This window comes from Amia ocellicauda, chromosome 4 (genome assembly GCF_036373705.1).
Source record: "Amia ocellicauda isolate fAmiCal2 chromosome 4, fAmiCal2.hap1, whole genome shotgun sequence".
In the NCBI taxonomy this organism is placed as follows: domain Eukaryota; kingdom Metazoa; phylum Chordata; class Actinopteri; order Amiiformes; family Amiidae; genus Amia; species Amia ocellicauda.
Genome location: NC_089853.1, coordinates 53,565,817 through 53,709,995, shown reverse-complemented (window position 1 = coordinate 53,709,995; position 144,179 = coordinate 53,565,817). Strand labels below are relative to the sequence as shown.

General features: G+C 41.0%; 1 protein-coding gene across 1 annotated transcript; it reads right to left on the bottom strand.

The window, feature by feature from the left end:
* Nucleotides 1-47,405: 47,405 nt before the first annotated feature.
* LOC136748752 (docking protein 5) lies at nucleotides 47,406-116,647 on the bottom strand. The gene is made up of 8 exons (XM_066702764.1): nucleotides 116,297-116,647; nucleotides 65,033-65,140; nucleotides 62,272-62,386; nucleotides 61,921-62,040; nucleotides 61,425-61,614; nucleotides 60,504-60,630; nucleotides 50,216-50,336; nucleotides 47,406-47,964 (listed from the first exon to the last, which is right to left on the bottom strand). Exons 1-8 carry the CDS (start codon nucleotides 116,360-116,362, stop codon nucleotides 47,912-47,914), a joined length of 900 nt encoding a protein of 299 aa, XP_066558861.1. The 5' UTR covers nucleotides 116,363-116,647; the 3' UTR covers nucleotides 47,406-47,911.
* Between the last annotated feature and the right edge of the window lie 27,532 nt (nucleotides 116,648-144,179).

Below are 144,179 nucleotides of genomic sequence, written 5' to 3'. Positions count from 1 at the left end.
ACTCAAGTACTAAAATGACAGACATGTCTGAATCAGGAAAATCAATATTTGAAAGTGTTTGTTTGTAGCTGCTGTTTCAGTGTCTGCTTTAAGTCAGCCTACACATACCAAAAATTGTATGTTTCTTGTGTAGCTTAACTCATCTTTATCAACAAAAGACGTTGAATGACATTCCTGAAAGTGTCCAATACCGATTTTTCTGGGTGTTAAATTGATTGTAGAGAATGTCTGTTCAGTAATTTGTGTTCTATCTCCTGCTCAAAGTTTACTAACATTATAATAAACATTTGTTTACTTTACCCTATGTACAAGTCCATTTCCATATTTCCTGACATTTTAATAACATCCGAGAATTTATCTGACAACTTCTTGGCATGCGTTCTCTTTGTGTTCTCCAGCACCACTGACAATGAATGCTGAAATATCTGTTATAAGAATGAGGGCATTGAAAGTTAGATTTGGATTTCTCTGGCATTTTCTATCCTGAGAAATTGTATGAGGGTGTCCTCTTTCATTGAAGGCAGTCTTCTGGGTTGGTCAAGTTTTGTTGAAATTACTTAATTGGTCAACTGATATCCATCCAGTTGAGAAGGAAGTTGCTGTTAAACTCCAGGTCGTATTCCTGTACAAGGTTGCTAGTTTTCCATGATACAAAAATTATAATAATCTCAGGTAAAGAAAAATAAAATAAAATATATAATTAAAATTATCTATTCCTAACCAGAATATACACAAACACAATATATAGTTAAACAACAGGTTTTTTATTATTATTATTATTTTTCAAAGATTAACCTTTTTAATCAAAGTTGGAGCCCACAGCCTAAAAAAACTTCCCTTTAATATTTCAGCAACACAAAAAACAGTATTACCCTTATTTTAGTTGTCATCATTGTCGACATTCTGGTTGCTGTTGAAGTAGAGCTGCAGTATTCAAGCAATTAGGTTTGATGTTATCTTTGTGCTCAGAGAAGAACCCCAGGTTTATTAGTTTATGAAATAATATTTAGACTGATCACAAGAGGATGATGTTGCGTACAATGCACAAGTTACTCTCAGTGGTAAACTATACATTCAAAATAAATGTATCAGCGTACTTCATAGATGTAATAGGAAAATAAGAAGAATTCAGTGTTTTTCCATGGCAAACAAATTTCTAGGAACCTTGCCTACTGAAATGAATAGAAGGGGCAATCCTTAACATTGTATACATTAGGAATCTCCTATTGTAGCACTGGATAGTCCCCATTCATCAGTCTCCCTTAAATGTGTATATTTATATGGAATTGGAAACATGTACCTGTAGACTCTTCCACTTTCAACGACTAGTCTTCAATTTTTTTATTAAGTGATCAACTCAATTAATAACTAAGATGTGTTCTTGTCTTTAGAAAGTGGGGACAGAAGGAAGTGCAAAACTAACTACATTGGGATTGGCCCTCCAGGACTCCAGGTGTAATGACATATTTACCCCAGGTATTACAGCTATGTCAACTGCTTGAAGTACAGTGTGAAACTGCAGCTAACCCACAAAGCAATAACAGTGAAGATGTTCTCCAAAATGGAAAGTCTTGGGCCTTTAACCTCTGGTACAGTATTCTGATACCTAAGTCTCACAGACCACCTAAGTAATCATTTGAGAGCCCATATGAGTTTTTACCTTGTCATTTTAGTAGTTCTGAGTGAAATGTGTTTGAAAGTTTTGAAAGGAAAATCTTGGTACTGTCAAACACAAAACATTTATTGTTTTGTGCTTGGTTGAAGCAGAGTTCAGATTATTATTACCCAATTTCTTAGCAGACACCCTTATACAGAGTGACTTACAATTGTTACAACATATCACATTATTTTTACATTTGTACCTATTTATACAGCTGGGTATTTACTGGAGCAATCTAGGTAAAGTACCTTGCTCAAGGGTACCACAGCACTGCCCCCCACCTTCTACTCCAGAGTGCAGAGCCCTAACCACTACCCCACATTCTTTTAGTTTGCAGTTTTCCACACAATCCAAGGACACCAATATATGTGCAAATTAGATTTTGTTGTCATCAAATGAAAGAATGCCATCTACAAACAACCACCTGCTTAATCGTACCAAACAAACCAATGATTAGAAAAATCTTTTTCTTTTTTTTTCAAAACGGTACCTCTACTCCTCTAGGCGAGAAAGGGAAATAAAATGTGTGGCAGCATCTGCACGTGGTTAAGTTCTATCCATCACACTTAAAAGCCGCCCACAGTCCCACTTACATACTGAAAACCTATAGATATGAGAGACAAGACAGGAGCTTCAGGTTTGTGCTGTGGAATCCTTAGCTGCCCTGTCGCTAGAGGTGACCACTCAAAAAGAGAAGCATTAGCCATGAATTATGTCTCTCCTATAGGCCATTTCTTCATTGCTGGCTGCTATTATTTAAACTAAATTATTGACTTGGGAAGGCTAGATGCACAAGTAATCATTCAGCTGCCTTGGCACCTCTATGGTGTGCTTTGAGGGGCAATGGAGAGGGAGAGCAGGGGGGATGCTTGCTTTTATCTCCAATTATAGGATATACATTTCTAGTTTAGAAAAACAGGAACACCAGCTTCTGAAGGGGAAATGTCAGAATCAGTCTGAAGTTTGAGAAAAACGTAATTAAATGCTTACCCCATTATCTCCTTTTCTCCCCACACATTCACAGTTAAACAGCTTGGTTGTAAAGATGTTTGTGTTTCCCTGTGTACGAGTTTGCCATTATTTGATCAGACACCATTTGTGTAAGTGTTTGGAATTGTACTGCTCTGGGGAAAGCCTATGTTAAAAATAACGTGAACAACTGAACAATCACATTTTCTTTACCAGTGTGTGATGTCATTTGGGTTTATTCTGCTTTGAAATGCAATGTTGTTTTTCTTTCTCTTGGACTATTGAGTTTCAGAAGGAAATTAATAAAATAATCAATCAATCATTCAATCAATTTTTCAATTTCTGATTGATTGCAGATAAAATAAGATAACGTACATTAAATAACAATCTTCATAAATGTCTGGAAATGTTGTGTTGCCTGTTTTCTATTCCTGAAATGGACATGATCGGTATGCTTTCTTAGAATAAAAAATATGATTGAGTGTCTCAAGACCAGTGAATTTGTGCGGTATCACTTTTGTATTCTTGGATTTTGCTTTCTTAAAACAATGTCCATGATAATGTTTGCTGTTGAAGTACAATTTAACAGTAAGACAAAAAAATACAATCAATTTACAGGGCCTCATGAACTACTTTTAAGTAACACCTATGAATGCAGTATTTTGGGGTTTTGTTTTTACACATGTACAGTGCCTATAGAAAGTTTATACCCCCATTAAGTTTTTTCAAATTTTCTTGTTTCAGTGCCTCATTTCATTGCACCCATACTCCACACTTTGAAATGCACTACCCAGCAGAGGGAACCTACATGAACTGCTGAATTTATAGGCTCAAATTAGCACCATATGAAACAAATTCAGAATAAAATATATTGTAAACGAGAAAAATAAACTTGAGAAAAAACTTATGTTGAGATCAAAAATAAAACAATTGAAAGCAAAATGTATACAATTGTAAACAAAAATAATTATATCAAAAGCAAAACAAAAAAACCTGAAAGCAAATAATTTTAAATCAAGAACAAAACTCGCTCGCCTGGAGTCATTACCTGTGGTTACGATGCTGCAATCTATGCTTTCATTGCCGGTTTCTTTGGATTCGCTTTTTTCTTTTTCATTTACGAGTTTTGGCACTGTTTTAGAGGGAGGCACAGATCATGGGTCTCCATTGGTCCATTAAGTTTGAGTGACAGTTCTTCTTAACCCAATCAGTGAGCAGGGTGGGATACTCTGTATTGGATTTCTGTGTGAGATGGTAATCAATTGTCATGGTTTCAACAGCACCGCCGACTTCAGTCAAAAGCTGGAAAATCCCCACACTGGATCCCACTCTGCCTTCTTCAAAATATCCTCCCCCAATACAGCACTGAAACAGAACACAGGATTCACCTGATACTTATGCAGATTAAAATATTTCATATCATGTTCATATTAATGTAACCTGCATGAGCACTTTAATTCAGCTCATCAGATAACACAGCTCAAGACACATAATTTAATTGAATCATATTCATGAAGAGAATTGTGAAGTCCCAGTTTATGTTTACGTAACGCATGATATATGCCTCCCTCTAAACCCTGCCCTCACGGCAAAACACTGCCAAAACTTTGAACATTTTAACATCTGAACATTTTTTTTTTCTCAACTTTATTTTTCTCATTTATGATATATTTAATTTTGAATTAGTTACTAATGGTGCTAATTTGAGCCCATATGAATTTATCCTGAAATCATGTGAATCATTACAATTTAACTTGGTGTGTGATTTAGACAGTGATTGCTTACACAAAAGCTAATTTAGGATTTATATAAGGGGGGTGGGGTGGACAGTTATCCAAAAAAGCTATTTCAGTTTTTATTTCTACTGTCACAATCTCTGTCTAGATGCACCTCCACATATCCCCACTAGATGTCACCATCACCCTTCCTTACCAGTCACTTCTCCCAGCTCCCTTCAATCAATCAATCACTCAACATTCCTAAACACCATGTACACTTGTTCAGTCACCCTCTGCTCCCATTCACCCTGCACCTCCCAACTTGGTTTCATGCTTCCCTCTGCTCCTCATATAAACTTCTCACTCACACTGTCTTTGTAAAGTTTTGGCAGTTCACCTACAATTCCAAGCAGACTCCCTGTGCCTTCATAAAGCCTTGAATCCTCAACCTCTTCCAACCTTCCAACCACGACCTTGGACTTTCCTTGTTATTCTGTTTGCCTGATCCCCCGACCCTTGCCTGTAACCACGACCACGTCTTTGCCTTACCTTTAATTGCGCTGTCCTGCCAGTATCTGACCCATGCAGCTCCATGAAGTTGGCCCCCCCTCTTACAGGACAAAGGATAAATTCCATATAATTAGTTTGTGCTACGTTTTATGCCAGTTTGTGCCGTTGAAATAAACGTTTGTGCTGCTTTGGTTTTGACGATATTAACATTTATTTATTTTCGGCGATTGATGTCACTCAGCCCCCCCCACAACAACAGAATCAAACCAAACACCTCTCTTTTCTTTGTGCTACATTTGTGCCCATTTGTGCCATTTAAATTAATGTTTTAACTATTATGGTTTTAACATTATTCGTGATTTTTTATTAGACGAGTGACGACACTCAGCCCCCCCACAACATCAGAATCAAACCAAACATATCTCTTTCGTTTGTGCTACATTTGTGCCTTTTTGTGCCGTTTAAAATAATATTTCAGCTATTCTAATATTAAAGATATAACTAAATTAAATTATAATTACATTATTTTTGCTGAAACTCCTATTGCATATGAATAACAAACACAGTAGGCTACAGTCCTAGTACTAACAGGATCGGATCCGGGCTTACTTGATCCGGATCATGAAGATGCTTTGTATAAAGCAGATCAAGATCCGGCGGCACTGATGCGAGTTTTGATCCGGTATTGAGCAGCGCTGCGGGACTGTGAGTCTCCTGTTAAACCAGCTGCCCGACTGCTGTTGTATCTGAACGTGGCTCTACAGCTACAGGGAAAGAGTGAATATTACAACCTTCACAAAACTAACGGGATCCGGGCTCCGATTTTGATCTTGATCTCAATTGTGTTGTACTAAACGGATCAGAGCTCAATCAGAGTTCCCCACAGTCACGGATACCAGCACAGGCAAACGCTTAGAAGTGTTTGGCGAGGAAGGTGTACGAAAGCAGTATATATTAACACTACGTAACATATTAATCCTCACAGACATGACTGATCCTGTAGTGGGATCAACTACGAAGCGCAGTGATCGTAACCACATTTGTGAAGCTGTGTTTAGCGTTGAGAAGTAGTAGGTGGCATTATCAGTGTAGACAAGTCTGGTTAAGCACAGATAAACAACAGAAATGTGACCTTAAGTCATTTACAAAGATTTGCAATTTCAAATAAACAGTTTAAGGTTGAACAGTGCATTCTGCTTTTGTGTTTGTATGGTAAGGTGCAGTTTGTCTGCGAATATTTTTTTATTTGTAAACAATGATGTAAATGCTATTTCTTCAGCAGCTGCATGGCAAACTCAACATGGCGGATAACAGAGCTCTGTTTGTAGCGCAGCGACTTCCACAGGCTAAAAGCTTTTAAGGATCTCTGTTAGTTGCAAGTTTTAAATAATACTTTTGTTGCTACTGCTGTTGCATGTTTTATCTTTTTACTGTGTCTGTTTTGACTACTTGACTTGTCGCTCTGGATATGAGAAGAGAGGGTTATAAATAAAACGTATTATAGGATTATTATTATTATTATTATTATTATTATTATTATTATTATTATTATTATTATTATTGCAGTTGATGAGATACAGAAACAGTGACATAGCTTGTGATATGCACTTTGTGCTGGGGCAGAAGCAGACTGATTAACATGTATTGGGAAATGGAGTGAACAATTAAGTGGTTTAATTAATAAACTGTACAGCACTTTAGCACAATATAATTTTGTGAAGGTTGTAATATTCACTCTTTCCCTATAGCTGTAGAGCCACATTCAGATACAACAGCAGTCGGGCAGCTGGTTTAACAGGAGACTCACAGTCCCGCAGCGCTGCTCAATACCGGATCAAAACTCGCATCAGTGCCGCCGGATCTTGATCTGTTTGGTACAGCGCCTTTTCATGATCCGGATTCCTGTTTTTGGATCCTATTTTTTGATTCTGTTAGTACTAGGACTGTAGCCTACTGTGTTTGTTATTCATATGCAATAGGAGTTTCAGCAAAAATAATGTAATTATAATTTAATTTCGCAATATCTTTAATATTAGAATAGCTGAAACATAGCACAAACGAAAGAGATATGTTTGATTTGATTCTGATGTTGTGGGGGGGCTAAGTGAGGTAACTCGCCAAAAATAAATAAATGTTAATATCATCAAAACCAAAGCAGCACAAACGTTTATTTCAACGGCACAAACCGGCACAAACATAGCACAAATGCATGAAATTAAATTAATCTGACCACCTCTACCACGCACTGCCACTGGGTCCCCCTGTTCCCGTGTCTTGCAGTACGTGACATCTACACATTGCTATAATCGTTTTTTGGTAGGATATGTAGATTAAAAAATGTTTGATAATGCAATTTAATTCAAGGCTATAAGGCAACAAAAGGTGAAAATGTATGAAAGAGTTGTAACCTTTCTATAGGCACTGAAGGTTTACAAGAATCTAATAAAAAAAAGCAAGATCAAATTTACGATCAAGACATCAGCAGTGATCAGAAGGCTTGTTATATGACTACATGCAGTGGTAAGAAAAATGAGATTGAGAATGAGAGGACCGTAGAACCCTCTCTTACAGTATTCATGGTGTGTGCCTTACATTGGAGTTTTTTGCATCTGTTGTAGGCTGTGTAACTTTTAGTTTTTGTTTTAGTCAAGTTAGAAATGTGCCAGTTTTGTTTTAGTGTTTCTTTTATTTCCCCCTAATTATTATAATACAGTAACATATGAATTTACGTTTGGTCTGTGTTATATGTGCATGCCAAAATACGCCAGAACAGTGCTAATGAACTGAACTCTAATGTGTTATAATTATTCCACCGCTCTGGCAATTAAAAATGCATTAGAGCGCTTATGATTACTATCAATTGATAGGCCTGCACTTCATTATTCAGCATCTGTTTGAGGATTGTCTGAGTATACATAGAAATGCAATGTTAGTGTGCATGTGTGTGTGTGTGTGTGTGTATATATATATATATATATATATATATATATATATATATATATAATTGTGCTGTTTGTTTTAGCCTCCTTCTGAGCTGTGAATGTGAGCAGGTGTTCTGCACCAAAAAAGAGCAAACGCTATGAATTTAAAGAGAGCTCTGAAGAACAAAAGGACATCCAGCCGCTAAAATAATAGTTTCTTGGGCTTCTCTACTCAGAATGAAATAGAGGGTGTGGGGGATCTTGGGAAACATTTTTACATAATTTGCTTCTCCTGCTGAGATGTGAGCAGACAAAGCTTTAATATGATGAATGCACATTTCCCCACCCAGTCCCAGTTATGGTTCTGAAATATATGCTACCAAAGCACTCTTAATTGACTTCAGTGTATTTCAAAACTATAATAAAGTGAATCTATTTTGAGCTTGCAGACAGAGCCCCATGCAAGTGTTATGGAAAAAGGGTGCATTTTCAGTGGCAAATAAATGCACATCTAGCATACTTTACTAACAACTTTTGTTTTGAATTTTTTCCTAGTCTGTTTGCTGTGAATTAATTATCACCTACATACCCTGGGTTGCTGAAAACCATTCCAATCAATAATAATGTCAACACAGTGCTTGAAAAAAGACCAGCCACTGACATTGCTGGGCATTTTGTTGTTTATCATGACAATAAAAAAACTGTCCATTCAGAAGCCAGGCTGGATAAGAAACATATTATTGTTATTGTAAATGCTAACTTTGCAGAGGAACCCAATATATAAGGCACATGGGATAGCATACATTGCATATGTACATTTTAATACTATTTTTCTAATGTTCTGCCTGTGAAAGTACAGTAGTTTAGAAAAAAAGGAATCATCCTTGAAATGTCTGTACTACCCTTAGTGTAATGTATTGATTAAAAAAATATATAATAATCTATGAAACTATACTTAGATTTTCAAAAAACTTTTGATAAGGTTCCACACCAGTTCCACACTGATCCTCAAATTGGAAGCTGTAGGCATTCAGGGTAATGTAATTAGATGGATTATGAACTGGTTGATGTATAGTGGATGTCGGATGATCTGGACTCTGGTATAGTTAGCAAACTTGTCAAAGTTGCAGATGATACTAAAATAGGTGGCTCAGCAGATAGAGTCTCAGGAGCACAGGTTATTCAAAGAGACTTAGATAATATTCAGTTGTGGGCTGACACCTGGCAGATGAAATTCAATGTGGACAAGTGCAAGATATTACATGCAGGTAATAAAAATGTCCACTATAATTACACTATGGGAGGAATAGAACTAGATGAAGTAACACATGAGAAAGACCTAGGAGTCTACATGGACTACAAGCAATACAAAAGCCAAACAGAATGTTAGGGCATATTGTCAAATATTCCAGGTGTGAAGGGAATGCCTTACTGAGAGACTGAGGGAACTGAACCTTTTCACCCTGGAATAGAGGAGAATAAAGGGGGATTTGATTAAAGTCGTCAAAATCATGAAAGGCATCGACCATATCAAACCAGAGGAGCTTTTCCAGATCAGCAGGGACACACGCACCCAGGGCTTCAAGGTATTCGAGATGGAAAACAGGAGACACAGAGGGTTGTCACAATCTGGAACAAACTCCCCAGTGATGTGGTTGAAGCTGAAAATTTGGGAACGTTAAAAATAGACTGGATAGTATCCTTGGATCACTTAGTTATTAATGGACATCAAACGAGCATGGTGGGTCGAATAGCTCCTCGTTTGTAAACTTTCTTATGTTCTATAATGAAAACCACAAAATTACCAAAAACCAAATACACAACATGTATCGGTTTCTATTGATCACTGACTATTGGCTTAGTGCAGTGAAGTGTACTTAAGGGTTAGTGCAGATTAAATTGTTTTGTTATTGTTAGAAATACAAATAAATACATACATGTACATAAATACTTAAATTCTTGTTGTGATGTACAGTGTCTTTTGCTAGACATACCAACAAATCATGTTTCATCCTTTTATGTGGTTTTCTTCTTTCTTTTTCATGTCAAGGGATTCATTCGATAGCTTCCTATGTCCATCTTCAATCTGTTATTTTTGTAATGTGTCTGGCCCATTGCCATTTTTGCTCTTTCCATGATGTCACATATTTTGGTTTGTTCTTGGATCCATTCATTTATTTTTCCATCTCTTCTTGTTATTCCAAGCATACATCCATCTTTGTGTATTCTGCAGTTTGGTGACCAGGTTTCACAGCCATAATATATAAATATAAACATACAATATGTAAGGAATCCCCAATTTTTAATGTATTTTGTTCCTGCTATTACCCTTGACATAGGAAGAGATGTAGACATTCTACATTTGTCTTCAGGATCTTCAAGGCACTTGCTTTGTGCTTTGCGCACTGCAAAAACTCCACATCAACTTAAAAATGTGAACAGATGGGAGAAATATGTTAAGCCATTTAATTATCTTCCTTCAGGAAACTTGTAAAAGGACACAGATTGTGCACATTTTCATTTTTTCCCTTAAAAGAAGTGATGTCATGATCAAAATGAAATACCTTATAATGCACATGAGAAAAACATGCCTGTTAATTTAACACTAGAAGCGCTGACATTTCGAACTACCTACTGTCACATCTGTGCCCCACACTTCCTCAGTCAGCTACCACAGGTCCTCATCTCCTGAATTCTAATTGCCTTCACCCTACCTCAGCTTCTTGTCCAATTATTCTATTAACATTCCACAACACCATTTGCAGTTGTTTCTCCTGTCCTCCTTCCCATTCGTTCAGCACTTTCACCACTGGTATCCTGTCTTCCTCTCCATTGCATATAACCTTCCCCTGATTTCCATTCTATGCTCAGTCTTGTCTATTCTCCATAGCAATTCCTTGTGCTCCTTTTCCCCCCTTTTGCGTGTTTAATTGAGTTCCCGTATTACGACCCTTGCCTACTTCATCCACCATCCCCTCCTGGATTGCCTTCTCTGTGTTGTTTGCCCGATCATCAACCTTGCCTGCCTCATCGACTACGACACTCGGATTTCTTTGGACACTCCTGTTTGCCGGTCTCAACCCCTGCCTGTTTCCAGGTCTCGCTGTATCCGCATTTGGGTTCCTCTCCCCGGTTAGTCTCCCCGTTACACCTACAAGCGCCAAAGCCAGTCATTGTAACCGAAAGCTCTTTAACAGCTGCAATATGACAAAGGCAAACCATCGTATAAAACTCAGAAGTTTTATTCATGAACATCGAACCCAATATTTACATAGCACAAATGTAGTATTTAATTTGAAATATGATCATAAAACATTAATATTATTGCTATAAATAACAACGCACTTTTTTCAAAACGCACACACTGCAGTCAAAACATGAATAAGTATATAGCCTACAATAAGCAAAAAGCTCAAAAACAGCATACAATAAGAGAATGAATCAAGTGCAAATGTAAGTATTGGAATAATGCTCAAAAGCAATATTTTATTGTTCAAAAATAACTTGCATTTATCAAAACTTAATTGTACACTAAAGTAAACATTTTCAACATTGTGTAAACTTTGTTTTCAACATACACTGCTTTTATTCACTGTAGTTTTGTATTTCAATAAACTATTTACTATTTATATTTAGCCTGCACAGGACACGTTTCTCCACTTTCCCTGCATGAGCTCATACCTCATACTGCATTTTGACAGCCCTCTCCAGGTGAACACTTTTTTGAAAATATAGCATCGCTATAAATGGTCCTCCGCTGATAATGTCCATGAATCATTATTTTGCGTGTGATGTGCCTGCATTATTGCACTCTGTACTATGTGCAGTAGCAATCGCGTATTGATCAGTAGAGTAAAAGCACTCGGTGCCATTTGGACCTGGTGTTTCACTCGCAATGTTTTCACAACACGGGCACAAACCCATGAATGATCTGTCATTCCCAGTATCACTGATGCCCCTGAATCAGTCATGTTCATATACATGGCATTTCCAAAGCGAGCTCTCTTCAGTCTCCGTTTTGAATCCATGTTTATTTGCAGGGTAATCACTGTATCCACTCAATCTGACTACAGTTGTAAGATGCTGTACAATGCGTGTGTTTTTCAAGCATATGAAAGACTGTAGACAGGTAGAGATCGTCACTTGAGCGCCAAACTGACTGTATTGTAAAGGGAAGGCAGGATTATGTGTTATATTTGATTTATTATGTATTTAAATGACCGGTCAAAATAATCTGATTTTGGCTATTCTAGGTAATGTGTTTATAGCTTATTTATTTTTGCGTTTATGCAGCTAAAACCCTGTAGGTATGTTTAATACATATATTTAGGAAAAGTCATGAACGGGTATGCGCAGTGTATTTAGGAACACAGAGTAATTCAAATTTTAATAACCAAATCGGTCAAATTGACTGGCTCGGCGATCTAGTGTTAATCACAGCCTTTGTTGTAGGCTCAGATAGTTGCACTACTGTAAATGAGTACAAATTATAGTGCTGCCTGATCTGAAAACAAGTGAGAAAACTGAGACTTAAGTAACCAAATTAACTCCTGTTGGGAAGGGAGATAGCTATACAACCATTAATTGGAAAACACTTGTCACAGGTGATGTATGACACTCCTAATCCTAATCATGCACACCAACGGCCACATGGAGTGGATGTGGAAAACTACATTTGCACGGAATCCATCGACATCTTTCTAAATATTGGTAGGGAAAAAATCTTAAAATGGAATAATATACATAAAACTATTTAAAATGATTGGTATTTTAAAAGTTTTTGTGAAATACTAGCACATTGGAATTTCAGTGCTGGCTAGTCAAACTATACTAGCTAGTTATGTTTTAAATTTGAGTAACAAGTGGACTTCTCAAACAACTAATGTGCTATAGTTATATTTTATCTGATCATAGCTCTCAAGTTTTCAAAATGTCAATGCATGAGATTTGTCACATAAAATAAATGCTAGGCCAGGAGTCTGGGGTTGTGGGCGCCTATTGAGGGGGGTTCCAAACAGATTTGTTTTGGCCAAATGCTTGAGATTTTAGCAACAATTTACAGTCCTCCCCTGAAGTTACGTCCTAATTTGTTCCAAGACTGGCAACATAAATAAATACCACGTAAGTCGAAGTAGAAGCGTCCTCAAAACCATCATGACAATTCGAGTAAACCACAAACACTTATATTAACTGTAAAAAAGTTATTAGAGAGCTTAGAGGTGATTTTGTTGCAAGCACCTTGCACCAGTTTTTCTCAATCGCTTTGGCTCAATTCTTGAATGAGAATTTTATTTTTTTAAACAATACGTTCAAATCTCTGAACAATTAGTTTCTTGTTAACACCAGATTTCAATTTCTTATTAATTTAAGCAAATTGCACGTGTTTTGGCACATGTGTGCAAAAGAGTAAGTACAATTGTCTACAATTTGCACAATAACTACATGCACATGGCTTGCTGATCAAAACTGATTAGTTGATTCTCAGTGAAATTGTCATACTCTTCATAACTTCTAAACATTCTTTCATCGTGTGATCCATCACATGCAAAATTTCCATTCAGTTGTCAAAATCTGTCAGACATACATGTATATTCCATAAATACCTATGACATGGAATGTTTGTTTACAGCAACTATTATAAAGGTAAATGCAAGTCTGAAAATCACAATGTACTGTAAGATATGTATGAGGAATATACAGTAATACAGCACAATTTCAATACAATAGACTATCTGTAACATGATCTATTTGTGAATTCTACATGTCATATATAGGACTGCACAATGACCTCATGCTGGTGGCAGAGCAGCAGTATTCAGCCATCAGCAAAGAACAAGAAATTTGCAACATGGTCATAACCAACAATTTCATCAGGCTAAGAGAGATCCAAAGTGCAATCAAAAATGACAACAATATCTTTGCAAATATCAATTCTGTCAGCATTTCCACTATAGACACAGTTATGAAAAAAAATCAAATGACTATGAAACAACTCTACAAGGTGCCATTTGCGAGGAATAGTGACAGAGTGAAGGAGCTGCGGTACCAATATGTCCAGGTAAACCATTGGTGTGCACATGGTATATTGTACAGGGGGTTTTGCTGTACTTCAATGATGCCTGTATATACTTCTTGAAGTTGTAAATACCCATAAGATCAGAAAACATTTATACTTTACTAAACTGTCTGATGATAGAATAGGCTATGTAAAACTAACTTTATATTTTGTTTCTGTGTTACTATATAGAGAATAATGGAGCTGGAAGGACATTAAATGACCCACATTTCTGTTTTTATGGACGAGGCTGGGTTCAATCTGGCCAAAGGCAGGAGACATGACCGCAATCTCATTGGACACCAAGCCACAATTGGCACACCAGGCCAATGTGGGGGCAGCATTACAATGTGTGCTGCCATTATTGAGAATGGTGTGAGCACACATATTCCACACATTGGGCCCTATAACACACAACTTCTCCTGGCCTTCCTAATTACACTTTACAGAGACCTAATACCAGAACACGAAAGGTTTAGTTACACCAGATTTGCCAAATTATGTAATTGTATGGGATAATGTCAACTTCCACCGAACCAACATTGTTAGGGAATGGTTTGCTGTGCATGAAAGGATAACAATAGGTTGTGAATGCAATCCTGGTTATCTTTAAAAGGAAGCACTGCCCAAGGACGAGGGGTTTTTGTGTACTTCCATAGGAACCCGATCGAAATGTCACTCTATCAAAGCTGCCATTGGCCCCATAGCACATAACTCAGAACAGGTCCCTTCTCACTTCTTGTTGATAAAACGTGGAGTCAGCGCAGGTTCGTCCTCTTTTGCCGGGAGCTAAGACTCCCGTGCGACCTTGCAACCCTTGGGCAGTGCATCCTTTTTCAGATAACCAGGGTTGCATTTGCCACCTATCGTTATCTTTCAAGTTGGAAGCACTGTCCAAGGGGGAGGGGCTACTTTATAACAAAACGGGAGGAGGCAGCGAGCTGATAAGGGTGCCAGCCCCAAGGCGACCACTAGGGGGCCTCGGCAACACAACTCCAGACAGGAGCCACAGAGACCCCTTGGGGCCAAACTGGGCTGTCCAGGAGCGAGGACCGCAGCCACGGTCTACTGGGGACTGTCTGTATATACTCTGCATATACAAAGTGGGGTGAGGAACCCTAAATAATGTTTTATATTAATAATAATATGCAGACGGAGCAAATTAGATTTATCGAGCTAACGACAGGCAGTTGTTCAGGGCATAACCTCTGGACATTCTCCTCTCCACTTTGACTTCTGTTTATTATGATAAGAGGAACACCCAAACAGATAAATAGCCCACAGATACCAGTTTGCTTAGTGTCCACTTTTTCCTGTTCTTCTCTCAAAGCTGAAGATGTTACATTATAGTGATTGATTACCTCATTGTCCATTGTTAAAGAAAACTGTGAGATTGGGCAGTTTGTATGCCATAACAGGAAAACGCCTGCTTCCATGATGACTCCCCTCCTTAGGAAGACAACCACAAACATTACAAGGGTCAGGGACCTGACCTCAAGACAACACTTTGTGAAACCTGTGACTGGACCCTGCCCACTGAACCACATGTCATGGATTGTATAAAAAGCTGTTAACTTCTGCTGTTCAGACAGAGTCTCTGCTGAGGTGGAGAGCTTCCATGTCAGGGCCTTCCAGGCCTGGCATGTAAAATAAATACATGTTATCCTCTGTGCATCAAGACTGGGTTCTTCACGGGGCTACAGAGGTCAACTCTTAAGCCCTCCACTTAAAATAGCAAGGCTGGCTGCTCTACTAGTACTAGGTGCGAGGCCGTATATCTACTTGCACAATATCTGTTGCAGAGTGCAGGAAAACCGTTCATGCATTCTTTGCCTAACACTGGGAGCATTGGCCGCTTGCTCCACTAACCCATCTAGGAGCAAGGCCACACCAGCTCTACAATGTTGTACAAATCAACAATATATATCGTGTGGCAGCAGGAACATTTATGCCGCTTGTGCACAGCACAGGAGCATCCAACTCAACTGAATAGTACAGAGTGGTAGAGCTCCATTGTGCTGACAATTAGCTGTCGTACAAATTAACTATATACACCATGGGGCGCAGGAGCCAGCTCATGCACCACACGTGGGACATCAGAGCGGTGGCCGCATGCTCCACTAGCACAGCTAAGAGCGAGGCCGAACCAGCTCTATAATGTCATCACAAATTAACTACATGCACAACGGGGCGAAGCAACAAACTCATGCACCACCCATGGAACACAGGAGCAGTTGACGCCTGCTGGTTAGACCGGCTAATGCAGGGCAACATTAGCTCTACTGTGTTGACAAATGAACTATATACACAGTGGAAAACGAAAGCCTGCTCATGTGCTTACCGTTGAGGGCAACAGCAGTGGACTCTTGCTCTATGGCACACAGCCAGAGCGGGCCACAGACCTGGTGACCAAGGAACTGTGTACACAGCGCAGTGAAATTCGAGCACCATCAGCTGGGAACAGCAGCAGTGAGCTCCATTCTACACAGGTCAGAATGGAACCACAGTCCTGCTGTTTAGCACATATTATATACATATACAGAGTGGGGTTCAGGCCAGACGCATGCACCACAGCAACACAATGCATAATGCAACAAACTATATACAGGGTGGCCTCGCAAGGCAACGTACCTGTAGGCCGCATGACAGACCCTGGGAACACATTGACAGGACTGTCAGTACGTCCAGGAGCAGCTTGTGTGGGTGCTCAACTGGAAGGCATAGTCCGGTGGAAGGGAAGACGCGGTTCAAATAGCTCCATCAGGTTGCACTTAGCAGGGGCAGACTGGTAGAGGAAAGGCAGGAGCCAGATCCTGTAGGCTACTCGGGCTCGACTGCAGCCAGTGGAAGGGACCGGTCCCGTCACGTCCAACCTGTAGAACCGGGCAAATGGGCGAGGCCCAAGCTGCAGCCACACAAATGTATGCACAAAAGGGGGCACCTTGAAAAAGAGCCCAAGATGTGGCAATGCTTTGAGTCAAGTGGGCCACCAGGTGTTCAGCCACCGGGGTCCCGGTGGACTCGTAGGCCATGGTAATGGTGTCCACAATCCAATGAGAGAGACGCTGCTTTGAAAGTGCCTGGCCCTGCATAAGCTCTCCATAAGACACAAACAGTTGGTCTGAGCGCGTAATGTCCTTAGTGCATTCCAAATAGCACCTGAGGGCTCGCACAGGGCAGAGCAGGTGAAGCCAACTCTCTTGCTCTGAGGCGAAGGGAGGAGGATGAAAAGCCATCAACTCAATAGGCCTGTTGACATGGAATGGAGACATCACTTTCGGGAAGAACATAGGATTAGGCCCGGATTGGGGTGCCAAAGCGTGCCCTGCACCTGGGACAACAAGTCTGCTCTCACTGTTCGTGGAGGAGGCCGATCAGATCTGCAAACCAGAATCTGCGAGGCCACTGTGGGGCTATCAGCAGAGCTGTCGCTCGTTCTATCCTGACCTTCTCCAGGACTACCGGGAGAAGGGGGAACTGTGGGAACGCATAAAGGAGACAGCGCCGCCATATGCGGGCTAGTGCGTCGATCTCTACGGTTCCTGAACGGTCTTGGATGGAGAACCATAGTGGACAGTGTGTGGACTCTGCTGAGGCAAAGAGATCCACGTCCACCCTGCCAAACCGGCTCCACAGCTGCTGTATAACAAGCGGGTGGAGGTGCCATTCTGAGACCGGGGGGCTTCCCTGAGAGAGGAGGTCCGCCGCCATGTTGGACAGGCCTGGGAGGAACTGCTCTGATGGAGCGGAGCCGTGGCTGCGCCCACAGAAGCAGACGGCGTGCTAGACAGTACAGTCTGCATGACTGGAGACCTCCTTGCCTATTGATATAGGCGACCATCGCTCTGTTGTCCATCCGAGCACATGTCTGTCCCGCAGGACTGGCAGGAAATGAAACAGTCCAAGGAGTACTGCTTGTAACTCCAGGACGTTGATATGGAGGGCCTGTGAAGGCTCTGTCCACCTGCCGCGGACTCCATGTTCGTCGCAGACTGCGCCCCAACCTTGCTTGGAGGCGTCTGTCATCATGACTGCTCAGAGGTAGACACCAAGGCACACCAAGGGTCAAATTGTGAGGGCTGTGCCACCAACGGAGCGCCTTCCAGCATACCGGAGTGATTGGCGTGCATAATCACGTTGAGGATACATGTGTAAAGACTCGAACCACCGCTGCAGCGTCCTCAATCGGAGGAGGCAGAGGGGGAGGGTCTGTGATACTACTGCTAGGAGGCCCAGCAGCCTCTGGCAAGGGGACACCCTGACGCGAGCTCTCAGTCAGAAGAGGGAGAGACATGCATGTATAGAGACAACTCTTTCTGGCACCAGCACATAATTGAAGACGTGGAAAAAGTGCATGGGGCATGGGGCTAGCGACAGGCCGAAGGGGGAACAGCAAACTCGAATGCTTGGCCCTCTTAGGCGTAGCAGAGGAACTTCCTGTGTACCTGCGCAATAGGGATGTGAAAGAAAGCAGATCCACTGTAATGAACCAGTCGCCAGGCCTCATGGCCTGGGACATGGTGCGCAGGTTGAGCCACCCTGAGGTGGCGGTTTAGGCATCTCCAATCCTAGATGGGGTGGAAACCGCCATTTTCCTTGGGAACTTGGAAGTGTAGAGATTAGAATACCCCATGCTGCCCCAGTAGGGGCGCTACGCAAATTGCTCGCTTCTCCAGGAGAGCGGCGATCTTGACACAAAGTGCCACACACTGCAATGGGTCCCTCACTCATGGCTACACCACGCTTCAGAAGGGGGGTTGACAGACCTGAAACTACGGGGAGTAGCCAACTGTTATAGTTTGGAGTTGCTGGGAGGTGTATGGGTGGTACAGAGACCGCTGGAATGTCACAGGGTCAAGATGCTGGAGGGGAAGGGGGCAGAGGTCCACTAGCCGTCCTCCTTATGCATGTCATGCCAGACCGCCGGGGGTCAGGATGTAAGGCCTGGCGCCGGGCTGCCGTGGGTGGCGGCTGTCTGCTGGTTCAAAGATCGGCAGTGGGGCAGGACTGCTGCCTGGGCTGTTGCCTGGGAGCCAAGGTTGAGAGACATCGAGCTCCTGAAGTCTGCCTGTCAGCATCTCCTCCATGGAGGGGCCAAAAGTAAAGCCCGGCGATATGGGCATGTCTATGAGGTTTGTCCTGTCTGTGACAGCCAGAGTGGGCAGCGCGCCGCCACAATAGCTGGAGCGTCCAGTTGCCCTTGCGCCGTGACGCATCACATTGACCAGCAGCTTGACCGTCTCTCTCTGATAGGGGGCGGGGGCTGTGATGCAGTGGCTGGGTCCACTTTTGGTGTTACATAGGAGAGCCGCTTGGACTCCAGCCTCGTAGGCCCTCCAGGACAGGCCAAGTCACGTGACTCCGTGGACAGCAGGGTTAAGGAGACCAGTGCACTGATGGTTCCCCCTCCATGATCTCCGCCTCTGACTTAGTAATAGGCGGTCCTCCTCCCAGATTAACTGTCTGCTGTCCTTGTCCATAGACAGGGCAGAGAGGCTCCCCTCAGGGTCCAGTGGTACATGGGACAGCAGTGGAGACTCGAGATGTGGGGAGGTCAGGGTCTGGGCTGCTGTTTGCGCTACATGCGTGGCCAATTTACTGACACAATAACTAGGTTTTGAAGCATGAATTAAATGTTTTAGGTGAGTTACTACATTTTGCATACATGCAATAGAGTTGTGATGTCCCATAAAATAGATGTGACAATTGCACTCAAAAAATGAGTCAAAGTGATTCAAAAACTGTAAATCAACAAGAGATGACAATACTTTAAGACAATCTATTGGACAATCTCCACATATTACTCATTCTCAACACAGTAACTGCTCTGTCTCTCCCTCAAAACAACAACAACACTGCGCAAGTGCATATCCAAGGAAAACGAATATATCGTAATTGCACGTATACATGGAGTATTACAATACTGAACATAGAACTGTTACGAGCTCCCCACCTTTTGGTCTAGGATCTAGGGGTAGAAAGTGTGTGGGGGGGGAAACATAAAGCACCTGCACAAGCGACTGGGGAAAGTGTGGTGAGAGGAGTGAGCAGTGGGGAGACAGATGGGGCCAATGGTGTAAAATAATAAATATTTATTGATGAGACAACAATAACTGAAGACCGGGGCATGACAAATACCCCGGATAAAACAATAATTAACAAATACACATATCCAAAGGGAGGACGAACACATGGGTGCCAAATCAAAGAAATAAACAAAACCCCAACCTATTTAAGCCCTACGGCATCACCCACCTAGTCTAGCCCAAAAATACACATTGCGGCACCCTGCGATGGACTAGCCTGGTGTGTTTCAACAAAACCCAATTCTACATGATGAATTTGTAAGCCCTGGGGCAACTTACCTACCTACCTCACCTTCCCCAGGCTTTCTACAGGGATGGGTGACAGTGGGATTGACACAGATAAGATGCACACCAAAACAATACAAACGAAACCCGCAGGTATACAATAGCAAATGCACAAAGCTCTGAACAGCACAGACAACACATTCAGAATGACGAAACAGGAGGGTTCAAGTAGTCACCGAGCCTCCTCTGATTGGATGACCAAGGACAGCACGGGAAACAAACGGACCAATGATGAGTGACGAGGGGGAAAACACAGCACCAACAAGAAAACAACGACACCACACAGACTGCAAAATGTGCGGGGTCATAACAAGAACATACCATAATAACTTGTGTAAAAGGACTATTACAAATACTGAACATAAAAGCAACAACCGCAGAATGAAGGACTTAGGATGATTATTGATTAGGTGCTTTGATTTTATATAATTCTAGTGTCAGATATACTCATGAAATAGACTACAAATGTCTGTTTTTGCAGGTTTAGATTTTCAGTGCTCCATTTTGCATAGACTTTTAAAGTATTTTTTTGAGTGAATTCCTAATTAGACATTTTGGAAACTAATTACCTCTTCAAAGTTGTTAAACAGTGTTAAACAGTACATTCCTTAATTTCAAAGAACTGGTATGTAAACCAAGAAATAAAATATTCCCTTAAATTCAGCTGCAAGTTTTATCAGACTATTCAACCAGTGGCCTGTCCACATCCAGACCTTGATGCACATTATGTACTATACATATTATGGACATGATAGACTACCATTCATAACTGAAAAACTATTTCAGGATTGGATTAGTTTACTCTTAACATTTGTATGGGGCAAGGCTAAACTTGTTTCCTCTGCAAAACTTGCCTAGCGAGTTAGGAGATACTTTCATCCCCTTTTCTTGGTTTAACCATTTAACAGTGTACTTCTAAATTAAGTTACATGCACCACTCAGTATGAAAGGCATATGACCCTGCACTGAAAACTCGCATTTACTTCCATGATGAGGTCTGTCTAATCGCATCATCACACACCCGTCTGTATATATATATATATAATTTTTACTATTATTTATTTCTTAGTAGATGCCCTTGTCCAGGGCGACTTACAAAATATAAGAGCAATACAAAGTGCAATAATACAGTGCAAGGCATAATACATTTTACAAATTCCAATTTACACAAGTGTAAACGAGATATACAGTAAACAATATATGAGGTCTTACATCCTAGATTGTAAAAGCTGATAAGTGCAAACAAGATGTTAGGTCACAGTCAAGGGCCAGGGGAAAGGGAGCATAAGGGAAATCAAAATTAACAATATGAGTACTAGTAAAGCAAGGCAAGCAGTATGACAAAACATCTAAGTGCAATCTTACAGGACCAAGTACTGTCTAAAAAGATGTGTCTTGAGTAAGCACCAGAAGGAGGTTAGAGAGACTGCTGTTTTGACTTCAGTGGGAAGGTCGTTCCACCACTTAGGGGACAGGGATGGGAAGGAGAGGGTTCTGGAGGAAGGAGAGTGCAGAGGAGGCAGAGTTTGTCTTTTGGCACTGGAAGACCGCAGTGGTCTGGAGGGGATGTATTGAGAGACGAGGGTCTGAAGGTAGCTCGGTGCAGTGTGGTTGAGACAGCGGTAGGTGAGGGTCAATGTCTTGAACTGAATGTATGATGGTATCGGGAGCCAGTGGAGGGAGTGGAGCAGTGGAGTAGCGTGTGCGAATCGGGGCAGAGAGAATACCAGACGAGCCGATGAGTTCTGGATGAGCTGGAGCGGGCGGGTATAGCTGCAGGCAGGTTGGCCAGGAGGGAGTTGCAGTAGTCCAGGCGGGAGAGGACTAGTGACTGGACGAGCAGCTGAGTCGAGTAGTTGGTGAGGAAGGGTATGTTGCTCAGGAAGAATCTGCAGTTGCGTGTCAGCCTGGTGATGTGCTGAGTGTAGGAGAGTGCAGGATCAAGAGTGACTCCTAGGTTCTTAGCGGAAGAAGAGGGAGAGAGTGTCGTAGATTCCAAGGGGACTGAGATGGAGAGATCAGCAGAAGGTGAGGAAGAGGGGGGAAAAATAGGAGATACGATTTGGAGAGGCTTAGCTTGAGGTGCGAGTGCATCCAGGCGGAGATAGCAGACAAACAGGAAGAGATGCGAGAGAGAATGAGAGGGTCAGAGGAGGGAAAAGACAGGAAGATATGTGCATCATTAGCATAGAAATGGTAAGAGAAACCATGGGATGTGATGAGAGGGCCCAGGGAGTGAGTGTTGAGAGAGAACAGGAGGGAGCCTGAGGAGAGGTTGGGGGTGGATGAGGAGCCTCGCCATGTCACTTGGTACGTCTGGTCATTGAGGTAGTAGGAGAACCAGATGAGACCAGTCCCAGAGATTCCAAGGTCAGCGAGGCAGGAGAGGAGGATGTAGTGATCGACAGTGTCAAATGCTGCGGAGAGATCAAGGAGGATCAGGACTGAGGAGAAGGAGGCCGCTCGAGCACAGCTGAGGGAGTCAGTGACTGCCAGGTGGTTAGCTGGTGGAAACCGGATTGCAAAGGTTCAAGAAGTGAGTGATGCCGAAATGCAGATAGCTGAAGGTGGATTCCAAGGTCAGCGAGGCAGGAGAGGAGGATGTAGTGATCGACAGTGTCAAATGCTGCGGAGAGATCAAGGAGGATCAGGACGGAGGAGAAGGAGGCCGCTCGAGCACAGCTGAGGGAGTCAGTGACTGCCAGGTGGTTAGCTGGTGGAAACCGGATTGCAAAGGTTCAAGAAGTGAGTGATGCCGAAATGCAGATAGCTGAAGGTGGACCGCATGCTCGAGGGTCTTTGAGAGGAAGGGGAGTAGGGAGACAGGGCAGTAGTTCTGAAGAGAGGTAGGGTCATGGGTAGGTTTCTCGAGGAGTGGGATGACAGCAACTTATTTAAAAGCAGAGGGGATACAGCCAGAGAGGAGTGAGGAGTTGAGGAAGGAGGAGATGAAGGGGAGTAGATCAGGAGCAGTCGCTTGGAGGAGGCGAGCGGGGAGAGGGTCCAGGGCACACGTTGTAGGTTTGTGACCTAGGAGGAGAGAGGAAAGTTCAGAGTCCGAGAGAGATTGAAGAATGAAGAAAAGGAAGCTTGATCGGTGGGAGACCAAAATATATATAAAGTGAAGGATATCAAAGAGAAGACAAAAGTTGCTGACTCTATGTAAGGCATTATGACTCTATGTAAGTCCAAGCAAAAAGTCTAATTCATACATTATGCAATGTGTGCTGTGTGTGCACCACATGAAGAAGGGGGTTTCAGACGTAGAGTGAAACTGACTTTTTAAATAGCGCTGCTGTTTTGCAATCTACCTCTGGTAACTGGCTTAATAGACTCTTCTGATTTAATCCCACCTGTTTTCAGAGTATCTCCTCTGTGTCTGGGCTATGAAAATAAACAGACTTAGCATAACATGATTCTTTATACTTATGACTTAATCCCATTAGAATTTGTTGATGGAAATCTCTCTGTGGTTAAGGATATCTGTAAGTTGGGAAATAGAAAGCAATTACTTGACTTTCCACATAAAGATGCCATTTATAATTGGGCTAAAGTACTGGTTATTTGTTAAAACAGTTCAATAAAGGTTTTTTTTCATTCTCAGGGGAGAAGTGACTGTGGCAGGTACTATTTTAACTGGGTCTTCAAGGAGTTCTTTTGCTTTTTCACTTTTTCTTCTTTTTTTCTTTTTTTTTTTTAATTCCATTGCAGACTGTTTTTGATTGTACTCTGCTGCTGATTCCTTGCCACCATGGTTAACTATTCCAGCAAAAAAAAATAGACCTTAAAAAAGGGCATCTGCAAAGAATTCCCAAAATGAGTAAAAGATAGCTAATGAGGTAGCTGCTGGTGGTGAGGTGTACCCAGATACTGAGGCTTTGTGCCAGTCATTCTTACACAGCCACTCGAGGTTTGCATGGCATGAGGTGATCTATGGATTTTAGAATTTAAACTGCATAAATTGCAGTTTAAATAACTGGAGATAAAAAAAGATAGTTCTAAGAATGATATAGAGCAGCCTCTGAGTATAGCACTGGATGTGAATGCTTCCACTTTTCCAAAGGTCCATTGACATGATCAGTCAATAGATAACATTTGCCATTTGATCAGGATTAACTGTCAGCAGCCTCAGGGGTCTTTGCATGCACACTAGTACATAAGTCTCAACTTAATTGTAAGTATATATTTAACTAGTCCTTAAGAATACAGAGCTATATCAAAAACTGTCATTTTATTTAATTACAAATTAAAGTAGTTACGAAGTAAAACTAACACACTTGCATGTTTTTTTGCAACCAAAGCATTTAAAATAAAAATACAATTATATTGTACAGGGTGTTTGTCTGCCACCTGCCTTTAAAACAATCGTTACCGCAGTGCATGATGGAATTTTCGAGCGTCCACACTACTACTGATGCATTTGATCCGGATCAGAAATGGCAGTGTAAATACGCCTCATAAACCCCTGTACAAACTGGTGTTGCTAAAAGGGTGTCCCCATGACACTGGGTCAGTACCACAGGCTGAGTGTGTTCTCTCTGTGCAGAGGTTGTTGCCAGCTTTGGATACATAGTATAATTTTTCCCTAATCCCAGTGCATCTTACTTTATCCCCCTCTGAATATCTCCACTCCTTGCTGATAGAAGGTATATTGCTATATCTGCCTCAAGGAGGAATATATTCCTTTTATGTGCATAACAATCCATCTAATTTCTTTTAGCAGAGTTGTAGCATCTCATTCTAAAACACCATGATATATTCTTGTAGCTAAATAAAAAAATAAAACATATTTGGTATTTGTAAAACTGTGACTAGCAATGTTTCTTTGAGATTTCAGTGCAGTGCAGTGTCCTTCGAAATGAGATTCATTCAATGTGGCCTTCATGTTTTCAAGCTTGAACATGAGAAGTACAGCTCCAAACTTTTTTAGTTTATATAGTTTAATATAGTTTAGGAAATTATTTTACTATTGTTTGAAAGTATGTTTTAGAATTTGGAATCTGGTAAGGTAAAAACAAATGTACTTAAAAATCACATTTTATCTATTTGTCATTGTTCTTTGCAACTGATGCTGTTTATATATATATATATATATATATATATATATATATATATATATATATATATATATTTATACAGTGAGGGAAAAAAGTATTTGATCCCCTGCTGATTTTGTACGTTTGCCCACTGACAAAGAAATGATCAGTCTATAATTTTATTGGTAGGTGTATTTTAACAGTGAGAGACAGAACAACAACAAAAAAATCCAGAAAAACGCATTTCAAAAAAGTTATAAATTGATTTGCATGTTAATGAGGGAAAAAAGTATTTGACCCCTTCGACTTAGTACTTGGTGGCAAAACCCTTGTTGGCAATCACAGAGGTCAGACATTTCTTGTAGTTGGCCACCAGGTTTGCACACATCTCAGAAGGGATTTTGTCCCACACTCTTTGCAGATCCTCTCCAAGTCATTAAGGTTTCGAGGCTGACGTTTGGCAACTTGAACCTTCAGTTCCCTCCACAGATTTTCTATGGGATTTAGGTCTGGAGACTGGCTAGGCCACTCCAGGACCTTAATGTGCTTCTTCTTGAGCCACTCCTTTGTTGCCTTGGCTGTGTGTTTTGGGTCATTGTCATGCTGGAATACCCATCCACAACCCATTTTCAATGCCCTGGCTGAGGGATGGAGGTTCTCACCCAAGATTTGATGGTACATGGCCCCGTCCATCGTCCCTTTGATGCGGTGCAGTTGTCCTGTCCCCTTAGCAGAAAATCACCCCCAAAGCATAATGTTTCCACCTCCATGTTTGACGGTGGGGATGGTGTTCTTGAGGTCATTCCTCCTCCTCTAAACATGGCGAGTTCAGTTGATGCCAAAGAGCTCGATTTTGGTCTCATCTGACCACAACACTTTCACCCAGTTCTCCTCTGAATCATTTAGATGTTCATTGGCAAACTTCAGACGGGCCTGTACATGTACTTTCTTGAGCAGGGGGACCTTGCGGGCGCTGCAGGATTTCAGTCCTTCACGGCATAGTGTGTTGCCAATTGTTTTCTTGGTGACTATGGTCCCAGCTGCCTTGAGATCATTAACAAGATCCTCCCATGTAGTTCTGGGCTGATTCCTAACCGTTCTCATGATCATGGAAACTCCACGAGGTGAGATCTTGCATGGAGCCCCAGACTGAGGGAGACTGACAGTTATTTTGTGTTTCTTCCATTTGCGAATAATCGCACCAACTGTTGTCACCTTCTCACCAAGCTGCTTGGCGATGGTCTTGTAGCCCATTCCAGCCTTGTGTAGGTCTATAATCTTGTCCCTGTCATCCTTGGACAGCTCTTTGGTCTTGGCCATGGTCGAGAGTTTGGAATCTGATTGATTGATTGCTTCTGTGGACAGGTGTCTTTTATACAGTTAACGAGCTGAGATTAGGAGCACTCCCTTTAAGAGAGTGCTCCTAATCTCAGCTCGTTACCTGTATAAAAGACACCTGGGAGCCAGAAATCTTGCTGATTGATAGGGGATCAAATATTTATTTCACTCATTAACATGCAAATCAATTTATAACTTTTTTGAAATGCGTTTTTCTGGATTTTTCTGTTGTTATTCTGTCTCTCACTGTTAAAATACACCTACCATTAAAATTATAGACTGATCGTTTCTTTGTCAGTGGGCAAACATACAAAATCAGCAGGGGATCAAATACTTTTTTCCCTCACTGTATATATATATATATATATATACACTCACCTAAAGGATTATTAGGAACACCTGTTCAATTTCTCATTAATGCAATTATCTAACCAACCAATCACATGGCAGTTGCTTCAATGCATTTAGGGGTGTGGTCCTGGTCAAGACAATCTCCTGAACTCCAAACTGAATGTCTGAATGGGAAAGAAAGGTGATTTAAGCAATTTTGAGCGTGGCATGGTTGTTGGTGCCAGACGGGCCGGTCTGAGTATTTCACAATCTGCTCAGTTACTGGGATTTTCACGCACAACCATTTCTAGGGTTTACAAAGAATGGTGTGAAAAGGGAAAAACATCCAGTATGCGGCAGTCCTGTGGGCAAAAATGCCTTGTTGATGCTAGAGGTCAGAGGAGAATGGGCCGACTGATTCAAGCTGATAGAAGAGCAACTTTGACTGAAATAACCACTCGTTACAACCGAGGTATGCAGCAAAGCATTTGTGAAGCCACAACACGTACAACCTTGAGGCGGATGGGCTACAACAGCAGAAGACCCCACCGGGTACCACTCATCTCCACTACAAATAGGAAAAAGAGGCTACAATTTGCACAAGCTCACCAAAATTGGACAGTTGAAGACTGGAAAAATGTTGCCTGGTCTGATGAGTCTCAATTTCTGTTGAGACATTCAGATGGTAGAGTCAGAATTTGGCGTAAACAGAATGAGAACATGGATCCATCATGCCTTGTTACCACTGTGCAGGCTGGTGGTGGTGGTGTAATGGTGTGGGGGATGTTTTCTTGGCACATTTTAGGCCCCTTAGTGCCAATTGGGCATCGTTTAAATGCCACGGCCTACCTGAGCATTGTTTCTGACCATGTCCATCCCTTTATGACCACCATGTACCCATCCTCTGATGGCTACTTCCAGCAGGATAATGCACCATGTCACAAAGGTCGAATCATTTCAAATTGGTTTCTTGAACATGACAATGAGTTCACTGTACTAAACTGGCCCCCACAGTCACCAGATCTCAACCCAATAGAGCATCTTTGGGATGTGGTGGAACGGGAGCTTCGTGCCCTGGATGTGCATCCCACAAATCTCCATCAACTGCAAGATGCTATCCTATCAATATGGGCCAACATTTCTAAAGAATGCTTTCAGCACCTTGTTGAATCAATGCCACGTAGAATTAAGGCAGTTCTGAAGGCGAAAAGGGGGTCAAACACAGTATTAGTATGGTGTTCCTAATAATCCTTTAGGTGAGTTTATATATATATATATATATATATACAGTGCTTAATTTGTGCCGGATCCTGTGTTCCGGTACGTTTTTGCGCCGATTCGGTACTACCTCACGTGGTAACCCCCCCCACCTCCTCTCACAGTTTTTGACTGTCAACCCCCTCCCCCTCCCCTGCTCTCACAGTCTACTGACACCCCCGGTTGTCACGTTGCTTTCAGCATTGTTCAAGGTTCCGGGACCTGCAGCCTCGTCACCCCTCCGCTCTCATATATGCTTTGCATTCCGGCACCTTCTGATTTAGAAATTAAGCACTGTATATATATATATATGGTTTGGTGCTGTCATCAAATAGATACTGGAGCACAAAGGTAAAAAGGAAATTAATAATCACCAGTTGAAAGTGTTCTCCATTGGCCAAAAATAATCACTTGATTTAGAAGCAGTGATTTAAAAAAATGTCGAGAATCTAGTATCATAGGACTGTAATAAAATAGGGAACCATTTGGCCCATCTTGCTTTTAAATAGTAAATACATTAAAAAAATGTCCATTCAGCTGTTTCTTGAAAGAAAAGAGTCAGTAACAACTGCATGCCTGAGAAGCTTGTTCCAGAACTCCACAACTCTTTGTGTAAAGAGCAGCTAATATCTACTTGTGACCTCTGGGCATTGATGAGATGAGCAAGAGGCAGTCTTTGATGTTGGTGTTTTCCATTCCAGTCAGGATTTTTCTTTCTTGTATCAGATCCCATTGTAATTGTGTTCCCATGTCCCATGTTGCTAAAGTTCTGCCGTTTACTCTGTGGGACTCATTTTGTGTGGCACACATGCTCTCTCTTTCCACGATTCCTCTTCTTTCTCTATATCTGTATGAAGATGTATAGATAGATTGGTAGATAGATGGATGAATAGCATTTCTAATTGCTTGATTGGGCACAATTCAAGGGACATGTGTTACCTGCCTACATCACAGACACGTTACTTTAGAAGTTACAGCAGATAGCTCATTTGATTTATATTTGCCAATTCCAAGTGGAGTGGTTGTGAAAGAAAGAAAATGGTGATTCAATATATAGGTAACACTTATTTTCCAAACTGTAAGTTGTAATTCCCAACAATGTATTCGAAGTTCATTAACTGATTATAGAAAAGCATTTTTAAACTGTTTGAGGTATGTAGAGAGTGCTGACATTGCTAGATTTGGCTGTCAAGTGAAAAGAAAGTGGTTGTGAGTAATCTGGAAATGTTATCGCAAAAGGAGTCGGTTCATTCTCTGAATAAACAAATGAAAAACAAAATGGCAAGTTTCAGGTACTGTAAAAATACCATGTATCATTTATTTGCAGTGTTCTTGTTGTGTAATTTATGTTTCACTAAATAAGTTGGATTCATTCCTATTTTTCTTATTCGCTGGACCAGGATATTTACCAGTGTGTATGAAAGTCCCAAGGAGAATTCTGGGTGGGGGAGAAGCCGTTGTATTAAATGCATTTTGCACTCTGTAGCTTCAGTGCTCATTTATTTTGGATGCTGGCACACACTGAGAGCAGATTCATTGTTTTGTATTTATCTTCACAGTCTGGTCCTGTCCTCAAGGTCATAGCTGAGTAGAGTTTTAACTTTACAACTCTTTCAGCTACATTTCTGCAGCAACTTGAGTCCCGGATTGTGCAGAGAAAATAAAAATAAAATCCAGGGAAACCACTCCAAACAATACCCAGAAAGAGGCAGCAACTGACTTTCACTTCAAAGACAAAGGTGGATGTTTGAAATGAAAGCATATGAATAACATTGTCTTAGAGTCAGAAGTCTAATACTAACAGCGAACCTTCTGTTGCACTTGTGAAGGCAGAAGAGAAAGTGCCATCTGTGAATCTGGGGGGGGGGGTCAAGTCCATATTTGGCAGCTTTGTTATGAAGCTTCTGCATGCCCTGGTTGTGAGGTAATATCCCATATTCCCCTTTGGGAGCTATATTCTCTGTCAGATGTTGGTTCAATTTTGCAAGTTCAGTGCAATAATGAAGTGTAGAACCAACCACAGCAAAACTTGCCTCCCTCAAGGGTATGCTGTATGTTTCCCATTTTAAGTTGTATCTAGCAGTTTATGTGCAAGATTAAAATGCATAACAGTAGATGTATAATGTGTGCATAATATGTGTTTATGTGCATTATAATTTTGTTTGACACACATGCTCTCTCTTTCCACAATTCCTCTTCCTTCTCTTTATATGTGTGAAGATGGATAGATAGATTAGTAGATAGATGGATGAATAGCATTTCTAATTGTTTGTGCAATGCTGGTCTTAAATTTCCCATCTATCATACCCATTGCAGGGGAGTTATTACAGATCCCCTTTTATCTTGTTGTTTAAGAATTGCACTCCAATGCTCTGTTAAGGAGTTTTCACTCTTGTGTTGTCTAGCCATGCACAAGATGACTGTCTGGCTTTCAGTATACCTGATGTTTCAAGCCACCAGGTATACATTAATCACACTCATCTGTGGCGTTCATTGACTGTCACTTGTGTTCCGTTTCACCTTTAACATGAATTTACATGCAAATTCAGAGACTGCAATGTATCTATAGGAATCCCCAGGCAGCTTTTACCATACGCTGCCATTCCAGATCCTATCAATCACTTTTTTTTTTTTTTTTTACAGTAGCATTCATGTACTCCTGGCATTAACCTAATACACATCTCCTTTTAAATATAGAGGGAACATAATTTTGAACATATGCTTTCAGGAGTTCTCTACTTTGAGGCGTTATTCCTTCAATAGATAGGGACAGCTGCTAACAACCAAAACATATTGTCAGTCTGTTTAATCAGAGACAAACAAGTTAATTATTTAATCCAGGTAATTCATTAAAAAATCTATCCAAATGTTTAATTTGTCAGAAATCCCAATTTCAAAATCTAAGGCTCAAATATCCTATCTTAGCTCTTAGCCTGTACAATTAATGTACGGATCTATGTTTTAGTTATTTATTTAGGAGCATTTTGCACATTGGGGGTAAAACTAAATATAGTAATTTTATTATTCAAAAGCCTTTGACTTTGTGTTTCTGGTCATGGTACTTCATTTGTAACACAAAATAACCATTGCATCCCCCTCCTCTGTGTGCAAAGTTTAATTGTGTGGCTGCACAATCTAGTTCTTTATATATATATATATATATATATTAGTTTGGTGAAATAAATCATTCACACTGCGTATGGGTGACAGTGATCTTTCCACTGCCTGTCTGTGACACAGCGTGAACAGTTGGGGAGCGAGGCAATACTTCTTAACCATTTTTAAACACTGATATATGTTTATTCAGTTTCTATAAATAGTAGAGCTGCAGAACATGATAAAGCAAACATTACATGATCTTAAATCTAATATGGAAATTGACTGCTTTTTGTTTTTGGTATAACCAGTACGAATTACATTTGTCACTTAAAGAACGTGAAGAGTGTTTTATATGTCCTAACCGTGTGTCCTTTTAATCAGGGTGAGGTTCTAATCCAAGACTAATAACATATTTTGGATAATAGGTATTTGCAGACTGAAGGTGTTTTGTGCTGAACCAAGCGAACTTGCACAGTACTGTACTATTGTACAGTATTCACTTAGTTGTATAGTTGCAACGTATTTTTCTTTCCTTTCATAGTGATCTGACAGCAGTGGCGTGTCCAGAACTTTTCTAGTAGGGTGGCCAGGATTCCTTGTGGGATGGTCAATGGTTTTGACTAGATTGGATAGTTGAAAATGATGTCATACACAGTATAATCTAAGTTACAATTTACTGATTATGCATTCATTTTTGAGTAGTTTAAGGTAAGGGTAAATTGTAAGCAGAAGCATTAGCAGAATATTATGTTCTTTTCATTTTCATGGAACTATCTGATCTAGCCATGACTATGGTCAATTCTGGCTACTACTATTCTCCCCTAAGATGTCCTTGCACTAAATATAATGCAGGTAATTATAAAATAAATGATACAAGATCAATTTATCATTAATATACTATTAATACCATCACTACTTTGAGCTGTTTTAGCATGCAGGCAGGGCCACCATTAAATATAACCAAATGGAGGAAATGCATTTTCACATGCGAATAACACTGTTATAACATCTGTTGTGCTCATGACTGACATTCCAGAGCAGCAGTGTTTTTAAAAAAAAGATTTGAAGACAGATCTTTTGTCCAAAAGTTGCATATGAGAAAAAAAAAGTGCTTAGCTACCTACATGTCTTTATTTGAAATACCTCAAAAATCAATGAATGTTGCTTTTAGCAGTTTTCCTTTGAGTGGAATTCATTAATTCTCAGCAATTCCACCCCTGATTGTAAAATAATTTGCTACTATAAAATAGCCCCACATTTACCAATACTACCACAATAATGGCAAGAGGCAGGGAAATATTGTACCATACGATTATGTAAGGACTCTGGTCACAGGCACCACAGAGGAGAAGGGAGGACTCAGGTGCGGGAAAAGGCAGGTAGTAAACAGGCGACGGTCGAATACCGAGAACTGGGCAATGTGGGTTAAACTGGAAAGCGTGGTCGAGGAAGCAGGTGTTGAGTCGATCGATCGGGCAGACAGAATATCAAAGGTAATCCAAGAGTCCAGGTCACAAAAACAGGCAATGGTCAGAAAATACGAATGGTCAAACACTAAACGGGGATCAGGCTCTGAAATGTAGCTAACTGCTGACGAGACTTTGTGATAATGGCGTGGTTGGCCGAGGTTTAAATAGACAGAGCTAATGGGCAGGAGAACAGGAGACAGGTGAGAGCAATGATTCAATAATGGGGAGAGAAAGGCAAGAGAAACAGAAAGGAAAACTGGGACTGGGGCGACATCTAGTGATTAAGTAGGAATGACACTGAGGGCATGACAGTACCCCTCCCCCAAGAAGCAGCTCCGGATGCTGCAGATCGTCGACGATGGGGACGGCTGCGGGGCCTTGGTGCGGGTTCGTCAGTGTGGTTTCGGTGGAAGGCGGCGATCCAGAATGTCCGCAGCAGGAACCCAATCCACAAGGTAGTGGAGATGGCCTCCGCGATGATGAGAATGGAGCAGGGAGTGCACCACATAGGCTGGACCGTCATCCAGATCCAAAGGAGGAGGAGGGGCCGGCAGAGAGGTATCTGTAGAACCGATGGACTGTCCAGGGATGGATACAGCAGGTTTTAATAAGGAAACATGAAAGGTTGGGGAGATTATTATTATTATTATTATTATTATTATTATTATTATTATTATTTATTTATTTATTTGTATTATTTTTTTATTTTTTTTCTTGGCAGACGCCCTTATCCAGGCCAACTTACAACATAAGTGCAAAACAAAGTGCAAAAATACAGTTAAGTACAAGGCATCAATCATTACAAATTCAAGTTAACTAAAACATAGTAATACAAAATACAATTTACAAATTTTAATTAACAATTTGCACAAGTAACGTAAGTGAGGTCCTACATCCTGGACGGTAAAGCTAAGTGCTGTCAAGATGTAGGGTCACAGTCAAGGGCTACGGGAAAGGGAGCAAGGAGGAAAACAATCAAAAGCACAAGGAGCATAATAAAACTGTGAAGTGCTATCTAGCAGGGATAAAAGGACTAATATTACAAGTACTGTCGGAAAAGATGAGTCTTGAGTAAGCGCCGGAATGAGGTCAAGGACTCTGCCGGGCTGACTTCGGTGGGCAGGTCGTTCCACCATTTAGGGGCCAGGGATGAGAAGGAGCGGCTCTGGAGGAAGGAGAGTGGAGAGGAGGTAGAGTTAGTCTTCTGGCCCTGGAGAAACGCAGTGGTCTAGAGGGGATGTATGGAGAGACGAGTGTCTGAAGGTAGCTTGGTGCGGTGTGTTCGAGACAGCGGTAAGTGAGGGCCAGTGTCTTGAACTGAATGCATGCCGGTATCGGGAGCCAGTTGAGGGAGCGGAGCAGTGGGGTAGCGTGTGCGAATCGTGGCAGAGAGAATACCAAATGAAAAGCAGAGTTCTGGATGAGCTGGAGTGGGCAGGTAGTAGATGCAGGAGGCCAGGAGGGAGTTGCAGTAGTCCAGGCGGGAGGAGAGCGCAGGATCGAGGGTGACTCCTAGATTTTTAGCTGAAGAAGAAGGAGAGAGTGTGGTGGATTCCAAGGGGATCAAGATGGGGAGATCAGCAGAAGGTGAGGAAGAGTGGGGGAAAAACAGGAGATCCGATTTGGAGAGGTTGAGCTTGAGGTGGTGCGAGTGCATCCAGGCGGAAATAGCAGACAAGCAGAAAGAGATGCGAGAGGGGATGAGAGGGTCAGAAGAGGGAAAAGACAGGAAGATCTGGGCATCATCAGCGTAGAAGTGGTAGGAGAAACCATGGGAAGCGATGAGGGGGCCCAGGGAGCGAGTGTAGAGAGAGAACAGGAGCGGGCCCAGGACAGGGCCTTGGGGTACGCCTGTGAGGAGAGGTTGGGGGGTGGATGAGGAGCCTCGCCATGTCACTTGGTAGGACCAGTCACTGAGGTAGGAGGAGAACCAGGTGAGAGCAGTCCCAGAGATTCCAAGGTCAGCAAGGCAGGAGAGGAGGATGGAGTGATCAACGGTGTCATATGCTGCGGAGAGGTCAAGGAGGATGAGCACTGAGGAGAGGGGGGCTGCCCGAATACAGCTGAGGGAGTCAGTGACTGCCAGGAGAGCCTTAGAGAGTTAGAGAATGTTGAGATGGATGCTCGTTCGCTGTGAGGTATAGTGTGTTGGGAGCTGAGTGTGGAGTATTGTAGAGCCTGCATATGTCTGCAATCTTGGATGAGAAGAAGGAGGCAAAATCATCAGCAGTGAGAGATGAGGGAGGAGGAGGGGGATGGGGGGCAAAGAGGGAGGAGAAGGTGGATAAGAGTTTGCGGGGGTTGTTGACAGTGGATTCAAAGAGAGATTGGAAGTAAGACTTCTTGGCTGAGGTGAGAGAGGAGGAGAATGTGGATAGTGAGAGCGGTAGAGTTCGAGGGCAGCTGGGAGTTTGGTCCTTTTCCACTTCTGTTCGGCAGCACGCAGACTAGTTCGGGTTGAGCGGAGAACAGCAGAGAGCCAAGGCTGAAGAGGGTAGGGATGTGAGAGGACAGAGGGAGGAGTTGAGGGAGGAGAACAAAGAGGAGGTAGCACAGTTGACAGATATATGGGAAAAAAGTCAATGGAAGGTAAGAGAGTGAAGGCAGTGGAGGCCAGGGTGGAGGGGGAGACGGAGCGGAGATTACGGCGGAAGGTGACAGAGGGAGTGGGTGGAGTGGGGAGGGAGGGGAGAGAAAGGGAGAAGGAAATGAAGTGGTGGTCCAAGATGTCCATGGGTGTCACAGAGAGTGTTGAAGGGGAGCAGCCTCTAGAGAAGATGAGGTCTAGCTGGCGGCCAGCCCTGTGAGTGGGGGGGACGGGGAGAGAGAGAAGTTAAAGCAGTGAAGGAGAGGAAGAAATCTGGCACAGTGGGAAGGGTTGGAGAGGTGGTTGTTGAAGTATCCCAGGAGGATAGTAGGTGAGGACAGCAAGGGGAGGGAGGAGAGAAGAAAGTTGAGTTCATCCAGGAAGGAATTGAGTGGACCAGGTGGACGGTAGAGAACTAGAAGGAAGAGGTGAGAGGGAGAGGTGATTTCCACTGCATGGAATTCAAAGCTGTGGGTCGAGATAGAGGAGAGAGAGAGGGGGATAGAGAAGATGAGAGAAGGGGAGAGTAGGAGCCCTGTAAGATGAGGGGAGTGGAACAGGACAAACAGAGAGGATAATGCAGCAGGGGTGGTAGAGTTGTCTGGGGAGATCCATGTCTCGGTGAGAGCGAGGAAATCCAGAGAGTGGTGGGAGGCGAAGATGAAGTCGGCCTTGTTGGAAGCTGAGTGGCAGTTCCACAGGCCCCCAGAGAGTGGAGTAGAGGGGTGGGAGGAGGAGGGGGGGAGAGGCAGAGAGATGAGGTTGGAGGGATTAGGGAAACATTGGCGTGCAGGTGCATGCCGAAAGGACGGAGAGAGCAGGACAGGAATTGGAGAGATCGTCATGGTTGCCTGTTGTTGCTGTGCAGCGTCTCCTCGCAGTCTTCTCCTTGCTGGAGTCCCCGCAGCTAGAGTCCCTGCCCTTTGGAGATGGGGCCCTTCAGAAGGGGGGCACTGAAGGCTGCTGGCACTGACTGCTGGCGCAGAGGGGTGGGGGGCGGTTAAATACGACACCTGTAACTAATTAGGACAGAAACACCTGTGTTGCGTTGAATGACATAAGGCTGGTCAGGATGGCTCTCCCTCCCACGCAGGACTGCTAATAGCACAATTAATGGCTGCTTAATATCTGAATACAGACAAAGACAGTGCCAGATACACGCAGTTACACTGAACAATAGCTTGTAGTAATGTTAAACAAATGATAAATCCGATAATGAGAGGGGAATTTTAAGCGATATGTCACTGTTTTTTTTTGGCGCAGGATGGGAAAGGGACCGATATATTGGGGACTTAGTTTTTTAAAGGGAAGCTTGAGTTTTATGTCCCATGTGGACTGCCATACCTCTTGTCCAGGGAGATATTGAGGAGTTGGACGGTGGTGTCGGTCCGCATGCAGCGTATGGCTCATTGAAGGCGTGCGTGGGCTGTCTGCCAGACTGCTGCCCTGCGACGAAACCAGTCATCAACGGCGGGGATCTCTGTCGCTTCCTCAGTCCAGGGAAAGAGTGGAGGCTGGTAACCTAGGACGCACTGAAAAGGGGTGATGCCTGTAGAAGAGCTGGTTAGTGAATTTTGAGCATATTCTGCCCAAGGAAGAAACCTGCTCCAATCCTCCTGATTCCGGCTGCAATAAGTCCGCAGGAAACGTCCTATTTCTTGATTTAAATGCTCCGTTTGACCGTTTGACTGCGGGTGAGAGGAAAGACTGATATTAATGTTGAGTGACTTTCAGAATGTGGACAAGACTCGGTAGGTGAATTGGGGGCCTCTTTCAGACACGTTATCCTCTGGTAATCCATACACCCGGAACACATGATGAAACAGGAATTCCGCTGTATCGAGAGCTGTGGGGAGAGCTTTAAAGGGAATTAGTTTACATGATTTCGAGAAACGATCTATAGCGATTAGAATAGCAGTGAAACACCGAGAATTGGGGAGATCAATAGCATGTGGGACCAAGGTTGATGGGGGATAGGAAGTGGTTCCAAGAGACTGGCAGGGAGTTGATGAGGGGATTTAGATTGGGAATATGAAGAGACAAATCGAGTGACATCCTGATGCAGAGTAAGCCACCAGAATCTTTTCCGGACAAGAGAGATTGTACGGTGTATTCCAGGATGTCCCGTGGCAGGGGTAGCATGGAGCCATTGTAAAACCCGGGGTCGAATCGACACAGGAACGTAAATGCGATTAGCCAGACAAGGGTGAGGAGTAGGGTCAGTAGAGAGAGTTCTGCTGAATTTCATCCATAATATCCCACTTGATAGGAGCTACAATACAGGAGGGAGGCAGTATGGGATCTGAACTGGACTTGTGAGAATGACCAGTGAATTGTCAAGATAAGGCTTTGGAGTTCTTTGATCCGGGACGATAAGTGAGGGTGAAATTGAACCTGGTGAAGAACAGTGCCCAGTGTGCCTGGTGAAGGTTTAGTCGCTTTGCAGAGTGGATATATTCCAAATTCCAATGATCCGTGAGGACCAGAAATGGATGTGTAGCGCCTTCAAGCCAGTGGCACCACTCTTCAAAAGCCAGTTTAATAGCTAATAGCTCACAGTTTCTAATGTCGTAATTTTGTTCTGCAGGAGACAGTTTCCTAGAAAAAAAAGCGCAGGGATATAGTTTAGCTGGAGAACCGTGTCACTGAGATAAAACTGCCCCTACTCCAGACTCTGACACGTCTACCTCCACCACAAAAGGAAGGGAAGGATCGGGATGTTTTAATATCGGTGCAGTGGTGAACAGGGTTTTGAGACGGGCAAAGGCTTCAAAGGCTGCTGTGTTCCAGGATAGAGTGCGAGCTGATCCTTTGAGCAGGGAGGTCAAAGGTGAAGCAACGGAGCTGAATTTTCGAATGAATCGCCTATAGAAATTGGCGAAGCCCAGAAACCTCTGTAGTTCCTTCACAGTCACAGCTGACACCTTATCCTGATCCATATTTACCCCGTCTGCATCGATTATGTACCCAAGGAACTTAATGCGCTGGCAATGAAATTCACACTTTTCAGCCTTGACATACAGTTCATTCTGGAGCAGACATTGGAGAACTTGACTGACGTGGGAAACATGATCAGAGATAGTCGGGGAGTCAATTAGAATATCGTCAATATAGACAATGACGAATAGATTCAGGAAGGGTCGTAATACCTAATTTATGAAAGCCTGGAAGACAGACGGGGCGTTGACCAATCCAAAGGGCATGATGAGATACTCATAATGACCGCTATGTGTAACAAAAGCGATCTTCCATTCATCGCCATCTCGGATTCTGATTAAGTTGTATGCGCTGCGTAGATCCAGCTTGGTAAAATACCTGGCGCCTCCATCCTTCTTGGCGAAAAAAAAGAAACTCGCAGCAGCGGGCGATGTAGAGGGGCGTGTGTAGGAGTCCGACATGGAGAGTGACAGGTGCGGTCTTCTGAGTGAAGTGACCGGAGCTGATGGGGTGGTTGTCGATGGCTCGGACACGTAAGGGTGGAAAGCAAGGAGCAAGAGGAATGCCTAGTCGGGTGACGTTGGTTTGGTGGATGAAATTGCCCGCGGAGCCTGAATCTATAAGTGCAGAAACAAAAGCAGTTTTACTATTCACTTGAAGTTGTACTTTGATATGACACTGTGCAGAGGAAACAAGAGGACATTGTCCAGTACTCACAGACAGAGTGGTAGGTCCCGAAGTGACTGTGGGATGGATCAAGCAGGAGTTATGGTAGTGACCGCAGTAGAGGCAGAGACGATTTTGTAATCTTCGTTGTCGCTCCTCAGTTGACAACCATGTGTGACCCAGTTGCATGGGTTCAGAGTCGTTCACAGAAGGGGCAGATGGGCTGGATCTGGCTGTTAGACTAATCGAATTGAGTCAGGAATGGGGCGCCTTTGTTGTGCTCTGATTAAGTTATCCAATTTAACAACCAACTGAATGAACTTTTCCAATCCGAGAGATTCATCCCTGCATGCCAATTCTGTCTGTAGATCGGAGTTAAGTCCCTGGCGAAACACGGTGAGGAGAGCATTATCATTCCACTCGCTGCAGCCAGAGTCCGGAAATTGAGTGCATAGTCGGCGGCAGATGACACGCCCTGGCGAAGTGTAAGGAGATTCCCGGCATCTTTTCCCTTGGCAGGATGCTTGAATACATCCTGAAAGTGATCAAGGAAAGCATCAAGGGACCAAGTGATTTCCCCTTTCTGAGACAAGACTGCAGAAGCCCACTGTAATGCTCTCCCAGTGAGTAGGGTGATTACAAATGCAATCTTGGCCTCCTCAGATGTAAATTAAGTAGATTGATAAGAGAAATACAGTGAACACTGCAGCAGAAATCCTTCACAACAATCCGGCGATCCATCATATTTCTCTGGAGTGGCGAGTCGGACAGGACGGGCTGTTTCTGCTGCAAGGTGGATCTGGGGTCTGAGAAGGAGACGCAGGAGACACAGTTGAAAGAGGGAGAGGAGGAAGCCTCTGCATTATTTGGTTCAATGCAGTTTTGATGTCCTTCAACATTGTCTCGTGTTTACCCAGCATAGCACCTTGATTAACCAAGACCTCATGCAGATTAGATTGTCCCACTGAGTCCATCTCTTTTCTGGCAAAGTCTTCTGTAAGGACTCTGGTCACAGGCGCCGCAGAGGAGACGGGAGGACTCAGGTGTGGGAAAAGGCAGGTAGTAAACAGGCGAGGGTCGGATACCGAGAACTGGGCAATGTGGGTTAAACTGGAAAGTGTGGTCGAGGAAGCAGGTGTTGAGTCGATCGATCGGGCAGACAGAATATCAAAGGTAATCCAAGAGTCCAGGTCACAAAAACAGGCAATGGTCAGAAAATACGAATGGTCAAACACTAAACGGGAATCAGGCTCAGAAATGTAGCTAACTGCTGACAAGACTTTGCAATAATGGCGTGGTTGGCCGAGGTTTAAATAGACAGAGCTAATGGGCAGGAGAACGGGAGACAGGTGAGAGCAATGATTCAATAATGGGGAGAGAAAGGCAAGAGAAGCAGAAAGGAAAACTGGGACTGGGGATGACACTGAGGGCATGACAGATTATATATTTTTTGTAATAAAATGAATTCATGTTAATTTGAGACCTGAGATAGGACACCAATTAACAAGGAGTACAACTCATATATTTTTGACAGTTTTAGTGATAAAACTAATTTGGTGCTTGCTTACAGAAGTTATTTTATTCTCTCAAACCTATCTATTTTTAATTAAAAAATTTTTTTTTTACTGGATTTCCAGTAATAACAAAAACTTTGTAATTACCTATCCCACCCACAATGAAAAGTACTACTACAAAAAAGAGGATAACCATTTATAAGCTGAGGGCATATAAAACAACACATACACATAAGCAAGAAAGATAAAAAAATTAAAACAATTATAAAATAGAGAGAGAGAGGAAGAAAAGAAAAAGAGGAAGACCTTCTTGCCATCAGGGACTTAATGTGAGGTTGTCTGTTATAAGGGGTATAGATCGAATTTGTAATTGTTCATCAAAAGACAGGAAGGGCTGCCATCTATCATAAAACTTGTTAGTGGGTCCATACAGGGTGAAGTTCATTTTCTCCAGTTTAAAAAATGGCATAACATCTCTATCCCAATTCATGTGAGGGGAGGGGCAGCCGGCTTCCATTTAAGCAAAATCAATTGTCAAGCCAGAAGTGCAGCAAAAGTCATTGTGTCAGATTGAGTTCTGAGCAAAGGGACATTGCCAGGCATCACCCCAAACAGAGCAGAGGAGAGGGTTCAATATGGAGTTTAGAAACTTTGGAGACACTATCAAATATAAAACACCAAATGGAAAATAACATTGGGCAGACCAGAAGTCTGCTTACATCTATCACAGATGGGGTCAATTTTGGGACAGATCTTTCTCAACCTCACCTTTGACCAGTGTTCAATTTTAAACTGAATCACTAACCTAGCCTAGAAGAAATGGAAGAAGTGTGAACTTGCAGCAAAATTGATTTTTTCAACTGCGAACCAAGATCCTGTTCCAACAAGTTTAATAATGCTGATAGAGTGGGAATATTGAAAGAATAAATAATTAAGATCAGGGTTCAACTCTAGAATAGAATCCATGCCAGATTTAAGGAGGTTCAGAAGGAAAAGTAGCAAACTCAGTGTGAACAAAGTTGAAAACTTGCAGATATCTTAAAAACTGTGATTATTGTAAATTATATTTTGGAGATAGTGGTTGTAAATATCAAAAAGTATTATCAATGTTTAACTCATTAATTGATGCAATACCTTTATCAGGCCAAATAAGAAACTGACCCAGGGAGGATGTTTCTCAAACTATTCTTGTACATGAGTTCTATGGGATGGTAACCCAAAATTTATACACATCCTTTGTCATGCACATCAATCAATGTTCAACAAGCACTGAAACATCAGTAATTAACTTATGTAACAGATGCTTTTAACCAAGGTGATTTGTATGGTTTAATCAACACTAACATACAATGCTCTGCATATACATAAGATCACAATGGTATAATCATCGTTATAAAAATGTATCTACAAGTTAACATGAATAAAGGTTCAAGATCAATTCTAATACAATCATTGAAAAATAAGTGTAGTTTACTGAACAATATTTAATAATTAAATTAATCACATAAGGGTTATCAATACTTTCAACTACCATAGAATACTTAGATTCCTAAAAAATAAATAAAAATAAGTAGGAATATTTGTGAATATCTGGGTGTACTTGTTTTGCTTAATTTTAAAAACTCCTAATTTCACATTGTCTATGCAAGAGAGAATATATTTTGTCTGAATAGCCTCTTGGGATACACATAGATGTGCTTTTCTTGTGTTCTCCCAAATACCCAAATGCAAAACAGGTGATAATTGAGCAGTCGTCAATCCAAGGTTACAGGGAGTTTTACAGATTTAATTAGTTGGGACAAATCTCAGAACTGAGCTGATGAGTAAGTGTGATAAAGTGAACTAAATTATTCCTTAGATGTTTTTACTCTCCATATGGATCATTGTCACAATTCCCTTTTGTGGAAAAGCATCATCAGTTGGGAAACTTTATTAGAGAAAAGTAAACCTCTCCACTAAAAACAATTGTTAAGTATTGGTTTAAATTGTGTTTTGTGTGTAATCTCATAATAACCGCTCAATGAAAACCTAAGGGAGAAATTACAGAAACTTGTTTTGAGATGATAACTCACATTACTCATATTTTATACACAAATGTTGTAGCTTTTCAAACATCAATGTTTGGACTAAACAACATTGCAATGTTACAGTCTCAAATCAGTAGCATATACATTTTCTAAAAGTACTTAGCTATGGCTAATGGGATGGAATGATGTCCATAAATATTTTTCTACCCTTCAGAACATATGAAGCTGCAATGAAGCTGATGATCATGTTGGAAGGTTTTGAGATACATGCTATAAAGTGCATTCCATATTGATTTATGACATACTAGTCTTAAGTCCTGTCTGTAGAATCCCTGTAACATGATCTGTCAGCTATCAAAGGCAGTTTGACTTCGCATGGACAGAATTAATTTGCAAACAGGTAAACTAATCTGGAACTGGAATGCAATGACAATGCAAGGTGAAGAAGTGGGGAGTGTAAAGTGTAAAATCTTGAATTTTGTCATATAAAAACGGTTCTCCTTGACTTGAGTGATTTATGGAAAGGAGGAAAAAATATATATCTGTTAGGGATCTGGCTCCTTAGACCATTCAGCTTTTTCCAGTTTGCATCCAACTGCACTACAGACAATGTGGGTGTTTCATATGAAGACAGGAAACACAGCATACACAGAGCTAACACAGCTGCTAGCATTAAAATGATCACCTCAAGTAGACATTAGGCAAAGTGAAGAGAGGCAGTGCTTGAAGTACATATGATGTAATTCTGTGTAACAAACAACAGTGACTTGAAATCTTGGAAAGGGATTTAAAACTGTGGTTATTTCTACACCTTTAGGAAACACATTTTAAGTTCTGCATGAGTGTTCATGGAGCATTTTATAGTTTTGTGTACATATGCAAAAGTAAGGGAGAGAGAGCGTAAAAACATAAATCTATGTTACAAACAAGACAAGTCCATTTGTCCTAACTTGCATTTCTGGTTGCTAATAACTACAATTAGCCATTTCTGATATGTATTATTGTTTGTGTGAGTGATTGTGACTTTCCTTTCAGACTAGGAATTAAGCTTCTTTGTTATATTACTAGAACAAAGTTTCCTGTCTGAGAGTTTCTCTGCCTCTGCAATCAATAAATGAATAAACAAATTTAAAAAGAAAAGATCTGTAAGAAGATTTGCTAAGTGGGGTCCAGAGAACAAAGTTCATCCTAGGTCTCCTAGATGAAATTGATGCAGTTCATGTCTCTTAACTATACACACCACACTCTTCAGAGCCTGTTTTGAAACTGTGAATGTGTTGTATTACATCAGTTTCATAAATAATGTAAATCATAATAAAGTATTCCTTTTTTTTTAAGAGGCATAGTAAAAAAAAAATCTGTGAAAAAAAAATCAAATGGATGAAATCAAATAATTTTCTTTTTCCAAGACATCACTAAGGATGCTCAAAGCTTAGCCAAGTTTTAGTCATTACTGAATAGATGGGGACCCCTACTGGAGTGATAATGCTATTACTGTAGTTGTAGACAACAACAATCATATGCACATGTACAAAAATAAAAGGCCAGTAAGTCTGGGGGGAATGGAGAAGCAAGTACAGCTACATAAAATCTAATTTGCTGTATTTAAGTCCTGTTGGTAATTGTTACCTAATAGCTTACCTCTGATCCTTGGCATTTCAATGGCATCATTTCAAAAACTGTTAACCCCAGGGTAAATAGGTAAGCTTTTCAGCCCTATTCAAACCATATTAAGTATTCTAACTATCATGTGAAGTTGTTTAAAACCTTTCTTGTATTATCCCTATTGGGTAGACATAAAATATGCATTGGGAGTAAATTAGAGAGCATTGAAAGACAATTAGGTTAAACTGTTATTGACTAGTGTCTAACAATCCATGTAAATTATATATCCCACTCAAGTGGAAGCTCATTTATTGATGAATCTACAAATTGGCAGGCTGCAGTGGCAAGCTGTTCTGCTCTGTTTATTGCAAGTCAAAGTCAATGTCTCAAGTTTCCGTTTCACAGCTAATAATTAAAAGCAGAACAGGGAGAGATGTCACCCTCACAAGGGATCTAGCACCATTTTTTGGATTCACTTCTGAAGCCAGGATTTAACAAGCTGTGAATAAGCAGTTAGCACTTATTGGCAAATAGTCAATATTAAACCAAGGGGCCGCAGAAATTGTTAATTGGGATACCTGATGAAATCAAGTTGCCTTTCTGTTATTACAAATAAGCTACTGTCGGGCCACACTGGAGACAGAATTTAATTAGGCCTCTATATTATGTTAATCATGTTAAATATTGTGAGGAATACTTTCCTAGAAAAATATTGTTTTTGTTGTTATTTAGGTCTTAGAAGAACTGGAGGAATAGACATATATTTAATGTTAGCTTGTACCTTTTATTTAAAAAAAAATAGAGAGAGAGGCAATTAGATGGTCTGCATTAATCTCAAGTTATTTTATATTGATACTGAGGTAGTGCCACATGTGAATGCACTAATAAAACAACACAAATGAAGGGATATCCTTTGTTTCAATTTCATGAACCCATTTGCTTGGCTGGTCAGATGCCCAGAAATTTTGGTAATTTAATCATGTATCCAAAAACGGAAAACAAAAATGCAACACATGATGCTAATGAGGAGCAATACAGATGAGCATTGCTAAGAACAGACCTTTATGTTCGCCCACATGTCTGTGTATAGATATACAGTTCATATTATTATTGTTATTATTATTTAACAGGATTATATATTACTGAATCAGACCTCAGAAAGGGATGCTTGAGCTGACCCAAATGTTAAACCGTGTAATATCCTGAAATTCGGTGGTCTCCTAGCAACCACTGTATGCATGGCTAAAATCATTCCTGAAGTTGTACCATCTGCAACCATGGCACTTAAATGAAACTTATTTCATAATAAACTGATAAAGTAAAGCGAGGCACTAGGATAGCAATCCACCAGAGCAGGTGAACCACTCTCCCTGCCTTGCTTCTCAAGATATTATCCTTTTCTTCTGTCAGTAAATTTTCTATCTGTAATCTTGAGAAGATAGTGTCCGTTTTTTACAGTTTTTTTTTTGTTGTTGTGATATTTAATTTCTTTCTTGTTACTTGCTTTGAGAGTGTATTCTTTTGTATTCACGTATTCCAGTAATTCCACCATGTACCAGAAACCCGATACAGTTCAAAAAGAGTGAGACAACTTTTAGAGGTTTTTGATAACGTGCAATATTATAAATGGGCAGAATTTGGGCTCCGGGTGGCTGAACAGAGAAAATCCAGATCTTGGAGCATTGGTCAGTGGGCCTGGGGAATCCTGCATCTAGCAAAATAATAGCAGGAGAGTCTGGGGTCAGATGGCAAGATGACCCAGGTGGAGCAGGAAGTGTAGAATCTGCACGTAACACAGTCAACAGAGCTGAGCTGGGCTGCAGATAGACTGAATGTTATAAGATACCAAAAATATAAACATGTGAATATGTAGTGTGGAAGAAACAAAAGATAGCCTGGAAAGATCTAAATGTTAGCTTATTCAAGCGGGGAAGACATTAGTAACCTTTGCTCTCATAGTGACAAGACAAACTGAAATGTCAGGTCAAAGTTCAAGTTCAACATCATTCACAAATTTACATTTTATTAGGAGTGATGTCCCTGAATATCATTATTGATATCTGTTTGTTTTATATTTGTTATATGTACAGTTAAGTCCATAAATATTTGGACAGTGACACAATTGTCATCATTTTGTCTCTGTATGCCACCACAATGGATTTGAAAGGAAACAATCAAGATGTGCTTTAAGTGTAGACTTACATCTTTAATTTGAGGGTAGTTACATCCAAATTGGGTGAACGGTGTAGGAATTACACCCATTTTTATATGTGCTCCCCCCAGTTTTAGGGGCTCAAAAGTATTTGGGCAAACTAACATAATCATGAATTAAATTGTGAGTTTCAATACTTGGTTGCAAATCCTTTGCAGTCAATGACAGCCTGAAGTCTGGAACCCATAGACATCACTAGATGCTGGGTTTCTTCCCTGGTAATGCTCTGCCAGGCCTCCACTGCAGCTGACTTTAATTCCTGCTTGTTCTTGGGGTGTTTTGGGTATAATTCCTACACCGTTTACCCAATTTGGATGTAACTACCCTCAAATTAATCAATTTTGGTATATTGATTTGATTCTTAAACTGAATGTATCTGTTAATGTATTAGCAGACACCCTGGAAAGTCACTTCTCATTAGGTAAAGTTGTTGGTTGATAATTTATTTTTGCCAGCGTGCGGCACTTTCATTTTGCTCTCTAATTAATTTTCACTAGGGCTGTACATGTGTTGTTGATTTCTGAGTGCTTCACCTGCCTTTTCTCAGTCATAAATACTTGTGCTGTTAGCTTCATTAAAAAAGGGCAACATCTGAAGACTCTCTTGGTAAATTAATCAGAAAAAAAATCAAATACTTAACAATGTATTAAAGAACACTGAGGATTTGTGTGGGGATGGAGACAGTGTTGTGTTTAAACAACAATCGGTAATGGAGAGCAATTTAGAGCAGCTTATTAGATTTCTTTCTGTGCATCATTTGCTATCATACGGGATGGAGGCTCTTCCGAGTAAACGAGTAAAAACAATTGAACGTGTCTCCATCTTAATGGGCTTGTTCTGACTGAATATATATATATAATATTTGAAGGCAGCTAATTTCCAAAATACCACCCAATAAAATGCATGGCTCTAATTATCACACACTGAAAATCTGTGCCATAATTATTAGTTGGGAATAGTGTGTGGGGGGGGAGAAAACAGCACAGATTTGCATCAGCTTTCTGACCACAAAATAAACAGCCACATAACGTTAAATTTATTCACCCAATTATTTTTTCTTTTCTTGGTATAATAGCATTCTCCATTTTTGAAGGCATATGCGGTATGTATTGGTATGCAGAGACAAACTGAGGTTCCATTTCCACTGTGTTTATAGTTAAATAAATTATTTAATGCTCACAGCAGATGAATAAAAATAGAAGTATAGAACTAGGAACGGCCAATACGGTATATAACAATGACCGCCATGCATTCCCTAATAATAATAAAAAGAAGATCAAAAACACAGCAGCATGTTTTTTTCATATTTCCAGAAGTTTAATAAATTTGTATTATTTTCAGTGTAACTGTGAAACTTACAGTCTGCCATTGCACATGTAAAATGGCACAGTAAAGCATGTCACAATCAACCACGTGTAACTCAAAAAAGACCAGAAGAGATTACAGCTTCCAAATAGCTTCCAAGTTAGAAAAAGAAAACGGACAAAAATATATTATTTTGTTCACAAAATGTAATATTCTGCTAGATCAAACATCCTTCTTTGACTGATCCAAATGAAATGTTACCCCCTCCATCTCCAACTCTCTCTTAAAAGTCACTCTCTCCTATATGATGTTCTGGAAAGTGTCTTCATCTGCAACTGGAGTTCTTCTCACTGAAGATCTTCAATGGGCTGGAACTGTCTTTAGGTGTGATGAAACAGAACAGTGTCAATTCATTTTACTGTTGTGATTGAAGGTAGTACTTCCATAACCTCTGGCTGTGACAAGAAATGCTGAAGCCTTACTGTGTTATAGAGCAGTGTTTTGGAAAAGGTTTTTTGCTGCTGTTCAGTAATTTTCAAGGGTACTACAACTTTCAACTACTGCTAGAGTAGCACTGCATGGCAAACACTTTAATTCTAGTTTTGGGCTCCATTCATTCTGCAACAAAGTGCATGGGTAACACTTTACAATAAGGTACCGTAATTCATCATGAATTAATATAAAATAGCTTTGGAGAGTCCCTTCAAACCCATCTCATTTGTTTTGGTTGCAAGTAACTTGTTAATCCCAGGATTCTAATAGGGCTAGGTAGCTTGTTATATAGACCCCCAAAAAAACAGTGTGAAGTAGTAGTGCCTCCAGTTTTCTTTTCAGCCATCTTCCACTACTCTTGCACCTACTGAGGATTACGCTTTTCATTCAAAATGAACTGGAGGAATATCTGCCATATTTATGAAAGAGTTTGTGTGCTACAGGTATTTTGACTTGCTTTGACTATTCAAAACAGTAGCGCTACATGAACTGGACTAACTTACATATTTTAAAATGTTCTGTATATAAACACTTGCTTTTACTCTAACTGGATTGCTTCTTAATGTGTATATAAATGCATTGTATATCTGTTAGGGTTTGAAAAAAGCATGTAAGCCACCATGAATAAAGGTGTCTACCAAGTCATTTGCCCTGCGTATTTTCTTTACTAAGGTGAATTCATTCAATTGCACTTTAGTTTAGGACATAGATAGAGATTATAGAGTGTCTTCTGTATCTTGGTTAAGAAAAAGCTCTTAAAGAGTCTAACAAGCTGTATGGATATAAAACCAGATATATATATATATATATATGTGTGTGTGTGTGTGTGTGTGTGTGTGTGTGCATGTATAATTAGGAAGATAAGGCTAAGGAATATAAAAACTAGGAGAAAAAAACAACCTTATTTTTGTATGAGTTAATTTTTCATAATTCTTTCTTCTTAATGGAGTGTCTAGTGTGTGGCTGTGGTCAAAGCTCTATGCATCTCTCACAGGGTCACAAAGTAACCATAGTTGAAGCACAGTGGCCACAGTGGAATTTACTGAATTGGTGTGCTTCCATGTCTGACATGCCTTCAAGGCTTTTTCTTTAGGGTGGTGTAATTGGCTCACTGAAACACTTTGCAATGAAAATTTCATTAAATGTTGGTGTGCTGAAAGTCACACTTGACTGCTATTTTTAAATGGACTAGATAACAGAATTGAAGAGAAAACAAAAACATCCCTTTCCTGTTTTTTTCTTGGTTTTTTTTGTTTTGTTTGTTTTTACTGCCTGCAGTAAGTGGGGATATATTTCTGCATTCAGTGAATGATTTAGCTTGTGTTTATTCAAAACTTTGTTATTGAAGACCTCTGTCCATACCATGGATAGCTTACAAGACTCCCCAGGGGATATTTGGCACATTACAGGAGCCGCTCACAGACCGCAATGCATTTCTTCACATTATTAAAAAGATTATGCAGCAAACAACTTGTGAATTCAAGTACAAGATAAAACAAAACAAACAACAACAACAAAAAGCATTGGTTAATTAATACTCAATAAGCTAATTTTTATTTGATTGAAACAACTGAAACATACTTGATGTAAAATTTAAGATATAATGTGCCCGGTCCACAATGAATTCGGTCACACGAGAAAATCACATTTTCAATGAGTCTAAACTGTATGCTTATGTAATAACAGGTTTATATATTTATTCTTCAAACACTGGAATCTGTTCTATTCTGAGTTTGGAAACATAGTCGTCATCATCAGTTAAAAGCATTATAGCAAATATGAATCGATTGTAAAAACATACAAATTTAGTATGAACTACTTTATAGTTATTACTAATGCATGTTTCTGTACTCTCTTTAGATTGCTAAGTTAATTTATTACTTTGTAATAAAGTCCATGTGCTTGTCACTGCCTCTTTATCTCAGACTGCGGCCCTTGATTGTACCAGTGCTGCACATATTACTGGGTCCCTAGGCATTGATCCAGCTCTTCTTTGACTATGCCTGACAGGTAACAGGTAGATGCTATCCCACGTTTTTCTCTTAATAAAAGCTGATGAGAACATGCTGTCGTCCAGTTTGTAGATGTGCAAATCCATTCTGAGTGTAAATGGTAAACAGTAACTGAGACAGGTTACCTTTAAAATGTCCGGCCTGCTTTGTGCTGTTCTGTCGGTTTATATGTGACCAGTACTTGCTCCGAGGTAGAGGTGTCACTGAGCTGGCGGGGGTCGTCTTTTCCCCCAGCTTCCTTTCGCTCTGTGGGAGATAAAAGCAGCAGATATTTCACTCCGAGCCAAAGTATGAACTCTTTGGTTGGAGATCTGTAAAAGGAACTGACAGAAACCTGCTTTTACATTCAAAACCATACTAATCCTCAACCCCAAGTGCTGACTCGACAAATGAAATGCAGCTACAGATGATTTTAAAAGTAAAACTGTATGCTTTTCTTGTGGGAATTGGAGTTGGTTTCTTAAGTGCAACTATTAAGCTTGAAATGTTTCTGTTTGATTCCATTTAACCTTGGGTTTGGTCTGTGCAATTTGGTATCTCTAAATGGCTGTAAGTCAGCATTTGATTTATCCTTTGATATGGAAATAATATACTTTTCATATATGGGCCAGTATAGTTTGTGTCAGGTAAACAATCTAAATAGATCCCCTTTTAAGTGAATTTACAGTAATATGGAAACGCATAGAATACAGTGTTCAATGGCACTGGCACAAATAAACAAACAAGAAAAAACACAAAAGGATCTTAATTATAAAGTGCTTGTTTGTCTGTGTGGGTTTCTTTTAAGTGAATATTTTTTAATTACTTTTATAAAGACAAACTAAAAGTGTTCAGCAGATTGTCACACCAGAATACCCAAAGGAAATGCAAAATCTGTTCATGTAACCACAGGCTGCATGCTTCGACTTAATCAATGTCCCATTAAAAAGCATCTGTTCCAGATGTCTGCAGAGAATGTTTTTAACAAATTCAAGAGACAGAAAAAAATAAAAACAAACAAAACAAATATTTTCTGGAGGGGGAAAAAGGTCAATTTAATTTAAAAACCATTACCCCCAAATCACTGTGTCTGACATGTGAAAGGTCAGATCAAATAGTTTTCAGATATAAAAAAGCTTTACAGTACTGTGATCTTTAAAGGTCAGTGTCTCTTGTTTATGCAAAACGGTTATATAGATATCACAAAAAGCAGTACTCTAATCCTCCTAATTTGTTCCATTAGTAGAGGCATGGACTCTTATGCAATTCCATCATTGGTGTTACGTTATCCAAAATATCGTAAAATATACTGTTCGTCTTTGTGCTCGTCACTACAAGTCAGCCTTTACCAATCTCTGGTACAATCCATTACCCTCAGAAGGCGGTCTGACACATTATTTTTAGTAACATTTATGCACACTCTATATAAATATATATATAGTAGCCAGAAAACGATCTGTTTTGAAATTGAAATGGATGAAATGAACATTGTTTGTGGGTCATCATCCAATGACACTGATGGAACTTAGCATCTGGAATGTCACATTCAGTGTGTCCATCAGCTAATAGACACTCTCTCCAACATTTCAACAAATAGCTCCAAATAGGATATTTAGTTGCATTTCATATGTATGTTGCTTGGTACACACTGAAAAAGACCAGGAATTATCTACACCATGGGCCAGATATTCATAGGGTATTGCATGGCACAAACAGGTTTGCGAGGTACAGGAAAAAAAATGCTATATTCCAACATGTTTGAATATCTCTCTTTTTTTGGTCAAGTCAAATTTTTCTTGCACAACACACACATTTTGCGAGGTATTTGTTTGAATATCGTGCCCCCTATATCTTATCTTATCTATATCCCCTCTTTTTGCTCAGTCTGATAGTATCTCTGCAGTTACTCGTGACACATAGAAAAAAACATTTACAAAATATCTAATCAAAAAATGTATCGAGTTTCAATTTTATCTGAGCCTGCTTGCAAGAGGTGACCAAGCAGATATTTTGTCAGAAGTGGTTCTTTTATATTAGGTTCTGGTAAAAAAAAAAAAATTAGAAATTGGTAGTGTAGATTGAGACTTTTTTTGATTCGAATAATGAGCCAATGAGAGTATAACATTCTTAATATATGTAATATATAGTAATTGTATTGGTATGTTGGTTTATGTGTCTGATATGAACTGGTCAATTATAATTTAACAAGTGGGGGGAATGGGGGCTTGTGGGATATGAAGATCATCATAAAGCAGATGTTGCCAAGAGAAAAGCAAGAAAAAAAAAACCTAAGGTAAGACATCATGCTATATTCTGATAATTTTCTGTGCCCTTCCATATGCTTTTATGATTGTTAATTTGCATGACATCGGGTAAACAGCAGCTCAATTCGAGTGCAATAAACTAAAAACCATGTAAACCCCGAGAGGGAGAGAGTAATTTAATCTTTGATTCGAGCATATTGTCTCGAGTAATGTCAAAACACACATGTAAACTCTGCCATTGTAGCTGTCTATGATGCCTTGATGTTGAATCTTTGATTACATCCATGGTGCTGAAATACTAGAAGAATTTCTATTTTCTAGTTTGCTTTTCTCTTATGAGAGAACATTCTGTTGGAATAGGCCTACTTGATGGTTTTGTCGCCTTCCCCATGGCTAATTTCAATGCAAATGTTTTGTAATATGATGTAAATCCTGTATGATGAGCTATCTACAGCCGTCTTGACAGCATGTACAGTGCCTTGCAAAAGTATTCATCCCCCTTGGCGTACAGATCAGGGTTGGGTTTAAAAAAATATCAGAAACTTTGAACATCCCACGGAGCACCATTAAATCCATTATTAAAAAATTTAAAGAATTTGGCACCACAAAAAACCTGCCAAGAGAGGGCCATCCTCCAAAACTCACAGACCAGGCAAGGAGAGCATTAATCAGAGAGACAACAAAGAGACCAAAGATAACCCTGAAGGAGCTGCAAAGCTCCACAGCGGAGATTGGAGTATCTGTCTATAGGACCACTTTAAGCCGTACACTCCACAGAGCTGGGCTTTACGGAAGAGCTTTTACTCCCCAAACATATGGAAGAAGGTACTCTGGTCAGATGAGACTAAACTTGAGTTTTTTGTCCATCAAGGAAAACACTATGTCTGGCGCAAACCCAACACCTCTCATCACCCTGAGAACACCATCCCCACAGTGAAGCATGGTGGTGGCAGCATCATGCTGTGGGGATGTTTTTCATCAGCAGGGACTGGGAAACTGGTCAGAATTGAAGGAATGATGGATGGTGCTAAATACAGGGAAATTATTGAGGGAAACCTGTTTCAGTCTTCCAGAGATTTGAGACTGGGATGGAGGTTCACCTTCCAGCAGGACAATGACCCTAAGCATACTGCTAAAGCAACACTCGAGTGGTTTAAGGGGAAACATTTAAATGTCTTGGAATAGCCTAGTCAAAGCCCAGACCTCAATCAAATTGAGAATCTGTGGTATGACTTAAAAATTGCCGTACGCCAGCAGAACCCATCCAACTTGAAGGAGCTGGAACAGTTTTGCCTTGATGAATGGGCAAAAATCCCAGTGGCTAGATGTGTCAAGCTTATAGAGACGTACCCCAAGAGACCCCAAGGTGGCTCTACAAAGTATTGACTTTGTGGGGGAGAATAGTTATGCACGCTCAAGTTTTCTGTTTTTTCGTCAAATTTCTTGTTTGTCTCACAATAAAAAATATTTTGCATCTTCAAAGTGGTAGGCATGTTGTGTAAATCAAATGATACAAACCCCCCAGAAAATCTATTTTAATTCCAGGTTGTAAGGCAACAAAATATCAAAAATGCCAAGGGGTGTGAATACTTTCGCAAGGCACTGTATGCATCTAATAATCATAATCTTGCGTCTGTGTGCTCACGTGACCACGCAATGTAGCCGATGTTGTGTGTTCGGTCTGGAGGGGACAGGATGGGAGAGTGGGGGAAGGGGGGCCCTGAACAGTTTTGTGCCCAGGGGCCCAGGATCTCTTAATCTGTCCAAGATGCTGACCAGGGAGGGTGAACCTGAGATGGTGAATCCTACTCTTGTGGCCACCCCACATAAAGTGGAGAAATAAACTCTCCATCTGCAGACCCATTAAGGCTGTAGTAGCCTGGCCAGGTTAAAATGTTCATACCTTACAGGGAGGTTTTGTTTCTTTCAGAAATAGCATTTCATATTAAAATTTAAGGGAACATTTTACACTCACACTTTTCCTGCTCTTAGTTGTCTCACCTCATAACTGCAGCATTGGGATGTGGGTTAAACCAGGAAGTCCGGCTGGGTTGCCATGGTTAAAATGGTTTATTTGGGTGTATTTAACTTCCTTCTTCCGTGTGCTTAGGACGGCGTTAATTGTAATAGGGTTGTATGTTCACAGACCTAACGTCGTCGCACTGTCATGTCACTGTCATGTATATTGCAGACCTTAACTTCCCTGGTGAAAGTTAAATCATAATAAGTGATTTTGGTAACCCTATATCTGGCAGTTATAGTGTTTTTCTAGGATTAATAATCCTTATGATTATTTTATATATTCTGACCTAGCGCTGTATAACTGTATTATTGGGCTCTGGATCATATTTTTTTCTGTGGCATAGGAAATACACTGAACAGCCTGCCTAGGCCTAACAATAACCTTTAGACAACCCTGGCTCTGTTGGAGACAACCATTAGGCCATGGATCCAGACAGATGTATTTTCTCCTCCTATGTTTGTTTTTCTCTCCTCCATGCCTATTGTTTCACTACTATGTACTTTATGTATACATTGACTTGCACTTCATGTATACATCTTCTTTAAAGCCCTCTGGGGCAATTCATTTCCAATAGGTGTTAATTAAATTGATGAAAAATGCTCTTATCCAGGGCAACTTACATTTGTACCCATCTATAAAGCTGGGCATTTTACTAAAGCAATCTAATTTACTAGCAATCTACCTTGCTCAAGGGTAGAACAGCACTGCCCTACCTGGGATTTGAACCCACAACCATGCAGTTATGAATGCCGAGCCCTAACTACTACTCCACAGTGCTGCATATATATAAAGAAAAATCCCATTGATTTTAGCTTGCATACCAACACCTGCACTCCCTTGCTGCCTATCAGTTGTAGCAGGAGAAAATGAAAAAATGAAAATGAGTTTGAAGTTATTCTCTGATCTTTCCAGTCAATTAAATGCCCAGACGTCTTCATTTGGAACTTATTTACTTGCTGCCTATTAATTGCCAAGCCTCCAGCTTCAATATTTCTTCAAACGGAAAGAAAGTTTAACAGATTCGACCATTTAATGAGTGACAAGTTATACAAAAACATGAAGAGATTTCAAAATCCCCCAGCACCCCCATGGGCAAAACATTAGAGTTTAAAGCCAGTTTACAGAGCAAACCATAATATTAACCTTTCTAGTATTAACTATTATTCAATTCCAAAAGAAAACAGCCCTGGAAACACATGCATGGGAATTAAATTGAGCATAGGATTGTGGGGTGCTGAGGATAAAAGGGTCATACAAATTAACCATATCTGAGTGAAGATTAACTCCAGAAGAATATTTTCTATTCCTTCCAGGGTTATTTGATTACTCACTAGCTGAAGTATTATTCTACCATTCATTATATTTGTTTATTCATTCATCTTCTCGCTTAGCTATGTGTTGCCAATTTTTCAGTACACAGATTGACATGGTATACAGAAAGAGAATAAACATAACTATTGCTGCACCACAAAAATACATTGACAAATGAATGACATTCCTTATACCTCAGTTTCTTATCTCACCAATCTCTCAGTTGCTTTCACTCTCACTACAGACATAGTATACACATAAAAATATCTATGAATTAATTAATTCAAGGAAAGAAAGAGTGAGGAACACACACATCATTGACAACGCCAAACCAGAAAACAAGAAACATCATTTCCAACAGCAGTACAGATCTGAGATGTGTATTAATTTATTTTATGGGCGACAGGAGGGATAGATATACCACTTTTAAATAACCGCCTTTGTACGTATTTCAATGAAAAACAGCATCGCATAGCATTAGTCATACAACCCCAATTGCGAAAAAGTGATTTGTAAATGTACTTTGATTTTTATTTAAACAAAAAAGGCATAAAGACAAGGTATTCAATGTTTTACCTAATCAACTGCATAGTTTTTTTAAGGTAAACGTTTATTTTGAAATTGATGCATGCAACACGTTCCAAAAAAGTTGGGACAGGGGCAATTTAGGACTAATAATGATGTGACAAGTTGAAATAAGAAGGTGATGTGAAACAGGTGAAGCAATCATGTAATCATAGTATAAGGAGCCTCCAAAAAAGGCCTAGTCCTTCAAGAGCAATGACGGGTCGAGGCTCGCCAATCTGCCAACAGATGGGTCAGTGAATAATCCAACACTTTGAGAACAATATTCCCCAAAGACAAATCTGTAGGATTTTGGGCATTTCACCTTCTACAGTGCACAATATAATTAAAAGATTCAAGGAATCCGGTCAAATCTCGGTGCATAAAGGGCAAGGCCGAGAACCACTTCTGAATGTGCGTGATCTCTGATCCCTCAGACGTTACTGCAGGTGTGGATCTACAGATCTATGCTGCCCCCCCAACCCACGCTGCAGACCAAACATTTTCAGATCCCCCCCTGCTAGCACCACGGACAAAACACCATCATCCCCCCCATTAATTCGGCTAACTGCAGGGATGATGATGGCCCCCCCAAAATCACAACTTTCCCCAGCCATTCTCCCCCAGCTAAAATGGTCTAGACATCGTCTTTTCCAGGGACGTCACTGCATTTTCCAGCAGGACAATGCCAAACCACATTCTGCCCAAAATTACAAGCACATAGTTGCGTAAGCGGAGAGTGTGGCTGCTAGCATGGCCTGCCTGCAGTCCTGACCTGTCTCTGATTGAGAATGTGTGGCGCATTATGAAGCGCAAAATAAGGCAGCAAAGGCCCTGTACAGTTGTGCAGCTGAAGAAATGCATAATGAATGAATGGGGGAAAATTCCACTTGCTAAACTTAACCAACTGGTGTCTTCAGTGCCAAAATATTTAATAAGTGTTATTAAAAGAAAAGGTGATGTTACACAGTGGTAAACAGTCGACTGTTGTAGTCATAAGATTTGAAATGAGTGTATATTTAAAAAAATAAATTAAATTCAACATCAAATAAGTAAAACATCAAATAATGTGTTAATAATGTGTTTTCAATATATTACAGGGTAAACTGAATTTTCAAATGACTTTTTTTGTTCGTTTTTTTGCATTTTCCATACTGTCCCAACTTTTTCGGAATTGGGGTTGGTGCTTAAACAAGAAACTGACGAACTACTAATGTATTTTTGAAAGTGGTTACTTTATTCTACAATGCTACTTGATGAATGGTGTTCCAGGGGGTTTTGTCTTCTTTCTAGATGTGCTTGCATCTGAAGGTGCAATCAAAGCTTACATCCCCTGCTTTCCTTGTTAATTTATTGGCATCAGTCAGAATTAAAGAATGTTACACTATTTTTACTACCTGGCTATTTTAAAGCCTGTTCTATAGAGAAGACTATTTGGGGGTGGGGGGAGCTTTGTAAGTGTTATACTGCTAAAATGAATCTAACTATAAGTGACCAAATGAGGAACTGAGGGAATATCTAGAGTAATTGGCTTTATTGGATGCCAGTCGAATTCCCAGTCTAACACCATTGCTTTTATTCTGCACATCACATCTGTAAAGGTTTCATTGAAGCTTCTAAGCGAAAACAATTGAGCTTGACATGAATGTACTGCTTTCTCTTCAGCCTAATTACTCAGCTGCAGCAACTGAGAACGTGCCAAGAACTTAAAAGGTTAGAGGATCTCCTCCATTTAATTTCTAAGGAAGCCATGGCTGTGTGTGTGTTCTGTAGCAAACTCAAAAATTTTACAACAGACCTGTTTTAAATGGAATGCCAATTTATCTGGCTGTGTATTTATTTGACCACTCTTGGCAAGTCCAAATATCAGTGCTGGTATTGTAAACATGTCATAAATATGTGTGCATGTTTTCCCACACTAACTCTCAGGTAAATATATGATTCTGGGAAGCCTAGCAGATTTTAATTGTTATCAATATTTTGTGTTATTTTTATTTGTGTATATGATCATCTCTTAAAGATTTACTTCAACACAATGCATGTCTAGCAGGGCTGAAAAGAAAATAAACAGACATGATGTTTTCTCCAGAGGGATCACCTTAAATGCCGCAGGGCTCATTGGAAGCATTACATGAACTGTTATTTGTTCTCTGCAAATTTTACATATCCTATCTTCTCAGTTTCATTAATTTATCTTCCTCTTAAAAAGTCTATGGATTCCATGGGGTTTTGTTTTATGTTGCACTGTGGCATTAACAATGTTTTGTTTAAAGATAGTGTGATGTTTCTGTATATAGCCCATGTTAGTTTATTATAAATCACATATGAGAAACCAGCCAACAACAGAGCAGTATCCTCACACATCCCTATACCTCTTATCTTGTGTATCAATGTAATTATGTGCAGAAAATTGTCAGTATTTAAAAATAACATTTCAGGACACTTGAATACTACTGTGATGCAAGTTTCACAGGATGCACATTTGTTTTTAATAAATAGTTTTTAACCAGCATGAAAATACAACACAGATCATCTACTGTTGGTCAGTTACAGTGGATCCTGGACCAAAACATTTTTAGACTGAGAGAAAGGGTGTTGATTGTCAAATTTAACAATAACATCAAAAATCACTGTAAAGATATTTGTTTGTCTAATCCTTACGTGTGATTTAAATCCATTTCACACAATTTGTGCTGCTAGAGCCCTTCACACCACTTATTAATTGATATTTGTTATGTGTTTAATGTAATGCGTGCGATCTTATAGTGTCCAAAAAAAAAGAAAGCCCAGGAAAGCAGAGAGCAAGATGAGGCAGCACTGGTGCAAAATAGAACAATGTATTACATCCAAAACAAAATGCAACAGCAAATAACAAAAATGAACAAAAACAGAGTACCACTCTAATCTTACACAGACCACTAGCTGCAATGAGACAGACACTCACCAAGCTCATGTCTCCCATTTGTTTATATCATTCCCCGTTACATAGCCTCCTCCTAGTTTGCCCCAACTACGGGCTACTCCAAGCTCGATGTGGGGGTAAAATTAAATATGAAATTAAGTATAACAAACTATATAAACAAAACTTTTAACTATAACCAATCAGTTCCTAATAAAAGCAGTAGCGCTGGTACAAATAAACCCACTATATGGTTTAATCTGTTCAGTTCACACAAATCCATGCCCCATTCAAAATCAACAACAAATCCTTCCCACCCCTTTAAGATAAGAGGACCCATGGCACACATATAAAGTTCACCATATCGGCGCTGGCATTAGCCGACTTTGCCGCTTCACTCAGAAGTCGCACATAAAAGGTATCTCTACAAACCAACAGAAACCTAACAAACCAAAGACAGTTTAAATCAAACAATGTGCAAAAAGACTCCGTCAGGAATTTGTGCACCTATTTCCTGACATCTAACTTTTATCAGGACTGCAAAAGTAAACACACTTAAAAAAGGAAAACGAAAATACACCAAAACACCCGCAGCGTCCCGCGTCGTAGCCCCCCTCCCCCATACAGGTATGTGGTTTTCCTCTCACTAAACATAGGTGTGTGTTAAGGCGATCTGCATTTGTTACACATATAATAACTGGGGTCTCAAGATTATATATTCAAAGTTAATAGATCTGCTCGACCATAATGACCCGCCCGATCTCATTACAATGCACTTCATCACATGTTTACATGCACCTTAAATATAATGTAATACATGTTAAAATACATCATTCCACCACTGCAACTGAAATCCTCACGTGTCCTGTAAACCAGCCGTTCAGAACGAGTTAAATGTCTCTTGCTCCCTCAGTGCCAAGGCTTGCGCACCTGCTTTTTGATAAATGTACAAATGAGAAGTGTCCCAGTTCTGAATGACCTCTCACCACCTTCTGAACAAGATAAAGAGGGCTGATGTTTGAAAATGCTCTCTATTATCTCTGCCATTCTGACCCTACAGTACAGCTCCTACACTTTTTATGGCCACATTACTTGAAACACTTCATCAATCTATAAATGTATGTGGATTAAAGTAGCACAAATTCATTTGAATGAGAGCTGCTTCTTTAACTATAGTATTATTATGAATTATCATTATTTTTTCCCTGAGAAAGCCCAGCACATATTTTTGTGGTTTACAATAACTGCCAACCCGGAGTACTGTTCAATGTCTAGACACAAGGTCAATGTGTGGTTTCCAAACATTTAGCAGTTTGCAGTGAGGAAATGCATTTAGAGCAGTATAAAATACAATGATTTAGGTGTGTACATACTCTAGATTTCTTTGTCTGCCACTCGTGTTGTTCAGCTATAGCCAAGGCTGCTGTGTGCACTTTGTGATAAATCGCTTCTCCTTCCCTCGTCTGAAAAGTAAAGAGGCCTTCTCCGGTATCGCACATCCTGGAATTGTCACAGCATAGGAAGAGAGAGAAAAACACACTTTATTACAGTACAGTAGACTAGGTCTGTGAATGAACATAACAAGGCAAAATGCACAGTCGAGGAAAGTAAACACCTGTTTTCTTTCTGTTCTCTACTGCAGACTTCAGTCCTTTGGATTCATTTAATTGTATGTAATTTGTCTACTGTACATAAGTTCTACATTGGTAGACGTTAATGTGTGTAAAGTATGTCTTGGTTAAGTGGATGGTTAGGGAATTAAGTATGCCAGAAAAGCCCCTGTTCTGAAGATCACCTGATTATTAATATACGTTAAATCTAATAATAATAATAAGACCTGAGCTTCTCTGATTGAAGGTCATTCCACAGCTATAGTACAATATAATGTATGCAATATAAGTCTGCTAAGAAATGTCATAATAATATAACAAATAGCCTGTGTTCCTTAAGCTATTTTGGAATTACCAACATTCTGTCATTGTGGGTTCTACATTGGAATTCAAGGAACCAGTAATTCCTATAAACCCATTCAAGACTTTGTTTAAGTGCAAAATCTTATTCTATGCTCAACGGGTAGCCAGGGCAGAAGGCCAATGCAGCAGCTGAATGTACAGTTGTCCTTTGTCATGTAAGTATGCTGGCTTCTGCATTTTGTTCCAATTGTTTAGTGCTGGAAGGATCACTGTCTTCCTCACACCAAGTGTGAGGTGGGGTGGAGAAAGGAAACAGGTCCTAGAGTACAGTGTTCAGTGTAAGCCTATATGTAGTGTAGAAATACAGGGAATTTTTTTAACCTGCCAGCTTCAAACGTGAACCAGTTATGATCACGACCATAGCGCCTGAGAGCGGTGAGGGGCCAGGCCACGATTTTGAGCCGGGGGTTCAGGACGTCCCACAGACAGATGGTCTCAAAGGTGATCTGGAGTATACACTCCCCGTGGACGTCCAGGTTAGGAGAAGGCATCAGAAAAACATGGAATCTCTCTAGAGGAAGAAAGCAAAGCAGTATCAGACACAATGCAAAAACCACAGTCTTTGTCTAACTTGCCCATGGGGTGATGGATTTTGAACACATACAGGAGGCGTTGTGACTGCATCTCTATTCCACCTATAACACCAAAGCAAATTCACTCTATGTTTGAAATGCCAGTTCTGCCTCCACCTCTTTGAAAATTGTGTTTTTTTTTTTTGTTTGTTAAGTGTGAGTAAGGGCCTTTAATATTCTCAGCATGCTCCAGTCAGTACACACTGTCTACCCTGTATGTTTCTCTAAATGGCTGGTATACATACCACTCTGTTCTCTGTACACCCCTGTGGCCAGCAAGTCAGGTTCCCCCAAGTTAAAGTCATTGATTTTGGTTCCCAAGCATTCCATGTGCAACACTTTGCACCACTCATTCGCCTCCAGCTCTACAAAGCAAAAAATCAAGCCAAAGTTTCATCCCTGCGCTGTTCTTCAAAGCATGGAAACAGTTCAGATTCAGCTTACAGGATGAGTCAGGCATTTGGCAGGCCGCTGGTTTACAGAACAACAAAATCCAGTTGCCTCATTGAACAAATTCCAAACAGTATATTTTGAATTCTGAGAATTCATAGGATTTTCCACGGTCAAAATCTTCTCTTTTGTTTAGTCACACTCACCTGAGACACAAGCAAAACTCTTTGAGGAATCATCATTGAAAATTACGGCCACTGCGTGCTTCTTTGTGGCCTTTGGGATCCTAATGACGTTTTTTACATTATTAAGTTCTGTCACCTAAAGGAAGAATCATCATAATTAGAAGTCAAGCCCATTGAGAAAAAAGGAATATGGAAAATGACAAGTTATTTGAAATTCACTGCCTGACCTTTTTCTGTTAGGCCTTGTAACTAAAAATGTACAAGGTCCTGAACTCTTTTGAACGTGATCCACCTTAAGTTCGACCTAAAGCTTACCTTGTCACCATTCCTCACACTCTTGCATGCATTAAACACAAACCGATCATGCTGTGCTATGAACTGACTTAAAGTTAATATATAAAATTTGCCAACAATTCTAGTTAAAGTAACAAAAGTGTTTAAAAAAACAAGTTAAGTTTAACATAATGCAAATGAGGAATCATTGTGACACACTACAACCAAAATGTGCTGATCCATCCAGTGCAATGTCCACTCTGTAGTAATTTGGTATCATGATGTATCATGTCTTTATAATTTGTCATATTTCCATCTATAACACTGCAGTCATATTTAAGCATGACAGTCCTACAGAATTCTAGCATTTTAAAAATAGATATAATCTCCCTATATATCCATCTCAGTTTCCAGGACTATCTATCTATATTTACATGTTTTTAATCCCACAGATTGACTATTGCTATTGCTATTGCAGATGAAAATATATTGTACTTGGGTAGCCATTTACATTTTTCAAAAGTCATCTCCCAAGGTTTCACCTGCAGGGAGCAGATGGGCACGATGTTATAAAAGAGGCTTTTAAATATGCTCTTTTTCAATCTCCATCAAAGGCATTGCAGAGTTGATGGAGTCTGAAGCTGTGGTGAGCTCCTTATGCTGTAGATTACATTCTGTTTCCTATTGAGATGAAGTGATGTTGGGAATAACAGATGAGTCTTCAGTTGTAATTTCCCCCGATCAGCACAAATGTTGTTGCTCTGCATTGGGGATGTCTTAATTTAGCCCTCAGAAGTACTGCATCCCAGCTGCTTTGTTCGTTTCCCTAAAATGATTATTTCTCCAGGTAAAATAGAAGTTAATTGAATTAGACTCAAAGCACCGTATGATTACTTTTTCTTGGATGAGCGATCACTTCCTGACTGGGGCAAATAGCCTTAGTGATCAACTGCCTTGTATCAACTTGCAAACAGACATGGTTTTATGGCATTGTCATCAATTCTGATCTTTTCTGAATTTCCCAAGAGTAGATTATTATCATACAAATCCTATCCATGTTGATACACTCAGGCCTTTCAGACATTTTTTATTCCAAATCATACTCTACAAATGCAGTATTCCCCAATGAAACTTGTCTGTAGGCATGTACTTGCCCTTGTGCAATTTCCAGGTTCAAACTAAATAAAATCTGAATCTGAATTGTAAATGTTTTTTTTCAATATCTACATACTTAGACTCTATCAGTGACCTTCCTGGCAACATAACTCACAAAAATGCAGACAAAGCAATCCTAGCTGTAATACATTTACACTTACACTTAAATGCATTGACTGTCTTGGGCATGGCAGCTTGGCCGCACAATAATTAATTTGCCCCAGCACAAATTTGATGACTGCAGTCTTAGAAAAATCTAAACCTCATTGATGACATAAACCTATTTTTTAACATGCCCTACAATCCCCAAACTATGCTCTAGCATTCCTATGACTAACCAGAGTGGCCTATTTTTCTTTATTTTATTAACAAATGGAACACAGTTCAGCTCTGTTCCACTTTTGAATATTTTAACCCACTTGAAAGAGTACTTACCTCACCTCCATTACTATTGCATCTTTCTCCTACCTTGTTTTATATATATAATCTGAAATAAGTGACCGCCATTACAGTGTGTATAATAACAAGCAACTTCTGAAAAAGTTCTGAAGTTGAAAGCAAAGACATTCCTTGGGGAGGTTTCTCAGATTCTTAATACACAGCCTTTTATGAGATGTAGACAATGCACGTGTCAAGTGTTCTGTTCAAAATTGCCTTATGCATAAAAGTATTTATGTTCATACAGATGGTAAGGAATACATCCAGTCGTATTTCCTACAACAAGCTACCCAATCTTGTGGTCAGTGATTAGCAAGGTCTGTGCTAGGGAAATGATCCCTAAAGGGTTACATTCTGAATACTGGTCTTTTAATACCAGCTGACACTTTTGTGAAGTGGCAATATGTTTCCTTGTTTTACTGGTGACTATCAGTTTCGAATCCAAGTGTCTCGACCTGTCTTAAAAACTTGCAAAGCCCAGACTTATATCTGCCATTCTTTACCAAATTATCTAAAGACCCAATTGAATATGAAGCCTTTGTTGGGAAGGCACTTTTTGACACTATGACCTCCATGAACTCCACAATAAAATGTTATGAACTCAAAATAATAATACAAAATAATACAAATAATACAAAATAATTGTATATACTGCACCTACATGTTACTGGTAAAATTAACAGGTCAGTGTAACCTCAGTATGTAAAAGCAGACTATGTATTTCCATTTTTTTTTTTTTTTTTTTTTTTTTCTCCTCATCTATATTTGTCTTTGTCTATTATTTGCCAAAACATGAATGCTCTCTTGTTAATTTCAAAGGACGGGTGAACTTTTCTCCGTAGCTGTAAATGCTCTTTCCTGATTGATTACTTACCATTTATTTCTTCAGCTTTTTAAATAATTTAAGGTAACTTGCCTTGTGATAGCACCGGAAATAGGCTGCCCGTTCATCTGAAAACTTTTCCAGTCTCTTTGGGCCCTTGCTCGATGCCTTCTTGAACACTAGCCAACACCTCTGATAGATCTGCAGAGAAGAAAGGATGCACAGCAAGCAGTTCATACCAGTAAATTGGACCTGATTTGATTAATGCCTTTTGTATACTTTACTCACTCATGCAGACGTACAGGAGCTTGAGCAATCCATCTTGTATTAGGGCAGGAATCCCATCTCCAGTTTACACCTAAACAGGGTCACATTTGTTTTTCACGTTTGACTAGCTGAGTTTTTGTGAAGGAATGGTCAATACTGGTTACTTAATTAAGGCATATTTACTTGTCAACCCCAAAACCACATTGCAAACCTTTTTGGAAGAGTAAAGTAAAACAAAATATTCTGTACATGGTGTCTGTGGTCCTATAATGGTTTCAATGACCATTTTAGTACAGTGCCAACATGTTGAGGTTTTGATATCCTTACGACTATCTTATAAGACTTCTTGATTGTTTAGTTTTGAAAATGTGAGACAACTTTACAATTCAGTTTTAGCCTTATTGTAAATGTAAATCTGTACCTCCTGTAAAAGACACATGTCATACTATAAAGAGGACCCTGGGAGTCACACACAGACACCCACATGCACACCCGCCCTTGGTGAATACGCTCTGCATTTGATTAATAACTTTTACTTCATAATAGCAATGTCAATGTAAGGGGAAAATGCTCTTGCAAAGCATTCTGTAAAATGCAGGTTATGAAAAGTAATTTCAAGTAGACCATATTAAAAATATGGTATTTGCATATGCTACAGCATGTCTTCTACAACAGTATCATCAGTATACAATCTGCAGTTTCTAAAGTAAAACATATTTATTTTCAAGGTCCACCACTTTAGCTTTTCAGAAGGAGCTTAATTATGAAGCAACTGAGACAAAAAGCACACATCGCAATCCATACAATGACAGATTTGAATTGATGTAGATTTTAGGTTTTACTTCAATTCCTTCCATTCAATTCCTTATCCAAACGTCTTAATAAAAGCAAAACTACTATTGTAGATTTTCGCAAACATACAATAAAATTATTATTTTTTCTGAAAGCATTTTTTAATAGAATGGAAACTGAATTAAAGTTGAAATATAATCTGTAAACATTTATACTTTGGAATTGCATGTGCTAGAGTTCGTATTCCTTGAAGTTTATTTTGATCTCATCTCTGAATTTCACTTCCCCTATAAGGATCTCTTAAGTGGAGCCAATAGATTCACTTTGTAGAAGCTAAAGATTTGGCATTGATTCATGCTTAGGTTGTATTAATTAGGGATGGCTCGATACCACTTTTTCTTTTCCGATCCGATACCGATACCTCAACCTTTAATATCTGCCGATACCAATCTGATATTTTTGTTTACTACTAAGCTGTTAATATGCCATATGTATGGATGATGTGAAACATATTCTCAATTTCCTTTAAGGAAAAATTACAAAGCCCACAGCAACATGATTTATGCAATAATGCTGCTTCCTTTTATTTAGTGAAACTCTTTTAAATGAATATATATATAAGCATTCAAAATGAATACTGAAATATCACTGAAAGTACAACTGTGCAAAATTCAAATCACAACATTTAGTTAACGCAATACATATATAATTATATATCATTCTAGTGTCCTACACTGGATTAAAATATAAATAACTCAAACAAATATATATGGAAATGCTTATATATATAAGCATTTCCAGTAAAAAAGATATATTTTTCAATGTAGAAAGTCATAGATTTAAGTTTTCACTTAAAGATCTTCAATTTGTTTTAATTCATTTTTAGCCTAATAGTTTAGCAATGTGAGCTGTACCAAAAATGCCTTAACATTACCGTCCTTGTGGCAATATTTTCTGGTCTTAACAGCGAAATACAAAATATATTAGACTATGTATGTAACTAATTTATACAATCTACTTAACTAAACGATTTACTTTTGCACGTTTCCAAACCTCACTCAACACAGACACCGCTCTGCGCTCAGAAACACACCTATGCGCTCGAGTTATAATCAACGGCAGTAGCTGCTGTGTGTGGAGTTTAATAATATGCATGTGTTTGTTGCTCCTCTTTCCTTTTTTTATTACTAGTTTCACACAAGGGTGTTTGGCTTTTAGGTCGGTTAACACACCAGCTGTAGATCTGTGGTAGTTTAATTGCACTGCACATACAGTATTACACACTTGACAGTGTTTTTTATTCCAGCATCGCCGTGTGGCTCCAGCGCAGTGCAGCTCTGTGGAGAACACGCGTGCGCAGTTCGCACTGCGGTGCTGGAATAAAATAATCATGTTCAATAATAGCGACAGTTCTGGGTGGTGAAATACACTTTTTATTACTACAAACCGATGGTTCTTTCGGAAAAATAGAATGATGGGTCCATCGAACGTGCATAAAATGTATTTTTTTTATGATTTTCATGACTTTTCTGATTTCCCCCATTGACTCTCAGGAAAGCAGCTCCATAGTTAGGACCCCGGTGACGTCATGGTATATTTCTCAATCTCTGTTTTCTGGTACATAGAATGAGCTGGACATGAAAAACTCACTGCACACAATGTTTCTACTTATAGAATAACCTGAGAAAATATGGATTTTCGGTGGAGTTCCCCTTTAAGGCGAAGTTTCAGGCTAGATTTGTCGGTGGATCGTATCGGATTACAACATCTATTATTTCCGATATCCGATCCAGTGTTTTTGGCCTGTATCGAACCGATACAGATACGGATTATCGGATCGGCGCATCTCTAGTATTTTTCTCACTGTTGCTCATGCATTTAACTGCATCTCCAATGATACACACATAAGAAGCCTGCATTTCAGCCCGAGCTCGACGGGCCCCAACGTATTTACACCCCTCGGGCCGGGCTTCGGGCCAATTTTCACGTGGGCCGGGCATCGGGCCTGTTTTAGGCTCCTCCTCCTTTTAATATTTTAGACATTAATTAATTAAAAGAAACTATGAGAAGTTGATGATGGTAAACCAAACACAGAAAGACGTTTTATAACCTATCACACTGACACGCATGACACAGTCTGCTCACGCACACAGGTTTCCCATGGACAACACGAGAGCTAACACGCCTGCGCAGGCCGGTTTGCATGGTGTTAGTGTCCCTGCCAGCGGCAGCAGCAGCAGCGTGTCTTCAGCGCAGCTGGAAGAGGACAGAAGAAACAGGACTGGACTGAAACCTCCACTGTGGATGCTGTGCTTTTTCTCCACAATGCTCTGCAAGAGATTGTTCTTCTGGCTGTAGCCATGTTAAGACTAGGAGGTTGTCTTGTTTCATTTGATTGGACTTTATTTTCATTAGTCTGACTGTTGGAAACTATTGGAAATAAGAATGGCCATGTTCTGTGGTGACGATTGATTTTTGAGGTAAGATAACCTGCGTGTTTTATTTTATTTGTTTAGATCGTACAGCCCATTCGTTCGTTTTTGCCCACACCGTTGCGAGCAGCAGAGCAGCCTGGTCAGCTTGTCAAAAATGCCTTTTTACTGTGGTGGTGACACACATTTAAACTAACTTTGTGTGATATGCTTGAAGTGTTTTATATCTATGGATTTTATTGTAGGCAAGTCAAATGTTGATTTGAGAGGCTAAATTGATCAAACGTGATCAACTCACTGTTGGCCGCTGGCCGCTTGGTCGTCACTTTAAAAAACAAAAACGTTAATTTAAAAAACAAAAAATGCTCCAAACATTTTTCTAAATTAACTTAATAAAGAAACGAAAATAAATAATTACTTTGCCATTAAAAACAAAACTGAACTATTATAATGGCTGCAACAGTAGTATAGGCTGTGTAATGGGGAAAAAAAATAAGGAAAACCACGGGCTCCAGTCGGATTTGAATTGAATGAGAATTGAATGAGAATTGTGATAAGCTGTCGGACTTTGTGGATATAAAACAAAATGAAATTGGCCACTGGAACCGCTTGATACAGGCACTGATTTCAGCCATAAAACCGCAGAGGGCCGGACTGGGGCCTGAGCGTCTCTCGGGCCAGGGCCGGGCTGGGGCCTAGATTTGAGGCCCGTGCAGGGCTTTAACACACATATTTCTAACATGAGATTGGCAATGACAGAAAATATCCCATTCATAGAATATGAATGTGTTCCTGTAATCTCTTCCTGCAAAACACTTATACACACACACACACACACACACAGTACTGTGCAAAAGTTTTAGGCAGGTGTGAAAAAATGCTGTAAAGTAAGAATGCTTTCAAAAATAGACATGTTAAAAGATTAGGCAGCCTCAGTTGCTTCTCTGTCTTCATGTAATCCCAGACAGACTCAATGATGTTGTGATCAGGGCTCTGTGGGGGCCATACCATCACTCCCAGGCCTCCTTGTTCTTCTTTACGCTGAAGATAGTTCTTAATGACTTTCGCTGTATGTTTGGGGTCGTTGTCATGCTGCAGAATACATTTGGGGCCAATCAGATGCCTCCCTGATGGTATTGCATGATGGATAAATATCTGCCTGTACTTCTCAACTTTGAGGAGACCATTCATTCAGACCAAATCCTCAACTCCATTTGCAGAAATGCAGACCCAAACTTGCAAGGAACCTCCACCATGCTTCACTGTTCCCTGCAGACACTCATTCGTGTACTGCTCTCCAGCCCTTTGGTGAACAAACTGCTTTCTGCTACAGCCAAATATTAATTTTTTACTCATCAGTCCAGAGCACCTGCTGCCATTTTTGTGCACCCTAGTTCCTGTGTTTTTGTGCATAGTTGAGTCGCTTGGCCTTGTCTCCACTTCGGAGGTATGGCTTTTTGGCCGCAAGTCTTCCATAAAGGCCACTTCTGACCAGACGTCTCCGGACAGTAGACGGGTGTACCAGGGTCCCACTGTTTTTTGCCAGTTCTGAGTTGATGGCACTGCTGGAGATCTTCCAATTGCGAAGGGAAGTAAGCAAGATGTGTCTATGATCTGCTGCAGTAAGTTTCCTTTGCCGACCACTGCGTCTATGTCCTCAATGTTGCCCGTTTCTTTGTGCTTCTTCAAAAGAGCTTGGACTGCATTGCAATTTCTGCCTGGGAGATACCTTGCTGATGCAGTATAACTACCTTGTGTCTTGTTGCTGTGCTCAGTCTTGCCATGGTGTATGACTTTTGACAGTAAACTGTCTTCAGCAACTTCACCTTGTTAACTGAGTTTGGCTGTTTCTCACCCAGTTTTATTCCTCCTACACAGCTGTTTCTGTTTCAGTTAATGATTGTGTTTCAACCTACATATTGAATTAGCACCTGTTTGGTATATTTGTTTAATCATACACCTGACTATATGCCTACAAAATCCCTGACTTTGTGCAAGTGTACCTAGAAGAATTGATGCTGTTTTGAAGGCAACGGGTGGTCACACCAAATATGAATTTGATTTAATTTTTTCATCTGGTCACTCACTTTGCATTTAGTTAATTGATACATATAATCTATTAACATGTCTATTTTTGAAAGTATTCTTACTTTTTCACACCTACCAAAAACTTGTGCACAATACTGTATATATTAACTAATTGATTAGTTCAATAGGCATCTATTTTTAAAGCCAGGAATGAAAATATTCATAGTGTAACTTTTCTGTATTTCACTCCTTTCTGTGCCCCATATTAAGCCTGACTCCTGGTGTAGAGAATGATGTATATCAGCATTTCATTTCATTTTTATTTTGTGGCAAATAGACATATTACCTCACAGGAATTGTGACAGCTCATTTCTCAGGCGGTCTGTTTCCGCAGTTCAGTTATGGGAATTGTATACTCTTATTAACAAAAAAACATCACCTGGGATAATAAATGACATGTTTGCAATAAAGGAGCACCATTGAACTATATTGGGCTGCAATAATGGGGCCACAATTTGACTCACTGTACAAAATTAAAGCTGCTAAAACCTTGTGAAGCAACATGAGGTATTATATATATATATATATATATATATATATATAGAAGTAGAACATATTTTAAACTACAGGAAAAAGCTTTCAAAGTCATCCTGAAAGTGTAACCAATAAGGCTATAGACTTGTAAAGCACTATGATGTACCACTCGTGCCATAATGGTTTTCAGTATGTATGAGGTAGGAGTTCAATTTGATGCATATTTCAGATGTCTGGCTTCACTAATAGTGTTGTTCACCACCGTTTTGCTACATCTCTGTCTCTGTTGTTTGTCTTATTAGTTATATTAATAGCTAATTTCAATCCTGTCCATCTGCACACCGGAGCTCCGACTGCACTTTTGGTTTCAGTTTCAGTTCACAAATAGAGCATTTAAAAATAATAGTCATGTTAATATAGTGCCATATATTATCTGATTGCTTGCTGTGTTGTTTTTTTGTCCACAGGACTTTTTCCTCCACAGCAGGAGCACTAGCAGTGGCAGTAAAATCTGAGGGCTGGCTGCCTGGCCCAAGCCTCGGTCTGTAATAAGAGATCTCGCCCGCGAGAAGGGCTCCTACAACACCACTTTGAACCCGCAGTATAGCCCACTGCTGAAGCTGAAGGAGATCTCACTCTCTCAGCTTGCTATGATCGAGCTTTGCTGCGCTCCACCGTCCGCGGGTGCGGCCTCGGTTCTAGGCCCTGCTTCGGCTGGAGGTCTACTACCCTTGGCCCCCCGGACCCCACGTCACCCAGTGTCCCCAGAAACTCTGGCACACACGGTGTGGTTAAGCCTAAAGGCCTACTTGTATCCTGCACCTGGTGTTTGGAATATACAGGGTTCTGTCCGGCAAAAACAAGGTTGCGTCTGGTTGGTGTTGCAGTGCCTCCATGACCATAAACGTTGCCGAGTGGAGACGCACTTACAGCGGCAAGCCCACTAGGTGCTCCACTTGTCACGGCAGGGTTTCAGTTGTTTTGTGCCCCCTGGTGGAAACACTGACCGGTGCCCCGCTGCATGTTTCCCTGTTCACACACATGTGCGCTCGGCGATGAGCTCCTCTCGCCCCCGCCATTGCGCTGTTTGCAGCCGACGCACCTTGCCCGCCTGGAGTGGTGAGATCCTCTGCCCCGTCTGTCTGGGCACCAACATTGGGTGTAAATTGGCCGCAACTTCCGGGTACGCTACAGCACTGCGCCCAGGCGATCTCCCACTCCAGCGGTAACATATTTTGTTGTTTTGGTAACCAATGGTAATGGTACTCTGATGGTAATAGTTTGGTGGCTCTGGACCTCCACCTCTCCCCGAGCCCCTCCATCTCCTCCTCTAGACACGCAGCTTCAGAGACAGCCGCCACCTCCCGTGCCTGCTTCTCCACCTGCATCTGGTGCTGTGCCTGCTGCTGTGACCGCACCTGCCACGGCAGCTGCTCCCCCCGCAGTAACCGCGCCCCCCCTGCCTGACATGCCCGCAGTCAGTGACGGAGGTCTGGCTTCACAGAAAGAGAGCGAGATGAGGCCACCCTTGCCCTGAATAGCAGTATGGACCACATCTGCGCCCTCCTGTCTAGGCAGGCAGTGCAGACAGCTGCCCTGCTACTGTAAGTCAGGACCAGGAGTTTTGGGCGGTGATCCAGAGGTCCGTGGACTGCTTGCAAATTCCCTATTTGGAATGCACTAAGGACATTAGGCACTCGGACCAACAGTTTGTGTCTTATGGAGCGCGGACACGAGGCCAGGCACTTTCAAAGCAGTGCCTCTCCCATTGGATTGTGGACACTATTACCATGGCCTACGAGTCCACCTGAACACCTGATGGCCCACTCGACTTGGGGATTTGCCACATCATGGGCCCTTTTTCAAGGCACCCCCTTCGCAGACATTTGTGCCGCTGCAGCCTGGGTTTTGCCGCTTACATTTGTCCAGTTCTACAGGTTGGATGTGACTGGACCGGTCCCTTCCATTGGGAATCCGGTGTTGGCTACAGTGGAGCCCCAGTAGCCCACAGGCTCTGGCTCCTGATTTCCTCTCCCAGTCTGCCCCTTTTAACCACATCCTGATGCAGCTATTTGAACCATGTCTTTTCCTTCCACCGGATTATGCCTCCAGTTGAGCACCCACACGAGCTGCTCCTGGACTTGCTGACAGCCTGTCGATATGTTCCCAGGGTAGCCTCCAGGTACGTTGTCTTATGAGGCCGCCTGTATATAGTTTGTTCTTTTATAATTGCATTGTGTTGCTGTGGTGCATGTGCCTGGCTTGTCCCCGCAATATATATATATATAACATGTGTAAACAGCAGGACTGTGGCTCAGTCCTAGCTTGTGTAGACTGGAGCTCACTGCCGTTGTTCCCAGCTGATGGTGCTCTTTGAAGTTGTTCTTGCTGCCTCACTGTGTATATAGTTCCTTGGTCAGCAGGTCTGTGGCCGCTCTGGCTGTGTGCCATTGAGCAAGAGACCGCTGCTGCTGTCCTCTTGTCCTCGTGGCTCTTGTTTTACGCTGTTTACATAGTTCATTTGTCAGCACAGTAGAGCTAATGTTGCCCTGCGATAGCTAGTTTAATCAGCAGGCATCAACTGCTCCTGTGTTCCGCAGGTGGCGTATGAGTTGGTTCCTGCGCCCTGTGGTGTATATAGTTCATTTGTATGACTTTGTAGAGCTGGTGTGGCCTCGCTCCTAGCTGGGCTACTGGAGCAAGGGGCCAATGCTCCCATGTTATACAGAGAGTGCATGAATCGTTTTCCTGCACACCGCAATGTTTATGGTTTGATTGTCATGGTAGAGTCTGCTGTTGTCCTGCATTAGCTGTGCTAATAGGTGACAACTCCTCCCGTGTCAGCTGTGGCCACTCATTTGACTACCCAGCTGTGTGTTATTCAGAGGGTCTGTGGCCCCGCTCCTGCAGGATCACGGGTTCACTGGCATGTTAATGTGCGGAGGGTGCACAAGTTGCTAGATTGCCCATACAATATTGTGTAAGTATATATACGGCCTTGCTCCTAGATGCACTTGTAGAGCAGCCAGCCTTGCTATTGTAAGCGGCCGCTTTGTATATGCTGATTGCAGATAGTTCCCGGTAGAGCGTGACGGCGGTCCTCGCTCCTGGGAAGCCCAGGTATGGCCCCAAGGGGCCTCTTTGGCTCCTGTCTGGAGTGTAGGCTCCCTTATCAGCTCGCTGCCTTCTCCGTTTGCGGAGAAGTTATACAGTATCCCCTCCCCCTTGGGCAGTGCTTCCAACTTGAAAGATAACGATAGGTTGTGAATGCAACCCCGGTTATCTGAAAAACGAAGCACTGCCCACGGGTTGCAAGGTCGCATGGGAGTTTTAGCTCCAGGCAAAAGATGAACCTGCACAGATGTCACATTTTATAGAGTTCCTATAGAAGTGGGCAGAAACCCCTCTCCCTTGGGCAGTGCTTCCTTTTTCAGATAACCGGGGTTGCATTCACAACCTATCATTTTAGGTCACCCCTAATTATTATATTAGGGAATGAAGAAGGAGAGGGGCCCTGTGACTTTGAAGAATGACCTCTCTCTAGGGGTGAAAGTCATCTGATTTCTAGGCTTCTTCATCAGGCTAGGCCAAGGTCACTAATTTTAAAAGATGTTCAACCGAGCCATTCCTTGCTTCTTGTGAAAAAATATTTCCCCTTTTGAAGAAACAAACCCATTTCCTAAGATGTCAAATTACACAGCAGCTGATGTGAAATTTCTCACAATGCAGTTCCATATACAGTAAGGCAGAAGGGTCAGCTTCACATCACAGTGCCCACCATCAGTGTAAGTCAAGTGTGTATGCGAGGTGTATATGAACATTGACATTTTTGAGGCCAGGCTTAAATAATATGTATCATCCATCTGCATTCCAAAGGGCAAGTACTCTGGCACTGTCAGTGCATTGTGCTGCATCCTGAGGAAATCACATCAGATGCAGGCTCATGAACAGCCGTAAAATATTAAGAGTGGTTAGCTCTTAATATGCTAACAGTCTGTTTGCAATACCTGCTGGAGTGTTAGGCCACATTTCCTGTTATTAAGGGAGAAGGGATGCAAGCTGATGGCGTTACCTTTGGGAAGAGCCATCTGCTCACCCTGCTACCCCTCCTCTGTGTTGTTATATTTCACCCCCAATGGCTGTCCTATTTTCCATTTTTGTCTTTTTTGTTCCATACCCCTAGGTACGGCGCTTCCCCGCAGTGTTGGTGTTGATTATGTTGTGCCTGGTGCTCCCGCTGAGACACAGTCCATCAGTTTGTGAAAGACTGATTGGGGTGATTGTATGCAGCCAAGTCTTTTGGGGATGCTCTTGTAGTCCTTGTTTTGTGTGTGTGTGTGTGTGTGTTTTTTTTAGCATTCTACATCTCTCAGGAGGACAGCACAGCAAACTAGACACAGTCTACCATGTCTGAATAGCTCGGAAACTGCAGACTTCGACCTCCTTTAGTTCCACCATATTAGCTGTACATTGCACAGCTTTATTGGTTAGTCGAGTGTGTAAAACAGTAAATACTGCAGATGGCAGGCTAAGAGTCAAGTAATGTTTATTGTGGTATAATTTGCTATACTACTTCTGTGATTAAAAAAAAAATGTTTCTGGGGGTAAAAAAATCATACAATTTAATAGTTGGATGGAGATGGATATGTGTGTGTGTGAGGATATTAAAAATAGGTCTCCATCTGCCATGTTAAATATATATATATATATATATATATATATATAGAGAGAGAGAGAGAGAGAGAGTTTTATTATACAACATGTACAGCTCCAACTGTGGTCAAACAGACTTTCAAATAATTGTGGCCTATCTACAAGAAGAATCCTATGCTGAGGATGCACAAGTGGCCAGGTCAGAGATCACAAAGCATCATTGTAGGAATACGGTTTTTGTAAACAAATTTGAAATACAGTACTGTGCAAAAGTTTTAGGCAGGTGTGAAAAAATGCTGTAAAGTAAGAATGCTTTCAAAAATAGACAGTATATAGACAATATATACAGACAATATAATAGATTATATTTATCAATTAACAAAATGCAAAGTGAGTGAATATGGGGTGCCAAATGTAAAACAGCGCACACTTTTATTCGAGTGTCTTTTTTCACATATTTAACTTAAACCTTATGTTTTTTTTCCACATTTAGTAAATACTTAAGCAGTTTTTTCCACATTTATATATATTTCATTTTTTAAATAAATACTTAAATAAATGCTTAATCTCAGTCACAAAATAAATATGTAGTTTTAAAATAAATATTAATTCTAAATATAAATGTTAAATATAAATGTAAATGTTAAATTTAAAAGTTAAATCTAAATGTTAAATATATATATAAATAAATGTTAAATGTGGAGTTTGCAAAATATATATATAGCTAATATGCAAAGCCAGTCCCACCCCTCTGGTGCCGGTCAGCCTCTCACAGCAGTGGGCAGGGCATGATCCTTTAAGTGCCGGTAGTGTAGTGTAGTGTAGTGACAGCGAGTGCGATGTATAATGTGTCTGTTATTAAGAGAAGAGAAATCCTATCCACACACTGCACTGAAAGGAAACAAAGTCAGACATTTATTTCTTTGTGGAATCAGGTCTTAAAGCAAAACAGAAAAAAAGCAGCAAACATTTCAGCTTCATCTTAGGAAGTGCAGCTCACAAAGCTCAGTTTTTCTGTCATGAAATTAACTTCAGGGAAATTAAAAACTTCATAAATGCATATCTTATGAGGCACTCTAAAATAAACTTTGGCAGAATCTCACGATCTTTCATATATTGAGTGTTTTATACACAAGTATCCCACAATGCATCTGGTTACAGGCATGAAACGGCCACTCTCACAGTGCACTGGTTCAGTGAGTGGACCACTAGTGACCAGGACTGTGTGTTATTTATTATAAATCCAATATGAGTGGACCACTGATGACCAGGACTGTGTGTTATTTATTATAATTACAATATGCTGGTGTGATCGTGGGCCAGTGTCTCAAAGGGGGAACTATTCTCTGCGAGTTTATACTTCAAACTAGGGTTGGCTGTCACCGGCTCCGGAGCCCGGAGCCAGTTCCAGGACCCAGAGCTGGAGTGGAGCTGGACAGTTTTTGTTAGTTGTGCTCCGGAGCCAGAGCGGAGCTGAAGCTGGCAGTGCTGGAGCCGGAGCAGAGCTCATCGGAGCGCTCCGGAGCCTGGAGCCGGAGCTGAGGTCATGGAGCTGCTCCACTCTTTCCCTCCTACATTACACTCACCCAGATATTAAGTCCAGTTTTCTTGAATTAATAAAATATATAACTACATAGGTTTTGTTGTGTGTTGGGGGTTATAAAATAAGATCAGTTCTCACTCCAGCTATTGGTACATAATACATTATTTTTTATTAATTGTAATTATATTATTATTATCATTTTTATTTCTTGGCAGATGCTTGGCAACTTACAACATAAGTGCAAACAAGTGGAAAAATACAGAGAAGTACAAGGCATCAATCATTACAAATGCAATTTAACTAAAACATAGCAATTCAAAATATAATACATTTTACAAATTCCAATTTACACAAGTACAGTAAGTGACTTCCTACATCCTGGACAGGGAAAGTGCTGTCAAGATGTAGGGTCACAGACAAGGGCAATGGGAATTGGAGCAAGGAGAAAAACAATCAAGAACGCGAGAAGCATAATAAAAACTGTGAAGTGCTATCTAGCAGGGATAGAGGACTAATATTACATGTACTGTTGGAAAAGATGAGTCTTGAGTAAGCGTCGGAATGAGGTCAAGGACTCTGCTGTTTTGACTTCGGTGGGCAGGTCGTTCCACCATTTTGGGGCCAGGGATGAGAAGGAGCGGGCACTGGAGGAAGGAGAGTGGAGAGGAGGCAGAGTTAGTCTTCTGGCACTGGAGGAATGCAGTGGTCTGGAGGGGATGTATGGAGAGACGAGTGACTGAAGGTAGCTTGTTGCAGTGTGGTCGAGACAGCGGTAGCTGAGGGTCAAAGTCTTGAACTGAACGCGTGCCGGTATCGGGAGCCAGTGGAGGGAGCGGAGCAGTGGAGTAGCGTGTGTGAATCGTGGCAGAGAGAATACCAGATGAGCCGCAGAGTTCTGGATGAGCTGGAGTGGGCAGGTAGTAGATGCATGCAGGCCGGCCAGGAGGGAGTTGCAGTAGTCCAGGCGGGAGAGGACCAGTGACTGGACAAGTAGCTGAGTCGAGTAGTTGGTGAAGAAGGGACGGATCCGGCATATGTTGCTCAGGAAGAATCTACAGGTGCGTGTCAGCGTGGTGATGTGCTGGGTGTAGGAGAGCGCAGGATTGAGGGTGACTCCTAGATTTTTAGTGTGGTGGATTCCAAGGGGAGCCTTGGGGAACGCCTGTGAGGAGAGGTTGGGGGGTGGATGAGGAGCCTCGCCATGTCACTTGGTAGAACCGGTCACTGAGGTAGGAGAACCAGGTGAGAGCAGTCCCAGAGATCCCAAGGTCAGCGAGGCAGGAGAGGAAGATGGAGTGGTCAACAGAGTCAAATGCTGCGGAGAGGTCAACGAGGATGAGGACTGAGGAGAGGGAGGCCGCCCGAGCACAGCTGAGGGAGTCAGTGACAGCCAGGAGAGCCGTCTCAGTGGAGTGAACTGTGCGGAAGCCGGATTGCAGAGTGTTGACGGTGGACCGCCCGCTCGAGAGTCTTGGAGAGGAAGGGAAGTAGGGAGACAGGGCGGTAGTTCTGAGGAGAGGTGGCATCAAGGGTTGGTTTCTTGAGCAGTGGGATGACAGCAGCTTGTTTAAATGCAGAGGGGAAACAGCCAGAGAGGAGTGAGGAGTTGAGGAGGGAGGAGATGAAGGGGAGAAGATCAGGAGTGGTTGCTTGGAAGAGACGAGAAGGGAGAGGGTCCAGGTCACACATTGTGGGTTTGTGACGTAGGAGGAGAGCAGAAACTTCAGCATCTGAGAGAGGTGAGAATGAAGAAAAGGAAGCTTGATCGGTGGGAGGTTTCGGTGTGATGGGAGATGAGGGTGGAGTATTGAAGAGCCTGCGGATGTCTGCAATCTTGGAGGAGAAGAAGGAGGTGAAATCATCAGCAGTGAGAGATGTGGGAGGAGGAGGGGGAGGGGGAGGAGGGGCAAAGAGGGAGGAGAAGGTGGAGAAGAGTTTGCGAGGGTTGTTGACAGTGGATTCATAGAGAGATTGGAAGTAAGACTTCTTCGCTGAGGTGAGAGAGGATGAGAATGTGGACAGTAGAGAGCAGTAGAGTTTGAGGGCAGCTGGGAGTTTGGTCCTTTTCCACTTCTGTTCGGCGGCACGCAGACTAGTTCGGGTTGCACGGAGAACAGCAGAGAGCCAAGGCTGAGGAGGGGAGGGACGGGCAGGACAAGACGTGAGAGGACAGAGAGAGTCAAGGGAGGAGGTGAGGGAGGAGAACAAAGAGGAGGTAGCACAGTTGACAGATAGATGGGAAAAACAGTCAATGGAAAGCAAGAGAGTGAGGGCAGTGGAGGCAAGGGTGGAGGGGGAGACAGAGCAGAGATTACGGCAGAAGGTGACAGAGGGAGTGGGTGGAGTGGGGAGGGAGGGGAGGGAAAGGGAGAAGGAAATGAAGTGGTGGTCCGAGATGTTCATGGGTGTCATGGAGAGTGTTGAAAGGGAGTAGCCTCTAGAATGAGAATCTATGGGATGGGGTTGACGTCAGGGCTCTGTGCAGGCCAGTCAAGTTCTTCGACACCAATCTTGACAGACAGTTTCTGTATGGACCTCACTTTGTGCATGGGTTGTCATGCTGAAACAGGAAAGGGCCTTCCACAAACTGTTGCCACAAATTTGGAAGTGCAAAATCATCTAGAATGTTGTAGGCTGTAGTATTAAGATTTCCCTTCAGTGGGACGAAGGGGCCGAGACCTGAGACCATTATTCCTCCTCCAAACTTTACAGTTGGCACTATGCATTTGGGCAGGTAGCGTTCTCCTGGCCTCCGCCAAACCCAGATTCCTCCATCGGACTGCCAGATGGTGAAATGTGATTCATCACTCCAGAGATCGCATTTCCACTGCTCCCAGGTCAAATGGTGACGAGCTTTACATCACTCCAGCTGACACTTGGCATTGCACATGGAGATCTTAAGCTTGTGCAGCTGCTCGGCCATGGAAACCCATTTCATGAAGCTCACAAAGAACAGTTCTTCTGCTGATGTTGCTTCCAGAGGAAGTTTGGCACTCGGAAGTGAATGTTACAACCAACGATAGACTATTTTTATGCGCAACATACTTCAGCACTCAACAGTCCATTCTGTGAGCTTGTGTGGTTGACCACTTCGCGGCTGTGCTGTTGTTGCTCCTAGACGTTTCCTCTTAACAATAATTGCACTTGCAGCTCACCAGGGCAGCTCTAGCAGGGCAGACATTTGATTAACTGACTTGTTGGAAAGGTAGCATCCTATCACAGTGCCATGTTAAAAGTCATTGAGCTCTCAGTAAAGTTAATTCTACTGCCAATGCTTGTCTAAGGAGATTGCTGTGTGGCTTGATTTTACAGTGGCTCTCAAAAGTATTTACCCCTGTTGAACTTTTCCACATGTCATTGTATTACAACATGAAATCAGAATGAATTTAATCAGGAGTTTCTGATCAACACAGAAAATGTCCATAATGTCAAAGTGAAAAATAGAATGTGCAAATTGTCTAAATTAATTACAAATACAAAACCAAAAATAATTGAATGCAAAAGTAATCACCCCCATCAGTCAATATTTGGTAGAGGCACCTTTGGCAGCAATTACAGCCATGAGTCTATGTGGATAAGTCTCTGCCAGCTTTGCACATCTGGACACAGCAGTTTTTGCTCAAGCTCCATCAAGTTGGATGGGGACCTTTGGTGAACAGCATTTTTCAACTCTCCACATATTTTATATTTGAATGACGTCTGGGCTTTGACTGGGCCACTCCAGGACATTGACCTTTTTGTTTTTAAGCCACTCCAGTGTGGCTTTGGCTGTATGTTTGGGGTCATTGCCCTGCTGGAAGATTCATCTTCTCCCAAGTCCCAGGTCTCTTGCAGACTTCACCAGGTTTTCTTCCAGGATTTCTCTGTACTTTGCTGCATCAATTTTGCATGATGCTGCCACCACCATGTTTCATGGGAGGGATGGTGTTCTCAGGATGATGTGCGGTGTTATGCTTGCACCAAATGTAGCACTTAGCGTTGAGGCCAAAAAGCTCTATTTGGGTCTCATCAGACCATAGAATCTTCCTCTACTTGGTTTCAGAGTCTCCCACATGCCATCTGGCAAACTCTAGCCGAGATTTGATGCAAGTTTTTATAAACAATGGCTTTTGTTTTGCAACTCTCCCACGAAAGTTAACTTTTGTTAAGCACCAGGCTATTGTTGCAGTATGCACAGTGTCTCCTTTAGAGTTGCCATAAGCCTCTTGGAGACCTCCCTGACTAGTGCCCTTCTCGATGGCCTGATCTAGGCAGATTTACAGTTGTGCCATATTCTCCCCATTTCTTAATAATGGACTTTACTGTGCTACGGTGGATATTAAATGCCTTGGAAATTTTCTTATATCCTACCCCTGATTGGTTCTTTTGAAGAACCTTATTCCGGATTTGATTTGAATTTTCCTTCATCTTCATTATGTAGATTTTGTTAGGAATTGTACTAACCAACTGTGGGACCTACCAGAGACAGGTGTATTTAACCTGAAGTCATGTGACACACCTTAATTGGTGGATTATGTGACTGTGGAGACAACTGGCTTCCCCACAGCTCAATCAGGTGTGTCATAGCAAAGGGGGTGATTACTTATGCATTCAAGTATGTTTTGTATTTGTAATTAATTTAGACCAATTTACTGATTATATTTTTCACTTTGACATTTTCTGTGTTGATCAGTGGCAAAAACTCCTGATTAAATCCATTCTGATTTCATGTTGTAACACATGTGGAAAAGTCCAAGGGGGGGGTGAATACTTTTCAGAGGCACTGTATATGCCTGTCAGCAGTGGCTGTGGCTGAAATAGCCAAATCCACTAATTAGAAGGGGTGTTGACATACATTTGGCCATGTAGTGTGCAAATACCGCACAGTCCACTAAAATTTTGGCTGGATGGCAACCCAAATTGACACAGACATTTTTCAAATGTTCTACTTTTTCATGTTTGAATGGTTAAACAGATGTTTGTTATTAATATTTTGGTTTTGTTAAACAGTTATTTACATAAAAGAAGTACAAAAAAAAAAGATCCCATCCTAGTTTGCACTGTTGTGGCTCTGGAGCTGGAGCTGGTTAAAAGCAGCCGGAGCTGTAGCCGCAGTGTGGAGCTGCACCGGAGCCGCTCCGGAGCTGAACCTGGGGCTGCTGGAGTTGGCCTGGAGCTGGAGCAGGGGGCCTCCATCAGCTCTGGAGCCAGCCTGGAGCTAGAGGTGAACCTCTGGAGCCACTACTGGGAGCCAGTGTCCACTCAGTGGATCAGTGACCACCAGCTCCACTGACTGCATCACGGAAAAGCAATCAGACAATTTGATGCCCCAACGACAGAATAACAACAAAAAAATCCAGAAAAACGCATTTCAAAAAAGTTATAAATTGATTTGCATGTTAATGAGTGAAATAAGTATTTGATCCCCTATCAATCAGCAAGATTTCTGGCTCCCAGGTGTCTTTTATACAGGTAACGAGCTGAAATTAGGAGCACTCTTAAAGGGAGTGCTCCTAATCTCAGCTCGTTACCTGTATAAAAGACACCTGTCCACAGAAGCAATCAATCAATCAAAAAAGTTATAAATTGATTTGCATGTTAATGAGTGAAATAAGTATTTGACCCCTTCGACTTAGTACTTGGTGGCAAAACCCTTGTTGGCAATCACAGAGGTCAGACGTTTCTTGTAGTTGGCCACCAGGTTTGCACACATCTCAGGAGGGATTTTGTCCCACTCCTCTTTGCAGATCCTCTCCAAGTCATTAAGGTTTCGAGGCTGACGTTTGGCAACTCGAACCTTCAGCTCCCTCCACAGATTTTCTATGGGATTAAGGTCTGGAGACTGGCTAGGCCACTCCAGGACTTTAATGTGCTTCTTCTTGAGCCACTCCTTTGTTGCCTTGGCTATGTGTTTTGGGTCATTGTCATGCTGGAATACCCATCCACGACCCATTTTCAATGCCCTGGCTGAGGGAAGGAGGTTCTCACCCAAGATTTGATGGTACATGGCCCCGTCCATCATCCCTTTGATGCGGTGCAGTTGTCCTGTCCCCTTAGCAGAAAAACACCCCCAAAGCATAATGTTTCCACCTCCATGTTTGACGGTGAGGATGGTGTTCTTGGGGTCATAGGCAGCATTCCTCCTCCTCCAAACACGGCGAGTTGAGTTGATGCCAAAGAGCTCGATTTTGGTCTCATCTGACCACAACACTTTCACCCAGTTCTCCTCTGAATCATTCAGATGTTCATTGGCAAACTTCAGACGGGCCTGTACATGTGCTTTCTTGAGCAGGGGGACCTTGTGGGCGCTGCAGGATTTCAGTCCTTCATGGCGTAGTGTGTTACCAATTGTTTTCTTGGTGACTATGGTCCCAGCTGCCTTGAGATCATTAACAAGATCCTCCCGTGTAGTTCTGGGCTGATTCCTCACCGTTCTCATGATCATGGAAACTCCACGAGGTGAGATCTTGCATGGAGCCCCAGACCGAGGGAGACTGACAGTTATTTTGTGTTTCTTCCATTTGCCAATAATCGCACCAACTGTTGTCACCTTCTACCAAGCTGCTTGGCGATGGTCTTGTAGCCCATTCCAGCCTTGTGTAGGTCTACAATCTTGTCCCTGACATCCTTGGACAGCTCTTTGGTCTTGGCCATGCTGGAGAGTTTGGAATCTGATTGATTGATTGCTTCTGTGGACAGGTGTCTTTTATACAAATAACGAGCTGAGATTAGGAGCACTCTCTTAAAGGGAGTGCTCCTAATCTCAGCTCGTTACTTGTATAAAAGACACCTGGGAGCCAGAAATCTTGCTGATTGATAGGGGATCAAATACTGATTTCCCTCATTAACATGCAAATCAATTTTGAAATGCGTTTTTCTGGATTGTTTTGTTGTTATTCTGTCTCTCACTGTTAAAATACACCTACCATTAAAATTATAGACTGATAATTTCTTTGTCAGTGGGCAAACGTACAAAATCAGCAGGGGATCAAATACTTTTTTCCCTCACTGTACTAAATGTGGAAAAAAAACACAAGGTTTAAGTTAAATGTGTGAAAAAAAGACACTCGGAAAAAAAGTGTGCGCTGTTTTACATTTGGCGCCCAATGAGTGAACAGAAGAAAAATCTACATCAGATCAATATTTGATGTGACCACCCTTTGCCTGCAAAACAGCATTAATTCTAGGTACACTTGCACACAGTTTTTAAAGGAACTCAGCAGGTAAGTTGGCCCAAACATCTTTGGAGAACTAACTACAGTTCTTCTGTGGATTTAGGCAGCCTCAGTTGCTTCTCTGTCTTCATGTAATCCCAGACACTCGATGATGTTGAGATCAGGGCTCTGTGGGGGCCATACCATCACTTCCAGGACTCCTTGCTCTTCTTTACGCTGAAGATAGTTCTTAATGACTTTTACTGTATGTTTGGGGTTGTTGTCATGCTGCAGAATACATTTGGGGCCAATCAGATGCCTCCCTGATGGTATTGCATGATGGATAAGTTTCTGCCTGTACTTCTCAGCATTGAGGAGACCATTCATTCAGACCAAATCCCCAACTCCATTTGCAGAAATGCAGCCCCAAACTTGCAAGGAACCTCCACCATGCTTCACTGTTGCCCGATTCGTGTACCGCTTTCCAGTCCTTCGGTGAACAAACTGCCTTCTGCTACAGCCAAATATTTCAAATTCTGACTCATCAGTCCAGAGCACCTGCTGCCATTTTTCTGCACCCCAGTTCCTGTGTTTTTGTGCATAGTTGAGTCGCTTGGCCTTGTTTCCACATCGGAGGTATGGCTTTTTGGACACAAGTCTTCCATAAAGGCCACTTCTGACCAGACTTCTCCAGACAGTAGATGGGCGTACCAGGGTCCCACTGTTTACTACCAGTGCTGATGGCATTGCTGGACATCTTCCGATTGCGAAATGTCTACGGTCCCCCCTTAAATTTGTGCTTCTTCAAAAGAGCTTGGACAGCATATCTGGAAACCCCTGTCTGCCTTGAAATTTCTGCCTGGAAGAGACCTTGCTGATGCAGTATAACTACCCTGTGTCCTGTTGCTGTGCTCAGTCTTGCCATGGTGTATGACTTTTGACATTAAACTGTCTTCAGCAACCTCATCTTGTTAGCTGAGTTTGGCTGTTCCTCACCCAGTTTTATTCCTCCTACACAGCTGTTTCTGTTTCAGTTAATGATTGTGATATTGAATTGATGATCATTAGCACCTGTTTGGTATATTGTTTAATTATACACCTGACTATATGCCTACAAAATCCCTGACTTTGTGCAAGTATACCTAGAAGAATTGATGCTGTTTTGAAGGCAAAGGGTGGTCACACCAAATATGGATTTGATTTAGATTTTTCTTCTGTTCACTGACTTTGCATATAGTTAATTGATAAATATAATCTATTAACATGTCTATTTTTGAAAGCATTCTTACTTTACAGCATTTTTTCAAAACCTGCCTAAAACGTTTGCACAGTAGGAGACAAAGCCTGGGGAAAGTAGGGCACTGTGTCTGATCAGGCGTTCTCTTTTCTCAGGGAATAGCATTTGTATGCTGTGATTGGTATGTTATAATAATTGATAATAACGGAATATATACTCAAATTGTCTTGTCAGTTTGCAATATCTTGTATCTTTAATCTTTCGGTATCATCCAATTTGCTGCACTGTAGCTGTGCTTGAAAATGACATTTGAACATTTATTTATAACGACTTGCAATGCTAATATGGAAATCATACCAGGACAATTCAATTCAATTCAATTATGTGACCCAAGCCCTTTCTCCACCTTCTGAATTCCTCCTGTAATGCTGGAATACCATTGTGTACCCCTCATTTATCATTCTCTGGCAAAGTAGTCTTCCTGGTTCAGTCATGCTGGATTGTAATATATTTTCTGTGTGTTAACCTGCAACACTTTCATTATGTATAAGCAAACATGCTTTCCCTTTTTTAATAATAAATGAAATAATATGTGCACAGTTCATCTTAATAACAGTGGCTTTGTTGTTGTATAAACATTTATTTATATAACAGTTTATTAACATGAGTAAATTGTATTATTGAGATGTATTAAGATTTTGATTTTGCCTGAAGCCTTAGGGTCTACATTATATCTTTGAGATGCATCTCTGAAAAAAGATTAAACAATATGGTAAATAGCATACATATTGTTTTTAAAGGATCCTATAAATCAGCTGGTATATTAAACTGTTTCATAAGGTATGTTAAGGTATTCATGAATCATTACAGTACTTACACCTAAATTATGTTATGTTCAATCTGGTACATTGAAATTCTGTACATTTCAATTTGCTTTAGTTACAGTAGTAATTTAGTTAAGTTACAATACAGCTACATTCAGTATTTAATAATTACTGGCATAGCACCGTGTATTGAAACTTGTTTCAGTGTAATAAAGACGCTACCTCGGCTAAATTAACTGCAATTATATTCAGACCTTCAAGTCACAATCATTTTTTGGCAACATGAAAATGTAACTACACTACAACAACACTGTAATGCTACAGAATAGTTACTGATGTCTAAACAGATGGAGATTGTAAATCAGCTTTTAAGTGACATTTCAGTATACAGAACATTTCTTCACACATACACACACACACACAAACACATATATAATGTTTTTAATGGTATAGATTTACCAACAAATTATATTTCTAATACTTATAATGTCTTCATGGCGTATACATCTTTAGTTTAGAACTGCACAATAGCTTTACTGTAAAGGCAAGACAGCACCTATAAGAGAGATTGAATCAGTAGAAAAAACATGGGTAAAATTCAACAACATAAACTGGGGGCGCAGATCAAACTATTTCAAAGGATATAGACTACTTCAAAAACAAGGAACTAAATCATGTAATAGATTGATCAGGAAAATGAAAGCACTTTTAATAATATAATAATACAATAGTAGCTAAAGCAAGGTCTTTCCAATGCTATATAGCAAAGAACAATTGCGGAAGATGTGAAAAGTCTAAGAGTGTAATTGTGGAGGCTTAAAAGGAAATGGCTAATATAGTGAATTAATATTTCACGCAGGTGTTCACTACAGAAGACATTTGTAACATGCCTGAGGTGAAACAAGATTCTGTCCAGTATTGAATAATCTCAGTCTGATAGATGCTGAAGGGCTGCAGGAACGTATAATGTTTAACACAAGCAAATCTTTAGGGCATGGTGGTACTTTTCCATTTGTACTCCAAAGAAATTAGGAATGTTTTTCATTGGCCTTCATTTATGTTTCAGCAGGCACTTAAGCTGGGGCTGGGATCCACATACTGGAGAATCAACAATGCTAATATTCATCCAGAAAAGAGAAAAACAAAACTGATTCAGGTCACAACAGAATGCTCACTCTTACTTCTAATACATGCAAAGGTATGGAAATATCATAAGATGACAAGGTCATGATTTATTTAGAAATGCTAGATTGTATTTTACTAACTTGTTAGATTGTTTGTACCAATTGATACATTATAGGTACTTACATTTAAAGTTTGACACAAAATCTGAAAATTGTAGAAATCATGTTAATGTGGCAAGAAACAGTTTTGATTAGTGGAGAAATGTCAAGCTAAGGCGAGGTAATTAGTTGTATAGTGATTATGAGGCCTGGGCCTTTTAGTAATGTGGCAAGGTGGCAGGACTGTGGCACGGGAGAATGGGGTTTCGAATCTCGCCTTGGCAGGAACCCTCCCAGAATTTTACAATATAAATGACTGATAAATCTTAACAGTTCATAAAGGGTTTTTGCTATACCTTTAATTCAGTTTTGATCAGGTGTTGGATCACTTTGTTACCAAAGTAAAGTTAGCATCAAAAATAACTCTGTAAGGTCAGTCTATTTCAGTCCAAGATTTATAGGTTTTAGAAGGGAGAAGGCAATAATCATCAGTCATAACTTCAGTGTTTTCCCTTCCTTGTATTTGTTTGTTTCATGTATTTGATATACTTTTTACTTGTTGTTTGGCATAATTGTATTCGGAAAATGGTGTGTGCTATTTATTTATTTTGTTTATTCATTCATTCATGTATGTATTTATCTTGTATGTAATGCAGTGAGTCTACATGAGTGAGTCCACTAAATTATGACATGCAGGATATTGGATTTAATTGACCTTTTGCTATTCTATGGAGTTTAGTAAAGCACAATATGTTTTTTCAAACACCACCCCCTCATTATATCGCTATATGGTGTTGGGTCCAATAAACAAACGTGATATATAGAGGCCCATGACTCTATTGCTCCATCCACTCAATCACAAGTGTAATGAACTACATGCAGCTAGCAAGAATAACATTAAATCAACAAAAGGTGTCATATTAAACTGATGAAAAAGGATGAAGGTGGTCACACTGATTCTGATAATATCCTAATGTGGGGAAGTGATTAAAAAATGTATAATAACGCCAGCAGATTACTTGGATAAGTTCAAATTGTGCAGTGCACTAGTGAGACGTAATTGAGTAAGACCACAATATTATATACATTTCTGGCCCATGCAGTGCAGAAAGGATAGTATTACTCTGGAAAGAGTTCAAAGAGGAGTGACCAGAATCATTCTTGCTCTGAGATTTTGTTGTTACAGCAGATGCCAAATTGACCCTATATTTACAGTCTCACACTGTTTCTATTCAACAGAGCAAAACATGTACACAGACACAATTGACTTATTCCAACACCTTTGCTGTGATTCCTCTTACTGTATTTCCTGGTGAATTGATTAGGGAGTTCTGGGGTGTCTTTTGTGGAGCCATTTCCATCTTGCACAATGTTAGTCAGTTGACCCATTCTGCAGGGCTCAAAAAATGTAATATATTTTTTAAATGATCCAGGAAAACCACACATAGGGGGAAAATATTTAATGGGGATTCAGTAGACCCAAGATTAAAAAAATTGCACTGCACTGCTTTTGGTGGCACCATGGTATTTTGATTCATATCAGATCAGTTGTGATTTCAAATTGATTTCCATGACAACAGGGCCACAATGGACAGTTTCATGAATGGAGGAAATGCTAGCCTTATACAGCTTTTATCTTTGATTTCAAAAAGTTGCAGATCGCAATTTTGTTTGTTTCCTTTTTTTTTCCATTATGGGTCACAATTAAAAATGTGCTAACTAGAATTGTGTGTTGCACAGATAGAAGCAATGCTTATTTTAAGAAAAGGAGGTACAATTTGCTGAAACACTAATTGTACCTCCTTTTCTTAAAACAAGCATTGCTTCTATCTGTGCAACACACATTTCTAGTGTGAGCACTTTTTTAATAAGACTTTAATTTACTAAAGATGATTTGTTAATATATAGGACAGCACAATATAAGAATGCAGAATTCAGTTTATCGGTGGATATGCTACTTCTGTATGTTTCAGAATGTACAGAAAAATACATTTTTGCAAAGTTCTGTAAAGGTCTGTCCCTGATGTCCGACTGCCAGAGCTCACTCTTTCTCCTCAGTTGCCAATACAGTTTTGGAATGAGTGACCTGTGAGCATCAGTGTCTCACCACCTTTTTACACATCTGTTGAGAGTATAACTCTATGCCATTCTGAGCCTCTCTTCTATGGTATTAAAGACTATTTGTGCCACTATTAAAAATCAAAGGTTTTGGAATCGAAAGTAAAATTATTAGTATTGCAAACAAAAATAATAATATTGAAAGTTTTATGTGAAATACTTTCAATGATAACACGATTGCCTGCAGTTTTCCTAACTTTTAGTTACGTTTCCCTTCTTATTTTTGTGTTTATGTTATTTATGTTATTTATTTTTTATTTTTTGCTCTCAATATCTTATGGAACATTCCTCACATGTAGTCTGGGTTTAATGGGAGGCATATTTGATGCATGTCCATTGGTCAAACAGATTTGGAGCAACAGTTCAGCCCCACCCACTGATCCACCTAGTTCCCACCAGTGCTACTCTTCCACTGAAAGCATCCAATCAGGGGAGAATCTACAATGCTTCAACCAATTAAATCTTTACAAATGAAAATGAAAACACCCTCCGGTCCTATATAGAACGTATTGGATATTTAAATTAATATTTAATGTATAATCATATTACCCTATTATAACCAATTGAATTAAATAGGGCATTACATGGTAGGCCTACATATGCTTTTAATATTGCGTTAAACATTTACTCTTTTGAATGTAGTACTGGTAGGTGAGTGTCTTTTAATTTATGAAGTTTGTATATAAATGGATATGTTTAAGTATCCATTAAGTGATTACAGTGCCTTGTGAAAGTATTCACCCCCAGTGGCATGTTTCCTATTTTGTTGCCTTACAACTTGGAATTTAAAATGATTTTTTGGGGGGTTTGTATCATTTGATTTACACAACATACCTACCTCTTTGAAGATGCAACATATTTTTTATTGTGAAACAAACAAAAAATAAGACAAAAAAACTTGAGCATGCATAACTATTCTCCCCCCAAAGTCAATACTTTGTAGAGCCACCTTTTGCATCAATTACAGCTGCAAGTCTCTTAGGGTACGTCTCTATAAGCTTGGCACATCTAGCCACTGGGATATTTGCAAAGGCAAAACTGCTCCAGTTCCTTCACGTTGGATGGGTTCCGCTTGTGTACAGCGATATTTAAGTCATACCACAGATTTTCAATTGGATTGAGGTCTGGGCTTTGACTAGGCCATTCCAAGATTTTTAAATGTTTCCCTTTAAACCACTTGAGTGTTGCTTTAGCAGTATGCTTAGGGTCATTGTCCTGCTGGAAAGTGAACATCCATCCCATTCTTAAATCTCTGCAAGACTGAAACAGGTTTCCCTCAAGAATTTCCCTGTATTTAGCACCATCCATCATTCCTTCAATTCTGACCAGTTTCCCAGTCCCTGCTGATGAAAAACATTCCCACAGCATGATGCTGCCACCACCATGCTTCACTGTGGGGATGGTGTTCTCGGGGTGATGACATAGCGTTTACTTAATGGCCAAAAATCTTCTGAAGGTAATTGGTTGTACCAGATCTTATTTAGGGGTTCATAGCAAAGGGGGTGAATACATATGCACGTTTTTTTATTTTTTAGATTTTTTAAAAACAAGTTATTTTTGTATGTCCATTACATGAAATCCAAATAAAAATCTATTTAATTACAGGTTGTAATGCAACAAAATAGGAAAAATGCCAAGGGGGGTGATTACTTTTGCAAGGCACTGTATATGCAGCTTAACTTCATAATCTTATTATTTTTTTCTAAAAATATTTCCATCGTTTGTTCATAGTATTAGGAGGTGCCTGTGATTGTGAACAGACAAACTTTGAAAAGTATGTATGTTTAAAGCACATTAAGGTATGTTAAGCATTTACTATAGAAGCATATAGTGTACTTTATTCAAACGCTAATGGAAATGGACAATGAAAATTAATCCCGCAATTGCATTTTCATTTTCCATTTATGCATGCATTATTTGGGTCAAGATGCAAATGCAATAATACTATTTGCATTTGCATTTTTATATTCTATTACAAATATTCCCTGACAATAAACTCTTAATGCAAAATCCATTTAACATTTCATTTTCAAAGACTTACACTGCTTTATGGTGAACAATAATGAAAAGTGCATTCACATTTGAAAATTTGAAACTTTTTTATTGATGTATGCAACATTTAAGTCAATAATCCAATGCATTTGAATTTTCATGCTCTTCTGAGCCATCTATGAAAGTGAGAAACCGCTAAGGCAAATTCTAATTTCATAATTAGGATGCTACAGTGGGCTCCTTAAATCAGGTTTCACATTAGCCATTTCACATGTATTTGTTGGCATAGTGGTTAAGAAACATCCCTGCGAACCTGGCATTCTGAATTCGATTCCACACGTGGGGGTGTTCATTCTTATGCAGATGTTGATATACATATATATGTTTTTTAAATATGAATCAAATAAGAATACATATGAAATGTAATATGTCTAAAGTGAAACGTGTTTTTATGAGGGGCCATTCAATTCAAAATTAACAGAAAAAATAAATCATATACCAAAGTGGATATGTCATATAGCAGAAAAAAGAAATCATATACCAAAATAGATATATCATATACCAAAGTGGGTATAGCATATAGTACAAAAAATAATTAATATACCAAAGTGGATATATCATATATCAGAAAAACAAAAAATCATATACCAAAATGTATATATCATATACCAGAAAAAATATGTCACTCTGCAAATATATATATACACTCACCTAAAGGATTATTAGGAACACCTGTTCAATTTCTCATTAATGCAATTATCTAACCAACCAATCACATGGCAGTTGCTTCAATGCATTTAGGGGTGTGGTCCTGGTCAAGACAATCTCCTGAACTCCAAACTGAATGTCTGAATGGGAAAGAAAGGTGATTTAAGCAATTTTGAGCGTGGCATGGTTGTTGGTGCCAGACGGGCCGTCTGAGTATTTCACAATCTGTTCAGTTACTGGGATTTTCACGCACAACCATTTCTAGGGTTTACAAAGAATGGTGTGAAAAGGGAAAAACATCCAGTATGCGGCAGTCCTGTGGGCGAAAATGCCTTGTTGATGCTAGAGGTCAGAGGAGAATGGGCCGACTGATTCAAGCTGATAGAAGAGCAACTTTGACTGAAATAACCACTCGTTACAACCGAGGTATGCAGCAAAGCATTTGTGAAGCCACAACACGTACAACCTTGAGGCGGATGGGCTACAACAGCAGAAGACCCCACCGGGTACCACTCATCTCCACTACAGATTTGCACAAGCTCACCAAAATTGGACAGTTGAAGACTGGAAAAATGTTGCCTGGTCTGATGAGTCTCGATTTCTGTTGAGACAATCAGATGGTAGAGTCAGAATTTGGCGTAAACAGAATGAGAACATGGATCCATCATGCCTTGTTACCACTGTGCAGGCTGGTGGTGGTGGTGTAATGGTGTGGGGGATGTTTTCTTGGCACACTTTAGGCCCCTTAGTGCCAATTGGGCATCGTTTAAATGCCACGGCCTACCTGAGCATTGTTTCTGACCATGTCCATCCCTTTATGACCACCATGTACCCATCCTCTGATGGCTACTTCCAGCAGGATAATGCACCATGTCACAAAGGTCGAATCATTTCAAATTGGCTTCTTGAACATGACAATGAGTTCACTGTACTAAACTGGCCCCCACAGTCACCAGATCTCAACCCAACAGAGCATCTTTGGGATGTGGTGGAACGGGAGCTTCGTGCCCTGGATGTGCATCCCACAAATCTCCATCAACTGCAAGATGCTATCCTATCAATATGGGCCAACATTTCTAAAGAATGCTTTCAGCACCTTGTTGAATCAATGCCACGTAGAATTAAGGCAGTTCTGAAGGCGAAAGGGGGTCAAACACAGTATTAGTATGGTGCTCCTAATAATCCTTTAGGTGAGTGTATATATATATATATATATATATATATATATATAATCTCCACGTGGTGGAGATGTTGGATTGGACATGTGCAGTGTGCACAGTTGGTTAGAGATGAGAGCGGATCCTTCACAGGGTCACAGGCATTAGAGCCGAATGAGGGAGAAATCAATGCGAACATTTACGAGCATGAGATGATCATTATCGCTGAGTGTGCATATACATTAATATACATATATTATATTACAATTATAACAGTTTTTAAATTATTGGTACTGTATTTGTTTTTTACTCTATTTTTTAATTATTATTATTATTTATGTAATTTGGTAATTTGGTGGTACTGCTCTTACATACGTATTTTGATCAAACTGTCAATTGTGTCTTCCACACCATTTGTGCATATACAGTATGTTAAAGTTATTTTAAAGTTTTTTTAATTCTATTAACTATAGAATCCAGCAGTGGAAACATCTTTGGGTGATCCACTGCTGGATGATATAGTTAATATAATATAGTTAACTCTATACACAGCTATAGTCTAGATTGAAGTAATTATAGTGAGCATAGCCGTGTATACAGCACATATACATATAGGCAGGCTATATATGTACAGACGTTTTTTTTTTTTTTTTAATTAATACATTAATTGAAGATTCCAATAATTCAATCATATACAACAAATCAGGACACCTGTCTGCGGCGGCTGTAGGTACTTAAATCAAGTTTCAGATTAATCCTCATGACTGTGGCACCATGGTTATGAACAGCACTGGGAGTACAGTGTTGTGGGTTCGGTCCCAATGTGTGGATGTTACTTCTTATGTACAGATTTTGTATTACATTTTTTGGATATATATATATATATTTAAAAATCCGAAAAATAACATTAACATACAGTGAGGGAAAAAAGTATTTGATCCCCTGCTGATTTTGTACGTTTGCCCACTGACAAAGAAATGATCAGTCTATAATTTTAATGGTAGGTGTATTTTAACAGTGAGAGACAGAATAACAAAAAATAAAATCCAGAAAAACGCATTTCAAAAAAGTTATAAATTGATTTGCATGTTAATGAGGGAAATAAGTATTTGACCCCTTCGACTTACTACTTGGTGGTCAGACGTTTCTTGTAGTTGGCCACCAGGTTTGCACACATCTCAGGAGGGATTTTGTCCCACTCCTCTTTGCAGATCCTCTCCAAGTCATTAAGGTTTCGAGGCTGACGTTTGGCAACTCGAACCTTCAGCTCCCTCCACAGATTTTCTATGGATTTAAGGTGTGGAGACTGGCTAGGCCACTCCAGGACCTTAATGTGCTTCTTCTTGAGCCACTCCTTTGTTGCCTTGGCTGTGTGTTTTGGGTCATTGTCATGCTGGAATACCCATCCACGACCCATTTTCAATGCCCTGGCTGAGGGAAGGAGGTTCTCACCCAAGATTTGATGGTACATGGCCCCGTCCATCGTCCCTTTGATGCGGTGCAGTTGTCCTGTCCCCTTAGCAGAAAAACACCCCCAAAACATAATGTTTCCACCTCCATGTTTGACGGTGGGGATGGTGTTCTTGGGGTCATAGGCAGCATTCCTCCTCCTCCAAACACGGCAAGTTGAGTTGATGCCAAAGAGCTTGATTTTGGTCTCATCTGACCACAACACTTTCACCCAGTTCTCCTCTGAATCATTCAGATGTTCATTGGCAAACTTCAGACGGGCCTGTACATGTGCATGTGTTACTAATTGTTTTCTTGGTGACTATGGTCCCAGCTGCCTTGAGATCATTAACAAGATCCTCCCGTGTAGTTCTGGGCTGATTCCTCACCGTTCTCATGATCATTGAAACTCCCCGAGGTGAGATCTTGCATGGAGCCCCAGACCGAGGGAGACTGACAGTTATTTTGTGTTTCTTCCATTTGCGAATAATCGCACCAACTGTTGTCACCTTCTCACCAAGCTGCTTGGCGATGGTCTTGTAGCCCATTCCAGCCTTGTGTAGGTCTAGAATCTTGACCCTGACATCCTTGGACAGCTCTTTGGTCTTGGCCATGGTGGAGAGTTTGGAATCTGATTGATTGATTGCTTCTGTGGACAGGTGTCTTTTATACAGGTAACGAGCTGAGATTAGGAGCACTCCCTTTAAGAGAGTGCTCCTAATCTCAGCTCGTTACCTGTATAAAAGTCCCCAGTCTACTGAAGACAGTCGAAAGGAACGAAGTGACATCTGTAGTTGTAACGTTAGCGGAGAAAGCAACTTTAGGCCATTTGCTGTAATAATCGATGAGGGTGATCGCATAGCGGCAGTCCCATTTGGCTGATTCAAAGGGTCCGACTATGTCCAAGGCAAGCTTTTGCCAAGGTCTGTCACGCAGCGGAACAGGCTGAAGCGGAGCAGGATGCGGCACTGCAGTTTTGTCATTGGACTGACAGGGCAGACAGGAGTGTATGGTCGCAATTACCAGCGCATCCATTTTTGGCCACCAGTAAAACTCTCTCAAGCGCTGTTTTGTACGCACAATCCCTTGGTGCGTTTTGTGGGCCAGAGCAACCAGCTTCGAGCGCAAAGAGAGGGAGTAGGGAGCCAGATCAGAACTTACCATTTTGATGGTGCCGGGCCAGCCCTGAGTGATCTGATTACAGAGAGAAGACACCTCTTTGCAGGAGGATGAAGCGGTCTCAAAGTCAGTGCTGGACAGTGCAGGGAGAGCAGCTGTGATGTGTGCTACAAGTTCAGGGTCGACATCGAGTGCATGGTCATCAGGAACAGTCAGAGAAAGACAGGAGAGGCATTCGGCGGTGTAGTTTTCCGAACCTGGGCGGTAGACCACATCATAATCAAAGCACAGGAGTCTGGCAGACCAGCGTGCTATACGCATTCCAGTGCGACCTAAGCCTTTTGTGGTTAGCAGTGTTGTGAGAGCCTGGTGATCCGTATGCAAGGTGAAATGACGGCCCCACAGGTACGTACACCACCTTTCTACTGCCCATACACAGCCTAGTGCCTCTTTTTCAACTACAGCGTATTTGCACTCCACAGCAGTGAGCGTTCTGGATGCAAATGCCACCGTGCGTTCTGTGCCATCTGGGTGAAGCTGATAAGCACAGCACCTAATCCATGATCAGAAGCATCTGTAGACACAAGTGTAGGTAGGGCTGGGTCAAAAAGAGTAAGGGCAGCACTACTGACAAGTAGTGTTTTGACTTTCTCAAAGCTTTGCTGTGCCTCAAATGTCCATTTAAAGTCCTTTTCTTGTCTAATGCATGTTCACATTGGCTCTGACTTGGTTGCAAAGTTAGGGACGAATTTCGAGTATCAGGAGAGTAAGCCCAAAAATGAATGTAGTGCAGCAGCATCTGTAGGCGCTGGGGCATTGAGCACAGCGTTGCCTTTATCAGGCAGGATGCCATTTGATGCACTTGATGATAGGTGCTTGCCAGGTCAATGGTGGAGAACAGTTGTGCCCCCTCAAGTGTAGATAGCAGCTCATCCATGTGCAGGAGCGGGTAGCAGTCCATGATGACAGCTTTATTGGGCTCCCGGAGATCGACACACATGCGAATGCCACCTGTTTTTTTTCTGCGTGACTACGATCGGAGAGACCCAGGCAGAGGCCAGTAATCGATTAAGTTCATCTGTTACCGCACCTCTCACAGACAGTGTCAATCGGCGTAGCTTTTGACGAACAGGGACAACAGTGTCAGAGATTTAAACCCGATGCACTTAGTGCCTCGGCTCCACTGGCTTAAGCGTCCGTGTCGTGCCATGCCGTGCCGGACGCGTCCCTGAGCTTTTTCTGTAAAACCAGGCTGTTGTGAAGTCCGTCCCTCTTATGGGAGGAGCAGCGACTGTGGGTTTGGTTTGTGTTTCGTTTAAAAAACAGAGACAGAGAGCAACACTTCGAGCGATACAGCCTGACGTGGAAAGGACTTTTGTGTCTGTTTTATTTTTTGTGCTTTACATGATTGTAAACAGCGTAATAAATACACGTTTCTGTTAAGAGATATCAGGAAGAGTTAATCGTGTAGAGACAACATTATATTCAGACAAGCATGTTCACCTAAGAATACGTTTCCATGTGCAACAATAACAACACATATTTTCTATTTAGTATTATTATTGTCATCATTTGTGGTAGGATATGTGTATTTTAAACGGCACAACGCGACTCCCTTAACTTACTACTATTTTTGCGGATTTGTAACTGCAAACAATACTTTTTGCCGTATTATTTATAACTTAGCAGACGTCCTTAGCCAGGGTAATTTACAGTTGAAACAAAATACACACGTTTCACGATTAATCATCCAGATACAATATAGCAGGTTATTATTATTATTATTATTATTATTATTATTATTATTATTATTATTATTATTTCTTGGCAGACGCCCTTATCCAGGGCGACTTACAACATAAGTGCAAAACAAAGTGCACAATACAGTTGAGTAAAGTTATCAAACATTACAAATTCAGTTTACATAAAACATAGCAATTCAAAATATAATACATTTTACAACTTCCAATTTACACAGTCAAGTATAGTAAGTGAGGTCCTACATCCTGGACGGTAAAAGCTAAGTGCTGTCAAGATGTAGGGTCACAGTCAAGGGCAAGGAGGAGAACAATCAAAAAAGCAAAAAGCATAATAAAACTCTGTGAAGTGCTATCTAACAGGGATTAAAAGGACTAATATTTGTACTGTCTGAAAAGATGTGTCTTGAGTAAGCGCCAGATTGAGGTCAAGGACTCTGCTGTTTTGACTTCAGTGGCCAGGGATGAGAAGGAGCGGCTCTGGAGGAAAGAGAGTGGAGAGGAGGCAGAGTTAGTCTTCTGGCGCTGGAGGAGCGCAGTGGTCTGGAGGGGATGTATGGACTGAAGTGACTGAAGGTAGCTTGGTGCAGTGTGGTCGACACAGCGGTAGGTGAGGGTCAAAGTCTTGAACTGAATGCGTGCCGGTATCGTATATAATTAATATATAATATAATAGTTATATTTTAACTAAAGTGTGCCCGTCTTTAACGTTTTAGAGGGAATCCCAGATCTGCTGTATTTATTTATTCATTAATTTAAATTGTAAAAGGACACACGTTAACTGAATCGTGTTCGCCTTCACACTGATTGTATCTGTGGATTGTCCTGCACACCATTCACACAACACAGCCTGAAACACCGGCCAGCTGTTCATACAATATTAAGAATATCGGCTGCTACGATCCGATTATTATCCTTCAGTTTATTTGTAACTAGTCAAGGCACTGAACCGGTCCTGTGAAATCCAATTGTTTAATGCACTTGGATATTAACTGTAAGCAGTCATTGTCTCTGTACGTGGATTTCACACCATGCTGCTAATAAAACGAATTTCTTCGTGATCCCACACGGCACTTGAGATTATCTCTTAAGACATAATGTAGCTGATCTCTTCCCTGTCTGTCTACAAGTCCAGCACACATCTTCGCTTTCAGAAGCGGAGATATTTCCTTAGTGGGCAGGACGGACGCTTACGGACACGTCTGCCACCAGATTGTTAACCGGCCACAAAACACGGACGCGTCCGGACGCTGAGCCAGTGGAAACGGGGCTTAAGTTTTTAGCGCCGCCGCTGACAGGAGACGAAGCAGACAATTGCATTACAGGGGCAGCGGGAGCACTTTCGGACAGAGGAGGCAGTACAGCATTCCCGCAATGTGCAGACTTAAGTCAGTTGCCAGGTCCATACCCAGTAATGGAGTACCAGTTTCAACAATAAAGAATGTTGCAGGAGCAGTGGCAGCACCTCTGGACACGTCAGCCGTCAAGCATCCCAACACAAGTATGTGTGACTTGGAGTATGTTACAAGACGGGCAGTGGGTTGTGTTAAGTTAACTTGGCGAAAGTGTTCTGTAAGCACACAGCGGGGCAAGATGTACACTGAAGACCGTGTGTCCACTACGAGGTCTATGTCCTGAGCAGGAATGATATATATATATATATATATATATACACTCACCTAAAGGATTATTAGGAACACCATACTAATACTGTGTTTGACCCCCTTTCGCCTTCAGAACTGCCTTAATTCTACGTAGCATTGATTCAACAAGGTGCTGAAAGCATTCTTTAGAAATGTTGGCCCATATTGATAGGATAGCATCTTGCAGTTGATGGAGATTTGTGGGATGCACATCCAGGGCACGAAGCTCCCATTCCACCACATCCCAAAGATGCTCTGTTGGGTTGAGATCTGGTGACTGTGGGGCCAGTATAGTACAGTGAACTCATTGTCATGTTCAAGAAACCAATTTGAAATGATTCGACCTTTGTGACATGGTGCATTATCCTGCTGGAAGTAGCCATCAGAGGATGGGTACATGGTGGTCATAAAGGGATGGACATGGTCAGAAACAATGCTCAGGTAGGCCGTGGCATTTAAACGATGCCCAATTGGCACTAAGGGGCCTAAAGTGTGCCAAGAAAACATCCCCCACACCATTACACCACCACCACCAGCCTGCACAGTGGTAACAAGGCATGATGGATCCATGTTCTCATTCTGTTTACGCCAAATTCTGACTCTACCATCTGATTGTCTCAACAGAAATCGAGACTCATCAGACCAGGCAACATTTTTCCAGTCTTCAACTGTCCAATTTTGGTGAGCTTGTGCAAATTGTAGCCTCTTTTTCCTATTTGTAGTGGAGATGAGTGGTACCCGGTGGGGTCTTCTGCTGTTGTAGCCCATCCGCCTCAAGGTTGTACGTGTTGTGGCTTCACAAATGCTTTGCTGCATACCTCGGTTGTAACGAGTGGTTATTTCAGTCAAAGTTGCTCTTCTATCAGCTTGAATCAGTCGGCCCACTCTCCTCTGACCTCTAGCATCAACAAGGCATTTTCGCCCACAGGACTGCCGCATACTGGATGTTTTTCCCTTTTCACAACATTCTTTGTAAACCCTAGAAATGGTTGTGCGTGAAAATCCCAGTAACTGAGCAGATTGTGAAATACTCAGACCGGCCCGTCTGGCACCAACAACCATGCCACGCTCAAAATTGCTTAAATCACCTTTCTTTCCCATTCAGACATTCAGTTTGGAGTTCAGGAGATTGTCTTGACCAGGACCACACCCCTAAATGCATTGAAGCAACTGCCATGTGATTGGTTGGTATATATGTGCTCTGAGGAAGATAAGTCGAAACGTAAGCATTATGATGTTCACTTTTTCTCTAATAAGTAATTTTTGAGACATCGGTGAATATGGACTGTTTTTAGACGGGAGCTGCTGTCCTTCCTTGACCGGATAATTGTTCTATATAAAATTCCTGGGATAAGGCACGCACATTTAAGATTTATTAAAACTATTGTAACGCCAGCTATTGTTAAACTTATGTGTGTGTGTGTGTATATATATATATATATATATATATATATATATATATATATATATATATATATATATATATATATATATACACTCACCTAAAGGATTATTAGGAACACCTGTTCAATTTCTCATTAATGCAATTATCTAACCAACCAATCACATGGCAGTTGCTTCAATGCATTTAGGGGTGTGGTCCTGGTCAAGACAATCTCCTGAACTCCAAACTGAATGTCTGAATGGGAAAGAAAGGTGATTTAAGCAATTTTGAGCGTGGCATGGTTGTTGGTGCCAGACGGGCCGGTCTGAGTATTTCACAATCTGCTCAGTTACTGGGATTTTCACGCACAACCATTTCTAGGGTTTACAAAGAATGTTGTGAAAAGGGAAAAACATCCAGTATGCGGCAGTCCTGTGGGCGAAAATGCCTTGTTGATGCTAGAGGTCAGAGGAGAATGGGCCGACTGATTCAAGCTGATAGAAGAGCAACAATAACCACTCGTTACAACCGAGGTATGCAGCAAAGCATTTGTGAAGCCACAACACGTACAACCTTGAGGCGGATGGGCTACAACAGCAGAAGACCCCACCGGGTACCACTCATCTCCACTACAAATAGGAAAAAGAGGCTACAATTTGCACAAGCTCACCAAAATTGGACAGTTGAAGACTGGAAAAATGTTGCCTGGTCTGATGAGTCTCGATTTCTGTTGAGACATTCAGATGGTAGAGTCAGAATTTGGCGTAAACAGAATGAGAACATGGATCCATCATGCCTTGTTACCACTGTGCAGGCTGGTGGTGGTGGTGTAATAGTGTGGGGGATGTTTTCTTGGCACACTTTAGGCCCCTTAGTGCCAATTGGGCATCGTTTAAATGCCACGGCCTACCTGAGCATTGTTTCTGACCATGTCCATCCCTTTATGACCACCATGTACCCATCCTCTGATGGTTACTTCCAGCAGGATAATGCACCATGTCACAAAGGTCGAATCATTTCAAATTGGTTTCTTGAACATGACAATGAGTTCACTGTACTAAACTGGCCCCCACAGTCACCAGATCTCAACCCAATAGAGCATCTTTGGGATGTGGTGGAACGGGAGCTTCATGCCCTGGATGTGCATCCCACAAATCTCCATCAACTGCAAGATGCTATCCTATCAATATGGGCCAACATTTCTAAAGAATGCTTTCAGCACCTTGTTGAATCAATGCCACGTAGAATTAAGGCGAAAGGGGGTCAAACACAGTATTAGTATGGTGTTCCTAATAATCCTTTAGGTGAGTGTATATATAACCCATAACAACATAACACGTAATAGTAATCACAAAACACTTGCCCTGTAATGTGTTGCATTCTGCATATATTTACCATGACAGCCATGTAGTATTTGTTAGTTTTGCTTACTGGAGGATTAACGAAATACTTGTAGTTTGAATGTCTTTGGTCTTATGTTGTGGCTTGATTGGATAAAAACAAGAAATACCGAGATATATATCGTGTATCGTCCAAACTTCTAAAATATCGAGATATTATTTTTAAGTCATATCGCCCAGTCCTATTTTGCTTTCAATATTACTATTTTTGTTTTAAATACTAATAATTTAGCTTTTGATTACAAAACATTTGCTTTATAATATTGGCACAAATATAACACCATTCTCTTCTACCATAATGTTAATAAATTTAAAGGGCATATTATTTCATTTTAAAGTGGTACATTGTATGTTTCTGTTTGTACTGTATTATTTCCCATGTAAATCCATGTGGATAAAGGTGTCTGCTCAATGATGATGATGATGATGATAATAGTAATAATAATAGTAAAGTTAGTCCATCTCAAGTGTTAAATAATTAAATGGGATTCTAAATATTACAGTTAAAGTTGTGTGAATACAGTACAGGACTAAAGCAATTGCCTGTGGGGATAGAGACTGCTGGTTTGCTCTGAAGCTGCTGTTCGGAAAGATAAAAGTATTGTACTGTGCTTTCAAATCAAATAAAAAATTCCAGTGAAAATGAAGAATGATAAAAAGCTACTTTCAGATCAACAGAAGGGTGGCTCTTTAATCTTCTTCAAGGTTTCAACTTTTAATCACTTTTCATGAGATATATTCATGGAATTAAGTGCAGCCAAATCCTGTTTTTTGTACTTCCCCAAAAACTTGAAAAGTCTGAATTTATTAGTTTTACTTATTAGTCTATGGGGCATCTTTAATATGTTTATATAATATTTTGGTCAACTGAAAGGGTCCAGGGTTTGTACTATATAGAAACACACACACACACACACACACACACACACACACACATATATATATATATATATATATATATATATATATATATATATATGTAGAAAATAGACTTTAGATTGCAATAGACAATTCCTGTTGAAAATCCTTGGCGGGGCAGTTAGTCTAACACCTGGGAGTGTACAGAATCAATTATTATTGATTATTACAGATTACACTGTAAGTTTTTCAGGAATGTCTCTGTCCATTTACACTTTGGCCTCCATTTTGGGCACTTACAAATTCACCTAGTTGTCTCAAATATTGATTGATTTTGCAAGAAACATTTGCTTTGAATTAACTTTGTATACTTGTGCCCAGCTGCAAAAGTACTTCTCAGTCTCACCAATGCACATTCATCTTATTACTCTTTATCAGTTGATCACCTTTAAACTTTCAAAATAGCAGTTCTAGAATGCAGGAGTAAATTGTGCTACTTAGAATTAAGCACACTGGAAGAAAACAGTTAAGTTGTAAAGTGTCTTAGTGTAACGGCCTCTTCATATACTAAGGAAGGTAAAATGTTCCTTTTGATCTTGTGATGTTAAAAGCTTGTTTTTACTTTCTTCAAACACTGTGCTAAGCTTAGCATGATAACTTAGCATGCTTTATGATTCGAATATAAGTTTCAGTTTCCTTTAACTGGAGACCAAAGCTCAGTTTAAACAAGGCCTACAGAGACAAAAGGCCTCAAAATCAGTGCATTCATCTTCACCGATTCTAGGCCATTCCAATATATCAGAATTACTTAAGTGTCGCAGGGAAACAACATAATCTCCGTAGGTTTGAGATGCTGAGAGATAACAACTGCAAAAACAAATCACTCTGAGGTTCCTGTTCATCACTGTTCTAAACCCTTTATGTAATGGCCTCTAGTAATATTACATAAAGTGTGTATTTTTATGCATTTGCATGTAATTGGCAAACTTCTAAGTACAGCATGTGTATAGAGGTTTTTTGTTCAGGTATTCCACAGAGGCCTTCTCATTTGCTGAGGATGTATTTAAATAAACAGTTCTAAGTAATCTGAAACATTGTGTAAAAGTAAGAGGTCTCTTTTTTGAGAAAAAAAAAAAAAAAACTCCTGTGCTTTCCCACAGGAATAATTGCTGTCAAATTATAAGTAGTTCTAGCAGGCTTCCCCCCTTCTATGATATAATATATTTTATAAAATAAATAAATAAAACATACTGTGGGTAATTATATATAAAGTACATAGCCCTATCATATATTTTGAACCTCAATTTTGATACAGAGACAAAACACCAAACACAAAACCAAGGAGACTCAAACACACGCGAAATGCTGTTTACTTGCTCCCTGCCCATTATCTTGAAACTCACTTGAAACATGAGTTTCAACTCCTTCATAGTGACAACAATATAATATTGAAGCAACCTAAACACTAACAGAAGTGTGTTTTATAAAACACTTCAGTTCAGTTGCCAGTTCCAACTAAGTTTTCCTTGACTTAGGCTACTTAAGGGAAAAGGTGCAGTATTTACAATTAAGTTATTCATTAGTTAAGGTATTTTATGCTACTGACAACTGATCTTTCAGCGTCTGCTGAAGCTGGGCCTTATAATGGACAAGGTATTGGTGGAGTATGATCTATGCTGATCAACAGATTCTTGTATTCATAAACTAAAGACTGAAGCCTGAACTGATTGAAACTAACTGTCTTGCTAACAGGCCCCAATTAACCTATGTTATCATGAAACCATATATAATAATAATAATAATAATAATAATAATAATAATAATAATAATAATAATAATAATAAACTAAATATATTTTCATTCTCAGAGTATTTGAAAGGGTATTTGTTTAAGATTGAAAGAGTGAGACTTTTATTCTCCTGACAAATTCTTGTCATTTTTGTTTCTCCAATGTTCCTTAACTATTAGGGATTCATTTGGTAATCTGTGACATTAGGCCAGATACAAACATGGTTTGCCAGTGTATTGTCAGTACTTAAAAAAATAGGGAGTGGGCTTGTTTTCATTTGCGTCAGATGAAGAAAACAGGTTGCATGGGAAAGAATATGTAAGAATAATGGATCCACATTTCAAGATAATAGATTAAATCGAGCATATGAATAGTGTGCTATTGCCAAGGGCGATCTATTACAATCAAGCCCCATTCACACAGAGACTTATGCAGCCTTTTTCGTGGCATTTTGTTGCCAGCAATATCTGTGTGAAAGGGTCTATTTCGGCATATCGACAACAGGAACTTTCCACCTCAGGACCTAGGCTGGGATTAAATCAAAACTTTGACCCACCCGCTAATAGAAAACTACAGAATTGTACTCAGTTGCATTTTCATTATTAGTTAGATGCCACTTTCTTCTAATCATAAATGTAACTGCTGTGATCTACAGGTTTGTAGTTTGCTATTAGAGGGTGGGTCAAAGTTTTGATTTAATCCGGCCCCTAGTCTAAATGCTAGCAATTTTGCGGTTAACACGTCTGTGTGAAAGGAGCAGTAATAAGAATGCCGGCTTGTGACTCATCACGTGCTTGCATTGTTAACACAGTACATACGCATGTGTTTTCGCGTTTTGACCAAGTTAAGCCACCTTTGACCAAGAACTTGTGACCATGACCGGTACAGAAAAATGGACCGGGTCAGACCGAGGTTGAAATAATGTAGTTGCAGCAATTTTGAGTGTTATTGATGAACCAACAGGTTGGTGATGTAGACTATGTAATGCTAACTATTGTCACATATACACAGATCAGCCATAACATTATGACCACCTAACTAATATTGTGTAGGTCCCCCTTTTTCCACCAAAACAGCCCTGACCCGTCGTGGCATGGACTCCACTAGACCTCTGAAGGTGTGCTGTGGTATCTGGCACCAAGACGTTAGCAGCAGATCCTTTAAGTCAGGGGTGGGGAACCTTTTTCCTATCAAGGGCCATTCTAGTGTTCACAAATGTATTCATGGGCCACAACCTTAATTAATACACCTACATCAAAACATTAAAACAGATGAAACTTACATTCTAATGCAAGAACAAATCACTTTTTTCTAAACGCGCACACTGCAGTCAAAACATAAATAACTATATAACCTACAATAAGCAGAAAGCTCAAAAACGGCATACAATAAGATAATGAAACAAGTGTAAATGTAAATATTGGAATAATGCTCAAAAGCAATATTTTATAGTTTTTTATTTTATTGCATTTATCAAAACATAATTGTACACTAAAAGTCATTTTCAACACTGTAAACTTTGTTTTCAACATACAAAGCTACAGTGAATAAAATCAGGGTATTTCAATAAACTATTTACTATATATTTAGCCTGCATACCTGACAGCTTGGGACAGTCCACACAGGACACGTTTCTGCACTTTCCCTGCATGAGCTGGTACCTCACACTGCATTTTGACAGCCCTCTCCAGGTGAACACTTTTACTCCACGAATATACACTCACCTAAAGGATTATTAGGAACACCTGTTCAATTTCTTATTAATGCAATTATCTAACCAACCAATCACATGGCAGTTGCTTCAATGCATTTAGGGGTGTGGTCCTGGTCAAGACAATCTCCTGAACTCCAAACTGAATGTCTGAATGGGAAAGAAAGGTGATTTAAGCAATTTTGAGCGTGGCATGGTTGTTGGTGCCAGACGGGCCGTCTGAGTATTTCACAATCTGCTCAGTTACTGGGATTTTCACGCACAACCATTTCTAGGGTTTACAAAGAATGGTGTGAAAAGGGAAAAACATCCAGTATGCGGCAGTCCTGTGGGCGAAAATGCCTTGTTGATGCTAGAGGTCAGAGGAGAATGGGCCGACTGATTCAAGCTGATAGAAGAGCAACTTTGACTGAAATAACCACTCGTTACAACCGAGGTATGCAGCAAAGCATTTGTGAAGCCACAACACGTACAACCTTGAGGCGGATGGGCTACAACAGCAGAAGACCTCACCGGGTACCACTCATCTCCACTACAAATAGGAAAAAGAGGCTACAATTTGCACAAGCTCACCAAAATTGGACAGTTGAAGACTGGAAAAATGTTGCCTGGTCTGATGAGTCTCGATTTCTGTTGAGACATTCAGATGGTAGAGTCAGAATTTGGCGTAAACAGAATGAGAACATGGATCCATCATGCCTTGTTACCACTGTGCAGGCTGGTGGTGGTGGTGTAATGGTGTGGGGGATGTTTTCTTGGCACACTTTAGGCCCCTTAGTGCCAATTGGGCATCGTTTAAATGCCACGGCCTACCTGAGCATTGTTTCTGACCATGTCCATCCCTTTATGACCACCATGTACCCATCCTCTGATGGCTACTTCCAGCAGGATAATGCACCATGTCACAAAGGTCGAATCATTTCAAATTGGTTTCTTGAACATGACAATGAGTTCACTGTACTATACTGGCCCCCACAGTCACCAGATCTCAACCCAATAGAGCATCTTTGGGATGTGATGGAATGGGAGCTTTGTGCCCTGGATGTGCATCCCACAAATCTCCATCAACTGCAAGATGCTATCCTATCAATATGGGCCAACATTTCTAAAGAATGCTTTCAGCACCTTGTTGAATCAATGCCACGTAGAATTAAGGCAGCTCTGAAGGCGAAAGGGGGTCAAACACAGTATTAGTATGGTGTTCCTAATAATCCTTTAGGTGAGTGTATAGCATTGCATTAAATGCTCCATTATGTCCATTAATCATTATTTTGTGTGCGATGTGTCTGCGCTATTGCACTCTGTACTACTTGTAGCAATCACGTATTGATCAGTAGAATAAAAACGCTCAGTGCCTCTGGACCTGGCGTTTCACTCACAATGTTTTCACAACACTGGCACAAACCCACGAATGCTCTGTCATTCGCAGTATCACTGATGCCCCTGAAACAGTCATGTTCATATACACAGCATTTCCAAAACGCGCTCTCTTCAATCTCCATTTCCAATCCATGTTTATTTGCAGGTAATCACTGTATCCACTCGATCTGACTGCAGTTGTAAGAAAACACCTGCAATGCTGTACAATGCGTGTGTTTTTCAAGCACATGAAAAACTGTAGAAAGGTAGAGATCGCCACTTGAATAGACTGACTCTATTGTAAAGGGAAGGCAGGATTATGGGTTATATTTGAGTTATTATGTATTTTAATGACCGGTGAAAATAACCCGATTTTGGCTATTCTAGGTAAATGTGTTTATAACTTATTTATTTTCGTGTTTATGCAGTTAAAACACAGTAGAGATGTTTATTACAAGAGCTCGGCGCTTCTAGTGTTAAGTGTATGTCACAGAAATGATTTTTTTTCAAATGGACTCTAGGGCCAGAGCAAACAGCCTCAGGGGTCGTATACGGCCCAGAGACCGGACGTTCCCCACCCCTGCTATAAGTCCTGTAAGTTGCAAGGTGGGGCCTCCATGGATCGGACTTGTTTGACCAGCACATCCCACAGATGCTCGATTGGATTGAGATCTGGGGAATTTGGAGGCCAAGTCAACACCTTGAACTCGTTGTTGTGTTCCTCAAACCATTCCTGAACCATTTTTGCTTTGTGGCAGGGTGCATTATCCTGCTGAAACAGGTCAATGCCATCAGGGAATACCGTTTCCATTAAAGGGTGTACATAGTCTGCAACAATGCTTAGGTAGGTGGTACGTGTCAAAGTAACATCCACATGCAGGACCCAAGGTTTCCCAGCAGAACATTGCCCAAAGCATCACACTGCCTTCGCCGGCTTGCCTTCTTCCTATAGTGCATCCTGGTGCCATGTGTTCTCCAGGTAAGCGATGCACACGCACCCAGCCATCCACGTGATGTAAAAGAAAACTTAATTCATCAGACCAGGCCACCTTCTTCCATTGCTCCGTGGTCCAGTTCTGATGCTCACGTGCCCATTGTAGGCGCTTTCGGCAGTGGACAGGGGTCAGCATGGGCACCCTGACTGGTCTGTGGCTACGCAGCCTGATACGCAACAAACTGCGATGCACTGTGTGTTCTGACACCTTTCTATCAGAACCAGCATTAACTTTTTCAGCAATCTGAGCTACAGTAGCTCGTATGTTGGATCAGACCACACGGGCCAGCCTTCGCTCCCCACGTGCATCAGTGAGCCTTGGCCACCCATGACCCTGTCGCCGGTTCACCGCTTTTCCTTCCTTGGACCACTTTTGATAGGTACTGACCACCGGGAACACCCCACAAGAGCTGCTGTTTTGGAGATGCTCTGACCCAGTCGTCTAGCCATCACAATTTGGCCCTTGTCAAAGTCGCTCACGCTTGCCCATTTTTCCTGCTTCTAATACATCAAATTTGAGGACAAAATGTTCACTTGCTGCCTAATATATTTCACCCACTGACAGGTGCCATGATCACGAGATTATCAGTGTTATTCACTTCACCTGTCAGTGGTCATAATGTTATGTCAGAAGTTATATACCAATAAATCATGCAAAATATGTACAGTATGTATACATAGGCAAATGTGTTAGACTGCATTACAGTGTTCTCTAATGGTAGTGAGTTATTTAATTTGATTTTAAGGCAGTAATGTATGTAATGAAAAATAAAATAAGTTGTTTGAGCAGTTTATAAATTGCAGATCTGCACACCCAGGCTTTTGGTTTGGATCATAAAGATATATACAGACAATGTAATGCCATGCTTTTTTTATCATTTATGTTAGTTGATTTAACTTTGTTGCAGTAAATGTCAAGATGCCACTCTATCCCACAATGCATCTCGTTATGTGACCATGAACCAATAACCGAGTCTCATACTTGGTTCAATGGTTCAAATAAATGGTGCAGAATTTTTACAGGATTCAAAGCCAGTGTGAATGGGGGTGCAACAGGAAAAAGCAGGCAAACGCTTCCTGCATTTTGCTGGCATTTCAGGCTTCAGTCTGTTTGTTCATCTGGCTGTCCCCTTATAAAAATGGCTTATAGGTTTCTATAGAAAGTAATATTTTTACACATCTATGTTTGATTATGCAACAAGAAAATATAATATATTCCTATTAAATGTTGTCTGTCCAAAACCAGGATACTAACCATGATGCAGTGAACGACGCTGCCATGGGGAAAAAAATGAAAATTCAATTATGATCATTATTATTGCTTGCCCTGGGTACGACATGACATCATACGAGTTTCTACATCAAATATATGTGTGTTGAAATATGTAAATGTGATGTTTATTTTAGAGATTCACATTTGCAGGGTGAAAGCTCTAACTACTTAGAATACATAGGAATACATCCGGGGTATCCGTGGCACTGCAGACACCGTGTTGGTAAAACAAATGTGATGCTCAAAAAAACCGAAATACAATTATTATATAAGACTGCAAAACTGTTCAAACAGCACGTCCAGAGAAACCAATTGTAAGACAATTATTTAACTGGATTGAAACTGTAAATAGGCTACATGTAGGTTACACAGTATGTTTGTTTGTTGGCTCAAATAAATCAGATGTAATGAATGTATATATACCAAAACAACCCCAATAGTTTGGACTCTTTATATTTACTTTCGGAAAAGAGATTTGGAGGATGAGAACACCTGGTAATATATAATGTTTCGTTTTTCTGTTCATGGTTATTTGATTCTTATTGTACACAGAGTTTATAATCTACACTAACCTTTTTGTTGGGATGTCGAATTCAGGCACATATTCTGTGCTGCTATCATTATCAGTCAGAGATTGCTTGTTTGGGATTTATTTTATAATGATGTACACACACACTCAAAGATACATGGTACATGGTTCCATAGATATCAGCATATAGAGCATTTTCCTGTATTTTTTTATATAAATACCGTTTTACTGAGGATTTGATATAAATACTAAACATGAAATGGATACGTATTTTCAGACATACTGGTCATAGTAATGTTTATTTCAATGTGGAGATCTCAATATCAATTACTGGCAGCTACACATCCATTCATTGCAGAAACAGCTATCTATACTGAACAAAAATATAAACACAACATTCAACAATTTCAAAAGATTTTACTGAGTTACAGTTCATATAAGGAAATCAGTCAATTGAAATAAATTCAATCTAATCTATGGATTTCAAGTCTCAAGTTTTGAGGCAGCCTCCAGTTGGCCTGCTGACTGCAGGAATGTCCAGCAGAGTTACAGTCAGGTGAGGAACCTGGTGAGTCCAGATGGCTGGTCTCAGACGATCGCACAGGTGAAGAAGTCGGATGTGGAGGTCCTAGGCAGGTGTGGTTACGCGTGGTCTGCAGTTGTTAAGCCGGTTGGTTGTACTGCCAAATTCTCTAAAATGACGTTGGAGGCAGCTTACGATAGATAAATGAACATTCAATTCTCTGGCAACAGCTCTGGTTAACATTCCTACAGTCAGCATGCCAATTGCACACTCCCTCAAAACTTGAGACACCTTAAGCATGTTTTATGTGTGACAAAACTGCACATTTTAGAGTTGCCTTTTATTAGATACATTTATACTGCCATCTGAATCAAATGCATTGGTACATCTACGCTGCCATTTCATCAGGATCAACTTTCAGCAGCCACAGGGGTCTTTGCATGCGCACTAGCAGGGCATATTAATGATATGCATATATTAAATTAGTCCTTTAGAACACAGAGCTGTATCTCATTATGAATTATTCTAACAAGTAAAAGCAATCCACTTGCATATTTTGTCACAACCAAAGCTTTTAAAATAATACAAATATTTTTTGCTGACATAAAATAACAAGTGTTTCCTTATCCGCTCCATTAATGAAAGGGGTGTTTGTCTGCCGCCTGCCTTTAAACAAAAGTCACTGCAATGCATGACACCTGTACTTGAGGTGGTTGAGCGTCCACACTGCCAGGATCAAAGGCTAGTAATGCATTTGATATGGATCTGTACCATCTCCCTGAGAAATGCATTTGATCCGATCACTGAGCGTTTACACTGCCATTTCTGAGCAGCATCAAATGCTACCGATATTGTCTACAGCACAAGGAGCACCTGTGTAATGATCATCAGCTTCTTGATATGCCACAACAGTCAGGTGGATGGATAATCTTGGCAAAGGAGATATGCTCACTAACACAGATGTAAACAAATTGGTGTACAAAATTGGGGATGTTTCATTTCAGCTCAAGAAACATGGGACCAAAACTTTATATTATAAATTAGATTATATGTTTGTTTCTTTATAATTCATTGAACCCATGCTGTTTATTTGCCACCCCCAGACTCCAGTACAAGTGGATCTCATGGCCTGTGCAGAAAAGCTGTTCCAAAAACAGGCCTCCTCACCTGATTGGTCTAGCAAATATGTTCCTGCTGTAGGGGTAAGGCAACCACACTACCGCCATATTATTTAGTTCACAGACCAATACAAATTCCTGTCTGTGGCCTGCACAAACTTCAGGGGGAGTTCTAGTCTAGTTTTGTGTAGTGGTTCTATCACTGTGAAATATTTATAAATTTGAAATACAGCTGATGCATGTGTGTGTGTGTGTATATATATATATATATATATATATATATATATATATATATATATATATACACACCTAAAGGATTATTAGGAACACCATACTAATACTGTGTTTGACCCCTTTTCGCCTTCAGAACTGCCTTAATTCTACGTGGCATTGATTCAACAAGGTGCTGAAAGCATTCTTTAGAAATGTTGGCCCATATTGATAGGATAGCATCTTGCAGTTGATGGAGATTTGTGGGATGCACATCCAGGGCACGAAGCTCCCATTCCATCACATCCCAAAGATGCTCTATTGGGTTGAGATCTGGTGACTGTGGGGGCCAGTTTAGTACAGTGAACTCATTGTCATGTTCAAGAAACCAATTTGAAATGATTCGACCTTTGTGACATGGTGCATTATCCTGCTGGAAGTAGCCATCAGAGGATGGGTACATGGTGGTCATAAAGGGATGGACATGGTCAGAAACAATGCTCAGGTAGGCCGTGGCATTTAAACGATGCCCAATTGGCACTAAGGGGCCTAAAGTGTGCCAAGAAAACATCCCCCACACCATTACACCACCACCACCAGCCTGCACAGTGGTAACAAGGCATGATGGATCCATGTTCTCATTCTGTTTACGCCAAATTCTGACTCTACCATCTGAATGTCTTAACAGAAATCGAGACTCATCAGACCAGGCAACATTTTTCCAGTCTTCAACTGTCCAATTCTGGTGAGCTTGTGCAAATTGTAGCCTCTTTTTCCTATTTGTAGTGGAGATGAGTGGTACCCGGTGGGGTCTTCTGCTGTTGTAGCCCATCCGCCTCAAGGTTGTACGTGTTGTGGCTTCACAAATGCTTTGCTGCATACCTCGGTTGTAACGAGTGGTTATTTCAGTCAAAGTTGCTCTTCTATCAGCTTGAATCAGTCGGCCCATTCTCCTCTGACCTCTAGCATCAACAAGGCATTTTCGCCCACAGGACTGCCGCATACTGGATGTTTTTCCCTTTTCACACCATTCTTTGTAAACCCTAGAAATGGTTGTGCGTGAAAATCCCAGTAACTGAGCAGATTGTGAAATACTCAGACCGGCCCGTCTGGCACCAACAACCATGCCACGCTCAAAATTGCTTAAATCACCTTTCTTTCCCATTCAGACATTCAGTTTGGAGTTCAGGAGATTGTCTTGACCAGGACCACACCCCTAAATGCATTGAAGCAACTGCCATGTGATTGGTTGGTTAGATAATTGCATTAATGAGAAATTGAACAGGTGTTCCTAATAATCCTTTAGGTGAGTGTATATGTGTGTGTGTGTGTGTGTGTGTGTGTGTGTGTGTGTGTGTGTGTGTGTGTGTGTGTGTGTGTGTGTGTGTGTGTGTGTGTGTGTGTGTGTGTGTGTGTGTGTGTGTGTGTGTGTGTGTGTGTGTGTGTGTGTGTGTATCTATCTATCTATCTATCTATCTATCTATCTATCTATACAAACACCCTTATTTTTTCTGACAGGTTTAGGTGTCTGAGTTACTTTTATGGTTAGTAGCCCTGATTAATATCTTACAGAGACAGGGACAGTTTGTAGGCACTTATGCCTGTTTTTCTTCCCCACCATTGCTCTACCTGCTAGAAAATAGATGCAGGTTCTGCCAGGCTGTAATGTGGCTTTATAAATACCTACAGAACATGCAAACTCTCATGTGGATTTGTGATGATTTTTTTGGTTGTTTCCTACAGGCATTCTAACATTCAAGGATAGAGAACAAGGATATTATGTGGCCTTCCCTAAATGCGAACTGACTTCAAGCTCCTGATATTTATGAAGACATTTAAACTGGAAATAAGCCTACAGTGTGGGTTATTTTTTCCATTTGTATAATTTCTAATTAAGTCTTTCTTATTAATAGATCATATTTGTTTTGGGCACACAGGTCAAAACATACCCTTTTCTGGAATTATAATATTACTATTAGGGCAAAATCACACAACAACTCAAAAAGAGTCTTATAGCATTGCATTTGCACTTTATGGATTTCTGATCTGGTGGACAGCAGTTTCTAGCACTGCTCATTTACTTAAAACCAGTAATAGTTTAAAATAAATTAAATCAAGAACTAAGGAAAACCATTATACAATGTGTCAAAATTTTACAACACTGCATTGCTAATAGGTTTTTTAGGATATCACAATGAAATTAGCTCAGTCATTGTTGTAAACACCAGAAGTTAAATTTGTTTCTGCTTTTCACACGAGACAAACAAATGTGTGCTGATTAACATGCTTCTGTCAAAACCATTATCATTAAGCTATCACCTTGAGAGATGCATTTGTCAAGGAATGGAAACAAATTAGGGGGAGGGGGGATGGACAGAGAGTTTTTTTTTTTGCTTTTATTTCTCAGGCAAAACATTGTTAATTTATATTTTAATTAATTAAATAATATTTTATTTAAATAGATTTTTTTCAGGAAGCATATTCAGACTGAACAGTTTTACAAAGAAAGAGAAAACTTTAAAACTATGATTTATTTCTGAAATCTATGTTAAAACAGTATTGCAAGGGTTTGATCTGAACTGCTGAAAATAAAGGAGTCACTCTGAAATGAGACACAGAACATGTTTCATTCGATTGTGTTCTATGGCATATGTTGTTTCAAACGTTTTTCCCCCATATTTCCTCAAGTTAAAAATGTTTTATGGAGACAGCATAATGTCACAAGCATGAAATAATTATTCTGTTTGTTTTAGTTTTTTTCTAGAATCACTTCAAGTAACACAAATGACAAGCTGACATTCAAAGTTTTTAGTTATTTTCTTCAAAAACCTTGGATAAGGATTCTGTACATAAAATAATACAGAATATTACATTACTTAATTAATATTATAATAATAATTGTTTGGCTGATACCTTTTCACAATGTGATTCATATTCAACAGCAATATATTTTCACAAGCATATTTCTCAGCTTTCAGTTTATCATTTTATGGCGATAACAGCAAAATATATGATCCTCAGTTTTCAATTGATATTTATCCCAATTCTAAACATTATTCAATACCAAACCATGACTCTAATACTGTTGCAGACTTTGTATAGACAACCTAACTTTCAACAGGTTCTGCTATGCCATAAAAGTACATGTAACTAAAACATTTACAGGGAGAATAGTACAATTCCCTCCACAAATAAATAAATTATCATTCCTTGTGGTCCAACACGCACATTTATGTTCTGAGATAAAATAAAAATCCAGCTGCAGTAGAGTGATCTTTGAATTCACCTAGACGGCATACCAACTCCTTTTCCAAGAATCTTAGGACAACCTTTGTATTTATATGAAACACTAATTCACCTGTAACACACTGCTCAGACAAAAGTATGAAATTTTCAAATTCTGTGTCTCTTTTAACTAGCAATACACGTCATGAAACCCCATTAGTTGACATGCAGGTATATGAAGAAACAAATCAATAATTCAGCCCTAAACAGTTCCCTCATAGCACACACTTCAGGGATCTTAAGAAGCTCTTCAGACTCATATAGAAAATACACCAACTCGCCTGAAAAAAGCAAAAAAGAAAGTGATCCACTTACCCCCAAGTGCCTGCTGCGGACTCTCACATAGCCCTGTTTTACAATGTCATTAAAATTTGAAGCCATTGCCTGACGGCTTTTTATCTGAGCAGCCCAGCGCTGATGAGGAGTCTGGTCTCAGACAGATGCACAGACGCTGCAGTCCCTCTTTCGCCGTAATCACAGGCACTTAAAAGCACTCAGGAATTCATACCGGAGCCCAAAGTAAATGGCGAGTTTGAATCCACAGGAGAGCAGTGCATGAGTCGCAGAGAGACATAGATCAAGGCAGGCACAAGCCAGACAGGGAGAGACGGATACAGTGCAGGGACAGGGGTTAGAGGGAGTTGACACAGTGCGACTGAAACATCTTCTTACAGGAGCTGGCTGCTTTGCTCTAAGGAATGTACCATCTTGCCAAGTTTCTGAAAAGGACAGGAGTCAATGATACAGCTTCTTGTCAGCTGGAATCTATTTTGCTCTCTCTCCCACAACATTAATGCTGAACCTTTTTCAGCACTTTCCTATTTTTTCCCTTCCCTCCCTCCCTCTCTCCTAACCCCTGAGGACAACTGCATTTGTGTCTGTACTTCTCCCAGATTACTGTAATTTGACTTTAATTTTTGTAGGTGTAGCAGATATATGTATGTGTGTAAATAGTGAATTGGGAATTGTGACAAGAGTCCTTTAAAACTGGTGTATGTTTTTATAGGTATAAAAGATATCTAGCCTTTTCATCTGTGTCCTTGGCAGTTTTTGTTTTTGATGGTTTTTCTTGCTTGCATTCCCTTATTTGATTTAATTGATTTATTTCATTCATTGTTTTGTTAGCATCGGCACTCAGTAGACAAGCTCCCTTTAAAAGCAGCCCAGAAACAGCTGTATGTAGATGTGGCTATCTGGGGCTCTGTTGTCTGTCTTGATTCTAAAGGCTGCCCCCTGCCTATAAATAGCTGAGCCATGTGAGCTTTATTTAGCCTGCTATCTTCAATGAACAAGTACTTTGTGAGAAAAATGTGTGAAATTATAGTTTCAGCCCAAGACATATTTTCTTCTGTTTCTGCCAAATTGATAATAAAATGTGCTCACTAAGCAAAATGACTTGGGACAAGTTGTCTGTGCAATAATTACTTCTGTGCCAGTGAACATCAACGGCAATTTCAGATGTCCAACTTCACAGCATTGTTTTGCGCTGCGGTACATTTATTTTTCACATATTATGTTATAGTCTACTGTAATGACTAAGATGGATTCATTTAAAATAAATATGCACTATGGATCTGTCTTGTTTTTTGTTAGTGGTTACACATAATTACAATCTAGGTAATGTTTAAAATATTGTTCTTAAATTATTACACATCTCTGCATAATACAACAGCATACATAATAATTACAAACTAGCTATATTGTAACTGCATAACTATACCATAAATTGAATATCAGGACATATTTAATTACTCAGTGCTTATACTCACAAATTTGCACAGTTAATGAAAAGTGATACCAATATTTCCAAATAGCTGTTTAGTCTGTTACAGTACACTGGAAGAGGTTATGTTAACAAAGCAGTATGTTCTAGCAATATGTTGTAATAAAGCTATGTTAATCAGATCAACTGCCACAACATATATATTTACATTTTTATTAATACACCATAAGCAGTCCATTAAAAAAAAATCCTCACAATTCTATGTGTTTCATAATTAGGAAACCAGCAAATAAGTGTGGTAAATTTAAGCCATTTCATAGTGAGCTGCTTGGACACACTACAATTAACATCTGTGATATCAAGGTTGCAAACTTAAAGCAAATACAAGTATATCTACTTGTCTTATTACACGTCTCTAGTCAGTATGCTGAGAGGTCCCACCAGACATATAAATGGCTGCTAAGAAATAAATAATAATAATAATAATAATAATAATAATAATAAATGGCCATCTATGTTTTGGGGACTCGTTCCTGGTGGATGTCACTTTGGTGCACATATCCACAGCAGACTATATTTGTCTATTTCAATAAAGGTAACTCTTTAAAAGCATGCATAACTGAAAGCAGTACAGTTAGCAACAAAAGGAGAGAACCTTAAAGGAAGTGCACAGAATTTAACAACCTGGGGACATTGATTGAAACTGATTTTAGAAATGTTCTGTCAGATATGAAATCCATAGCGTTTGTTTGTTACTTTTTACTTCTATCGGTACAGTAGGGAAATTCAGAGTACATGCAGGAAATTAATCTGTGCATTGTGGAAGGGTCCCCAGTGCAGACCTTGCTCTTGTATCCTTTGAGCAAAATAATTTACCTTGATTCCTGTAGTTAGTCCAGATATATAAGTAGAAACCAGCCGTGATTATTGAGCGTTTAACCTGCAACTAAGCAGCAGTCCCATCCAGTGCCTGTTGACCTCCTTCAGCGTGTTTGACAACAAACACCAAGATTAGCGTTGTCTCTGAGACACGTATGTGTAGATCTTGGTCCTGGGCAGCCACACTCCGGCAGATTTCAGGAAACTTCAAGTGCCCATTGAGTCAAGAGCTAGAGATCAGCTTAACTTCAATTAACCCTTTGTTTCCCACATTTTGAATTCCGATCAAGACATAATCTGTTATTACCGACAGATAAAAGAATCAGTGTGCAACTGATTTTACTGGAATTTCTACTTTGACAAAGTGGCCCCGTTTTTTGCAAATTAGCAGCATTTAAAATCATGTATTTTGTACATTCCATACTCACTCATAAAATAACACATTTACATAGAGTGTTTGCAAAAGTGAAAGGACGCACGGAAATTGTACAAAGAAAATTCAGGATCTGACAGAAATTGCCATAGATGTTCCCCTACTTTCAATCAGAAACTGACTTCAGGGGGACGCCATTTTGAAATGGAGGTCAGACAGCTCCAGGGTTTAACTCTCTACATCTGTAAATTCTTCACATGATACAGAACACAATCTCAGCCCACAACTGTCCAGAAGTAAAAATATAACAATTACATCGAATGGCAACAGTCAGTTATGGAACTTTGTCTGTGTGAAACATGTTCCTGCAGATTTTTACACCCCCCCACCCCACATATCTGAATCAGTTGAAATATAGCTCTCCTGTAATAAGAAATTATAAAAAATGCTCTGTAAAATAAATACATAAATAAATAAATACATATACAAAGGGGGTTTTGACCACAGTATCTCTCACCATACACCCAATGAAAACAAACAGTAATATTCTAGCGCTGGGAACTGGCAGCCTTCGAATTGAGGTATCGATTTCAAGCCTAAGGAAAGCTGGTACTGATTCTGAATTAATAATTTTCTTTCCTGAGCACGAAAGCTCAGAAAAAGTTAAATTCCCTTTTGTTTTTTGTTTTGTTTGTTTTTTGTCTTTGTTCTTACACATTCTTGTGTATTTACTTGATTCTAGTTCATTATAAACCCATGTCAGTAAGAACGGTTTACAAAATGTTATATTCTGTCTGTTGAGGATCACTTGGTTCTTAGTAGCTAATCAGTCCCAGAATTTCATAAAGGAACTCATACTATGAGGGGCAGTTCAATTAAAAAATAACAGAACAAAGAAATCATATACCAAAGTGGATATATCATATAGCAGAAAAACAAAGAAATCATATACCAAATTTCATAAATCGACAATTCACCACCAAATTGTATATATATATATATATATATATATATATATATATATATATATATATATATATATATATATATACACTCACCTAAAGGATTATTAGGAACACCATACTAATACTGTGTTTGACCCCCTTTCGCCTTCAGAACTGCCTTAATTCTACGTGGCATTGATTCAACAAGGTGCTGAAAGCATTCTTTAGAAATGTTGGCCCATATTGATAGGATAGCATCTTGCAGTTGATGGAGATTTGTGGGATGCACATCCAGGGCACAAAGCTCCCATTCCATCACATCCCAAAGATGCTCTATTGGGTTGAGATCTGGTGACTGTGGGGGCCAGTTTAGTACAGTGAACTCATTGTCATGTTCAAGAAACCAATTTGAAATGATTCGACCTTTGTGACATGGTGCATTATCCTGCTGGAAGTAGCCATCAGAGGATGGGTACATGGTGGTCATAAAGGGATGGACATGGTCAGAAACAATGCTCAGGTAGGCCGTGGCATTTAAACGATGCCCAATTGGCACTAAGGGGCCTAAAGTGTGCCAAGAAAACATCCCCCACACCATTACACCACCACCACCAGCCTGCACAGTGGTAACAAGGCATGATGGATCCATGTTCTCATTCTGTTTACGCCAAATTCTGACTCTACCATCTGAATGTCTCAACAGAAATCGAGACTCATCAGACCAGGCAACATTTTTCCAGTCTTCAACTGTCCAATTTTGGTGAGCTTGTGCAAATCTGTAGTGGAGATGAGTGGTACCCGGTGGGGTCTTCTGCTGTTGTAGCCCATCCGCCTCAAGGTTGTACGTGTTGTGGCTTCACAAATGCTTTGCTGCATACCTCGGTTGTAACGAGTGGTTATTTCAGTCAAAGTTGCTCTTCTATCAGCTTGAATCAGTCGGCCCATTCTCCTCTGACCTCTAGCATCAACAAGGCATTTTCGCCCACAGGACTGCCGCATACTGGATGTTTTTCCCTTTTCACACCATTCTTCGTAAACCCTAGAAATGGTTGTGCGTGAAAATCCCAGTAACTGAGCAGATTGTGAAATACTCAGACCGGCCCGTCTGGCACCAACAACCATGCCACGCTCAAAATTGCTTAAATCACCTTTCTTTCCCATTCAGACATTCAGTTTGGAGTTCAGGAGATTGTCTTGACCAGGACCACACCCCTAAATGCATTGAAGCAACTGCCATGTGATTGGTTGGTTAGATAATTGCATTAATGAGAAATTGAACAGGTGTTCCTAATAATCCTTTAGGTGAGTGTATATATATATATATATATATATATATATATATATATATATATATATATATATAATAGTATATGTTTTTATTATTTCTGTTATATGAAATATCCACTTTGGTATATGATATTATCCACTTTGGTACATTTGTTTTTTTGTTTTTCTGCTTTATGATATATCCACTTTGGTATATGATTCATTTTTTTCTGTTATTTTTTAATTGAATGGCCCATCATACCCAGAGTAATGTTCAACTACAGAACTCTGCTATTCTTTGTGTAAGGAATAGCCTGCTATATTCAGTTCTAAATCACATACTTTTCTTTTTACCTTATGAAACTTCTGGTCCTTGTTGCATTCATGAGCTTCATGTGAAATAAATCAACTAAATCTAATAAAGAGGACCAAGAAGGACCTGCATAATATGTGGTGTTTTGTTTGAAATCAATTAGTAGTGAGTAAAAGGGGGAGTTGACAGCGGTTGCAGGAGTATTGCAATATCAAAACTAAGTGTCCCACTAGCAATGACTGGGTGAAATATTTTCTGTATGCTTATAAAATGTATGTTTATTTAGAAAACAGTTGTGTGCCAACAGCCAATCAGCTTCCAGATCATCCGGGCATTATATGGAACAGTGAAATCAATACATACATTTACCGACTTAGCAAAAGATACACCAACCACTGTATAAGAGCAACAACTGTTCAGCTACTTGCTGACGCTGGTCTGGAGACAGGGATACCACAATGAAAGCTCAATTTGCAGCTACTGGACAGCAAATCCACAGGACAGACGCCATTGGTCCACAGTTCTAACTTTTGCAAGGTTTTAGTCACTCTGCCTCAAAACCAGCCAGTCAAAAACGCTCCCTGCCAGCTTGAATTCCCCATCTCCAGCATCAAGTTCCAGCAGAATAGTACAGGGACTGTTCAGTAACTGTAATGTTACTTTCTATGGCATTGTCCAGATCAATTATAAGAAAGATTCATGACACAATACAATGTTTGAACAGGAAGGGCATTGCGGTCTGTTCTGGGGAGGGGAGGTGCTAGCAGATTATTGACCGTGGTGGGGGGAGGGGGGTATGGGTAGGTGCTAGTGACTAGCGGATTGATGACCGGGGTGGGTTGTGGGTCGTAGTGATTGAGAGCAGCGGGGTGGGTGGAGAATGTGTGCTCTGGCCCTGTTGTTTGAGGTGGATTTTTTTTCATTATTCTTTCGGTTGTTCAAGGGGGGAGGCTCGTGAACTTGGGGGAGTCAGACCCACTGAGTATATTGGTAGGGGAAACACTGCAATCGCAATTACAATGAATAAGGATATATTTTAGCCAAATAGTTTTTTCCATACATGTATGTCAAATTATGTGGGGAACTGTATTTCTCAGTGGAAGGTTACTGGACAAAATATCAGAATTCAAGGTAAATTTAGGTTTTAAAGTTTATTAAATTAAAAAATAAACACATACATTGTTTTCTAATAGCAATAGAGCCCTCTCAATGTGGGCTGGAGGTTTGATATATGACCTTGACATTTGTTAGGGGCCTGGCCTTGGGATGCATAAGTCCAGTCACGGTCATCTATCAAACATTAGAGCTCACATCTACAGGCACTATTGCTTAATATATACATATTGTCTCAGATTTTTGCATGTTGTGTGAGTTTCGGTCATGTTGACTCACCTCTGAACTCAGCAGCTCATTTGCCTAATGCTACAATACACAGGTTATGATTCACCCCATTCACATGACCGTTTGATATTACATATTATCAATCCAGATCAAACACAGTGATGGGAAACAAATTGACAGATTTTTTGCTCACTGCCCAATTGATTTTGTTTTGCAATTTTACTTTCTCATGGCACTGTGATACACTTCTGTCGTACCCTGCACTCTGCATGGCACAATTGTGTGAACACTCTTAAATTGTGTTTTATTCCATCCATCCATCACTGGATATTTTAATTTGTCCAAAGCATGACCAACTCCCGGACTTCATTCTGCCACTACAGCACTCTTGCCATTTTTATTTACAAATTAATGCAGATGTGTGACCCTTGAGACTTGATGTTTGTTTTTGCATAACCCTGTTGCTTCAAATTAACGTGTTTCACCCTGAGGTGAGCACTAAGTCCTGGTTTGGAAATCTCAACCTTAGTCTCTTGCAAGGGCGAATTGTTATTTTCTGCACCTATTTATAAACTCAAAATGACAAATAATTCTGTATCCATCTAAGTATATTTATGTTAGAAGGAATATGTGTTTTATCCCTGTATCCTTTATGTTTCAACTAATTATGGTTTTAAGTTTATAAATTGTTTTTTTTATTTATTTATTTATTTATTTATTTATTTATTTATTTATTCATTCCATACTTAGGTGCTCCTCCTAATGTGAGATCCTAATTGTAGCCTACTTAACTAAAGCCTAAATCGGTGGTCGAGGGTAATTGGCACTGCCAGGGTTAGATGCCCTGATCAACGCTGAAATCTACGACGCAGCAATTCCTGTTTGGGTGCAGTCAGAAGTGTCAGACTGTGGTACTTTAAAAAGCAATGACTTTAGCTTTTTCTGCAAGTTGGTAAAGAATCAAATAACTTGATGACTTGAAAAAATCGAAATGCTCTCCATGGGAAAATTAATAAACATATAAATAATAAATACATTCATATTACAAACATACATATGCAAATACATACATACATTGCACAACATAAATACATATAAGGGAGATTATACTGGACTACACACTCACTTTAGGACAAGGAGATTGATGAGAGCAGCTTGACCTGTTTGCTTTGTCTTCTCTTTTAGTACTTCTTGCTCTTCTGAGTATAAATACACTTTTAAACACATTTCAGCTTTGTTGTTGAGGTGGTCAGTCTCCTGAAAACATGCAGTAAAAATATATAAATATATTTCACATAATTTAAAGCTAATTTGATTGGAAGGTGTAATAGTGAAATGACTCTTCTGAACAGCTGAGCCGAGGTAAATAAAAAGTTGTTGATGACCCAGGGGACTAAGTGTGACCGCTGATACTCTGAGGTGGAACTAGAGGCAGGACGGGGGCATTCCATGCTTTTCAAGGAACATGCAATGTGAAGCTTTTTCTGCTCTGTTTAATTTTGTCTCATGGTGAAAGGTACAAAGATAAATATATCTACTGTGCTTGAGAAGCTCCAAGGAATACACAGATACCTCTCTCGGGCCACAGTCCAAAATCCAACAGCTTACTTAAGGGCAGAACGTCAATGAAATTAAAACATGAATGTACATGAGCTTATTGAAGCTACAAAGTCAACAATTAATAAGGTACTGTATGTTCAGGAGGGGGAGAAAAAATCCCTTGCTTAGTTATAAGGTCAGGGAGCTTTATTTTTAGTCCGGAACCCCTTGGGCTCCACCAAAGTCAATATAAAATATCAACTCAAGCTGAGACACGTCCGCAATCTTTGATTTTACGTCCTTCAAGGTTTTCTAATATATACAGTACCCTTCACTTCCCATTGGCGTCATTACACTCTGAATATTACAGCCATTCAGAATTTTAAACAAAGTGGTCTCATAAGGCTGCCCCCTCACCTCCTCCCTTGAATAGGTTCAAAAAGCAAAATAATTAGAACACTGTGATTTTCACCATTGTTCTGGGATGTAAAGTAAAAAATTACACCTTGAGGAGGGGCCAAGCATCACTTTATACCGTGGACTTTACATACAAATTCTGTTGATTGAAATAAAACTTGAGGAGGTGATTAAGGGGCCTTAAAAGAGCTATCTGGCTTTCTTCATCCCCTTCACACTTCCGAGACACCGCGAGTGAACGCAACAGCTGCATGGAGTGGACTCAAGAACTTTACAAACGTGTCTTATAATAGCCAGTCACATATATACCAGCTATTGCATGATGGTTTGGATACAGTTGTAAGGTTGTAAAGTCTATGCTATTCAATAAATGGATGTAAATATTTCTCTCAGGCAATGCACCCAAAACACTAGACACTATCTGTTGTGTTTGTAAGCTTTTTTCTAGTAGTGATCCAAGTACATCCTGCATATTGTTGATATTTCTACAAGTGCCCGAGGGCATTAATCCAACATTATCTCTCAAAATAGCCCCAGGACACCAACTGTGACATTCTTCATTGGGTGTCCATGTCCCCAAATCATATTTAGTAAGCACACGCCCAAAGAGTAAACACTAATTAAAGAAATCTGGCACCGGCTTCTGCCAACATCAGCACTCTGGGGGCAAGAAATTTGCACACATCTCTCAGCCACGTGCTGGCGTGTGGCACCTGGGTATCAATAATGGCAGGGATCCCGAATGGCCAAGAGAAATCCTCTGCACTATATTAGACTCAAGACATTTCTAAAGACATACACAATTCTCGACAGGAGGGGAAGAAATGAACTCCTCACTTTGATTTGGCAGTGGCCTTGAATTAGTATAGGAATTAAATATATAGTATAGAATTAAAAGTTAATGAAAATCATCAATGATGTCATGGTTTTCAGCCATCGCCCTCTATCTCCACTAGAGGCCGCTGTCTTCCCTGTCTTTCCTTTCCCCTTATTGTTCTCTTTTCAATCACCCAATTAACATTCCTGCACATCCTTGTGCACTTCTGCTCCTGTCCTCTGTTTCCATTGGCTCTGCACCTTTCTTCCCTGTTCCTGCTCCTTGTCTTAAACCCCTCACTGCCCTCACTCGGGGTGAAGTCTTGTCAGCACAGCTTACGACTCCGAGTCCTCTGTTCCCGAGCCCCAGAGGCACACGTGACAAATGACTATCCCATACTACTGTGTGTCTGGAAGATTTATTCAGGAATGTTACCAATGATGACACCTGATCCTCATTAGTGTCTCTCTGCTATGATGAACTGAAAAAAACAAACAGGATCACTGATAGTTAGATTGCTGTGTTGTCTACAGTACAAGGCCACACTGTTTCTTGCCTTTAAGTAATGGACTTTTATTTCTTACTGTATGAATTGAACCAATTTGATCACTATCAGAACAAAACACTGTGCCTTTCTGGTTTCTTTCTGTCACCTGCAAATATATTATACAGGACTTTTTCTTTCAGATGCTTGCTATCTGCAAATCAGAGAACATGTATATTTAGAGATTATTTGATGGTGCAGTATTTAAGGCACCCAACCTTAAACTCTAGCCTGTAAACCATCCCTAAGAACTGCAAGAAAACATGAAAACTATTTGGGAGCTTTTGTATGCAGTTGTTTTCCTTCATTCTTGCTCTCTCTCTCTCTTACTATTGTGTATACTTTTATAATTGTTTATGCAAATATAAAAATAATTATGAATTCAGGAAAATTACTGATTAGACTCCTATGTTAAATGTTTAGTATACACCACAGACTCACATACTCCACTCAGTATGAATAATGGTTTCCTTATTTAAGCTTTTTATTTAAACCTAAACAGGAAAGACTGATAATTTTGATCTCATCAAGCAACAATAAGCAACTATAAAAGGATGTTTGAAGCAGCTATACACATAAAATCATGTCACTTTAATAAAACTTACAACCCATTTAAAATGTCTGCTAATTGGTTTACTAACTAGTTTTAGGAGAAAAAGGTTATTTTCTTCATTCATTTAAGCTTTTCCCGCATAAATGGTTCAAATTTGGTAGCAAGAACCAAAAAGGTGTTAAATAGAAGCCAAAAGAACCTGTAGGAAACCCTTCCAAGATGTTGAAACACTGATCTATGTTTTTACACCTGGGTTTGAAAAAAAAAGACTGGCTGTTCATAGGTGCTAATTTGTCAGGAGAGAATGTGTACTGAACAGACAGACAACAGGAGGAGTTCAGTCTTTGTTGAGTGTGCAACTCTACTATTACTAGTAGCCCATTCAAAACAATCCTTTAACCTTACCACATGTCGGAGATTTGCTACCCACAAAGCATTCTGGAACAAGCCTTTCATCCCCATATCAAATGTGTGTAAAATACAGACAATGCACAACTGTAGTACTATAGAACACAGATGGTTGAAAGCAGCTTATACCCCATACTGATTAATATGCCAATCCCATAGTTTGTTTTCTTTCTTTCTTTAGATTTCTTTAGTTTTATGATATAATTCATATATTCAAACATCTAAGGAAATCTAATGGAAAAATGCACAGGAGCGTATCAGTAGATAGTTTACTGTGCCACTTTAGCAGACACCAAGGTAAGCAGCAGAACTGAATTTTCCATCTGTATTTAAATATACTAAAAACTCTCCTATCACCTTTTTTCTGTTCCTTTTTTTCTCCTCCCATCATGGAACACTTTGATTAATAGGTCACTGAGCTCCAAAATATCTATTTCCAAGTGGCTTTTATTTCCGAGTACAGCAGGTGAAATATATACTTAATTTTCTGGATGTATTTTTGGTGTCTGATAGCCTTTATTCAGCTACCCAGCCAATTCTGCATACCAGCCAGATTAATGATTAAGACAGAAATAAATGGTCTGGGTACCTGATGCATGGCATTGATTGCATTACTCCTAGTCACCAATTGCCCATCTTTATAACCAAAAATAACAGTGACAAAATCTAAAGAACATTACAGGAAGACAAACTTAACGGTCTAGGCAAGTTTCTCTAAATACATATTAATCTGCATGTGCTCTGTCTATTTTTAAAGCCATGTTTTGACAGAAAATGTAGAACGTAAATGTTCTTAATTTACAATTTACCATGTCGGCAATTTGGCAGCATACGCCACTCTATACATAAGATGGATATTCTTCAATGTTCAGTGGTTGATATTTGGGTAGAACAGTATTTTTGTTTAAAAAAAAGGTAATTTAAAAGTTAAATAAAAAATCTGCAGTTCCAGAAAAAACACCTTCACTTCTCCTTTGTTAATAGTAGGTTACATTTTATTTATTTGTATGGTACACCATGTATTTTATTGGTTTTGGCTGACAGTTGTTTTTTCCAGTGTCTGAAAATGATATAGCCAATAGATTGCACAGATGGCTTGTACAGGGTGCATTTTCCATAATTAATCATTATAGGAATGTGAGTAGGGTGCTGATAATTAATAAAAAAAAAGACATTTAAATCTTCTAAAATGTTTTGCACGTGTTTGAAAGACCACTTGATTTTTAACATTCCATATGAAATAATATATAATTTAAGTAATTTGTTTGGGAATGCCTACTGGGGCCTACCTCTATGTCTGCCACCTTGAATGTAAAATACAATGTCTGTGTTAGGATTGACATTTATACTGAGAAAAAGTCACTTTATTACCAGCACTGCCCTGTCCCTGAACCATGGATGTAGTATGTAGAAAAATGTAGTTCAGTGCTGGAAGAAACTGAAGTGGGTGAATCTTACCAGCATTTCCCTTTTACACAGAACGTAGTATACTACCTCAGTCATCACAGACAAAGAACTGCACTTCAGTGTAAACATGTCTAAAGATGCTCTTTGGTTTAAAGCAGTGGTTCTCAACCTACGGCCTGTGTCACGCATGGAAGTGCGGCCCAAGATATGACACCCACATTTAACACTAGAAGAGCCGAGTCGGTCAATTTCACCGATTTGGTTATTAAAATTTGAATTACTCTGTGTTCCTAAATACACTGCGCATACCCGTTCGTGACTTTTCCTAACTATATGTATTAAACATGCCTACAGCGTTTTAGCTGCATAAACGCAAAAATAAACAAGTTATAAGCACATTTATACACATAGTTTATAGTTATTTAAACACATAGAATAGCCAAAAACGGGTTATTTTCACCAGTCATTAAAATACATAATAAATCAAATATAACGCGTAATCTTGTCTTCCCTTTACAATAGAGTCAGTGGCGATCTCTACCTGTCTGCAGTTTTTCATGTGCTTGAAAAATACACGCATTGTACAGCATTGCAGGTGTTTTCTTACAACTGCAGTCAGATTGAGCTGATACAGTGATTACCCGCAAATAAACATGGATTGGAAATGGAGATTGAAGAGAGCGCGTTTTGGAAATGCCGTGTATATGAACATGACTGTTTCAGGGGCATCAGTGATACTGGGAATGACAGATCATTCGTGGGTTTGTGCCAGTGTTGTGAACACATTGCGAGTGAAACGCCAGGTCCAGATGGCACCGAGTGCTTTTACTCTACTGATCAATACACAATTGCTACTGCACATAGTACAGAGTGCAATAACGCAGACACATCGCACGCAAAATAATGATTCACGGACATTATCAGTGGAGGAACATTTATTGCGATGCTATATATTCGTGGAGTAAAAGTGTTCACCTGGAGAGGGCTGTCAAAATGCAGTGTGAGGTACGAGCTCATGCAGGGAAAGTGCAGAAACGTTTCCTATGTGGACTGTGCCGAGCTGTCAGGTATGCAGGCTAAATATACAGTAAATAGTTTATTGAAATACAAAGCTACAGTGAATACACGCATTGTATGTTGAAAACATAGTTACAGTGTTGCAAATGTTTACTTTAGTGTACAATTATGTTTTGATAAATTCATGTTATTTTTGAACTATAAATGTGGTGAAACATCCCTGGACAGAACCTTTTTTTATTAAGCTCTAAAGTGCTTTCCATGTTTGGATCAACTGAGTTACAGTCGCTACTTCATTGTGCTGTGACTCCATTCAAGCCGAATTTCACCAAATTGGTCAGCTCTCGACAACATTAGGTGTCCCATTAACGGCATTATACTCTGTTTAAAAGTAATTGTCTATATATCATACTATTAACCGCTAATACCATAATATTAAATCCGGTTAATTTGCATTGATGACGTAATGTAAATGATGTATTGCCCATGAGACTTGCACTTGGGCTGTAGTGCGGCCCAGTGGAAAAAAGGTTGAGAACCACTGGTTTAAAGGAACATTATTATTTTCACATAAGTACTGGCTGACAAGTCTTCAGTTTCACTATACTCTAAATATGATCACTAGCGGCCAGACATCAATAATAAATGACATTTTTAATACTATAGGGAGATTCAATTCATGAGTATTCATGACAAGGAATCTAAGCTGTGCCAAAGCGTATTGATAATACTGTATTGATGTTGAAATGTTTTGAATAGAGATGTTAACCTGCCAAAAACAAAAACAATAATAAACCTATTTTTAAAGTTAAATTTCCATTTTGTGTTATTAATTTATCATTTGAATTTCAGAAGTTAATGAAATATGGTTAATATGTTTAGAACTGAAGATAATATTTCTTCAGTTTTGTTTCCAGACGTTTAACGCTCTAGACCAAATTGTCTTAAAAAAAAAGGTAATTTATGTATTCAGCTATGAGTTCAAAAGCTTGAAAAAGTTTTTCCTCCTTTTCAAACCTGCTGCAAGTTGAGGCCTGGTTTGGAGGGGATAAGACTGGGACTTTGAGATAATTCATGATTGCTTTTATTTTCTTCTTCCTGCCTTTTCTGTGTGGCATGGCTAGAAGTTTTTCTGTGTTAATTGTGATCTGTGCATAGCCACTTTTAGCTTTTAGCTCTTAACTTTTAACTTTTAGCTCTTTTCCAGAGCCCTTATCTCATACAATGTGTGTATTATACTTACACATGTTGGCATATACCTCCAATCAGGTGATAATAGAAAATATCTAAATAAATCTGCTGTGTTCCACTTCACAAATGAGTAGCAACTAAAATCCTCCTATAGCCTTGATGTCAATGCCTTTGTAGTTTTCTGTTACTTAAAAAATCATCTTACTGTGAAATGTAATTATTGAGAGTTGCTGATGAAGGCAACAATTTAAAGCAGATTAATGTCATTGTAATGATGCTGAGAGGTTTTTAATTGTATTGGAAGGAGGGGCATTTTTCTGGTTGTCATAAACATTGCAGAAACCAGCCTTCAAATAGGAGACAAATGACATGGAAACATTTCAAATTGCCGTCCCCCTCAAACCTCAGTAGTCTCTGTGCATTTGTTTGTAGGTGAGCCAGGTATGAATGATAAATGATAAATCGACCAAAACAAAGAAAGAAATAACTAGGACAGTGCAACTAAGTCTGCACTGGAACATTCACAATGATGTATCGAAAGGGACCCCAGATTTCCAGTCTTGTACTATTCTAATGAAAGAGTAATGTGAGGGGTTTATTTTTAGAACCCTGCTCTTATATAGCCTGCAAAGTAAAACAAAGAAAGCAAACCTGACTTATTTCAGAAGAATCTACATTACAAAATACACATCCTCTCAGTTTGAGCATTAGAGCATAAGAATCCTTTTTTTCTTTTAATTTGATGTTGATATTGATTTCTTCTCTGCCTTTATAATTGGGGTTTCAATGTTAGATTCTTTGCTTCTAGTGCTTGCCTTAAAATAATAATAAAATAATAAGTGCATTCTTAATAATATAGGCTTGCACATTCTTTTGAGTACAAAATATGAAGCTCACTTCCAATCCAATTACCACTTCCAGTTGGTAAAGATCTTATTGGTACTCCACCTTGTTTGTCTGCTATCTCCACCTGGATGCACTCGCACCACCTCAAGCTCAACCTCTCCAAAATCAGATCTCCTCTTTTCCCCCCACTTCCTCACCTTCTGCTGACCTCTCCATTTCAATTCCCTTGGAATCTACAACACTCTCTCCTTCTTCTTCTGTTAAGAACCTAGGAGCCACCCTCGATCCTGCGCTTTCCTACACCCAGCACATCACCATGTTGACAAACACCTACAGATTCTTCCTGAGCAACATACGCCGAATCTGACCCTTCCTCACCAACTACTCTACTCAGCTGCTCGTCCAGTCACTGATCCTCTCCCGCCTGGACTACTGCAACTCCCTCCTGGCCGGCTTGCCTCCAACTACTACCCACCTGCTCCAGCTCATCCAGAACTCTGTGGCTTGTCTGGTATTCTCTCTTTCCCACGATTCACACACGCTACTCCACTACTTCGCTCCCTCCTCTGGCTCCTGATACGGGCACACATTCAGTTCAAGACACTGACCCTCACCTACCACTGTCTCGACCACACTGCACCAAGCTACCTTCAGACCCTCGTCTCTCCATACATTCCCTCCAGACCACTGCGGTCTTCTGGTGCCAGAAGACTAAAGCCCCATTCACACTGAAATGCCGGAAAATTGCTGGCAACGTTTGCCTGCTTTTTTCCTGTTGCCCCCCATTCACACTGGGTTTGAATGCCGGAAAATTGCCGGCAAGGATGCATTCACACAGAAAACAGAGATTGCCGGAAAGAGCGCTGTGGCAATGGGACCGAGATGCTACAAAAGCCTGTGGATCCGCAGAGCAAACCTGGACCGGCACTCTAGACATGTCTGTACAAGTGCAATCATTTCCCTATTTAAAGATATGGCAGTAGCATTAAAATACTCCGAGATGGATATTTAGGAGACGTCATGCTACTGTGTTATTGTATATTTTTATATAGGCAAAACAATCACCATTTGGCAGCACAACGCTGATTATAATATTCACAAATATAGTAGCCTATTGTTGTGTTCTGTATAACTGCATACATTGTGTTTAAATAGACAGTTGGATGTGTCACTATTCAGACTGTTGTCATACGATTATGAAAATGAATTGCTTTACTGGTCAGATCTGCGCACATTCTGCACAACGTTAATGCACCCATGTATTATTTGGTTGTATCAGAAGTAGTCAAATGTGTTAGACTACATGTAGTATTGCCGTCTTTATTATTATAGTGCAAAACTACAGTACAGTTCAAAGCATAATGCAATTTACAAAATCAAATGTACACACATGTATAGGAAATATACAGTAAACAATACAATGTAGTCATATGTATTTATTATTGTACACGTTGTGTTGCCATTTCTTATATGCACTATTCATGTAAAATGTAAATATCCGGTGTTTTATTAGTACAAAAGGAACTGAGCTCACTTTATTTTTGCAATATGATCTGAGTCCAACAGTCTGTACACAAGACAAGTGAACAGCAGCTTACTGACTGATACATTGTTTCAAAGCAAATGAACCGAACCGATGTCGTTTGAAACAAACCCAGTGTGAGGGGGTAACACGTTTGCCTGTATAGAGATTATATCTTTTGTATGATTTATTGGTACATAACTTCTGACGTGTGACAATAGTTAACATTACATATACCAACCTGTTCGTTCATCAATAACACTCCGAATTGCTGCGACTATATTATTCAACCTCCGCCATAACAACCTGGTCCATTTCTGGTTACGGTCACAAGTTCTTGGTCAATGGTGGCTTAACCTTGTCGTGTTAAGGTTGCAAAAATGCGCCCCTATTCTGATTGGTTGCAGCAGTTAGCTAACGCACTGCGTCGACACGCAAGGTCTTGACGCTGAATTTGCCAGCAATCACATTCCGGCTACATTCACACAGACACGTTGCTGGCAAATTGCCGGCAATTTGACTAGGACCCTTGCCGATTTGCCGGCAATGACCCATTCACACAGACCTTGCCGGCAGTTGTTTCAGTGTGAATGGGGTTTTAACTACCCTTCCTCCAGAGCCCGGTCATTCTCATCCCTGGCCCCTAATGGTGGAACGACCTTCCCACTGAAGTCAAAACAGCAGCGTCTTTGACCTCCTTCTGGTGCTTATACAAAACACATCTTTTCAGACAGTACTTGTAATTTAGTCATTTACTCTCCTGTAAGATAGCACAACGTTTTATCATATTACTTGCCTTGCATTACTAGTACTCATATTGTTATTTTGATTTCCCCCATGCTCCCTTTCCCTTGGCCCTTGACTGTGACCTAACATCAGCTTTTACAATCCAGGATATAAAACCTCATATATTGTATATACTTGTGTAACTTGGAATTTGTAAAATGTATTATGCTTGGAATTGCACTATATTATGTAAATTGGAATTTGTAATGTTTTATGCCTTGAACTGCACTGTATTTTTGCACTTTGTATTGCACTTATATTTTGTAAGTCACCAATAAGGGCGCCTGCTAATAAATAAATAAATAAATAAATAAATAAATAAATAAAAATAATAATAATAATAATAATAATAATAATAATAACAAATGCAGATGCCTCCAAACAGGTGTACTGCATGATACAATTAAGCAATTAACATGTTATCATGCTCTGTGGCATGTATACAAATGTTGAGCAGGCCCAGTTGACCTCAATTTTGGATCAAGATGGCCAGAGGAAAGGATCTAAGTGACTTTGAAAGAGGAGTCATTATTGGGGCACGAATGGCAAGAGCTTCAGTCACAAAGATTGCTCAACTGGCTAGTTGCCATGATGAAAGAATTCAATTTACGGCGGCACTATGAGACTAAACACAAAGAGAAGTATGGGTGCTTGGAGAGAGAGCAAAGGCTGCACAAAGTGCAAACCATGTTCAAAAGGGCAAAAGCAGAGAGCAATGCTGCCGTTAAAGCGAGTCATTATTATTATAATTTTTTTTATTTCTTGGCAGACGCCCATATCCAGGTTACGTCGTATCCCAAGAAATTTACAAAATGTCAAGGTCTTTCTCTGAGGGTGGTTTTTTAAAGAACTGTATATGCTTAAAGTCAGCGATGTAGTGTGTCCAGACAAAAAGCATTTGTTTGCAAATATCAGTCTCTCACGAAACACCATTGCCAAGAGAGTAGATGATTTAGCTGCTAATCTCAAAGACCAGCAAGCCAAAAAAGCAAGTAATTTCATTGCATACTTGACCAGAGCACTGGCATAAAGGACACAGCCCAGTTATCTCTTTTTATCCGGACGGTAAATTCAGATTGAAATGTTACTGAAGAGCTTTTAAATGTTGCAGCAGTGCATGGCACCACCACAGCAAATTACATATTTCAGCAAGTTGAGAGATGTCTGAACCAAATTTAGTGACTGTGGGAGAAATTAGTCGGTCTGAGCACAGACGGAGCACCTGCGCTGTGTAGTGAAAAAACAGGTCTGCTTGATAAGAACATAAGAAAGTTTACAAAAGAGAGGAGGCCATTCGACCCATCATGCTCGTTTGGTGTCCATTAATAACTAAGTGATCCAAGGATCCTATCCAGTCTATTTTTAAATGTTCCCAAATTTTCAGCTTCAACCACATCGCTGGGGAGTTTGTTCCAGATTGTGACAACTCTCTGTGTGAAGTAGTGTCTCCTGTTTTCCGTTTTGAATGACTTGAAGCCCAATTTCCATTTGTGTCCTTGGGTGCGTGTGTCCCTGCTGATCTGGAAAAGCTCCTCTGGTTTGATGTGGTCGATGCTCTTCATGATTTTGAAGACTTGAATCAAGTCCCCACATAGTCTCCTCTGTTCCAGGATGAAAAGGTTCAGTTCCCTCAGTCTCTCAGTAGGACATTCCCTTACCTGGAATAAGTCTGGTTGCTCTCCTCTGAACTGCCTCTAGAGTAGCGATATCCTTCTTTAAGTGTGGTGCCCAGAACTGTTCACAGTATCCAGATGAGCTCTAACTAGTGCATTGTACAGTCTTAGCATTGCTTCCCTTGTTTTAAATTCTATACTTTTGACAATATACCCTAGCATTCTGTTTGCCTTTTTTATTGCTTCCCCACTTTGTTTGGATGGAGAAAGTGAGGAGTCCACATAGGCTCCTAGGTCTTTCGCATGCGTTACTTCATCTAGTTCTATTCCTCCCATAGTGTAATTATAGTGGACATTTTTGTTACCTGCATGTAATACCTTGCACATTGAATTTCATCTGCCAGGTGTTGGCCCACAACTGAATATTATCTAAGTCCCTTTGAATACCCTCTGCTGCCGAGATTGTATCTGCTGAGCCACCTATTTTACTATCATCTGCAAATTTGACAAGTTTGCTAACTATCCCAGAGTCCAGATCATTAAAATAGATTAGAAACAGCTAAGGCCCTAGTACTGATCCCTGTGGAACTCCACTAACAACCTAAGTAAGACATGATCTGCCTCGTCTAAACCCATATTGACTATCTCCAAGAATATGGTTTTCATTAAGATGCTCCTCTATTTTCTGTCTAATCATTTTCTCCAACATTTTACAAGTAATGCAGGTGAGACTGATTGGTCTGTAATTTCCTGGCTCAGTTTTGTCCCCTTTCTTGTGGATTGGTTTGACATTTGCTGTCTTCCAGTTAGTTGGCACATCCCCTGTTCCAAGTGTCATTTGGAATATTTGAGTTAGCGGCCTAAAAAATTTCCCTCATTTCTTTAAGTACGGTTGGAAAGATCCCATCTGGCCCAGGTGATTTGTTTGCTTTTAATTCTGCTAGTCCCTTTAATTCCTCCTCCTCATTTATCCTGATCTCTCTTAGGGTTTGACTGGACTGGTTGTTAACCTGTAGCATGTTATCTGTTTTTCTTTTGTAAAAACCTCTGTGAAATACTAATTTAGAACATTTGCCACATCTTGTTCGTTTTCCAAGATACTTCCATTTGTGCCCTTTATCTGTTTTACTTCCTCCTTTATTGACCTCTTGCTGTTGTAGTATTGAAAAAAGCTATTTGTATTAGTTTTAGCTCCACGAGCTGTTTCTTTCTATTTCCCTCTTTGCTTTCCTGATTCCTTTCTTAAGATCTCTTTGCAGTTCAACATATTATTTGTATTTAGAATCATCTCCATCCCTTTTGTATGCGCTATACAGCATTTTCTTTCTCTTGATATTTTTTTGCATACTTCTATTAAGCCATTTTGGCCATTTTTTTTTGGTCCTCAAGTTTTGGTACAAATTTCTCCTGAGTATTATATCAAGTAGAATATTCTTAAAATATAACCATCCATTTTCAACTGAATCTGTATCCAGTGTGCTCCAGTCTACCTCTTCTAAATGCCACCTTATACCTTCAAGGTTTGCTTTTCTAAAATTGTAGACCATTGTTTAAGACTTGCTCCTTGTTTTTTGAAAGAATGCCTCAAAGCTAACCATATTGTGATCACAGTTTGCCATTGGTTATCTTTCAAGTCGGAAGCACTGCCCAAGGGGGAGGGGTTTCTGCGCATTTCTGTAGGAACCCGATCGAAACATCACTCTATCAAAGCTGCCATTGGCCCCTGCGCTCGTCACTCAGAACAGGTCCCTTCCCACTTCCTGTTCTATAAAACGTGACGTCAATGCAGGTTCGTCCTCTTTTGCCTCTTCGCCTGGTCATGAGAACGTGAGCTCTCAATGTCTTGTCTTGTGCATTAGACTCTGATTGTTTATTAACAATTATTATTACTTGGTTGGTTGGTTTCACGGCTGTGCTGTCACCACTGTTATTATTATTATTATTATTATTGTCTATGTCTATTTGTGTTATTAGTTATTATTATTGATAGCTAATCCAACTCTGTTCCGTCCGCGCTCCGGGGCTCCGGTTCGCTTCAGTTTCAGTTTTGGCTACAGATAGCACACTTTAAAAATAATAGTCGTGTTTATATAGTGCCTTATATATTTCTACTGCTTGCTTGTGTTGTTTTTTTGTCCACAGGGCTTTTTCCTCTACAGCAGGAGCGCTAGCAGCGGCAGTAAAATCCGAGGCCCAGCTGCCCGGCCTGAGCCTCATGTGTGTGTGTGTCGTAAGAGATCTCGCCCGCATGAGGTGCTCCTCCGCCGGCTTGCGCCCGCACTACAGCCCACAGCTGCGGCTGTAGGAGATCTCGCTCTCTCTGTTCACTGAGAACGAGCACTGCTAGCCCACCTGGTCCATGCGTGCGTGCCTCGGTTTTAGATCCCGCTACGGCTGGTAGTCTACTACCCTCGGCCCCCGCGGACCCCAGACTCCGCGTCACCCGGTGTCCCCGGAAACCCTGGTACACACGGTGTGGTTAAGCCTACGGGCCTACGCAGCACTTGTATCCAGCACCTGGTGCTTGGTGCTTGGTATACACAGTTTTCAGTCTGGCAACAGCCGGACTACAGGTTGCGTGTGGTTCGTGTCGCAGCGCCCCCATGTATATAAACGTTGCCGGGTGGACTTACAGCGGCGGGCCTCCTAGATGCTCCACTTGTTGCAGAGGTGTTCCAGTTGTTGTGTGCCGCCGGTGCAAACACTGATCGGCGCCTCTGCTGTACGTTTCCCTTTGCACGCGCGTGTGCGCTCGGCTTGGCAATGAGCTCCTCTCACCCCCGCCACTGTGCCGCTTGTGGTCAGCGCACCTTGCCCGCCTGGAGTGGGGAGGTCCTATGCCGCGTCTGTCTGGGCACCGACAGCTGGCACAGTTTGGCCGTGACTTGCGTGTCCGTTACACCGGGCGCCACCGCAATTGCCGCCGCGTCCAGAGATCCCCCACTCCAGCAAGTGATGGGGGGCCTCGGGGGCCCTGGATCTCCACCTCTCCCCAAGCCCCTCCGTCTCCTCCTGCTCCCACTGCTGTGCCGGCTGCCGCTACCGCACTTGCCACGGCAGCTGCATCCCCCGCGGCAGCCACGCCCCTCCTGCCTGCAGTGCCCGCGGTGCACGCCGCTACGGCCGCACGCACCCCCCACGCATGTGCATGTGAGCGACAAGGAAGAGCGGCGGAGCGACGCCCCCGGGCTCCCCCCCCCCCCCTTCTGAGTCTTCGCTGGCTTCCTCCCCGCCGTGCCATCGGCGAAGGAGGTCAGGCTCAGCAGACAGGAAACCTGGGAGGAGGACCGCCTGTCTCTGGGTCCTTACGAGGACTCGGAGCTCGAGGCGGAGCTCATGGAGGAGGAGCTGGTCGCTCCCACCCCTCCTCCTCCGTTGAGCGCGGACGCCCCTCCTGCTCCCATGGGACAGGACAGGGAGTTCTGGGCAGTCATCCAGAGGGCTGTGGAGTCTCTTCAGCTCCCCTGGCCCTCTAATCCTGCCCTGCCGCGCTCCAGGTTCAAGAGGGGTCAGCGCGCACAGCAGCTCACACGGGCCCTCCCGGTGCTGCCTGAGCTCCTCAATGAGGTGAAGGGCTACCTGGGACCATCCGGCCCACAGCCCCCGCCCTAGCCAGGAGAGGGGAGGCTTATGCCAGGACCCAGGGCGCGGCAGAAGCGGGCTTGGTAGATTTTCCTCGCATAAATTCCACCATAGCCGCACTCATCTCCCTACCTCCACTGTCCGCGGAGCCACACGACCTGGCCTGCCCCAACAGGCAGTGTCGCATCATGGAGACGCTGCTCCGGAGGGCATATGAGGCTGGAGCCCAAGCAGAAAGCCTGCTGGCCTTGTATTTGGCTCAGCTGGCAGAGCCCTCGGAGCAACATTGCACATCACCCAACCCCGCCCCCTATCTCGGAGATAGCGGCGGCGGCGGATTAGCTGGTCACAGTGATGCGCCTGGGGGCAAGGGCAACAGGGCGATCCTTGGCAGCCGCCAGCTTTGTACAGGACTTGCCTCATGGATGCCCCTATCTTGCCGGGCTTTACTTTTGGACCATCTGTTGAGGAGATGCTATCGTGCACTCTTCAGGAGAGGGAGCAGTGCCTGCAGCTGGCCCAAGTGTACCCAGTGGCACCTCAGGTTCAGCAACACAGGCCGTCTGCGGCAGCTCGCCGGCGGGGAGGCCCCCCGACCGCGGCTCCCAGGTCACAGCCCAGGCCACAGGCCGAACCACAGCCCAGGTCACAGCCCCGCCCACCTGCAGATCTCTGCCAGCGTCTCATTGGCAGGCAGGTGCCCCCCCAGGCTCGCCGTCCTTGTGCCCAAGAAAGATGGCGGTTTCCGCCCCATCTTGGATCTGAGGCACCTGAACCGCCACCTCAAGGTGCTGCGCTTCAAGATGCTAAACCTGCGCACCATGTCCCAGGCTATCAAGCCCGGCGACTGGTTCACCACGGTGGATCTGAAAGATGCTTACTTTCACATCCCCATTGCGCAGGCGCACAGGAAGTTTCTCCGCTTCACCTTCCAGGGCCAAGCATTCAAGTTTGCTGTTCTCCCCTTCGGCCTATCGCTAGCGCCATGCACTTTTTCCAAGTGCATGGATGTCGTGTCAGCCCCCTTGCATTGCCAGGGGGTCCGTGTCCTCAATTATCTAGACGACTGGCTGGTTTGTTCTCACTCGAGGGAACAGGTTCGGATACACATGGACCTGATTTTAGGCCGCCTCTCCGAATTGGGCCTTCGGGTCAATCAAGAGAAGAGCCGACTGATGCCAACTCAGCAGGCACAGTTCCTTGGACTGCGCCTCAATTCCGTTGCCATGCTCGCCATGCTGGCTCCAGAGAGAGTTGCCTCAATACACACGTGCCTCTTCCTCTTCTGAATGAGAGCTCGTGTCAGGGTGTCCCTTTGACAGAGGTTGCTGGGCCTCCTAGCGGCTGCATCACAGACCCTCCCCCTCGGCCTCCTCCAGTTGAGGCCGTTGCAGTGGTGGTTCAGGTCTCTCAGGAGTCCCCACAATTTGACCCTCAGTGTGCCCCTGGGGACAGTTTATCACTGAACAGTCATGACGACAGATGCCTACAAGCAGGGTTGGGGAGCAGTCTGCGACGGATGTGGAGTCGGAGGCAGGTGGACGGAGCCAGCACGGGCCCAGCATATCAACATCCTGGAGTTACAAGCAGTACTCCTTGGACTGTCTCATTTCCTGCCAGTCCTACGGGACAGATATGTGCTGGTTCGGACAGACAACACAGCGGTGGTTCCCTATATCAACAGGCAAGGAGGTCTCCGGTCACGCAGTACTGTACTTCTGTGTGCGCAGCCACGGTTCCGCTCCATCAGAGCAGTTCACCTCCCGGGCCTGTCCAACACGGCGGCAAACCTCCTCTCTCAGGGAGGCCCCCCGGTCTCGGAAAGGTGCCTCCACCCGCTAGTGGTACAACAATTATGGAGCTCTTTGCTCTTTTCTCCCGGTGGTCCTGGAGAAGGTCAGGAGAGAACGAGAAGCAGTTCTGCTGGCCCCACGGTCGCCTTGCAGATTCTGGTTCGTGGACCTGATTGCCCTCCTCCAAGGAGACCCTTGGCAGCTCCCAGTGAGAGCGGACTTGTTGTCCCAGGTGCAGGGCACGCTTTGGCACCCCAATCCAGGCCTCCTCCAGCTCTGGGCCTGGCCCCTGAGCGGGAGCGATTGATTGCCTGGGGTCTGTCGGATGCGGTAGTTGCCACTATTCAGTCGGTGAGAGCTCCCTCTATGAGGTCGCAGTATTCCTACCGCTGGCAGACGTTTAGCACCTGGTGCCAAGACGGAGGTCAAGACCCAATTAATTGCCCCATCGGGGTCATATTGCAATTTCTACAAGAGCTGTTGGACCAGGGCAAGTCCCCATCCACGCTCAAAGTGTATCTGGCGGCCATCTCTGCATGTCATGTCCAGATTGATGGCGAGCCTCCTGGGTCTCATTTTCTGGCTGTGCAGTTTTTAAAGGGAGCTCGATGGCTACTGCCTCCTCGAACCCTTTCACTGCCCACATGTCGCCTTGATGTAGTGCTGGATGCACTTTCCCAAGCTCCATTTGAGCCACTGAACTCAGCTGAGCTGAAGCTGGTGTCACTTAAGATTGCATTTTTGCTGGCAATTACCTCTGCAAGACGAATGAGTGAGTTACACGCCCTGTCCGTACAACCATCGTGTGTCCATTTTGCGGGAGATGGCTCCAGGGTCACGCTACAGCCTAACCCTGCGTTCCTCCTGAAAGTGCTGTCTCCATTTCATGTCAACAGGTCTATTGAGTTGATGGCTTTTCATCCTCCTCCTTTCACTTCAGTGCAAGAGAGTCGGCTTCACCTGCTCTGCCCTGTGCGGGCCCTCAGGTGCTATTTGGAACGCACTAAGGACATTCGGCGCTCAGACCAACTGTTTATGTCTTATGGAGCGCGGACACAGGGCCAGGCACTTTCAAAGCAGTGCCTCTCGCATTGGATTGTGGACACCATCACCATGGCCTATGAGTCCACCAGGACCCCGGTGCCTGATCACCTGGTGGCCCACTCGACTCGAGGCGTTGCCACATCGTGGGCCCTTTTTCAAGGTGCCCCCTTGGCAGACATTTGTGCGGCTGCAGCTTGGGCCTCGCCGCTTACATTTGCCCAGTTCTACAGGTTGGATGTGACGGGACCGGTCCCTTCCATTGGGAACCCTGTGTTGGCTGCAATCGAGCCCCAGTAGCCTGCAGGCTCTGGCTCCTGCCTTTCCTCTCCCAGTCTGCCCCTGTAAGTGCATCCTGAGGGAGCTAGCGAACCGTGTCTTTCCCTTCCACCGGACTATGCCTTCCAGTCGAGCACCCACGCGAGCTGCTCCTGGATGTACGGACAGCCCTGTTGATGTGTTCCTGGGGCTTGTCGTGAGGCCTACAGGCATGTTGCCTTACAAGGCCGACCTGTATATAGTTCGTTCATTATACATTGTGTTGCTGTGGTGCATGCGTTGGCCTGTACCCCGCTCTGTATATTGGTCAGCAGGTCTGTGGCCCGCTCTGGCTGTATTGCGCCATAGAGCAGGGGACCGCTGCTGTTGTCCTCCAGCGGAGGGCACTTGAGTTCTCCAGTGCCCCGCTGTGTACATAGTTCATTTATTCACATGGTAAGAGCTGAAGTTGCCCTGCGTTAGCTGCGCTATTTGACAGGTGTCAACTATTCCTGTGTTCCACGTGTGGTGCATGAGCCAGCTCCTGCACCCCATGATGTATATATGTGTATATATGTATCATGTGTTAAACAGCAGGACTTGTACACTTGTAAAATTGTAGAATGGAGTTCACTGCCTCTGTTCCCAGCTGATGGCGCTTGAGTTTCGCTTCCTCACTGTGTATATAGTTCCTTTGTTAACACAGTAGAGCTAATGTTGCCCTGCATTAGCTGGTCTAACCAGCAGGCGTCAACTGCTCCTGTGTTCCATGGGCGGCACATGAGTTCATTCCTGCGCCCTGTGGTGTATATAGTTCATTTGTATGAAATCTAAATTGTCAGCACAATGGAGCTCTTCCACTCTGTACTGTTTAGTGGAGTTGGATGCTCTTGTGCTGCGCACTGACAGCATGAAGGTCTTGCTGTCACGCGATATGTTTATATTGTATATTGTTCAGTTCGGCTACTCTGTTGACTAGCCAGCTATGTATTATATTGTATTTTTCTTATTGGGTCTGTGGCCCCGCTCCTATTGGATCAGGGGTCCACTGCCATGGTATTGTGCGGAGGCCGCACAAGTGCTTCATTGCCCGTGCCAGACATTGTGCAAGTAGATTCAGCCTTGCTCCTAGCTGCACTAGTATTGCAGCCGGCCTTGCTCTTGTAAGTGGAGGGCGTAAGAGTTAACCTCTGTAGCCCCACTTTGTATATACTGATTTTAGACAGTTCCCGGTAGAGCGTGACTATGGGCCTCGCTCCTGGACGACTCAGGTGTGGCCCTACTGGGCCCCTGAGGTTACTGTCTGGAGTTGTGTTGCCGAAGCCCCCTAGCGGTGCACCTCGGGGCAGGCTCCCTTATCATCTCGCTGCCTCCTCCCTTGCAACGGTTTTGTTATACAGTAACCCTTCCCCCTTCGGCAGTGCTTCCGACTTGAAAGATAACAATAAGTTGCATATGCAACCCTGGTTATCTGAAAAAGGAAGCCCTGCCCAAGGGTTGCAAGGTCACGCGGGAGTCCTGGCTCCTGGCAAAAGAGGACGAACCTGCGCTGATGTCACGTTTTATAGAACAGGAAGTGGAAGGGACCTGTTCTGAGTGACGAGCGCAGGGGCCAATGTCAGCTTTGATAGAATGAGATTTCGAACGGGTTCCTACGGAAGTGCGCAGAAACCCCTCCCCCTTGGGCAGTGCTTCCTTTTTCAGATAACCAGGGTTGCATACGCAACCTATCGTTCTCCAACTACTGTCCCTCTGACTCTATCTTGGTCATTTGAAAAGATCAAGTCAATGCATGCACTCTCCCTTGTTGGTTCCCTGACAAATTGTGTTAGAAAGCAGTCATTTATTATTATTATTATTATTATTATTATTATTATTTTTATTTCTTGGCAGACGCCCTTATCCAGGGCGACTTACAACATATGTGCAAACAAAGTGCAAAAATACAGAGAAGGCATCAATCATTACAAATTCAACTTAGCTAAAACATAGCAATTCAAAATAATACATTTTACAAATTCCAAT

Coding starts and splice junctions, on each gene's coding strand:
- LOC136748752 (XM_066702764.1), bottom strand. CDS start 116,362: ATGGCTTCAAATTTTAATGACATTGTAAAACAGGGCTATGTGAGAGTC. Junction 62,387..65,032: donor ATTTCCGGTGCTATCACAAG/GCAAGTTACCTT, acceptor TTCTTCCTTTAG/GTGACAGAACTTAATAATGT. Junction 50,337..60,503: donor GGCAGACAAAGAAATCTAGA/GTATGTACACAC, acceptor TATCTCCCACAG/AGCGAAAGGAAGCTGGGGGA.